This window comes from Lytechinus variegatus, chromosome 1 (assembly GCF_018143015.1).
Source record: "Lytechinus variegatus isolate NC3 chromosome 1, Lvar_3.0, whole genome shotgun sequence".
NCBI classification, from domain to species: domain Eukaryota; kingdom Metazoa; phylum Echinodermata; class Echinoidea; order Temnopleuroida; family Toxopneustidae; genus Lytechinus; species Lytechinus variegatus.
In genome coordinates, this window is record NC_054740.1 from 25,134,643 (window position 1) to 25,278,821 (window position 144,179).

General features: G+C 35.6%; 6 protein-coding genes across 7 annotated transcripts in view; 3 read left to right on the forward strand and 3 right to left on the reverse strand.

Annotated features, from left to right (window-relative positions):
• Positions 1 to 11,436, forward strand: part of LOC121410024 (peptidyl-prolyl cis-trans isomerase D-like) — a 15,208-nt gene extending 3,772 nt beyond the window's left edge. Inside the window, exons 2-9 of the mRNA XM_041601846.1 lie at positions 2,293 to 2,430; positions 3,368 to 3,474; positions 4,440 to 4,631; positions 5,096 to 5,221; positions 5,692 to 5,798; positions 8,271 to 8,424; positions 8,844 to 8,973; positions 9,614 to 11,436. Coding sequence (XP_041457780.1) covers positions 2,293 to 2,430; positions 3,368 to 3,474; positions 4,440 to 4,631; positions 5,096 to 5,221; positions 5,692 to 5,798; positions 8,271 to 8,424; positions 8,844 to 8,973; positions 9,614 to 9,705 — 1,046 coding nt within the window. The 3' untranslated portion in view covers positions 9,706 to 11,436. The remainder of the gene's footprint in view (positions 1 to 2,292; positions 2,431 to 3,367; positions 3,475 to 4,439; positions 4,632 to 5,095; positions 5,222 to 5,691; positions 5,799 to 8,270; positions 8,425 to 8,843; positions 8,974 to 9,613) is intronic.
• Positions 11,437 to 16,797: 5,361 nt separating this feature from the next.
• On the forward strand, positions 16,798 to 18,906 carry LOC121406343. The gene is made up of 2 exons (XM_041597381.1): positions 16,798 to 17,240; positions 18,212 to 18,906. The coding sequence occupies exons 1-2, from the start codon at positions 16,921 to 16,923 to the stop codon at positions 18,858 to 18,860; spliced, it is 969 nt and encodes a 322-aa protein (XP_041453315.1). The 5' UTR covers positions 16,798 to 16,920; the 3' UTR covers positions 18,861 to 18,906.
• A 5,519-nt stretch (positions 18,907 to 24,425) lies between these two features.
• LOC121410034 (dehydrogenase/reductase SDR family member on chromosome X-like) lies at positions 24,426 to 35,378 on the reverse strand. Its single transcript, XM_041601858.1, has 6 exons — positions 35,194 to 35,378; positions 31,414 to 31,521; positions 30,684 to 30,854; positions 29,856 to 30,063; positions 28,927 to 29,146; positions 24,426 to 24,886 (listed from the first exon to the last, which is right to left on the reverse strand). The coding sequence occupies exons 1-6, from the start codon at positions 35,291 to 35,293 to the stop codon at positions 24,623 to 24,625; spliced, it is 1,071 nt and encodes a 356-aa protein (XP_041457792.1). The 5' UTR covers positions 35,294 to 35,378; the 3' UTR covers positions 24,426 to 24,622.
• Positions 35,379 to 39,105: 3,727 nt separating this feature from the next.
• Positions 39,106 to 53,037, forward strand: LOC121410041 (probable cysteine--tRNA ligase, mitochondrial). The gene is made up of 14 exons (XM_041601872.1): positions 39,106 to 39,574; positions 40,245 to 40,295; positions 41,772 to 41,964; positions 42,615 to 42,720; positions 43,515 to 43,743; positions 44,234 to 44,367; positions 44,880 to 45,014; positions 47,134 to 47,272; positions 48,275 to 48,398; positions 49,654 to 49,749; positions 49,912 to 50,050; positions 50,459 to 50,574; positions 50,971 to 51,027; positions 52,081 to 53,037. Exons 1-14 carry the CDS (start codon positions 39,294 to 39,296, stop codon positions 52,096 to 52,098), a joined length of 1,818 nt encoding a protein of 605 aa, XP_041457806.1. The 5' UTR covers positions 39,106 to 39,293; the 3' UTR covers positions 52,099 to 53,037.
• Positions 53,038 to 53,692: 655 nt separating this feature from the next.
• Positions 53,693 to 64,905, reverse strand: LOC121410045 (cilia- and flagella-associated protein 97-like). Its single transcript, XM_041601885.1, has 3 exons — positions 63,584 to 64,905; positions 57,044 to 57,200; positions 53,693 to 55,661 (listed from the first exon to the last, which is right to left on the reverse strand). The coding sequence occupies exons 1-3, from the start codon at positions 64,802 to 64,804 to the stop codon at positions 55,480 to 55,482; spliced, it is 1,560 nt and encodes a 519-aa protein (XP_041457819.1). The 5' UTR covers positions 64,805 to 64,905; the 3' UTR covers positions 53,693 to 55,479.
• Positions 64,906 to 77,807: 12,902 nt separating this feature from the next.
• On the reverse strand, positions 77,808 to 103,999 carry LOC121410053 (tripartite motif-containing protein 2-like). 2 transcript variants are annotated; one of them, XM_041601898.1, is made up of 4 exons: positions 103,619 to 103,999; positions 88,050 to 90,140; positions 87,084 to 87,239; positions 77,808 to 77,848 (listed from the first exon to the last, which is right to left on the reverse strand). In XM_041601898.1, the coding sequence occupies exons 2-3, from the start codon at positions 90,087 to 90,089 to the stop codon at positions 87,087 to 87,089; spliced, it is 2,193 nt and encodes a 730-aa protein (XP_041457832.1). In that variant the 5' UTR covers positions 90,090 to 90,140; positions 103,619 to 103,999; the 3' UTR covers positions 77,808 to 77,848; positions 87,084 to 87,086. The 2 variants fall into 2 exon arrangements, with proteins under 2 accessions (XP_041457832.1, XP_041457840.1); XM_041601906.1 differs by lacking the exon at positions 103,619 to 103,999 and adding an exon at positions 93,059 to 93,137.
• Between the last annotated feature and the right edge of the window lie 40,180 nt (positions 104,000 to 144,179).

Genomic DNA, 144,179 nt, shown 5'->3' on the forward strand with positions numbered 1-144,179 from the left:
CTTTTCGATCTTTTCTTGGCAGTCAGTCCGGTCACCGCCGAATTCGATCAAAGTGGTACGAAGCTGATTTTCAGATCACGCGATACGCGTAGTCATCACCTGATAGATCGACTATCCTTTTTGAAAGACGGCAACAATTATAAATTTTATTATAAAATATATATAGAATAAAATATTTGATATTTTATATATCTTTACAATTAAAAACTTTTTTTTATATAAATTTCATACTTGACGTAAAAATTGTTATTTAACAAAATATGTATAAAAATATTTTTTTTTTTTTTTTTAAATGCCTTGGACACAGTTAAAAAAAAAACCTAACGATTTGGCCGCGTTGTTAACAACTATCGTAACGGGCGCTCTATTTATGAATAAAAAAGAAAGTGCAGCTGTCTACCGCGACTTGGTTTGTCACAAGATTTGGGACAAATCCGTGGGAATTCTGCAGAAAATGCATAAAAATAACTGGTGAGTACCGATTAAACATTATTAATGTATTAAATAGATTATACATACCTTGTAGATATATTTTTAAAATGATATTAATGTTTAGTTCTAAGCTAGGGCGGCCCAAATGCATGTGAATAGAGTCCCAGTTTCTTAACACGGGTAAGTATTGGGGTGTCGCTTAGAGTGGGTATTTGGTACTTAGTACTTGGTACTAAGTATTACTATTAGTATTATTATTTGTTTGGCGTCACCTGTGCCTGGGCTCAGGCGAAAAGCAAACTGAATCACTATGACCCGCAGGTCTCTCCTTCTGATATAACTGATTAGGGAGAATGCAGGTGGACTACTACACCGGGGTTTCCCCCTACTCTTATACGGATAGTGCAGTGGGTTCTTAACGTGCAAAGATGGTGACTCTCCTCTACATGGGGCCTCCATTTAACATCCTATCCAAGGGACAGTGTATTCCATTGTAACAAAGCCTGCATCTATGAAACATGGGAGAGATGTTTGCACACAATGCACTGGCTTCAGTCATCCGCCCGGGGTGGACTCAAACCCACGATCTTTGGTTCGACGGGCAGACGTGTTACCGACTGAGCCAACACCGCTCTCGTATACTAATACTAACCTCGCAATACGTGTGAGTGGTACTTGGTATGACGTTCCTCCGAAATACTCCAAGAAGAGTAAAAATGAGTAATGAAGTTGTCTGTTGAAAAATGAATGACAACTTTCTTGCAATTTTGCTTCACTCCAATATAGAGGGCCTAGAATTCTATACAAAAATATGAACAAATTGAGTGCTCTGTTGAATAAAACATGATTCCCAAATTATTAATATTAATGAAAATAAATAACAACTGAATAAATGATATTTTTAAATATTTTGACATTTTGCCTTGAACCGCCTCCCATATAAGAGAAACAAAAAAATAAAAAAAATAAAAAGAAATAAGGCAGTTATCCCCTACCAATTTTTTTCTCTCTGACTCGGGCCAATATCCCATTTGATTTGTGTGTGGAAGACAACAAAGAAATGTCATGAAAACAAAAGTCGTTGGTAAGTATTTGAAGTAGAATGTGAAGAGGAGTAATTTCTCATGAGGAATTTGCTTATCACATTTTTGTTAGCCACCAAGTTTTCCTTTGCCGCAAATGTAAATTTAAAAAAAGGTATTCTAAACTGAAGACTATCCGAAACTGGATACCAAACCATTTATAAAAGGTCTCTGATACTATGCCTCCTACATTTAGTTATAGAAATAAGTGTCTACTGGTTTGCACATGAAATGATGCCTGTTTGATTCCAGTGCTCACTGTCCCATCTGGTGTCAACCCATCAAAAATGATGTCTCTAGCTGCTCTAGAGAGTAGGGATTGTAATTTTTTGTAGTTGGGTTCCTAACCTTTTTTTTCTTATAATTATTGGATTTGGGACTAAGGTTGAATGGAGCAATTTTCTTGACATAAGTGTGTCTAAAAAGTTTAAATCCCAAATAGGATTGGGCCAGCCCTGCTGTAAATCTGTACTAATGAGACTAATGTAGTCAACATAGTTTATCAGAAGAATACAGTTTCTTGACAGAGACTGAAACTTTTAGTCTCTGCTACAACTAGATCCAATCCAATCCAAAGGTCATTTGATATGAGCCTTTTTCCTTTCGGTGCTGCACACACACAACTCCAAGTAATCATGATATTCCTGATTTTCATTGTCATTTTGATACTCCCTGAGACTAATTGTACTGCTTGTGAATTTCCTATTGAGTTCTGAAATTCAAGTTAGACCCTAACAATGTGTTTTTTTCTTCCCCTTTTGAAATTAAATGGTTCTAGCTGGCAGAATCTTGTTTGAGCTGTATGCCAAGGACGTCCCAAAGACTGCTGAAAACTTCAGAGCACTATGCACAGGGGAGAAAGGAGTTGGAAAGATGGGCAAACCGCTCCACTACAAAGGCTGTATATTCCATCGTGGTTAGTTGATTTTTCTTGTTATGCAAATCATATTCTGGTAACTTTGCAAAAGTCAAATCTTGTAGAATCACAGAAGTCTATCAAACTTTATAGGAGAGGTATATACATGTATACAATCTGGTCTAAAAAGTTGCTTCAACTTGGGCAAATATTTAACTTCCGGAACGGAAGGTCTACATTGGTAAGTTTTCATGTAGGATGATTTATAATTATAGTACAGAGCTTTTTCCAGTGGCACAACTGTTATTATCCTGGCTTCAGCTTGAGCTGTCCCTATCAGCAGTACTCGGTGCAGTCAAGGAAGTCATCTTGCCAGATACCCATACACTTCACCTGGGTTGAGTGCAGCACAATGTAATAAATTTCTTGATGAATAATGTAATATAAATACATCCTGAAATTTTCAGTGTATTCCATGATTGATTCGGGCTTCTATGAATACCCAAAGAGGAAATTATACGTAATGATTCGCTTTTGTTGGAATCCTAACTTTAAAAAATATTATGCATCGTACCTTTGAATTGTGTAGCCCATAGCATTTGCAAAGATAATATGCATGTAATATAGCATCTAATGTGTCTAATACTTTCAGTTTATCTGACACCGAATACAAACTTTGAAATGAATAATTTACATATTTACCAACACTTCTAACAGAGTGTTAAGCATTACATTTTTCATTTTTAAAAGAGGGGGATGGTTATAGTGTGTTCTATTAAATACAATTAGTCAAGGTTTGATACACATGACATTCTTTGGATTGCACTGAATTTTCTATGAGTCAAACTCAGTCGAGCCTAGGTACCTTGGTTCAGTACATCCATTGACTCTTCTTGCACATTGCTCATTGTATGAACCTGAATTCATCTGCTAGCAACATGCATTATTTGTATTTCATGGAGTCATAATTTGAAATCCTGTATTACTTTCTTGACAGTGATCAAGAATTTCATGATCCAAGGTGGGGATTTCACCAACTTCAATGGAACAGGAGGAGAAAGTATCTATGGAGAAAAATTTGCTGATGAAAACTTCACTCACAAAGTAAGAGATATTCCTATAATCTTGCATACATTCTACAGTGTTTATCAAAAAAGAAGTTTACACTTTGAAATATTCCTGATATGATATATTTCTGATATCCTAAAGCTTTTTACACATTTATCTATTGGTATAGGTCTCTCTAAGCGAATGACAATGTAATTGTCAAAAATCTTTCTGCTGGAGAGAACACCACTTGGTTTTGAAAAGTTTGTGAAAAATGATTTGCACAGAACTTGAATTTAGTTACCAGTGTATGAACAAAAGCAGATATAATTAATCATGAAGAGTGTATGGACTTCAGCAACGAGAATTGATTTGAAGATATCTTTTTCCTATTAACCTTGTTACCTTGGCCAAAATTCCACATTAACTGCCACTGGGCCACCCCCCCCCCTCCTCCGCTCACACACACACACACACACACCAATGCAATGATAACTGCTTTACAAGTAGCAGTGATTTGCAAGAAATAATATGCTTAATTTTTCTTCTGTTATTTCTTGTCATGCTTTGGTGGAGAAACAAGTAAGAGATTAAGTATGAAATATAAACCCCCTTTTAATGACAAAACTTAATAAAGATAAATCCTGGAGATATCTGAAAAGAAATTTTAGTTTCGTTGATTTGTATCATTTTATGTCCTCAGATCCTGCTGGAGCAAATAACCTAAAAGTTATGTTTATCCTAGGCTTAGAATGATCTATTTGGTAGAAGGTTGTTATAAAAAGTTAGAATGTAATTTTTGTATTTTCATTGACCCAAAGTGGACCCAAAAAGATAAAAATATACTAGATGGTCACTTTGTTTATTGTTGTTGTTTTTTCCTTTTCCCATTGACATGGTGTGAAAACCATCATTTCTGTGCAAACCGATTTTTGCGAGCTTTAAAAAAATGAACAGTGCTCATTCAAGTGTAAGATTCTGTTAAAAATGATATTTTATATATTTTTGTATCGATTCTGTAGCACACCAGCACAGGTCTGCTGAGCATGGCTAACTCCGGCAAGGACACCAATGGCTCTCAGTTCTTCATAACAACCACAGAGACTCCGCACCTGGACAACAAACACGTTGTGTTCGGCCGAGTTCTCAAGGGTATCGGGTTGCTGAAGGAGATTGAGAGCTCAAAGACGGGAGAGAATGATGTTCCCATCAGGGTGAGATGTTGGACATGAGCAGTCAATGGGGATGATGATGACGATGATGATGATGATGATGATGATGATCATAGTATGATAGTAATAAGGTGTTTGATAAGTAGCAATGATAATAATAGTAGCGATGGCAATGACAGTGGTATTGATAGTTGTAGTGATGCGGATGATGTTGGCTATGATTATGATGAAAAGATGAGGAGGAGGAGGAGGAAAAACTGGTGTTAATGCTGTATATAGAAAACTTGATATCTATTTGTGATTCAAAATGATATTACATGACAATGATTAAAAATGATGGAAGTAAAAATGGTTATGATGATAATGATTATGGTTATAATTATAAAGATATTGATAACCATGGCCTGCTGTGTATCAGGGTATTGACTTTATGATTATTATTTTTTTTTTTGGTAATTCTAATTGATAAATATAACCTGAACTCACCAAATATCTTCTTTTTTCAGAGGGTTGAGATCAGTGATTGTGGAGAGCTTCAGCCCGGTGAGGATGATGGTATGGCCATTGTAGACGATGGAACAGGAGATGTTTTCCCAAATTATCCTGAAGATTCAGACTTGGATCTCACGGATGTGAGTATAGAATAAAGGCTTTGATTCACAGCCTCTTATTCCTTAAAACTAGGCTATTTTGAAGCCTTAAAGTTTGAGTGCAAGATTAATCAGAGCCCCCTCCCCCAAAAAAAAAAAAATTGCCAGTGATGTAATCTTCAAGGGAATTTGGTCTGAAAAGAAAAGGATTAACCCTTTACTTTGATGGGGGACTCAGAGGACCTTCATCAAGAGTTCTTGTGATATATTGGCAAAGTGCAAACAATAAGCATAGCATTTTATGACAGCATTATTTGACACCAAATACCATACAAATGAATATGCATTTTATTAACAAGTTTTCTATAGAGTTTTTGTTGTCTTGCCTGAACTATAGAGAGGTGGTCTCTAACAGTAACACAGGTTTGACTGTATAGTGTTTTTTTTATTACCTTTATCAAATATAAACTCACAGGATAATATTATTTCACTTTTGTCCAAATCTCTTTCAGTATGTGAAGGTCTTGGAGGTTGCCATGAAGCTAAAAGACTTTGGAAATGGAAAATACAAATCAAAAGATTATGAGTTTGCCATCAGAAAGTATGAGAAGGCTATTAGGTAAGATTCTAACAGGAGTTGCAGTTAAACACTTCATTGAATCTTTTATTGTAGTATTTATTTCTGATCAGAGCCCTGTTTCATAAAAGTTACTATTGTAACTTTGCCGTCCAATGTAACTATCATGGTAACAATGCTAATCAGATTCGAGGATTCCAGTAAAAGATACCATTGGATGGCAAAGTTACTGTCATAATGACTTTTATGCAACAAGGCCTTGGATTTGTGGTGGATGAGTTTGAAGAAAAAGTTTTGGTGGTTGTTTCATAAAGCTGGTCATAAAGTTACGCATTGTGGTGGTACCATATATTGATGACCCATTGCATAACACCTAACTCCACCAAATTGTTTTCAGCGTTGAAAGCAAGGTGTGAAATAGATAATCGCTCTTTACCCACACGCATCTTTGCATCTTTGCATCTTTGAATATCATAAGGGCATAAAAACAATATTGCTAATCCAGGGGCCCGTAACACAAAACTTGCAATGATCGTAGAACATTTTTACAATTGATTGCATTGACTACAATGTATAATCAATCGTAAAATCGAGCGTACGATCAATCGCTAACCTCCGTGTTACAGGACCCAGGTATGGAGTCTTGTCATAGTCTTTTACATGATGGATGCATAAGAAATGTGTGAATGTGAAAATATCACATTTCGTTTTGGACTAGGGTAGGCTGGGCCATCCAACATGGGGCAAGTTGAGCCATGGTAATTCATATGGAAATGTATATGTATTAAAAAAAATAAGCCATTGGTATGCCGGCAGACAAATTCACAAGACAATGTTTTACTTTTAGAGGATGTTAGTATTTATCAAGAATTAGCAAGTGAAAAAAATTAAAAATAAAAAAAATGTCATGCTGGTTCTTGTCTCATACCTGCTGTACATAGTCTTTGTGGCTCATCTCACTCAAGAAGGTGGCTCAACTTATGCCATGGATGGGGCAAGTTGAGCCATTTGACTTTTTTCAAAGGTGACAGTGACTTTCGGTGTGGGGGTAGAATGTTATATATACGTAAAAAAAAAGTTTCCCAAGAATTAAATTGTAAGGCAAGTTACTTATTTCTACAAGATTATTAATCATATATCAGGTGGGTGTCTCATAAAGCTGTTCATAAGATAAGAGCAACTTTAAGAACGACTGGTGATCCTTTTGGTAAATGGTATACGCCATTGGTGATGGTTTAGCGTGTAAGAAAAGTTCACCAGTTGTTCTTAAAGTCGCTCTTAACTTACGAACAGCTTTATGAAACGGCCCCTGTTCTAACATGCAAAAAATAAAAAATGGCTTACCCCGCCTTCCTTTATGCATCATTATACTCTAGATTCTGTCTCCTTGATAAGGAAACTTGGAAATGTTTCACAAAGATTTGAGTAAAAGTCATGCCAAAGTGCTTGATATGTGCACATGATCGTTAACTTGTAACCTAAATGATTGATGATTACAAAGAAGCATGCGTCTCTGTAGCATGGTCCTGCTAATGCTGTGATGCATTGTATCTATACCATACACAGCTTCAGGGATAAAACTTAGAATTCATTAAAAAGTCAGATAATCATCTCGAATGATCCCTTTTCTGCACGAAAAAGATGTATTCTATGAACAAAAATATGTTGAAAATGTCTGAATTCAGACTTTAGTCTCAAATGTGGCATCCCTGCAGCTTTAAATTAATTTGTGAATTTTAGTCACCTTACCCTAAGCAGGCCAGGCTTTTTTAGGGTTTTAGAAAACCCACCCCCTCCCCCCTCTTGAGATATCAGCGACAGCCGCTGATTGCGCGAACACCGTGAAAATTAGTAGGATGTATTCTACAAGGCTTTATAATTTATTTTTCCAAAAAATTAAATTTATTTAATGAATTAATTAGGCTAATTTGTGCGTAAATGATACTTTTGCTCTATTTCACAAAATTTTGGTGTAAATATTCTTTATACCACTGCTAACACTTAGAAATGAAAAAAATCTTGTTTTAAAAATAAGTTTATGTAAGTTATTGTGTTACAAATTGTATATTTTGTTTCAAACCGTTTGTTTTTTCTTTCTTTTTTTTTCACCAAATTTATAGCAGAACCTTTTTGTAGCATAACTACGCTAAAATCAATTAATTTCAGCTGATGAAAGTAAAAATAATAAATTTTTATAAATCAGATGAGAAAACTCAATTTACATTGACTTTGTACACAAAATTACGTTTAGAAGCAAGTTTGGGTCTGACGTGTACTTAATGTAATGTTGCATAATTTTCCAACCGCATGCTCGGGCACTGTTAATTTGGTCCCAAAAGATGTGCAAGTCTCCAAAGTATAAAGTCAGCGAGCCGTGCGGTCAAAATATTTTGTGAAGCAGAATGGTCACAGAAAATGTCAAGGCGGTTTTAGGATTAAATTGTGTGAAACACCCCCTGTTTTTAAATCTAAAACACCCATAGTAAATCACCATTCCACACTCTTTATTCCTAGATACTTGGACACTCTTGATCTTGAGGGTAAGCTGAATGATGTCCCTGATGAGAAGACCAAGGTTCTACAAAGCTATCTCCCATTAAGGCTCAATGTGGCTGCCTGCAAGTTAGAACTAGACCTCAATCACGATGCCATAGAACAGTGTGACAAGGTACTAAAGGAATGTGTTTAAAGACAAAAGGCCCAGGTTCAACAGGTGGTTTACCTAAACCACCTGGTTGATCCCATGGTTTATGTTGATTTCATGTATAAATTACGCCTAATTCACCTTGTTTATTAAGATGTTCTTTATTTTGCCTGATTGATTGTGTCAGCTAACTATGATTGCAATTCATTGACCCGAGATGGGTATTTTACTTATTCCTGATTTATGCTACAGCTACATGTATTGTCTTAGTGTACAAATTTAGACCAAAATTGTGTGGAAGTCTGCTAAATGCATTCAAAATCATCTGAAATTTGTAGTGACAGCATATTCTTCATTTGGTATCAGTAATAAACATTATCTCAGTGTAAATATTTTCTCTTGCCTGAAATTGCTAATGTCTATGTTTTTATCTTATGCTACAGGCTCTTTCCATTGATGCAGACAATGCTAAAGGATGGTTTAGGAGAGGAAAGGCTCAAATGAACATGAAGAATTATGATGGAGCTGTGGAGGACTTTCAAACAGCATTATCAAAAGAACCAGAAAACAAAGGTGTGTTTACTATTGACATTACTTGGAATAATGTGAAAAAAAACATTAGCAACAACGGCCCAACATGTGAATAAACAGAGAAAAGCCAAACAAGCATGGCACTTAAAAAAAATTTTATCCAAATTCAATAGAACATGGCAAGTTATGACATTTGCTAGGTTTCACAAATACATACGACATGAGTCAGTCATGTGAATGAGGGTTCTGATGACATCACAAACGTGCTATGTTACATATTTTTCATTATCAGGAAATTCAAAAATTCAGAATTCAATCACAATGATCTATGGGGACAGTTGTCTTGAGACCATCTTGTCCACATTAGTATTGCTTGTTAGGGACTCCATTTTATCTTTGTCTTTCATGTTAGAAGTGATTTTTAGTTTTTGTACAATTGATCTAACTTGGAAGAAATCCTGTTCACATAATTAATGCATGACTTGGACTATAGTGGGGTGTTACATGAAAGTGGTCAGCTTTGACAATTTTAGTGAAAGCCTTGGTTTTGATTGGCTAAAAATCACAGGTCTCTTTACTGTTATGGTATCTGTCAGATAGAGCAAGCTTTATGAAAAATGGTGCCCAGTCTATCAAGTTTTATTAACTTGTATGTTTTTTTTTTCTTTCTTTTCTTTTGCAGCTGCAAGCAATGAACTGAAGAAGGCCAAGCATTTCATTCAAGAAAGGAAAAAGAAAGAAAAAGCTGCATTCGCTAAGATGTTTTCCAGCTGATGTTTCTTCATTCCAAACCTTCTTAAGTGTTTTTTATGTCTATAAATGTTTTAAATACTCAGAAACAGGGATAACAGACAGTAGGTTTGTATACTGTAAGAGTGGAATATTTTGTGATGTGGAAGCGTTTCCGGTATAACTGGTGCAAAACTCAGCTAAGCGCAATAAGTTAAAGGGGAGCTATTGCTGCAGGAGACAAGTGTGTTCTTGTCATCTTCAGGCCCACTAAAGAATACAGAGTGAATCATGAAACCACCACACTGATCTTCTTTACCACGTAAACCTTCAGAATTTATTTCTATCTTATTAAGGATAATAGTCTAATAAAAATTCCACTTTAAGAATAGGCTTCTGAGATGTCCCCAACTTCAAGCTACACACCCAAATAGTTGAAATGTTTGGACCATACTTGTTTGTGTATTATTACATTTATTTCCATGTAATCTTTGTTCATGTGGCTCTCGATAAAACTTGTGTTAATTTCATATCATTAGGTTGATTCTAAATCTTACAGCATGTACTCAAATTCTTCAATTCTCTGTCACTTTGAGGCGATCTTTTTAAATCATTATGATGTGGGGCCCTATTTCATTAAGAGTTACAACTGTAGTAACTTTACCAAATCTTTTATTCTGATTGGCCGCTGAGCCCGGTTACCATGGTAATTGCCTTTTATCGTGTTTGAAGTTGCAATAATGGAAAAGTTAACTTAGTTGTACATCTTTATGAAACCAGCCACAGAACTGAAGTTTTCCTTTATACAAGTGGAAATTACTACTTTTACATTGAGCCATTATCTAGTTTCTTGAAACTTCTATATTGTATTTGTTCCAATGCAATTTTGGTCAGGATCCTATTTGTGAAAGAGTGTTCAAATGGTTGATATTTCATTCATGAATTGATGAACAAATCATTCAGTTATATGTAGAGTCTGTGTACCTTATAATCTATCGGGAAAATGTTTTAGTTTTTTTTAGATTATTTGTTCAGTGATTCACTATGCAAAGTATTATAATGGTTATATTGTCTTTTAGCACAACTTAATACTATATTGCCTGCCTTTCCTGATCATTCCATGTTAAAATGTAATATTATGCTCAACAGAAATTCATGGTTGATTCAAGAGGGGTTTTTTTAGTTTGTCTACATATTATTAATTGCCAGAGTAGTCTTTCAAAGAAGGGCTCAAAGGGACTAGCATAATTTATCATATTTGAACCTTATTTTTGATGTAGAGAAGAATCATGATTTAATGCACAAATTGGCATAATCAAAGAAATCACACGACTGTGACTTTGTGATTATGTTTATTATCATTTTTATTCTGGCAAAAAATAATACATTTAAGAAATTTATGCAATAATATGCAATGCAACAAAGTGTGCATCCACTGGACTGCCAACTTAACTGGTTTCTCATCGATGTAGTCAGTAATGACAATATCACCCAATCAAGTACTTACAAGTAATTGTAAAAGCAGATAAGAGAATAAGATATGAACACAAATATCACTGAACAATATACATGTAGAAGGTTAAATTTAATTTTAATTGTATTAACTCTATTCTTTCTCCTATAATTATGTCCATTTCAGATTGGAATACCCCTTTGATATGAAATTGTGTATTATTGTTGAGGCAGGTGGATGAAGAGTTTAGTTAAACTGTCAGATCTCTTTGTAGAAGGGAAGTGTATTTGTTCATTTTTGTACCATTAAAATGGAACTTTGTATTAAGAAGTAATGATTTGTTTCATACAGATATTTATTTCTAGCGCACTTAATAGTGATACAACCCATTCAGGGGCCACAGAACTGTTTTCAAAGGAGGGGGACTGAGCCAATAGTGGGGTGCTGACCATGCAAAAAATCACAATCATATGGTCATTTTCACGTTTTTGTACACGGGTTTTGAAAGCCCCCCCCCCCCCTCTCGTTTTCTGCGGCCCCTGCCATTTGTATAATACTTGTTGTCATCCTGAGTCCATTGGCAAATTATTATTATGGTAACTTTGCCATCACGTGGTAAATGTCATGGTAACAATGTTACAACACAGCAAATCAAAATCAAGGATTTAAAAAGTTAGTATTTTTATCAAATGGCATGGTAACAATGGTAATACAGAGATGCCAACTGTTTTTTTTTGGCAGTATCTTAATACCCTTTTGAATAAAATGACCAGGTTTTATGAAGTAATTTTTTTCTCAAAATCATATACACATATCTATTGGAAAAAGTTGAAAATACTCTTTTTTGCAACCAAAATCCTTTTTTTTCATCCCTAAAAATACTTTTATTTCTATTACAGGGTTAGCATCCCCGGGGATCTTTCATTAGTGACTCTATTACCAAGGTAACCTTGATTGTGATTGGCTGCCGCTATGTATGTTACCATGGTAGTTGCCGTAATGGCAAAGTTACCATAGATGTAACTCTGTGTATAACAGACCTGTGGCGTGGTAAGGGGAGGGGTTAAATGGTTGTTGTTAATCATGGTCCCCTAGGGGTGCAAGAAAACCATTTTCATCAGATGAACAACCAAATAAACCATCAGTAGTGGATATTGAAAGTGATATGATTTTTTACACTTATATTCTGGAGATAATTATGGACCTGTGGTGCTGAAGGGAATCAGTAAGAGAGATTGAAAGACGGGCTTATGGGAGAGAGGGAAAAGCCAAGAAATGAGAGAGAGAAGAATTAGGCCCTTGATCATTCTGGAGCTTGTACTATCAAATAAAGACAGAAATGATACAGATTGCGGTTGTGATGATTTTTATTTTAAAGAGGATATACTTTACTAGCGTTGCCGTCGTAATCAGGATGGTGGAAGAGATCTGTTTCCAAGATTATGAAAGTTCTTTGTCATTTCATTTTCAAACTGATAGTGCAAACTCAAAGGTTATGAGCGACTTTACAAATGACTAGCAATCCATTCTTAGGAACTACATTGACACCAATGAAAATCTGTTGTGTATCGGTTACCACAAGAAGATATCACCAGTCGTGCGTGAAGTCACCCTTAACTTACAAACAGCTTCATGAAACACCCACCTGGTTCGATTAACATCAGTTATGTACCAAATACCTCTAGCTGATGAGCAGACTTTGTAACCCATCTCAGCAGCTGTGCCAAAGATTATCTCGATTGGGGGGGGGGGGTGAAGTCTTAAAGTTACCATCTTTATTTTTTTTGTCCTTGGTGAAACTACAAGGAAATTACACAGATTTTTTACTCTGCCTTCTCTTTTCAATAATCTTTGGGTTTTGTTCATCCACCCTCCCAACCAGTGACTGCCTCTGTGATTGTTTTAGTCATGGATAATAATGAAAAGAAGGGGAAAGGAAAGAGTTATGACAAGAGAAGGCTGGGGCTGACATTTATGCAGGGCATTGTGGAATGGTTTTGAAATGGGGGGGGGGGGGGGCTGACCATGCAAAAAATCACAATTGCGATGGTCATTTTTATGGCTTTTGGAAAAAAAAGTGGGGGCTGAAGCCCCCCCCCCCCCCCGTTCAACGGCCCCTGTGTAATATCCATATTTTCTTTCACTGAGGAAAAATATTAATCTTTAGGCCCTATACCATCAAGAGATCCTGTGCCACCCCTCTATAATAAGTATGAAATATGTTTTATAATATGCTGAATATATATGAAGGCCTCTATTCTTGAGACCAATCAAAGAGGATGCTACATCAGGAACTCATAAATGTCCTAAATATTGGGCTACAATATTTCTGTATAGCGTGAAGTTACAGATTTGGGGGTCTGGGTGCATAAGAACAGAGTAACAGGAATAAACCTAAATAAAAAATTAAAGTGCAGGCTGATATCATCTTTTTACACTGGTATACAGATGGGTGGGTGGCTAGGGTGCATAGTCATAGACCCCCCCCCCCCCGGGAAAAAAATACATGATCAAGAAAAGGAAAGGAAAATGGGTAGTTGTTAAATTACGTCAAACTTTATTACAAAATTGGAATTTTGCATTGAAAGGTAAAAATCTTTACTCACTCGCTCACAGATTTTCAGAAATTTGTCCCATGGGAGCTAGGGTCGATTTTGCCCCTGAAAAGCTCAAGAGCCCTGGAAATTCAAAAAAAGTTACAGCTCACAAAATGCCCCATGCATTGCAAGCTTATCAAATGTTGCAGATTTAGGCAGTCGGATGTGACAGGAAGCACACGAAGGAGAATTTTTTTATTTTATTTTTTTGCTTGGTCTGTTCCCCCCCCCCCGAAAAAAAAATGCTGCTGCTTTTTTTTTCAAATAATATGACGAATACTTTATTCTAGATAGAGAAATGGACTGTCCTTGAAATAGGTTGCCCCGTTTCTTCGGGGTGACACGCCCACTCGAAAGTAGGTTTTATTAGTTTACAGCTTCAATCCATTTGTTATTACTGGAAAAAAACAATGTAATGCTAATTCAAGATATGAATGCAATAAATACAATATCGCTGGTGCTACATCATTGTATTGTTTTTATTATATTTTTCAGATATATCTTGAAATGATTTGTGAGTTTAAAACCAGGTTCTGATTTATTTGACATAAAAACATAGTATAAAAGTATACGTTATAGACAACGAACGTAGAGGGCAGCAACACACAAGCGTGTTGCTCTAAGGAAGGTCAACTCCGCTCGAATTTTGTGACCAGTCTAAAAAATAAGGGGGACTTTTCGGAAATTTGTCGAGTTGATTTTTTTTCATTTGTTAATTTTAAATATTTTTAATGAACAATTATTACGTCTGTTATTCTAGCTAGAAATATTAAAAATATTACTTTTATTTTTAAAAAAATTATTTAGCTTAAATAATCATATTGACATTTTTTCTCATTTTTGAATATTAAGTCTATGACGAGGATACCTCTTATCTCTTATTTTCCTCTGCTGAATTTCGCTGCACCACTAATAAATGCATAGACAACTATCGTAATAATCGAGGTCATTTTTCTGGCCTGGGTGCGCCGAGTCTGGGCCGGTCGCGTAGCTACTAGTAACGTTAATGATGCGCTGGGGCTTCAGTCGACTCGTCATAGATCTTCTAGCAACATACACAATGACGTCTAATTTGCCTGGTCTGATTTGAAGTGCAATCGCTTCAGGGCTGAAGTTTATCAACGATGATTGTTCAAGGTCAGATTTCAAATTTTAATTTGCATTTGACTTTTAAGTCTATAAATCTTAATACAAGGCGCCTAAACCCCGAAATCCGGGTATAAATTTCAACTTCGAGTCCGAGACTATGGACGGCGAAAAAAAAACCCATGCATCGGATGCATTGCAAGCCAAATTAAAGCTTGAATAAAATTAAACCTATTCACATTTTCCCTGGTTTTCTTCAATAATTTCTAAGAAAAATCAGCCAATTCTGGGAAATTGATTGCAATGTTACATCGTTTGCAGAGTGCCATCATCGTTTTGCGTTAGACTTAACCTTAGTTATACTTAGATCTAGGCCTAGACTAGAAGAAATGGGAGCTGGATATTATACACCATCTTAATTTATGATTTTGGGCAGAAAGTAGATTTGATAGACAGCATCCATATCTTAATTTGACCATTGATTCTGTGCAATCAAAGACTTTTACATAATTTGTTTGCCATATTGCAAGAATTGGTAAATTTTCCTGGGCCTGCATGGCCTGGGCTTGGCTGGCAGAACGCGTATTTTTTTGGGAGAAATTTCGAAAGTGAAAGAGCAAAGTGACTAAGCTCGTCGTGATTTTATGCATTATCTAACTGAATTTTAATTCTCATGCCTAACGGTAAGGCCTAACGGTAACTTGTCAACCATTAAATCTTCTAGTTCTAGATCTAGATTTTACCCTGTAGGCATTTAACGTACGGACTAAAAAAAATCATAACCTCCTAGCGGCTAGCCCATGCAGGCTGGCCTTAATTGAACCAAACTTAGCTTGCATGGACCAACCCTCAAATGATTTAGGCGTCCTATACTATAAAAGACAATGTGGAATTCATCTGTTTTGAGTTTATTATTATTTTAGTATTTTTTTATTGTTGCAAAGACTAGTCGTGCTAGATCTATATATATTCTAGATCTACTTAGATATCCAGTGTGGAACAACATCTTCAACAAACAGATCGAGACTGGTCAGAGCATTTGTCTAGTTAGACAAATAAAGTTAGATCTTTAGACTTTGGTCTATCGATCAACTAGACAGGAATAACCGTCGTTTCTGGGGATTTATTCAACAATTTCTGACATTTTACTATAATCTCTATCGGTGAGTGAGCCAGCGCAGTTCAGCAGAGCAACCAAAATACAGAGACTGAAGCTTTTGGTCTATCGATCAACATGATCAAGATCTAGGTTAGATGTGGACTTCACTTATTACTGATTGGAATGTATTTCTAAATTTATAAGTTTTGGGGACAATGGTGAAAAGAAATGATAACATACTATTGGTAGATACGTGAATTATTTTTTTTAATACCCATTGGCATTGCTGCCTGCTCTAATAAATAAATGAGTCACGGCCTATAATGGACTGCAGATAAATGCTGATCGACGCCTAGCAGAACAAGTACCAGTGCTAGACTAGGGGGTTGAAATCTAAGCAGACGACGGAGCATAATGTAGCTTAAGGATAGAATGATGATGGGTTCAGCGAAGAGCCCAGAGAAAATAAGGGGGACATATTCAATCCCGAAATGCTTTGCGAGTGGTCACAAAATCGTCTCGGCGCAAATCACCTAATTCAGCCGTCTGGTGAAATCGCTGATAACAACAATCACCGATTTGGTAATGATTTACTAGTTTCCTGAAACTTGCATTTGTAAAGTTTTAAATATCAAAGTATGTTTTCATATTTATGTATATCCCTCAACATATTTTTTAATGTTATCTTTGATATCGTTGTAGTCATATTCTTTCATATTCGTTTCTTGATCACTACTAATTTGTTGTTGTATTTGATCGGCATTTGATTTCGTTGTCATGAACAATAAAATATGCGCGCAGCTCAGTTGCATGCGCGTATCGAGTTGACCTTCCTTAGAGCAACACGCTTGTGTGTTGCTGCCCTCTACGTTCGTTGGTTATAGACTAATTCGTGCGATCGAATGTTTATATTTCTCATAAACGCACATGATTAATCAAGGAGATTTACGATCAATCAGGCGCTAGGATCGAGTCTTTGGTGGTTTAGGTTGGGGAGGAAAAGGTCAGACAGTATTCCACATATCATGTCAGGATCTTCAGATTTATTAAAGGATGCAAAACGTTCAGTTGAGATGGAAAAAGAGTCAAAATGTCGTACTATAATGTGGTCTGTGCCCCGTTCCGTCTCGACCGCCCTGACCAAATGCATCGCCGCCGGAGCTCCGGCGGACAGTACGGTGTGGTTCGAGCCGTTCTGCTACAGCAGGGCAATTTCGATCATCGCTTCAGCCAAGCATAATATTTCGTTACCGCTTGACTATGATGGAAATGAAAAGACTTTTGAGCAAGCAGCATCTGCTATTGGAGATATGATGTCCTGCAAAGTTCATCCAGAACATCTTGCGTAAGTATATAAATTCAGACAGGATTCATTGTCAACAAATGTACACAGTGAACAGTAGACAGTACAAAAACAAAAGGAACTTTGACTGGGGCTTTACCCCATACTATGCAAGGGGAAGGTTGGACACTTCTGCCATTTTTTAAATGCTCCCAAATGCCTGAAAAATGCTCCTGGGGAAGGGCGCCCAACAGCGTTGAGTAAATAAACCATGGCACATCGACACGCGACTGTGTACTATAAAACATATGGGGGAAATTAGCCCAGGGAGATCCCGCCCGCTTCGCAGGCTGGAGCCCAGGAACTCACTGTGCATTTACTCATACTCACAGGAGTACGGTAGATTGTGGTCACAATAACTCTTCTACCCCAGTCTCAATCAGCCATTTTGTTATGAATTTTGAAAGAATTAGGAGAGGTATCACGACAGAACTTTCGTGTTCCATGCAGGCCGAGCAGAGCTAAGAAATTAAGCCATTTTTAAAGTCATTTTGATTATAAAGAAAGATATTTTTAGTCATGCCTGAAGTATTGCAATATCAAAGACATCACTGTTTTCTTTTTTTACAAATTTCATGAAATAATTTGAACAGAGCAGATAGAAATTAAGAAGCAAGAGATGCCAACTATCCCAATTCTTCCCTCCAGCTTCCCTCCCACAGCTTACTAAAAACAGGTCAAATTTTGTGGTTGCAGAAAAAAAAATGTTTTCTCATATCTCAACAATCAGATTTCAGTGATCTCCCAATTCTATTTTTCTTAAGTAACTGAGTAGTTAAATAAAGTCTGTTGAAGATAATGAATTGACAGGACTTATTATATAGGCCTACTGTAGGCCTATATCTGTAGGCCTATATAATAAGTCCTGTCAATTCCGCCTACACTGCAGTGTAGCACTGAAACTACCGGTACATGTAGATTCAACTAAGGTTGCCTTTCAAAAAGTATTTATTCTCCTTGTCTTTCTTGTATAGGTATGGGTCACTCAAACAGCTTCTAGAAAAAGATGCCAGCCCCTGCGTGTTCGTCAAGGACCTGGCTCAAGCAATGAATAAGGACAAGATCCAATATCTCCCTCAAGGGTACAAATATGTGTTCCTGATTCGACATCCCCTCCGAGTCTTCTATTCCTTCCGAAAGGTCGCATATGCAAACTCTGCCAAGTTTGAGGGTGACTCCAAAGCAACAATGGCGGAGGAAGAATATGACATAGAGAGGGATTATGTCATGTTTGATAGAGCTGGATTGTACTTCCGGGGTATTCATGAAACCTGGAAATATGTGAAGGATAACTTGAACAGTGAGCCAGTTGTGATTGACGGAGACGATTTGCTGGCTAGGCCTGCTGAAATGCTACCAAAGATCTGTGAAGCTATAGGTATCCCATACAGAGAGAGCATGTTGCATTGGAATCCATCTACTGACATTGTTAAGAAATGGGTTCACCCAGCCGACGGATTGCTGGATGAATTGATGTATATCTATGATAGAGCATTAACAAGCAGTGAATTTGCTCCAGCCAATCCAATGCCTCGCCGCGATCAGGTCACCCAAGATGTTATCAGACTTACTGATCAAGTGATGAAGTACTATGAGGAGATGTATGAAACAAGAATGAAATGATGCTTTTGTTTTGGTCAGGAATTAATATTGTTGAAATATTCCATTAATCTGATAAAAACTTGATAAATATATTCACCAGTCATTTAATGTAACACAAACTCATCAACTGGAGTGGCATGTGGTATAGGGCCAATTTATACAAGCAACTATGCTTTCTTTGACCCCTCCACATCTTTGATGTATTTTATATGTGAACGATTTGTATATATTTTTTAAATTGTGAAAAATAAAGTTTAATTGAATTGTTATCCCCCTCCCCTCTTTATGCCAGTGCAATAACATAAAAATAAAGAACTTAAAGAAGTGCCTATCTAATATACTGAAATATATTTAAGTAACCTCTTCTGTCACATGATTTAAAAAATACACAATGGTAGTAAATTCTGGATGGATTTATGCATGTTGTACCGGTATTTCAAACCGAGAAGGGCTGAACATTTGAAAATTGCCCCCTATTGACAAGGATGGCACCAGAATATTTCTATAGGGGAGGGTTGTAGGGAGGGGGGGGGGGGGGTAGATGACCTGAATCAGATTCTCAATTGAACAGGAAAAGTAGTGTTTGTGATAAGACCTATATCATATTTTCAATATTTGATCAATAACAATAACTACATATTAATTAGCAATACTTCTACTGAAAGTATATGTTTACCAACTCCAACATTCTTTTTGGAAATGATTACTTGTTCAAGATTAAACTCTGATGCACACTCATTGTATGGGCTTCTTGTGATGCATTCTTCCTACTCAGGGTTGTTCACTCCCCAATTTAGAGTAAGTTATGACACATTGATTTGTTTTGGTCAAGGGCTGAAGGCTGACCATCAGCTGATGAGTTGACCCGACTATTAAGAGGGTTACACCTGTAGAGTTTACATTTATTCTACTTCATAAGTTTATTTTATCTACCTCTTCAGAGTATAGTCACCATCACACCTACTCCTGCATATTACTGTATTTTTAACAAGTTATTATCATCTTCAATATATATGAACTGTACATCTCGTCTTGTTTTTTCTCCAGTAATACTTGTTAAAAGTTTTAGTTGCCCCCTGCCACCCCTTCTCCCCCCCCCCCCCCCCTTCCCATTGTAGTGCTGCCCTTGTTCATTGTGGAAGTGTGGTCTTACAATGAAAGATGGACTTTGAATTATTCACCAGAAAAAAAATGCCTTGTGGCTAACTTAAAACAAAAGAAAAAGTTTGGCTTGTATGTGTACTCACTCATACTGACTTAGCTGAAATTTTTTCCATGTAATGTAGGATTGTTGTTTTGTTTGTTTGTTTTTTGCTTCTCTTTGAAACAATTAGTCTACAGTATGGACCTACAACCAGAGTTGAGAAATCCTGTTTTCCATGTAGTTGAATCTAATTATTGTTCAAAGATCTCCAGTATTTAAAAAAAAATACAGGATTACAATGTTTTATTTTAAAGGTTTATGCAGCAAGACTACCAATAAATCACATGGGCTTCTTGCAGTAACGCCTCTGTGCTACCCTAGTCTGCTAGGCAAACCCTTCACTCGAGTTATGTAAGGGTCTGAATGTGCAGCCTACTCATGCCTTGTGTACTGAAGGCTCGTATGTGCTAGTCTTGCCTGGAGGCACACTTGTTGATCAAAGTTCCAATCAGGGTCTGTGCCTGCAGACTAGTGCTACCCACAGCCTATGAATTCATACTTGACAATCTTTATTGATAATGAAAGCATCTTGATTCTTGATGCTACATGTTTAAACCATCTCAAAATTCATAGTTCATCTCAACTTTAATAATATTCACTGTGGAACACATCATACAGTATACAGTACAGAATGTACGTAATTACTATAAAATGCTTCCAAGGTTTAAAACTCGTGCATTCACAATAAAACACAAAGTATGACTTTATTTGTTATAGAATATATTCCATTCATTTAATACTTTGTTATGAAATCACAATAAACATTGGCAGGTTCAAATTCTGCAGCATTTGTTTTCCTTCAAGTAAAAATACATGTATCATGAGGAAACTTAATAAAATAGCTCTCACTTTAATGTACTGTTCTAAAAATATGATCATACATGTACATTGCCACACAGTGTAAGCGAATATTGAAATTATTCAAAATTACAATATTTTCAAATAATTCATATCAAAATAAAATTTACACCAATGCATTAATGAAGGAAATTTATAAAATTATAAAGTGATGGAAAATGAAAGCTTGAGTGAGGTATATACACATGATGTATTAATTTTCAAATATTATCGAAATGCAACAATATGTTTAAGTGATGTTCTAAGTATTTAAATGCAAAGTAACCCTGTTCAAGAAAATAGATGCTTGAATAAACAAGAAATAGTAAGTTTACTGGAAAAACCAAATCACAAATTACACAATATCTTTAAAAGGATATTAAAAATGAAACAAAGGTCATAAAAGCATAATAATGATAGTAATAATACAAATATTCTGTTCTTTTATAGTGCATAACACATAACTTATCATGTGTTTAAGTATAATTAAGAAAGCAAATGAAGAGTACTCTGTGTTGGCTGCTTTGGCACCAAATCCATTACATGTTTAAACATGAAAAATAATAACATTTTTACTATTTAAAATTAAATTCTGTCATTCATTTGTTACTTTTCTTAAAAAAAAATCATTTGAAGTTGGTTGTTTTTGAGTTTCATTCAGGGTTGTTAGAAAGAGTAATTGCACAATATATACACAATCTCTGATTGCACTCGAGATTATAAACAATTAATTGTAAATCTTTTTTTTTCATATATAGAATATGCATGAATTCACATTAGGTGTACTAACACAACATTAGCGCAATACTGAGTTTCCATTAATTCAAATAAGTACAAAATAATATAATTAATTATTCTAATTTTATTTATACGAAAAGTTTGCTATTAAATATCTGCAAGTGTATTTTTTCAGCAAATGGAGGAAATAAATTTTCACACACAGAAATACAATAAAAATACTGAACATAATGAATTAACATGATTACATGATTTTGAATGAAATGATGGGTAGGTATCTTACTGCGTTTACACAATTACTTTTTCACTCTTTGTTTCATTCTTCAACCAGCAACTGAGATTTTACAACCTTCTGGAGATTACTTTGTAGTCAGTCATGCATGCAAAGATCCGTATGAAAATGGTACCAAAATATGCGGGGACATTAACTCTATCAAGAAATATCAATAAATCAATGATTAAATGTTCACAACTCAGACAAGACAACTTCAAACTTACGGAACATTTTTTCTGACTCACTCTGTAAATTATTTAAGAAATATGACATGATCCTTAACAAATCAAATAATATCTAATAGTTCAACTTTCTTCACAATCTGTGACAAATTGTGTTACAAAAAAATTAAAAAGTATCAAAATTCTAGCAATCTTGAGAGTACCCTTTGTGTAAAAATATTAATAGTTAAACATTGGTGCAAGTCATAAAATGTATTTTCAGTACGACCATTTCTACCTGAGAAATATTTTGCAGCATTTATATTTTCCTTCATATTTAAAACTATACTAAAAACAATTAAACAAAATACAAATGGTAGTAATATACCATTACAAATACAATTATGATCTATATATGTAACGTATGAGAAGAGATGACGTCATTTCATATACAAATAGTGAACAAGCATGAGTGTGATGGTACCAGATTTCTCATAAGGTGAAAGAAAAAGACTTAAGTTAAAAGAGTACCGGTTTATCTTTCTTACACTGAAGGCGAAATGTCATACCACTGCATTAATAAGAATAATCACTATTAGCAAAAATACGAACAATAATCAGTTTTCCTGTTAAACTATAGGAATGATTGAAAGCAAAAAGCAAAGTACCTCAACCCATAATGGCAGAGCGCACTTAGCAAGTACTCCCAACACCTGCATTTATTTACTAGTTGCAATGAATTGAATCGTATTGTGACATCACCTCCTACATGTAAGTCATGCAATGATACATTTTGGATGGTACATGTACAATATTAAGAATGTTGTGCATTCATCTTCTCATTAGCATGCATACAAAAACTAAGTAGGCATTGTATAATATAATATGGCAGATTTTCATAAAGCATCCATAGTTGGGAGAGTTACATATAATTTATAATGAACTGCATATATAAATCTTTTATTCATGTTGTTGAGCTTTAAAGAATGAATGCATTATTTATCAAGGTTAATTGGAAATTAACTGGACTCTCAAAGTACAACATAATTAGCACTTAAATTAATATCCAAAAGGCTTTATGTACACTATTTGTGTTGCCTACATGTAAATATGGCATGCCTTATTGTCTTAGTTTAGTACAATTGAACATAATCAGCTGCAAATATATATACACTGTATAAGATTTAATCAAGTTGAAACAGGATTATATATATGAATATAACATAATAATAATAATATAGGATATTTATATTGCGCACATTTCCACCTTGTTAGGTGCTCAAGGCGCTCCTATATTACCCGGCTAAGCTAGGCGTTCATAGCGCACACAGCTTCTTAAGGAATTACTTCCTACCGGTACCCATTTACCTCACCTGGGTCGAGTGCAGCACATCGTGGATCAGTTTCTTGCTGAAGGAAATTACGCCATGGCTGGGATTCGAACCCACGACCCTCTGTTTCAAAGTCCGAAGACTAATCCACTGGGCCACAACGCTCCACTTTTTAACATAAGAGTTGGAATGTGTTTAAAAAGATTGACAAATCATGTTGCCTTTTAGATGTAAAGCTTGAATTGTATTGATATTTTGCAAACATATTACATGTAAGAACTAATTAAATGAACTTCAATTTTAGGAGAATTTGTGTTTTCCAAAAATGGCAATATGGTACATTATTTTGACTAATAATATGGGCAGAATTCAGATTCATGTTATAATTGGGTCTCCATTAATAATTAACGTTCAGATGTTTTTTGCTGGTTTAGTTTTTTTCTTTTTATAAAATCACTTCTCAAGCATGTAATGGGACCAACAAATTAAGCATACAGTGCACTCCATATACAGTATAACTAGTCCCGGGCCCGTTGCATAAAAGTTACTATTACGGTAACTTTGCCAACAAATTGTAACTTCCATGGTAACGATGCTAAGGAACCAATCAGAATCAAGGATTTAAGGGAAGTTACCATAATATTAACTTTTATGCAATGGGCTCCTGGCCTATTGCAGACCTGCCAACATCTGGGAATGAAAAACTGAATTCTGTAATTTAAAAAAAATGCATTTTTCCCCAAAAAATTTCATAAAATGCTTGGCGCACTCACTCATTACGGCGCTCAAGCTGCATGCAAGCTAAAATGCGCACAGCTCTTGCAGATGAGAAAAAAAACATTGAAACGTGTATATCTTCACCCTGGTTTTAACAAAATGATTGAAAAAAAAAGTTACCTGAAATTAAATTGATCTAATAACCATATTTGTGTACGTTTTATGAAATAGAGACATATAGAGATGATTTTTCTCAATAAATTACGTTTTTGTATTTTTTACAAACAACACATTTTGGTTGCAAAAACGTACTAAATACGCCTAAAACGTACTGGTCGGCAGGTCTGCTATTGTGCTGCTGTCCTGAAATCACAAACACTATTCTTCCCATATTTTTAATTGATTGTTATCTTTCTAGAATGGTTCCATGACACCACAATGAAACTGCCACAAGGATTTAGACCCTGTGGAGGTGTCCTGTGGGTACCACCTGTAGAGGTATATTTAATGAAAGGTTGGAGTCACTGTGACCCCATCCTTGTCCTACCATTCTGCTGCTGCTGCTGCTGGTTGTTCATCTCCTTCAATGTCCTGTGGCTGGTGATATCAACAGGAAGCCTGCACCACTCACAGGATTCCTTCCACAGGGCGACCTGTAACTTCCTGTCATAGGAGAGGCTGCAGGATGCAACAGAGCCACAGTTGTCAAGGTAGCAACCTCCAACACCTTCCATCTCGTCCGATAAAGCAGCATATATCGACGTGGCGCTGCCTTTTTTACTGGTCTAAAGGAACAGGATAGAACAAAGATGGAAAGAAAATGGTGAAGAGGAAAACCAGTCAGGTTGGTCTGAATGAGAATGCTCAAGACAGAAGTTGAAGGAGGGAGTGTCATCGTACTGCAAGAATCTGTCACCCCTTGTAAGAGGGAATATGCTGACTGAAATAAATGAGGAGGGGGAGGATGATGAGGAGGATATTGATGATGATGGTGATGATGATAATGGTGATGATGATGGTGATGATGGTGGTGGTGATGATGGTGGTGGTGATGATGATGGTGATGACGATGATTATGATGATGATGGTGATGGTGATGAAGATGATGGTGATGATGATGAGGAGGATGATGGTGATGATGATTAAGATGGTGAAGAAGATGATGATGATGATGGTGGTGGTGGTGATGATCTGGTGATGATGATAATGATGATGGTGGTGATGATGATGATGGTGGTGGTGGTGATGACGATGATGGTATTTTGATGTAGATGATTTTAAATTGTCTCCATTTTTAATTCCACTTCTTGAAATACAATGTCAAAAACTTATATACTGATTACAACTATAAATTATTCTCTATTTTAGAAATTTCAAGGGAAAATTTGAAGTCCTACAGAGATTCCTAAAGCATATCAAATTTTGTGCAATAATAATAATTCTACATGTATGCCTATTTCTAAAAATGCAGTCATTTTCAAATAAAAAAATATGGACAACGGAGGAGTAAATAAATGTGATGGGAAGGTCCCTACATTACATGTACTGTTCATTGTCTGAGAAAAGCCTATTGATGTACATCAATGAAAAAAAGTGGAAAAGGACATTTTTCATATATCCATCCAAACATTGCATAGATCACATAAAAGGCCACCAACTTAGTGGGTATTTTATCAAGTGTATTTAAACCAAATTAATAGCAGACCAAACAGGTTTAGCCCATGTTTTATCAGACTATCCATGAACCATCTTTCCAATGTGACAAAGTAAATAACAAGTAGATTTAAAATGGAAATGAGACCGGCCGTGCATTGGGCAAAGTGAAAAAAGTCTAAATGTGTATTTGACCAAGTGTGCTAGACCAACTGCGGACATCGAGTTAATATAAACCAAATTTTTCTCCTTGAACTGGTAAAAAACACACAAACTATATAAGTGTGATGTTCTACCCATAATCCAATTCAGGCATTCACCCATTATGATTACTATGCCAAGGCAATGAGAAAACACAAAACAGAACAAACCTTAATACCTCTGACCTACTTCTGAACTTTTGTACAGAGTTCAACAAAAGAAACAAACAATATATCACACAATGCAATAACACTCATATCATGAATAACATTGAGCCAATGATTATCACTAAAGTGACAATAGTATCAAGGGCACAATACCCTTTTCAGACACACCAATTTTAATCATACAATAGTATGGATAAATGTACGGTTTGATAGTGAATTCATTGTTTGGGAGCAAACAGCCCATCAATAAAAAATACAGGCTCAGTGGAAGAAAGTCTGTCTCATAACAGGTCGTCGGTTCAATCCCTGACCAAGTCATACCAAAGACTTAAAAATGGGACCTTTTGCCTTCTTTTCAGGCTATCGAACTAGAACAGTTCATGAGAGCTAAAATGGCTAACCTGAGTAATTAAATAGTCAATATAAGGACATTCAGACACAAAAGAAACACTGTACATAATCCATTAGTGTATCTCTACAAGATCTCTCTTGTCTGAATGAAGGGTTTTGTTTGCTTGATAACTATGAATGGACCTTGGTCAGATAATACCAAGGTACTGTAATGTTTTGTTCTGCAGTTGATATGACAAGTGCAAAGTCCAAGTCATTGTCCATGATTATCGCTTCAATGGGCATACAGCCAAGAAACCAAAATTTGTGACCTAAGTGTATTTTAATATAATTTAGTGAACAGCTTGAATTGATATGGATTATTTAATAGCCTTTAAAGAGGATTTTACAAAATTGAAGCTTACCAGTAAAAGAAATTCTTAATGATTATTACGAGAACAAGCCATATTATTGAGTTTAACCTAAAAGTCAAATCACTATTTAGATCATTGGTATAACATACACATGTACAAGTACAACATACACATGAGCCTAATTTGGGATTGATTCATCAAAAGATTTTTAATTTATCAGACAGAACCAATATCTTCTGGCCCCGGGGGGGCCACTTCCATTCAGAAGTGGATACCATGCGCGACCATGGGGTCTCGAAAAGCACCCTAAACACGTAATTTCCATATTCTGAAAATGCACCCCTTAACAAGTATTGGCGTGTGAAACCCTACCCTTAACAAGTATTGGAAACAAAACGACACTCTTGGCAAATATTCCCTGAAATGAACCCCTAAACAAGTACAGGAATGTTACGGGTCCTTCGGTCGTCGGCTTTACCTTATTTGGTTTAGTACGACCCCATCTTCTACACCTCGCGCAAATCGGACTCTAAACACGAAGTGTTGGGGCAAAAAGGACATCCTTTATAAAACATTTGAATTTTGTTTTATCATCCCCGCAAATTCGACCCTAAACACGTAATTTTCCTAGCAAAATAGATACCTTTTTTCATTATTTTTGTGTTTTTGACACCCTTATCACGTTACGTACGTAACGTGCCCTATCGTGAAAAAGACATCCTTTTTACGTGTTTTTTTGGTCGCGCATGGTATCCACTCGTCAATGTAAGTGGCCCCTCCGGGCTTCTGGCAACCACTTTGGCCCGTATTCTGAAGTCGGGTTTAATTTAAACTCAGGTTTAAAGTTGTGGTGTAAGTATGGATGGCCAAATTGTTACATAAATCACTAACAGTAGAGATATCATATTTCAGCTCATTCGGCTCTTAAATCATTCATAATTATCTAGGAAGTATAAATAGATGATTGTTTTCACCATCGATGAATCAGGAAAGAGCAGAGTCAACATAAGAAACGTACAACTTAATAAAAATTTTGATACTTTTGGCTTATAATAATAATAATAATATTCCGCATTTATATAGCTTCCCATACTTACCGTAAACCACAAATTTAAACCCGAGTTTAAGTTCAACCCGACTTCAGAATACGGGCCATTGTGTGTATTGCTTGACTATAATAAACTTTAACTCTAATCAGTAAACCTTTAAACCTCTTTGTGTTTCTTTCTGGCCATAGGATTAAAGTATTTTCACTTGGTCTACAAGTATTTAGTCTAATTCTCAGATGGTTAAATACCATATGGGTTAAATCTAGTTGGTCTACTATCAATTTTGGTATAACTGCTGATGGGGATACACTTGGTGTAATAACCACCAAATCTTATTCTCATTCAGTCTAATGCCCAGATAATCTAACTTGCTATTTTGCCTATTGTCAAATGGAAATCTGGTGCATGACAAGTGAATTTAGACAAGTTAATTCAGGTAGTATTAGAACAAGTGGATATTAGACAAAATAAGTACAGCCTACATGGTAATTAGACAAAATGGTAATTTGATTTAGAATGGTAATTAGACCTAATTGTTATTTTTAAAAAATGGTTGTAGAGAAACTAGGATTGGACCATGTGGGAGAAGACCAAATGGAACATAGACATAGCCGGAGGAGACCAAGGCCCGTATTCTGAAGTCGGGTTTAACTTAAACTCAAGTTTAAAGTTGTGGTTTAAGTATGGAAAGCCCATTGCTACATAAATCACTAATGGTAAAGATATCATAATCAGCTCATTCGGCTCTCAAATCATTCATAATTGTCTAGGAAGTATAAATAGATGACTGTCTTCACCATCGATGAATCAGGAAAGAACACAGTGAAAAATTAAAAACATACAACTTAATAAAAATTTTGACACTTTTCGCTTCCCATAATTTTAGCACAGAGTTAGACCATGGTCTAAGTTAAACCTGACTTCAGAATACCGGGCCAAGAGTCAATTAACCTGTTGACTACTGAATTCCTTAAATTTCCATAGGCTTTGTATGGGGATCATTTGGTTCCAGTTGGCAAGTGGTTAATTGATAAAAAGAGATTCTACCTACCCAAATCAGACCAAGCTGAGAAAAAATAATCTTTGCCATCTGCATGATCGGATGAAGGTTCTGATAGAGTTGTGTTCCAACGACTCCAGGATGAAGGCTGTTGACGGTTACCCGACGGCTAGCTCGGTAGATACGACGCTGGAGCTCTTGGGTGCCTAAGACTACGGCTAGTTTGCTGTCGGCGTAGGCCTTGTAAGGGGAATACTCTTTCTTTGGCATGCTTGGAGCAGAAATAAACAAGCATCAAGATTAAAATTTGAAAAATGAATGCAGATAAACAAGATTCTATTGCTTTTATCTGCATGCATGTCTCTCACTTTCGTTTATGTTTCATTTCAACTTTAGATGAAATAGCTGTAATACTTTAAAAACTGGTCAAAAACTATCACATCACATTCAAACTTTTATGGACTTATGTGCAATGAAAAGTGGCATTGCAAACTCATAACATGACTGCATTTGCAATACTGTGAGAAAACTGAACATTTTTTTTAAGACGTGTGTGATTTATGTATTGCTAATAGTAAAATGAAATTCATGATGAAATGAAATGACATTGAATGAAATCAAACTTTACATAAATCTATTAAAAAATGAGTCAGCCTGGGGCTTATGACACTTTGGCTCTCCATCTGGAAATAACGTTAAAGGCCCTGTCACATTTTTCCATTCAAGACTTGCGGGTGAGCTGCAATCAATCACCTGCAATAAAGTTTTGAGCATTAAAACTTTTCTGTGTAAAAATTGGACTTGCACGTGCTTCTATAGGCGACAGCATGTGATACACACAAGTCACACTCAAGACTTGCATGGAACGACGTCATAGGGCCTTAATGTGTCTAGATGGCGAGATACATTATCTTGTCATCTAGACAAGTCAATGACACTTCAAAGCTTCCATACATGTACATCCGAGCTCATAGACTTACATTTTTGGCATATGTGAAGCATCCATCCATCCCCCAAAATGAGCAATGGAAGAAACATTAATGATCCTTGCGTAACTCCTAGAATGAGCTGAGGTGTGGAGTTTATCTAAGAGGAGTCTAGTCAAGAGGTAATGGCCGAGGTAGTTGACCTGAAACTGCATTTCAAAATCATCTGCTGTCTTGCAATATGGTGTCGCCATGATTCCAGCTTCAGAATAGAAAGAGATGAAGCGAAATGATTAGAAACAATCAATGTTATCCATTTCATGTAGTTAATAATAAAACAAATTTTCTGAGAATTATAATGAGATTAGATTTACGGCTTAGAGTTCTAATCAAATTCTGGAACTGAATTACAACAGAAGAGAACTGAAAGATATAGAAACCAAGATGAACATAAATTTGATACAAAACAAACAAAAGAAATGAGATAAAAAAGTAATTAAACCCCAAATTATCAACTCTTTTGGGGTCACATAATAATACAAGCTACACGTATGTTTTTTTTAATAAATCCCCCTAAATCTGCAGATATTTACAAATCTCTCTTTGAATGTTCATTTTGAATTGTCTATGATTATGAAAGCAAAAATGTTTATCCACCTGCTTTATATGTTAATTTTCAGTTATGATTTGGTATATATTTTTTTCTGTTGAAAATGAATTTCACGAATTTAATTTTCAATGAATGAAAGTGCATCATATTCATAAGTCCAGTAACATTTTCTAACAATGATGATCGAGTAAACTAGCTATGTTAAAAAAATGTAAAAAAAATGTAAAAAAAAGCACTAGACAATGATGTGAAATCACTATTTGAATACTCACCATTATTAACTAATATATGTAGAGGTAGTCTCTTATCAAGAAAACTTTCAGCAAAGTCACGCACTGACTGAAGGGAAGACAAATCAAGTGGTATCCACTCAACGCGAGCCAAGGCATTATCCTTTTTTATTGCCTCAATAGCCTTCCGTGCTTTCTTACTATGAGGGGTACCTGAATGCAATTATAGCAAAGATAAGTGCATGAATGATAATAATAATTGAATAATATGAAGCTATAATATCGTCTATTATTAAAGATAAATTCCAGTTCTGGTAACAATCTCAAAATGACTTTTTACAGAATCTAATATAATGACCACCCAAGTGTCTGTTTGCATAAATAAAAAATATGTGCGAAAGGATGCTGGAAGAAATCAAATAATAAAAAAATAAGCGCGGATTCAATCACTTCCGTCGGGTCTTTATTCCAGCAACAATAATACACTGTCCCACGTGTGCCTATCTGTGTCGGCGATCTTCAGTGTCATCGTCTTTCAGCTTAGATTTATCATTTCACATACATGTAGTTCAGTTTATGTAACTATACCAGATCTAGATCCACAATGATATAATCATACTTAACCTTGGTTTTACAGACTTTCTCACGAAATTAGTGTTTTACTGCAACTACTATCATTTAGCTTTAAAATTGGAAAAACTTACTCTCAAAAATTACTTGTATCCTAGTTATTTTGTAATCTGTTGGATGTAACTGAAAATATACTACTCACCAAGCACTACTTGTACTCCTTTCTTGCATAATACTTTGGCAGTTTCTAAACCAATACCTGAGGCTCCTCCAGTTACGATGGCAACCTTTCCATCATGCCTTGAAATATCTAAGGTAGATACAACAATACAGAGAAAACATTATTTATCAATTATCAAACCTATTGTGGATAATTACAAAAAAAGGAACACAGACAAGTTTATTTAAATAATCAAGTTTGCTGACATGTTCATGATACGTGTCAGAAAATGCCCCTCTGACATATGACCCAATTGATTCCAAAATGAAGTAGTATTCTAAATGAAATGTGCATAACTAGAAAGCTCATTTCAAGTTCTAACTTCTGTAAATATTTCAGCGGTCTTGCTTCAACAGTTTGGAATACCTAATCTATTGGGTAGCAGTGGTGCGTTTCAGCCCATTCCAAGCTTGCATGCAGCATAGCTGTATGTTGTGCAGTGTCTATCATTTCATCATCCACAATCTGACCAGGGAATTTCCTAATCTGACCAAGGAAACCTACAATCTCAGAATGGGCTAAAAAAAAAACCCACTGCTACACAACAGATTTACATTGTATCCATATTTTCATAAGAGTTAGAAAAAGAAATGAGCTTTGAATTGTTTACATTTAATTGAGATTTTTTTTTAATTCATTTTAAAAATGGTTAATTAAAACATGCATCTGCTCATTATTCACAGACAAAGCTGGTAAAAACAGGTGTACAATTCAAAAGCATATAAACAATAAACATGATACTCAAATGACATACACTGAAGTCACATACATGTACATATAGTGGAAAATAACAACTTCTAATAACACAAGGAATTTTATGCACGTAGCACGTAGCCATGTACATAATTGTTGAAAACAAAAAATGTACGTTGTATTGAGCATTATAACACTAATGTACATTTTGGAAGTTATTGAGCCATACAAGTTTGTCACTCAGAGTGATATTTTTGGGGGGAAGCTGTAATAATTCATTTCTTACATTTTTAATTAAAAAAAAAGAGTGACTTGTATTAAACTATTGGCCTATCAATATCATTTATAGTTTGAAAAAAAAACTCTTACCCGGTACTTATAATCATACTTAACAAAATGAAAATGAAGTTTTGGGGGAATCCCCCCCCCCCCAAAAAAAAAAATTAAAAAAATTCTTCAAGTAGTATACTGTCATCCATGTGGACCCTCTAATAGCCTCTATTATTAGTTTTGACAAGCCATATACTGGAAGAGATGGGTTTTTAAGGGAAGGGTCTCGAGGAGGGGGGGGGGGGGCAGTCAAATGTACTGACCAAATCATTTCCAAACACCCTCAAAACAAGTTTTTTATGTGTGAAAAATAACCCCCTAAAACAAGTTTTTTGCGAGCTTCATTACACATTTTGGCCCCTAAACAGTTGTCGCCAGAATATGACCCCCAAACAAGTTTTGTCTATTAATTTGCTAACAATAAAGCTTAAAGGACAAGTTCACCCCAACAAAAACTTGATTTGAATAAAAAGAGAAAAATTCAACAAGCATAACACTGAAAATTTCATCAAAATCGGATGTAAAATAAGAAAGTTATGGCATTTTAAAGTTTCGCTTATTTTCAACAAAATAGTTATATGAACGAGCCAGTCACATCCAAATGAGAGAGTTGATGACATAACTCACTCACTATTTCTTTTGTATTTTATTATATGAAACATGAAATTTTGTTAATTTCTCATCATTGTCATGTGAAATGAAGTTTCATTCCTCCCTTAACACGTGGAATTCCATTATTTTAACATTTTGTGCTTCAGGCAAGGAGGTCCTAATCGTCAAATTCGTAAAAATTGAAATATTGTATAATTCAAACAATAAAAAACAAAAGAAATAGTGAGTGAGTGACATCATCGACTCTCTCATTTGGATGTAACTGGCTCGTTCATATAACTATTTTGTTGAAAATAAGCGAAACTTTGAAATGTCATAACTTTCTTGTTTTACATCCGATTTTGATGAAATTTTCAGCATTGTGCTTGTCTGATTTTCCTCTGTTGATTCAAATCAACATTTTTCTGAGGTGGACTTGACCTTTAAATAGACAAAACTATATTGATGGGAATTGCACACCCCAAGTGCAGTTAGGGTTAAAATACCATAATTATTTAGGGAAGAACCTGAACACTTTTCAGAAACGAGAAGGAAAAAGCCTCGGGGAAAAAGCTTGAGGAAAAAACATAGATCTACCCTAAACATGCTTGGCTAGTCTTTAAAAAAAAACTTTTGGAAAAAAAATACCTTATGTTTGACCCTGTGATTGACCAGTCTATATTAGACTTGTTAAGAGGTTGAACACTGCACTTTTTAGTACAAATGTCCCCCATGGCACAAATGTTACTTGAGTCAAAAGAAAAAGATTCATCCAAAGAGACACGATGTATCTATGCAAATAAGCAAGTAATTTATATAAATTTGCATATTATGTCGATATAGTGAAAACAAGTATTTAAGAATGTATGTTTAACCAGAACTGCCCTAAAATTGGAAATAAAGTCTTAGGGTAAGAAAGAGAAGAAACTTGTCATAAAATGATTGGGATGTCCTTGTTTATTATTACCTAATTTACATAAAGTATGCAAATTATAATTTAAAACAGAGTATTTTTTCATGAATCCTGAACTGTTTTATAAATAACAGCAATTAATACACAATGTCATTATTCTACATGAAAGAGAATATACTAACGATAACATCGATATGCTTCATGACAGTATTAGTGTCTTAATTTGCTTAGAAACAGGGCAAATATTTCAAAATGTATGACGTGATATTGCGCTAAAACGAGACCAAAACAACCACTATGTCACAGTCACACTCACGAATCGGACAATAAGGCGATCAATGGTAGATAACACAATCCCAACACAATAGCTTCAATCGGCTTCTCGTATCCCTTTTGTTGGTGTGTCTGCCACACCATGATCTATGGTATATACGGGCAAAATGCATTTCGGTATCGGTAAAACACTATCTGTTTCATTTCTTTCTAATTTGTTTCTCTTAATTGGAAAATTTACAGGAGACATTGCTTTGCAGGTTACTCTAATGAAGCTCTGGCACATGAATCATGACAAATGTACCCCACCTCAATCCACATTTTAATTTAATTAAAATATATATCTTTTGGAGACTGTGAAGTGGCAGAACTGCATTCCCCCGGCACTCCCGCCACTTGACAAAACCAGTTTGACTTGTATTATCGACTTGGAAAAGACGATTTATGAGACATCAGTCAACATGTTTCCTGAAGAAAGTTTTTTGTTTATTTAAGCCTATATACGCCCACGGGAGCCCTCCGAATTTACCCCATCCCCTCGATCTCCCCTTCGACACTAAATGAAAAAAATATTGGGTTTTCAAGCCATCGGCAAGGCAAATTGCATTTTTTTTTTATAATAAAGGCACTTTTAATCTATATTTCATATTTATCAATATTATTATTAAAGTTATTATTATTATTGTTATTATTATCATCATTAACATCATCATCATCATCATTATTATTATCATTTTTATTATTATCATTGTTCTGCAGTTTGTATAATGCTCTAGCACAGTAAAGGATATAAATGTTAAAAACTGCTCGAAACAGCCAGCGATCGGGCGCGGGCCGCACCAAGGTCCAAGCGAAGCGCCAGGCCAGAGCGCAGGGCGCGCGATATGCAGTAACGGTACCATATATGCCAAAGACGCACGCCACGCCACGTCCACCTTGCAAATTGTAAGAATAGTTCTCACCTTCGGGCTTTTTGTTGCCTCTCAGAAGCTGACGAATGGTCGCAAATATTGCAATAGCATAGACAACAACCATATAAAACGCCTGCCTCCACCACTCCATTCCGCCATCTGAATAGTCAAGACAAAAGTCTGTGAATTAGGAGACGACTTTGTCACGTCTTCAACGCAAAAGCCCTGCAGCAACAAACGTATCACGTGTGCTAGTTTTGTCACGTGATATCTCTGTTTGTAAACATTGGGTTGATTTGGTTCATTCTACATGTATTTTGAACAGTGGCGTAGTTACGGAAGGGGGGCATAGGTGCGCGTGCCCCCCCCCCCCCTGAGATTAGGTGTGCCCCCCCTGAAAAAATTGGCGGTCGAGCCAAAAAAAGGGAGAAAGAAGGGAAAATACAGAAGGAGAAAAAGAGAGGAAATGAAGAGGAGGAAGACGAATAAATAAAATAATTTTTGGGGAATTAAGACTTGTAAAAAATCTTTCATGTTACTTAACAAAATTTTCTCTCGCGCTTTACGCTTGATAAGATTCATATCTTACTCAATATGCCGATATGGAGCTTAAAAAATATCAAATTTTGAAGTCAATGTATATTTCAGCTCGGACATCGAGCTTAAATATATAAAAGAAGTAGTCTAGTAGTAGTAGTAGTAGTAGTAGTAGTAGTAGTAGTAGTAGTAGTAGTAGTAGTAGTAGTAGTAGAAGTAGTAGTAGTAGTAGTAGTAGAAGTAGTAGTAGTAGTAGCCGTAGTAGTAGTAGTAGTAAAAGAAGTAGTAGTAGTAGTAGTAGTAGTAGTAGTAGTAGTAGTAGTAGTAGTAGTAGTAGTAGTAGTAGTAGTAGTAGTAGTAGTAGTAGTAGTAGTAGTATAAGTAGTAGTATAGGTTTAGCATAGGGAGATCCAGGGGTAACCCAAGATTCTAGGTCTAAATCTTCTTTTTTTAAGATGATGAAAAAAAAAATTAAACCAAAAAAAGCTTGCTCATCGCGCGTTCAATGTTTATTCAGATAGCCTATACGCAGCCTCCAGTTTCAGAGCTTCACTCTCGCATTATTCCTAATTATAGGAAGACATCAATCCTTTTATGATAACAAAATATCGAGTGACCGGTTTTTAGGTCTGATTTTATAAATCAATGTTTTCCTTGCGCTTTACGCTCACATGAATTTTTTTGGGAGGCCTAGGCACAGTGCCCCCCACACACATACTTTTTGAAGCACTTAAAAAGTGACCTTTTTTTGCAAGAAAGGTGCCCCCTCACGAATGTGTTCTGTGCCCCTTTAAGGTCTCGAGGACCCGTTTCATGTGTTAAAGGGGAAGTTCACCCTGACAAAAAGTTTATTGTAAAAATAGCAGAAAAAATAATAAAAAATATTGCCGAAGGTTTGAGAAAAATTCATCAAATAATTAAAAAGTTATTAGAATTTCAATTATTTGATTTGTGACGTCATATGCGAGCAGCATTCCTACATAGCGAATGGTAAAATATCAATGAAATGTCATTTTCTCAGAAAATTGAAAATGGTTTTCACTGTAACTTTTGTATATCAATAGACAAATCATTTCATACCCGATCATGAAAAGAAAACAAAATTAAGTCATCAGGAACCATACAAAATTTGAAAGTCATACATTTTATATTACATAACACATGGGGCAGCTGCTCGTTTATGACGTCACAAATCCAAAATTTTGAACTCTAATAACTTTCTTACTCTTTAACGGATTTTCTTCAAACCTTCACCAATTTTTTTTACTATTTTTTCGGCTTATTTCGAAAGGGTGGGTGCTGTCGCGTTAAGGTGCGTCAACGCGAACGCGAAGATTCGTCCAAAGCCCCCCCGGCTTGGCCGAAAGGGTGCGTTGGGAGCGCCACGTCGCGTCGCGTTCACTGGAACGCGCCCTTTCGTCCAAAGCCCCCCGGTTTGGACGAAAGGGTGTGTTTATAATGAATAAATAAATACAAATATTTATAAGAAAGCCGAACAAACAAAAAAGACGAGTGATATGTGAAATTTGCATAGGAACATAAATCATCATATGGCACAAACATTCTTTTTAAGGTAAAAAAAAAAAAAAACAATGAAGGCATGCTGCATGAGGATTTTTCGGTGGAAATGTTTTATGGTGTAATATTGATACATGTAAAAATTATGACTGATTTCAAGGTTCTTTCAAATAAAAAAAGTATACTTACCTTCAATTTATACTTTGCAGGTGTGTATTTATTACAAAGGAAAACATTCGTATACCTGGAGATATTTGGTGTCCCCCAAATTATAAAACTTACGGCAGATGTGTGCTGGAAGGGCAAGGCCAAAATTGATGTCGGGTCAGCATTCACAACGTTTAACTCTTCAGACCCTACCTTACTATATTTTACACTTGAGACCCTGCCTCAGTATATTTTGTGAGATGTATCTGTTGTGTATGTGTGCGTGTTGTGTGTATAATAATAATAATAATAATACTTATAATAATAAAAATAATAACAATTATAATAATTATAATAATGATAATAATAATAATTTTCACCCCAAAGAGTGAATTTATGGAAATGAATTTGGAGTGAAAAATTGGCGCCAAGTGGCTTATTGCAAGGGTGGGTATCTGATTTTATTATCATTATTATTATTATTATTATTATCATTAGTATTATTGTTATTATTATCATTATTATTATTATTATCATTATTATTCTTAGTTGAACTTTTCTTTCTTTTCCTCAAATCGTCAATGCTTTAAATGATTGAAAATCCACTATTTTACGTGCAAATTGGCAATGTTTGACAAAATACCTTATATTCAGCTTTCTTATAAATATTTGTATTTATTTATTCATTATTATTAAACACACCCTTTCGTCCAAACCGGGGGGGGGGGGGCTTTGGACGAAAGGGCGCGTTTCAGTGAACGCGACGCGACGTGGAGCTCCCAACGCACCCTTTCGGCCAAACCGGGGGGCTTTGGACGAATCTTCGCGTTCGCGTTGACGCACCCTAACGCGACAGCACCCACCCTTTCGACATAAGCCTATTTTTTCTGCTATTTTCACAACAAAGTTTTCTTCAGGGTGAACTTCCCCTTTAACGAGTGCCAGAACCCCTTATAGCTTTCTCATAGGTGTCTGCACTCAAATCAGATAATTTTTTTCTTAAAAACACATTCTTTTCATGCCCAATGGGTGTCCGGTTTCTATATTTAGCGTTTTCTGCTTCCTTTTCCAAGTGCATCCTTCATCGCATAATCCCTTTCAAAATATGATTTGCCCCTTTTGCTATTTCTTTTTTTTCTTTTGATAATGAAATGCATCCCTTAACCTTTACTTAAAAGCCTATATGCCCTTGTTCATTTTTGATTAACACCCCTTTTCTTTTCTAGTTTGTTCATAATGTTCTCATTTTCCTTTGAAAGTGTTTTTATTATACAGTATGATTCTGGGAAAAATCGACAGGAACGCCCTTTTTGCAATATTTTGGCAAACTCCCATAAAGAAACAGCATCATTGGTGAGAAACTAGAAAACAACATAGGGTCTATGTTACTATAATGAAGAAAAACTCGTAAAATAATCTTACGTGCCTTAATTTTCATGACTAGTCATGGGAGTGGGGTATATACGTCCTTTTTTTTTTTACCTTTTCGGAAGAAAATGTGCCCTTTTTCCCTGTGCACCCCCACTTCGTTTTTTTCTCCGCCGCCACCCCCCTTCTTTCCTATTGGCGAAAGCTGGACCCGCCCCTGAGTAGTATGGACCATGCAGGTAGTAACTATGGACCTACAGTAGTAATAGGTCCATGGTTAGGGCACCGTGACGGATTGGGCTCGTAAGCTCAAATTTTTTATCTACCTCCGAGCTCCATGCTCACCAATTTACTGTTGTGCAATAGCGCCATCTCTCGACAGATAAGAGTACGACCGTACCGCTGAGCTGAGCTAGCCGGACCGCTGCACCAGGCCAGCGCAGCGCAGCTAGAAGAAAGAAACGCTCCCGATCCCCGCCGCCCCGGCCCCCCGGAGTAGTATCCGACTCGACTCGCTCTCCAAATCCCGAAACAAGTGATCATGCTCAAGAACTAGAAGAGCTATTCTTAACTCCGTCAAAATGGGTTTGAGAATTGCAAGTGACTTATTCGGCCGACATGGCATAATTTGCAGTTTAGGTCTAACTTCTGGATATCGGAGCCGGAAGACTTTGTATTTGAGAAGAGATGTCTGCTCCCCATCATCTGCTTCCTGCCATTCCCATTTCTCTCAAGCCAGGTATCCCGTGCAGAGAGATGGAGAGAACACTGTCTGTGTCTTGAACTCATTATCAGCAGCACAAGATCGGAAAAGTGCAAAGAAAGAGCCTCTGCTACTGATGAACAAAAATGTTGCAACATGGTATTATAGTTCATTTATTCTTCATGAGTTCATGTCAGCGGCGTACCTCCGGATTTTCCAAAGGGGGGGGGGCACATTTTTTGGAAGATATTTTGTCGTCGAAAAAATTTGACAAGCAATTAAAAGAAAAAGGCCTTCTGGTTCGAAAGAGGGGACACACGTCTGTCTGTTTTCAATGCATTTTTACATTATAAATGTATCAGTTGTGACTCATCGGGGGGGGGGGGGGGGGGGGGGCAGGGGTACGTCCACTGCATGAGTTGTGACTCGTCGGGGGGGGGGGGGGGCAGTAGTGGTTCATGTTGATGACAGTGTCAGTAGGCCTAACGTAAAAGGAATTTTTAAAATGTGAGAATTTGGGAGTGGAGTCATGTTGGTGTTATTATAAACATGAATCTAGACCAACCACAATGAATTAAAAATTTGTAAACAATTATTTCTCATTTATTCATTTATTTGCTTGTGTATTTATTTATTTACTTTCTTTGCCAGGGGCAGAAGCTTAGAAGAATACTTTACCATATAAAAAGCATTATTTCGTAGATAATAATATGAAGTTTGTGGACTGGGTTCTTGGTTATTTATTTGACTAGGTAGTGATACAGGATAAATGCTTGAGATAAAGTTTACTATTTCCCTGGATGAATCTCCTTATTTCATTTGTTTTCAGGTATGCTTGTGGTCCTACAGTTTATGATTCTGCCCATATTGGGCATGCAAGGTAATGATACCAACCATGGTAGACTGGTTTGTAATTTTCCCTAATTTGTCTCTCTTTTTTTTCTAGTAGTGTTATTAGTTTCTCAATTTTATTTACAAGTGTGCTGTGAACTTGATTCTCTGCTTGGTGCCATTGAGTCTTTGTTTCTTGAATAAAGTTTTGAAATGAATTGTCTCTTGTTCTGACTCTTGATACTGGTACCATCTGAGGTGACCAAAAATAAAAACAAGATTCATCTAAGACTAAGCACTGGCGTAAATCCTTGCGTCACACCTATTGGCAAGACTTCTATGTCCCCTCCACTAAAATTGAAAAAAAAATATGGAGAAGGTTTATCAAGAATTATCTAACATATATCTAAGAGATTTAAGAAGGAAAAGTCGGATACATACCAAAATATGGTTTTATTCCGTCAAAAATTTGAGTGTGTGTAATTCCCAATGGCATCGGTTTATTTAGTCAGAAAAATAAATACCCAATACTCTTGGAGAGTAGACTAATCGTAATATCGGTTGATAACTGGGGGTTGTGGCGTGCGCCTGTAATCCAAGCTGTGGGGAAGTTACAAATTGATGCAGAGGTTCGAGCCCTGGCCACGTCTTTCGGATGGTGACGTTAAAGGTCGGTCCCAGACGTAAATAATCACATATGATTGATACACGTCTGACAAAACTAAAATACACACACAGATAACCGTTATGAAACCCAGGGCTTTCAAAAATTCCTGCTAGCTCACTGAGAAAGGCGACAGACTGGAGATGCTTTGTTCTGCAGCAAGAGGTTTGAATCCAAGTTCCCACCAGAAGTAAGAAAGAAGAAAGAAGAAAAAAGCAAAAGACAGAAGGGGGTTTTGGAGAATTATTTTTTTAAATTAGTGGAGGGGACATATGGAAGTCTTTCCCACCTATTGTTCGGGGGGGGGTTGATCTATTATTCCACCCCCCTTGAACAATAGGTGTTACACAAGTATTTACGCCAGTGCATCTAAGAGTGCAGAAGGGGACTGGAAAATTCAGATTTTGTCTCTGATAATTTGTTATGTCATGTTTTCCTTATGATATTTTTGGTGATGATTTCCTACATATAATATTTGAGTACTTAAAAAACAGTTTTGTAGTTTCAAAGTAGGCACATATCTTCATTACAGTAACTATCATTTGATATAATTGTGTCTTTATTAATAGCTGATGATTTTGTTCTTTTTAAATTCTGATCATTTTTTTATTTCCTTATATCCACTTACAGAACAAATCACAAATTTTTTATTTGATGTACTCTATCTTGATGAAAATTCATTACATGCGTTTTTCTATTTTCTATGAGAGGATTTAGCCTATTATGAATACATTTCACTTAAGTGAATTCTATGCAGTCACTAAAATAAAAATAAAGTAGGTGGTGTCTTCATAAAAATTACATTATGTTGGGTTTATTTTTGGTAGAACAAATATAATTGTTTACATTCTCTATTTGCAGCTCTTATGTCAGATTTGATATCATCCGTCGCATCTTAGCAGAATTCTTCCAGACGAGCGTTGTCATGGTGATGGGTATCACTGACATCGATGATAAGATCATAAAACGTTCACAGGAGCAGAAGATAGAGGACTTCAGAGAATTAGCTAGATTTTATGAGAGGGAATTCTATCAAGATATGCAATATCTTAATGCAAGTATCAACATTTTACATATAGCGATTTCTTACGTTGTGTCTTGTGCTGTTCAGTATTGTTGGGATTTGTTTTAAATTAAATTCTTATTCATTTACTATGAAATGATAATAACATATTACCGGTATATCTCATACCATATTTACTACCAATCCTTGGTTTCTATCATGGTTTTAATGTTCGGTGAATTTCAAAAAGTTTTAAAATCATCAAATTTCTAATCATATCATTCCCACACCCAACCCCCTGAAGAAAAAAATATAATGAAAAAAAAGATGATGGTGATGATGGTGATGATGATGATGACGATGAATTGATGATGATGATATGATGGTGATATAAATCTAAAATGATAATAGGTATGATATTGAATAAATCGCTTAATTTTTTTCTAGGTAATTTCATTCAGATAAGCAATTTGGAACGCATTTCAAGGAACTTAAATTAATTTTCATTATTACTGAGACCTCATGATCAATGTTGATTAAATTTCTAATGATTGACGTATGTGTAAATCTATCATATTGCCAAAATATCTATACCTATAATACATCTCTATTACAATTAGAGATGGCTTTGTTTTATCAGCTCTACAAGATTAAATGTTTTTAAAATTGGCAGATATAACCAATAACTTTTATTTTTGTAGGTCTTACCAGCGACTGTCTATACCAGAGTATCAGATCATATACCAGACATAATTGCTTTCATCGGTAAAATCATCAGAAATGGCTTTGGATATACAACAAGTAATGGTAAGGAAAGACTTTGTGGAAATAACCGCATATGATTTGATTACTGTAATCTAATTTATATCAAAGAAACTATACCAAGTTTTAGATAGGCTTTAAGGATCAATTCTAAAATGACAGACATAACTAAGCATTTTTTCTCTTAACGTATAAACTCCAAAGAGAAATTGGCAAGACAGCTTTCTACTGCATAGTGCCAAGCTGGTATAACCAAGAACATAGGTGACATTTTACGTATTTATAAGTTAATCAATCATAGTGGTCGACCTTATAGACGGAAGAAATTAATCCTGGGCCAATTTTGATTAATGTGGAGATAATGGCCAAGCAAAGGATTTTGAACTCGCAACCTTGTGATCATTAATAATAATAATCTTTTATATCGCAGTCAATATATTGGAACAATGTCTCCAAGCTCTATACAGATACGACATTACACTAGTCATTAGATCCTGGCATTCCAACATTCAACATTTGCACTTTCTCCACTCCCTGAGGAGTATTGCAACAAGAGTTTCCAAGACTCAATTGCTAGGCACATTACACAGATGTTTGCATCGTATCAGGTACCCATTTAACACCTGGGTGGAGAGTGGCAAAGTGTGGATTGAGGCCTTGCCAAAGGATGCTATAGGCCATGGTGGGGATCAAACACACAACCCTCCGATTACAAGGCAAGAGTCAGAACTACTACACCATGATGCTTCCACACATGTCCAATGAACTCCGAACTGTCCGATGCATTAGACCACATGAGCCCTTTACTCCACATTGAATAAATGATTTTCATTCTGCAGGTAGTGTGTACTTCAATGTGGATGCGTTCACACTAGAAAGATACAACAAGCTTGCCAGTCAAGACTTGGATGTTCAGCATGATGATGGTAAAGAGATGATTGATCCTGAGAAGAGACACCCAAGGGACTTTGCTCTATGGAAAGGAGTCAAGCCAGGAGAACCATGGTGGGAAGCACCATGGGGAAAGGGAAGACCAGGATGGCATATTGAATGTTCTGCTATGTCACAGTGAGTTTGACAGGGGTAGAGTGGTCATCATACACAAATAAAAAAACAAATAAATTACTGGTTTGTATGCAAAGTCACATGGAAAAATCTGCGGCAAAACATGGCTGTTTTCAAAAAGGCTCTAAACAGCAATAAAATAGAGATGAAAGGGAGATTTTTCAGCTACAGAAAGCAGGTCTGCTGTTTATTTTCTTCACCAAAACTTTGAGAGAGAGAGAAAAAGGGAAAACCAGCTAGGACATTATGACTGTCGGAAGAGGACGTGCTCACTATGGGATAGAACATGCACCGTGACTTTAAGAGTCTGTTTTTGCAGACTAAATCCTCATATCCAAATCTATGTAAGGTTTTTTTGTACTGATTAATGCAAAATATTTCATGTATCATTGTATTGTAGATTGTTTTGTTTTGTGTGAATTGCCAAACAGGAAATAATAAAAAAGTCTCTATAACTACTTCTATTATATTTGTATTTTGTATTCTTTGACAGTGCCATCTTTGGTGAGCGGCTCGATATTCATACTGGTGGGCGAGATCTAGCTTTCCCTCATCACAACAATGAGATAGCTCAATGTGAGGCTTGCTTTAACTCTGGTCAGTGGGCTAACTACTTCCTACATTCAGGTATGAACTTGTATTTCATTAATTATTGGTGGTGGTAATAATTGTGATTATGTCAATAATGATAGTGATTGGTGGTCATAAGGTGGTTGTGTGATGGTCTTTAACCCTTAATCTATAGACCGGCTACTTTGACGCCTAAGAAGACTGGGGGCTGACTCGGCCCCCCCCCCCCCCCCCCCCATGATCTCTGCTGTCAAGTGTGTAATCACGCTGAAAATTGGCACACATGTTACCCAAGGCATAATTTATAAAACTTTAGGATCAAATTCTGCAAAAAATCTCATTCAGTAATTATTCTGATTTATGCTTAAAATTAAAAGTTTGCTCTAATTAACCAGGTAAAGCCCCTAAAATGCAAATTTTTGGTTCACAGACTATTCATAGGAATCTTAGCAATATATTTCAAGTTTCTCGCTATTCCACCGGCATAAAACCACCTCAAACAGTGTAATAATTTGTTGGAAAAGCCATGATAAAAATTAATTTATATCAACCTATTTTGATTCCTTTAGGTCATTTATACAGGAAACATGATATTGATAAGATGTCCAAGTCCCTTCAGAATGTTGTGAGCATCCAAGAGTTCTTGAAGACATATACCTCAAACCAGTTCAGATTCCTGTGTCTAATGTCCAAGTATGATCATGGTAAGCAACCATTATGAACTTGAAAGAAGAAATCTGGACATTTACAGGTCATGATGCCTTGTATGCGAAATTGGAACGATAACTTTAGATATTATCGCTTAATGGGGAAGTTCACCCTGACAAAAAGTTTATTGTAAAAATAGCAGAAAAATTAATGAAAAATATTGCCAAAGGTTTGAGAAAAAATCATCAAATAATTGAAAAGTTATTAGAATTTCAATTATTTTTTGATTTGTGACGTCACATGCGAGCAGCATTCCTACATAGCGAATGGTAAGAAATCAATGAAATGTCATTTTCTCAGAAAATTGAAAATGGTTTTCACTGTAACTTTTGTATATCAATAAACAAATCGTTTCACACCTGATCATGAAAAAAATTAAGTCATCAGGAACCATACAAAATTTGAAATTTATGCATTTTATATTACATAACACATGGGACAGCTGCTCGTTTATGACGTCACAGATCCAAAACTTTGAACTCTAATAACTTTCTTACTCTTTAACAGATTTTCCTCAAACCTTCACCAATATTTTTTACTATTTTTTCTGGTATTTTTACAAGAAAGTTTTCTTCAGGGTGAACTTCCCTTTTAATGTCCAAACCTTAGGCCCTGTTACATTGTTCCATGCAAGTGTTATGTGTGACTTGCAGGTTACTATTTTTGGTACACTCAGGTCGCCTTTGTTGACAATATCTCACACGCGTCTCACGCAGTTGCATGCACAAGTGCACACAAGTTTGATTTGCAAGTTTTGAACATGCTCAAAACTTTGATGCGGGTGAGTCACAGGCAATTAATTACCCACAAGGCATGCATGGTGCAATGTCAAAAAGCCTTTAGCAGGATCATTTCTGCTGCAAGATTTCTCAGTGACCATGCATATTGAATGTGCCTCCTCTTGTGTTATGTCCCCCAAATCTGAAATAATGTGCACCTATCCAGATACAAGTGGTCGTAACTAATTGCTCTATCCTTTATTAAGAAGTATGAATTATCCAAATGGAAATTTGATTTGAATTATTGATTTCCATTCACAATTGCACACAATATGATAAACGTAACATAACAAGGTCGAAAATACTACAAGACATAATATATAAAACGTAATCATAGATTTAAGGAACACAATTCAATGAATAAAGTTATCTCGCATGACATATGTATTTAAAAGTAAGACGGAGGGTCTTGCCGAAAAAAAGGAAGCAGGGAGGTGATAGGTATACATACAGAAATCTTCACAAATATTAAAATATTATAATATATTTGTTATACCCACATGAGGTGTATGGTTACCGAGCAGAATAAATTCCTTGAAAGCTGTTCAATGCACTAGTACCCTTTTTACAGAGGCTAAAATTTCCTTAACCCCGTACTATAGGTTGGGCTAAATTGCCATTTAGCCCCACCTATAGTACGGGGTTAAGCTTAGCCCACTTTCTTTTTACACAGCATTTTTGCAAAGTGGGCTAACCCCACCTTTAGTACGGGATTATTTGGCCCTGCAAAAAAGCAGGGTTATCCCAGCAATTGCGGTGCTAAGAGCGATAGTACAGGGTTAAGATCGCTAGTGTAAAACGAAAGTGGGCTAAGCTTAACCCCGTACTATAGGTGGGGCTAAATAGCAATTTAGCCCCACCTATAGTACGGGGTTAAGGAAATTTTAGCGTGTGTAAAAAGTGTACGAGTGAAGTACTTGTACTACGAATGATCGACAAAAACCACTAGTCCGAGGTTAGCGAGTTTCGTGTGTAAAAAGCAAGCATTCCTTATCCGGGGTTAGCAATAACAATTTGGCATGTGTGAAAAGGAAAAAAAATAGTACGGGGTTAAGGATAGTACGGGGTTAGCGATAGTCCGGGGTTAAGAAAATCCTGTGTAAAAAGGGTATAAGTGATGGAAGGCAGCTAAAGTTGGGTAATGATAATAGTGCACATCGGAATAGATTATTTATAGAAAGATAGCACAATATCAATAGATCAAAAATGCTACACTGCATCATGATGTGAAAATAGAAATATGAAAATAGAGAGAGAATTATTGCAAACAATAGATACATGTACCATTAAGATGCTGAAATGCTAATATTCTTTGTGTTGCTCTGTTTTGATTCAGATTTAGAGTATGGACCCGGAACAATGCAGCAAGCAGTAGTACTTCATAGACAAATGTCAGCTTTCCTCAATGATGCCGATGCGTATGTCAAAGGTCAAATATGCTGTCGACCATTCAATGAAGCTGAACTCATGCAAAGGTACTGATAATTATCTAGTAATTCATTCTGTTCCTTTGGAACCTGGATAGAATGCAATAACTTTTCCTTTATCAGTGTTCCAAGGGTAGTTTATGCATTATTTTTGTTTTCATTTATAATTGTATTTTGTATCTTTTGCTGAAAAGATTAATAGTAGTAGTTATAGTAGTGATAGTAGTAGTAGTAGTAGTAGAAGTAGTAGTAGTAGTAGTAGTAGTAGTAGTAGTATTATTATTAGTAGTAGTAGTAGTAGTAGTAGTAGTAGTAGTAGTAGTAGTAGTAGTAGTAGTAGTAGTAGTAGTAGTAGTAGTAGTAGTAGTAGTAGTAGTAGTAGTAGAAGTAGCAGTAGTAGTAGTTCATGTAGCAATATAGATGGTACTGATGTTGTTGAATTGAAAAAGAAAAAAATAATAATTATATTATATTAGATGCCTCAGAATGGAATACTAGAAATATTCCAAGAGTTCAGGAAAATATTCAATGAATTGCAGATAAGTGGAGTATTGGCCCTAACAAGTGGAATATTTCTGGTATTTCATGGAAAAAAGCCATCCAAAATTATCTATCCCACCCCCCCCCTCAAAAAAAGGAAGCAATTTGATTGAACAAGTCATAGATCACTTATCACATTATGCCATTATCACTTCATAGGATCAATTTTGGTCGTTGACATGCGACTTGCATGTAGTTCATTATGACGTCATTGAGCGTAGTTGTGCTCTATGCTGCGCATCGCATTGCTTTCATAGTTGTACGCTTTGTATATTTCACACTCTCATATTCAATACCAAATTTTGTACAGGAGCCTATGGGATATTCGTCAGATTTCGGTCATTCTAGGGATACGCTCTGATACTCCACAGGCAATTGATGCAGACCAAATTACACATTTTTAATGCATCGCTAAAACACTATATAGACAATAATTGATATTATTTTGTTTTCTCTTTTCTTTGATATTTGTTTTGATGATTTGATTATTGTTTTGATGATTTGATATAGGTTGGAGAATACTCAAGATGAAGTGATAGGAGCATTAGCTGATGATTTTGATACAAAGAGGGCACTAGACTGTATTATGAAACTGGCCCATACATGCAACTCAAATTTCAGTCAAGTATCGGAGGTAAGAAAGTTTCCTTGGTTATTTCCAGTATTTATTTTGTATAAATTATATATTTTTAAGTCCTACATTTTGCCTAACATTACTAAACATAAGCATTGATGATATATAGGCCATAATAAAATTAATATATTTGTCATTCATACGCAGGTCAGCTGACTACTGTTTTGTCTTTTAAATTATAAAACTATTCTAAATTTTGAGGAAAGAATCTGAATTTTGACCAATTTCTGCTCTTTGTTTATATGATTTTCATTTTTCTTTGATGGTAGTATTATGCATGCTTCTGGAAAATGCAGCTAGTTTTCATTTGTTAGAACAATAGCAACAATCGCACCCATTTCTGTCACACCTGCATAGCAGAGTGAGACTATAGGCGCCACTTTGGCCATTTTGGAGGTAATTATGAGATTGCTGTCATCACTTTCAAAGTTTTTTATAGATATAGTTTATAAAATGTGGATATAGCGGTAATCAAATATCACTGACAAGTCATAGGCCGCAAGATCATGGTCAAATGTCATTTAATGTCACTGAACATAGTATTGTATCATTATATGAATTGTGTTTTTTGTGAATAATAATATGTTGTAGTACACTGTAGTTTTCAAAGTCGGCACTGCTGCTATATTGAATCGCGTAATGCAGGTGACAATGCGCTCCATCTGTTCTGTTATAAGGTTAAGAGGTGTATCCATGAAAGTGTGCCCAAATGAAGAGTGCTGTGCGAGCAGTAGAATGTCCTGTCATTATATCTTCACCACTTAAATAAAAATGGTCAGGGACAACTTCTGCCATGGATTATATTTATGTTTATTTTACAATTTGTGCATTATCATGTGATGCTTGTGTGTTGACAACTGTTACTTAAGAAATACAAGATACCAGAGGACATGAGTGAAGAATTAGAATTGAAGTATATAACTGAACAACGAATCTCAAGCACAGAGAAGCATATGAAATCAGCAGAATAAACAGTGAGATCCTAGACCTAGGAAAACTTGAAAATACTTTGAAAGAGAAACATGGTGATCAATGCATGGGGTTGAGTACTGTGGTCATCAAATTTTTCAGAATTGATGCAAATGAGGAATTTCACAACAAGACCACAACTTATGCGCATCTATAGTAAAACCAAGAATTCATCAACCAAATTTACTTAAAACAAAGCTAATAATTCATGCTTAGCTGATAAGTATTAAGGATGATATCAACCATATTCAATGACATGTTGATGGTTTTGATTTTTTTTTTTTAGGAGGCGTCAAGTCGCAGCCCAGGGGCAGTTGCAGCTGTAGCTACATATATCAACCAAGTCTTATCTAACTTAGGATTACAAATGTCTACAAGATCAGTAAGTTTCTGCTTGTTGGTCAATTTCTAAATTAAATACACTGGGCAATATTCTGAAGTCATGTTTGATTAAAACACTTATCTAAAGTTGTGGTTTGAAAACTCGAGGGACATATAAATGATATTGACCACTGCTCCATGTGTGTGTATTTTTTTTTTCCAGGGTACCCATTCTGATCAGTCATCCCAAGCAATGAACACTGCTCTAGACACTCTGGTCAACTTTAGACAGGATGTCCGTCGATGGGCCCTCACTGACCAAGAGGATCATGGGATATCGAGTGTAATTCAGAGCAGCAATGGTGAGTTATGAATGAATTGTTTATGTTGGTTGTGAATCGCTGAAACAGCACATAAATGTACTCCCTACCTTTAAGGCCCGCATAAAGTATTGACCAGGAACAGTAATATAAACCATATTCATCAGAGTATCATCTAGCATTTTAATTTTACGAAGTGTAGAGTAGTCCGTGGAATGGATTTGAAAGTGGGGGGGGGAGCTGAGCCGAAAGTGAAGGACTTACCATGCAAACAAAAAATCACTATCAGATGGGGATTTTTTTTTACGACATAAGCTTTGATGATGGCTGAAATAATTAATATTGAATCTTGAATTCTCAATGTTGCTATTTCTTAACTACACCTTGAGTTGATGGATACCAGCGCATGTTACTTTTTTTCTCCATACCATTTTCCCATTCACTTTTTAGGGGATTCTGAGGAAATGAGGCTGAGAAGAAAGAAACTGATGAAAGAGAGGGCTCCACTCCTCAACACATGTGATCATGTTAGAGATACGCTAGCACAGAATGGTATACAGATTAAGGTAAATGATCTGGGTTTGTCTAATGTGGACATTCAAAGGTATTATACATGACCAACATTTTGTGGAGTAGTAAAGAAAAGGTTGTGCCAACCCATAAAGTTACAATATCTGCATGCTCATTGATGATACCAAAAGTGGTTGCATGCACTTACTTTGTGAAGGTGTATCAGGAAGGATTGATTTCTAAGGATGTTACATTTCAAATTTGTAAAATTGCACCACAAATCTTTAGTATGCGAAATTTCATTGTAACACTGTATTCATTTGCAACTATTTTTTTCATCATCATTGTTGAGGCTTTTTCTTTCATAGAGGCCTACATACACTGTATCATTCATGCACAATGGCAGTCCCTCAAGGTTGATTAAGTGATCTTTTCTCCTATCTTGTTCCTAGGATCGGGGAGCATCAGCCACATGGGAATTTGTAGAGAAAACAAAAGTGAAAACAGAGGTAGGATATACATTGTTACAGTCCCACATACTTCTGTAGTAGACTCTGCGTTATTCCACCTTCCATTCTTGTCAAATAATTGCCTCACTCAAGAGCATTATCTCAGACCAGAATATGCAAATGTGTGTGAATAACATCCTGTAGGATGAATTTCACCTAAAGTTGAACTGTTTTGTGTGGTCCCTAGAGATGTGGCTTAGGCATAGTCACCTGTATGCTATTGTGCAGTGGCAGATCTGGGGGGGAGCACATCTGGCCCGTTCCCCCCCCTCTTGAAAGTTTTAAAATTTTCCGCAGATTAAATTATCTAACTTTTAGGTGAAAACCTTCTTTTTTTGGGGGGAGGGGCTTGTGAAATTTTCTGTGGGCGAGATGACCTTCAATTTTAGGTGAAAGCAATTTTTTTTCCTTGTCAAATTTTAATCGGGAAAATGTGCCCCCCCCCCTTTTAGGTAAATCCTGGATCAGCTTCTGTGAATGTGTGTATGATTTTCCATAATGGATATGAAATAAGTTAAGGAATTAGGAAGGTGGAGGGAGAATGCAATGATAAAGGATAAGTTGTACCCATCTAAACGCCAATACTTGGACCGTTACGATCAATAGAAATGTGGAAGACCAATATAGCACTGACAAAATCTGTGCCAACTTTGACAATTGGATATCATGCTTGTTTTCCATCTTATACTCTGCATCTTCATACTGTACACAAAGGACTTCAGTGCAAGGCAATGTCTGGACTTTAACTTTTTGATGCCCTTTCACTCTTGACATAGAAATTTATTCTTAATTTATATTTTGTCATTGAAAATATGGAATGTATTTATCGATTTATTCTACCTACATGTAGGTACTCTCTTTCTCTTTAATCATTTCAAATTATTGATATTGCTTATCAATTTTTTCACATTTCTGTCTCATCCATCTGTTATCTTTTTTCAATCCCTCTCTCTTTTCTATCTTTCCCCTCTCTCCCTCTCTCTCTTCCAATGTCTCTTTAACTATCTGTCTTTCCATCTTTTTATCTCTTTCTTTCTTTCGTTATTGTTGCAGGATGGAACAGACAGGTGACAAGAATAACTCAACAGAGACATTGAATTGATTTTGATTGCAACATGTATAATCCACACAGCAAGCAAAGCAAGCACATATAGAGAGATCTTATTTACATGAGATACATTACAAACACTGCAACATTGGCTATAACATTCATGTTGATTTATAATTGGTATACTATAGAGGTCATTAAACGTTGCCACCCAGTTGCAACTACTATGGTAACAAAGCTCAACAGCCAATCCAAAACGAGGATTCAATGGAAGTGGCCAATGGATGGTGAAGTTTACCATGCTTGTATTTTCTGTGCAATGAAGCCCAGATGAAATTGTAACTTTTTCATTTTGCATATTGATGTCCTTTTCTACTTTAACTTTTATTTCCTGTGACATGTACATTTAATACTGAAACAGCTGATAAAATATTTTTATTTTTATTACAATAGTTAATACAACACTTTATGGCAGTTGCTAATGGTTTACAATAATGAAGAGATTGGACTCTAAACATTAAATTACAAAATTAGGGGCGTTTTGTATAATACATACATGTATCTTTATGAGTAAACTCTACCACCAATGATCTCAGAGCTCAGCAAGAGGGTAAAAATGAAGTATTATTGATAGAAATGATGAGTAAAGGCTCTGTTACATCATTCTGTGCAAGCATTGCGTGTGACTTGCGGGTAAATATTTTTGCTACCCACAGGTTGCCCGCATTGACAGTATCTGGCATGTATGTCACACACAGTTGCCTTCAAAAGCTGATTTGCACACAGAAAAGTTTTGACCATCTTCAAAGCTTTGTTGCGGGCAATTACCCGCAAGGCTTACACGGAACAATGTGACAGGGCCTTAATTTTGATACAACGGGGTTTAGGCAGTTTAAAGGTCAAGTCCACCTCAGAAAAATGTTGATTTGAATCAGTAGAGAAAAATCAGACAAGCACAATGCTGAAAATTTCATCAAAATCGGAAGTAAAATAAGAAAGTTATGACATTTCAAAGTTTCCCTTATTTTTAACAAAATAGTTATATGAACGAGCCAGTTACATCCAAATGAGTCGATGATGTCATTCACTCACTATTTCTTTTGTTTTTTATTGTTTGAATTATACAATATTTAAATTTTTACGGATTTGATGATTAGGACCTCCTTGCCTGAAGCACAAAATGTTAAAATAATGAAATTCCACGTGTTCAGGGAGGAATGAAACTTCATTTCACATGACAATGAAGAGGAAATAAAAATATTTCATATTTCATATAATAAAATACAAAAATAGTGAGTGATGTCATCAGTTCCCTCATTTGCATATCGAGTTTACCGGCCGAGATGTGCATATAACTATTTGTGACATGAACCGAAAATGTCATAACTTTCTTTTACATCCAATTTTGATGAAATTTTCAGTTTTATGCTTATTGGATTTTTCTCTTCTTATTCAAATCAAGTTTTTGTTGGGGCGGACTTATCCTTTAAGCAGTTGCATGGTGGGAGGGGGGTGACTTTAGGATTGAAAAAAAATATATCAAAGATCATCATTTATATGGAAGAATTTGTCATATAGTGTACATGTGATTTGTTAATAAAGTTAAGAATATCAAAATATCAAAATATACAAGTAATCTGCTTTATTTCTTCAATTGTACTGTGAATTTAATAAACAAACGTGTACTGTTTATTTTCAAATTGAAATCAGGGACAAAAAAATGTTTCTATTCAAATGGCTATATGCAAAAATTGAAATACCGCGCTATCACAATACTATTGCAGATTAATATTGCTAAACAATGCCAGGTTTGACCTTAACATGCTACTTAAATAATAGTCCTGTCATTTGTTCTAATTAGGATAGACTTAAATAAAGTTCAACACAATTAAAACCATTCAACAATATCACAATACAAAGGTTTCCACAAGACACTGCTGCTCTGCAAGACAAAACTTTGATTGTTAGATCAATTTCTATGATTGATAATATCAATTAATATGCGTAATCAACCATTTAATTACGGTACTCACTAAGTTTTGTCTTATATGGCCCTATATCAAAAACAATTTCTCGAGAATGCACTACCTAGTGAAAAAAAACATCTTACAGTAGTCATGAATATGACTTTAAAATGACTATTACTGGACTTATTCAGAGACAAAGAATAATCTCAAACTTTTCTGAGATGTCACATTTAGACATATCATTCTACTTGTTGCACATCACAAGAACATATACTACTATCTAAAGCAGGTATGCAATAACTGATCTGATTTTACTGAAATTACTTTGAATGGCTCCACACAAAAAGGCACAATGATTAATACGATAGAGTCGAGACTTCTAGAATTTATTTGAAAGACGAGTTGAATATAAGCCAAATGATATGTGGTATGTTATCATGTCCCTATGAACGTATGAATACATTTTGAATTAATGTGCAGTTTTGGAGATTATTTTTGTTACATTTAGCAAGTGATGAGTAGATGTATAGAACACCAAAATAAAGCAGAGTAACAAACTTCAAAAGACTGATAATCATGGATGCCGCATTTCTGTAAATTTCTGGCGAATGGGTAAAAACAAAAATTCTCGTCTCTGCAGGTGTGCAAATATGGGAATTCTTATATTCTCACTTTCCTTGATGTACACACTTGTGTGTGTGCGTACATCTACATGTAGCTCATTTAGAATCCATCATCCTACTCTCGAAAAAAAAAAAAAAAAAAAATCCATGCTCTAGGATGGGCGATATCCCTCGGTTGCTTCACTCCCTCGCATATTGATTTCAGGGAATTTGGAATGCTCCCTGTGCATTTGTAAGGGACTGACAAATGTTTTTGTGTAGGTGTACATAATGTTACGCCAAACACTCATTCCAATCCCCGCATATTTTGAACCACAACCCCAACCCCACATGTAGGTATGTACTACAACATAATAGGGCATGAGCAATCAGTGGCAGATCCAAAAGGGGGGGATGTGATATTATTTAAAAATACAATAGAAAAAGAGTGTATAAAAACTCCCCCAAATCATTTAAAGTACATTCCTCTCCACCCCCATTGAGTCAGGGGGATGTAATAAAAGTGATTTTTTTTTTTGGGGGGGGGCTTGACATAAAATGACAGGAAAGTCGCAAATGAGAAATTTAAGCTCTTTTAACCTTGACAAAAAAAATTCTGAGGGGGTGACTGTTTAGGTCATCCCCCCTAAGAAATTCTGGATCTGACACAGAGGAAATTGCCATATGTGTCGGGGCAAAGATTCCCGTGACTGTTTTATTGAGGTTTTCTCTAGATCACACAAATGAAATTCAAGCGGTGCTGATTCCAACCAGGGGCTAAATTCCCAATCAAACGATCACACTTTGATATGAAACACATCACATCCTTTTACGTTTAATCATCGAGGTAGAAGCGATCATCCCACGCAGGTCTACCAGCTTTATATCCTGACCACTTTGCACTCCTGGGTCGAGAGCGACCAGTACTTGATGACGTAAAGGTGTCTGCACTGAACTCTGTACCAAGACTAGACATACTTGATGCCCTGTTCATCCCACTGTTGCTGTATGCTTTACCTATGTTAAACACAGAGGAGAAATGAAGTGATAAATTTCAGAAAAAACAAAATCAAACAAATAGAGCAGACAAATCAATTGATTTGTTGTCAAATTGAAACACCCCCCCCCCCATTAAAGACAAAAGAAAATTTCCTTGACCTTTACAGTGATCCAAGAGTACATAATTAGAATTTGAACATGGTAGTTGAGATTTGAATTTGAATCTATAGCCCCCTCTCTCTGTAATGGCTTTATTTTTATATAAAATAACCATTTGAACACTAGTTTACATTTTTTAATAATTAGATATCAGAAGGCTACTGATAAAAGATAATAATCATACCATGCTTGAAAAGGTGTTAAAGAAGACAAAATAGGCAGATATTTTATTTTGGTCAGGCATCCGATCAAATTAAATTATGTTAAATCAATAGATTATCCAATAAAACGCATTTCTATTTTACAACCTTCACACCACATTGGCTTGGGGCACATGCATTACTAGTAATATAAACTTGTAGTGATGAAATGAAATAGTGACATGCACTTGTGGGGGGATATACCAAAACTAAAGACAAGCTTTAACATTTTAACAAAAGAGAGATTATTATTATTTATTAGGCATCACCTATGCATGAGAAGCTAACCACCACAGGTCATTCCCAATATTCCACTGGGGTATGTATGATCACTACACCAGGATAAGTTTCATGAAAGTGTTTGTAAAGTTGGGCACAACTCTAAGCACTGGAACCTGTTCTCATCTACATTATAAGTTATCATAGTTAGATATCATATAACACAAAAAAGGGTCACCAGTCAGAATATAAAGCCAGGTATTTCATGAAAGTTGTCAGCAAAATTGTCAGTGCTGACAATTTCAGTGATATCCTTGGTTTTGATTGGCTGAAAAGCACTGACCTCTGACTGTTTTTTTTTTATCATAAACTTTATTGCTTCAAAATCAATTCACAATATACATAAATAATAGCAGCAATATAATAAATTATATACATAAGTAAAAAAAAAAAATGTGTTACAATTCGGCAAGAACATCTTGATACTTGTTTAAAGAATTCCATTTGTCAAAGTGAACTGAAAGTTTGCCTCGTTTTACTGCGATTGCTCGCTCTACTTTTTCCAAAAAAATAATTTCATTTTTAAAGTGGACCTCTGACTGTTACTATGGTAACTGTCGGAGAAAGACAACTTGTCAGTGCTGACAACTTTCATGAAACGGTCCCCAGTTGCAATTCATGAACAGCTTTACGAAGCACCCATCTGGGGTTCCACCTTTGCTTTATAGGCAAAGTTTGAATTCTAATTTTGATTTTCCTTCACGGTAGTTTAACTTTACTACACAAATAAATTGTAAACAAATTTAAATGTGTGTTTAATACCTGATCGCTTAGCACTGGATGGTCTCGATCTAGGAGGTCCTCCAGGGGTTTTAGAGACCTGTGTAGCATACTGCATCTGCTGATGATAATCTTTCATTAGTGCATCCTTCTTCACTTGAGGAGTAGCCCTTGCTGCCTCAATACGTTTCAAGATTTGCTACAAGAAGAAAACGAAAAAGAAAATTAATACTAGTTAAGGGAGACTGCCGAAATTGAAACACTCACAATCACAGAAATCTGTTAGATGAACATAAGACGAAGGCCAGTTTGTAACAGGTATGTTTTGCACAATCTGATCCCCAGGGGGGTGTTTCATAAAGCTGTTCGTAAGATACGAATGACTTTACGCACGACTGGTGACCCCTTCTTGTGCTATGTGATATCCCTATGTAATTGAGTTATGACCTAAGAACATGTTCCAGTCGTGCGTAAAGTTGTTCGTAACTTTACAAACAGCTTTATGAAACGCCCACCAGGAATATTAATTTGTGATTGAACTTTGGCGAATATAGAGATCAACTTACATGTAAAATGTAAACTTGACTGACTGCTTTTATAGATGCATCTTTTGATGGCAACAATGAAGCAAATAATAGCAGTGTAATGAATTATTATTTCATCCAAAACATAGATTTTAGAACCAAATGAAAAGATATTTTAAAGAAATGCATATTAGTTCTGTATTTCTACTTGTATAGATTTATTTTTGTTTTAGTTTTTATTTCAATGAAGCCAGAGATATTGTGACTTCACCATTCTGTTAAGAGGATAAAGTACTAGTGCTACTGTACTATGTATCATCAAATTATCATTATTATTATGTTCATTATTTAATATTTTCAATACTTATATCAATATTATGGAACCATTATCATCATTATTACTTCACATCATTTCAGCTACATGAATCCCACTCCCGTCCCCTTTATTTGTTCTCGTTTTTTTTTTTTGGGGGGAGAACATGAATAAAATGGGGATGCATAATGGAAAAAGAGAGTAAAATAATTCCTTTTACAACAAATGAGTTGTATATGGTACAAATGGACAGCACACATGCAAGCAGAAATTATTCATGATCATGCATATTAGAAAGTAGAGAGAGAGAGATAGCAAGCCTCAATTTTGGATCCAATAGAATTAATGCATTACAGCCAAATATGCGCATATAAATTATGGGCACTTACACTCACGATCATCCAGGCAATAAACCCAAATGAAGTACTATGTACATGTATGCCCTTTTTATGACAAAGATACATAGTTCAAGGTCAAGTCCACCTCAGATAAATGTTGATTTGAATCAATAGAGAAAAATAAGACAAGCACAATGCTGAAAATTTCATCAAAATCGGATGTAAAATAAGAAAGTTATGACATTTCAAAGTTTCGCTTATTTTCAACAAAATAGTTATATGAACGAGCCAGTTACATCCAAATGAGAGAGTCGATGATGTCACTCACTCACTATTTCTTTTGTTTTATATTGTTTGAATTATACAATATTTCAATTTTTACGAATTTGACGATTAGGACCTCCTTGCCTGAAGTACAAAATGTTAAAATAATGGAATTCCACAAGTTCAGGGAGGAATGAAACTTCATTTCACATGACAATGAAGAGAAAATAACAATATTTCATATTTCATATAATAAAATACAAAAGAAATAGTGAGTGATGTCATCAACTCTCTCATTTGGATGTAACTGGCTCGTTCATATAACTATTTTGTTGAAAATAAGCGAAACTTAAAAATGCCATAACTTTCTTATTTTACATCCAATTTTGATGAAATTTACAGTGTTATGCTTGTTGAATTTTCCTCTTTTTATTCAAATCAAGTTTTTGTTGGGGTGGACTTGTCCTTTCAGTATGATAGAGGTAAAGAAGTACATGTATAGTTTGAAAAGGGAACTCAAAGAATGTACAATAAAATGAGAATCAAGTTGGGATTGTGTAGTGTGACTACTATTAAGACAAAGAAAGAACATAAAAAGGGAGAAGAAAATAAAATGAAGAAAAAACACAAGAGATCATCGGGGTGAAAAAAGGCGGAAGAGGTCAAGGAATACGAGTCTCATGTTTACAGACAGGCCTACACGTTGATGCGACCAAACGTGAAGGTAATTACCATGTTATTAGCCATTAACACCACCACTACCAGTAATTGGATTAAATCGCTCCAGGTCTCTGACATCATGCAGTACCAATCTACATGTAAGTGGATGTCTGTTTAGACAGGTAACCATAGTAACGATAGTTTGGTTTGATGTCCTAATGGAGTTCCTTTCATCAATCATACCTAACTGAGGGTGGACTGTATCCAATCCAACTCAATTATTCACTGCATGCATCACCATGGGCTCTGAACTCATTCAGATAAAACATGAGAGATCTGTACATTACATCTAATGTATGCCTCTCCTTTACCTTGCATTTTTAATTCAATAACCATCCACAATGCACATAAAAAAATAATTTTATATACAGTACACATGTGATTTTCCTATGGATTATTAATGGATGGATAATAAGAATCATTCTGAACTTCAACTTATGAAGAAAAAAAATTGTTTATTAAAAACATAAAAACTATAAATAAAAAGTGGGAGAGAATAAAAACTACTAGTTTAAATTTTGATATTTTTTTTCACTGCCAAGGATCTGTACAATGGTGTATACATGTACTGTATCATCAAATGTATGATCCATTAATGAAATAATGTACCTGATGAAATGATATCAGCTGAGCAGTATTGAATTGATTGATTGCCATGCAGTGATTGTTGATCACCAGACATGGTATACAGTTGCCTAGAAACCACACAAAGACTGTGCACAGTGTGCAGTATAAATTTGACCTTCATTACAATAACTCTTCATTGGAAGAGAACCTTTCATATTGTTTTTCTCAAGCAGTGCAGTAGAGTACCTAAAATATAATTCATTAGCAAACAGTGTACACAAGTTCATCCAGGTGGAGTACTTACTACAGGGGTGGAGTACAGAGGATGATTGCCCCCCCCCCATGAATGTGATCCAGGGGAAAATTGGCTGGGTGATTTTCCCCCTGAAATGCTCAAAAGAGCATTGGATACCAAAAAGAGGAACCATGGAAAGACACCATCCATTACAATGTTATCCTATGTTGCAGATTAATACACTAATTTGTGAAAAGTACTACATGTAGTGTAGTCCCTTGAAAAAAAAAAAAATAATTGTTCTGCCTGATGTGACCTTGGGATGTTAGGTGACAGGTGTGTATACAATAATAATAAAATATATGTATTGCCAAAGGTTTGCGAAAAGTCCAAAGAATAAAAAGTTATTAGAATTCTAATTATTTGATTTGTGATGTCATACATGCATGTGAGCAGCTTCCCTCAATATTGTGTAATCATAGAATGTAATATTCTCAGAAATAAAAAAAATTATGGGGTTTTTTACTGTACCTTAAACAAATCATTTCTCATCTTTAGAAAAAAAAATTCATCATGAACAATTACAAATTTGAAATGTATGCATTTCATACATAAGATATGGGGCAGCTGCATGTTTATGACATCACAATCAAAAACTTAAAATTATCATTTTTGTTTTCTTAATCTTTAATGGATTTTAATGTGACTCTTTAACAATAAACAGAAAACAGTATTTGAACTGTAAGTGAAATCATAATCCTGAGAATTTTTGTAATTTCTGCAGAAATCAAAATACTCTGACATTATAAAATACAAAACAAATAGCATACGTGTGCAAACTTTAGATGAATTATAATCTTAGTGATTATCTTACCAAAAAAAATCTTATTCTGGAGCAAGTACACACTACTGCACAATGTGCACATACTATACATGTACTTTAATGATTCTTTTTTTTTTCTTTTATTTTGCTATTTTAAACGAATCAAGTCTTAATCTCATAAAATCTCACTGGTTGGCGAAGTATGAAATAATGATTGTATGAGGGAGAATGTACCCATTGCACAAATAATTGTGTTTAAAACTTTAAATGCAATTAAATACATCAAGCACAAATCCCTTCTTACAGGCAAAGTTCATTGGTTAAAAATCCCAGGGGGGACACCCCCTCCCCCACCCAGAATAGTAGGGGGGACACAATATCAAATGTCCCCCACTAAATGTATTATGGGTCTTTTATGATGGAAAGAAATACATCATTCAAAATCTAAATAAAACATGTGACATGTATTTTTGACGAGATGACCTTATACTTTTGGGGTGATAACCTTTCTTCTTTTTTTTGTTTGTTCTCTTAAGTGTCCAGCTCCTGCCCCCCCCCCCACCTTTGGGGAGAGATTTCCACCCTTGGTTAAAATCAAGTTTTGCTTGATACTTGTCATTGCAAAAAAGACTTGACCTTTGAGATTTGTTCTGACCTGACTGTTACATATTAATAATGTACATGTACATCCATCAATTCCATATCACCACGGCACAAATCATCAATGTGAATAAAATAAAATTTTCATATAAAGTTGTAAATTGTAATAAGCTACATGTATGGCCTCTAGGTTATTTTGATTAATGAAGAGCTTCAGTTATACTTGCAATTATCATCACATTAATTAGAGGATGCATACAAATATCCTGACTAAATTTATTGGCATTGAAAATTGGGACAGTAAGGTGAGGACTTGTTTTTTTCCTTTAAATGCATTCCCATTCATGCAACACATTTTTCTTAATCCCCAAAGTTTTGAGCCCTGAGCCCTTTATTACCAGATTTTTTCTTTTGCAGCTTTTCCAGCTTTGGAAAGCCGTCAATCTGTTATACTGCTTCTTCACGAAGCACCTCACCTCAAGTGAACTCCATCTCAGTGCACATGATACCCACCCCCCCCCCCCCTCTCATCTCCACAAACCTCATGTAAATCCCTATAATCCGGTCAATGGATTATTTGTTCAGGTCAATTAAATTAAATTTCAAAGCTAATAACAGGGCTTAAATTGCTCTAAAGCCAATCAAGGCCATGGATGTCCTCTTGATTTGCTTCAATGCCCTATGGTACTGTTGCCTTTTTTCTTCTTCTCATTTTCCCCAATGGTGCTGCAGTAGTAAAATGTGCCCCATCGGAAAGTGGATTTGACTTTAAATATTTCAAATCAACAAACATTAAATTCAGCTCTAAAGAATAACAGGAATTGTTCATATGTGTATTTTATTTGGTTTACCACATATTTGTCAAACCTTTGATTCCTCATGAGTCTTTATTATGGTGCAAAGTAGATATTTAGCAAATGTTATAATAACAATATTAAGTATAGTATTTATATTGTGCACATATCCACCTTGTTAGGTGCTCAAGGCGCTCCTATATTACCCGGCTAAGCTAGGCGTTCACAGCGCACACAGCTTTTTGAGGGATTACTTCCTACCGGTACCCATTTACCTCACCTGGGTTGAGTGCAGCACATTGTAGATCAGTTTCTTGCTTAAGGAAATTACGCCATGACTGGGACTCAAACCGACGACCCTCTGTTTCAAAGTCCGGAGACTAATCCACTGGGCCACAACGCCCATGGATATCATATCATACTGGATACCCAGTGATATCATATCATTATCAATGATAATGATATATTTTGTTTAAGTTTAACAAGCATGTGGCATCAATTATAAAATTTTATTTATCAAGTCTCGCAAGTCACAGTAATTTTGTTGGATTTGGTACAAAAAGCAATTGATGCAATCATGCAAGTCAAACCATTTCAATCAAATTTTAATGATCTATCATCTACTACTTAGAGATGTATTCAGTATGTTTCTATTGCAAAATTTAATATTGGTGGTGGTGGCCTGCTGCCTGTTTCAATTTCCTTTTCACAAAACAAATAAATTCTAGTCCACATTATGCAAAATGAAGGAGCCAGTAAATCCACACTGCATTTCTTTTGCCCTTTAAATATAAAATCTCAAATATTTCCATTTCTTTGACGACAAGGAGCTCCAGATCAACTCATAATGATTTTCCATTTTCTGCGAGGAATCAAAGCAATGTGGAGAAGAAAAATAAACTTTATGATCCTTATAACATTACAACCTATTTAATAGTTCTTTAACTTTGAGTTCTCACTCAACACAAATTTCTACTGAGCAGACTACTATTAGGTGTTACATTGTAAATAGGCCCAAAAGCAAACAAAACAATATCATCCTTCAAAATATAATAGAATTTCATAGGTTCCCTCATTTGCGTACTGCCTATGATGTGATCAATGTATACAAGCAAAAATACAGATTGTCAGAATCTTTCACTTTTCCATCCCATTTGGATGATGCATGTTGATCTGTTTATTGCAAATGTGTTTTTTATTTTGTAGATTTGCCTGTTTGAATGCAAAACCCATACCATCCAATCTGAAAAATGTAACTTTTATATACATGAATTACCTGAACAAAAACAGTTTGCCAACAAAAGGCTTGAATAGAGCTAAAAAACAAACAAAACAAGAATGGAAACTTTGTTAAAACAAATTTCGAATTGTTAACTTTTTAAAAGGAAAAATCTAGATACAAACCATGTTTTCTATTTCAATCCTGCGTTGGTCTCTCTGCCTCCTAACTGCTGAATGGCTGACTGGCTTCTCTGGGGTCCCAGTGCCAGTGGACTGAGTATAGCGCTTAGCACTGCTTGGTCTATTGACTCGACCTGCTCTGTTAGCAGCGGGCGGCTCGGAGGACTTCCCAATGATCTTCTCCAGGAGTCTCCTATTATCTCTATCAATACGTCTCACTTCATCATTACTGAATGACATGTTCATTCTCTGGTGAGGCATAGGAGCTGACTGCGGTCGATTCTTCCTCTTCCCTGAAACAGGTCTCTTTAAATTCTTGTGAAGCATTGACAAATCAGATTCCTTTGGCGTTTCGTCCAATTCAAGGACTGCTCGTAGCAGCATGCTCAGTTCTTTTGCTTCTGTTTCTCGCACACGAGGATCCTCATCGTAATGTGAATAACCAGGAGTTTTAGTCACTTTGCGACTATCTCTCGGCTTTGACGATTTGGGTCTGCCCTTCAGCTTCGCATGTCTTTCGTTGGGATCTCTATAACTGTCTACATCATCTCCTTCAAAGTGAACACTTCTCATTCTCTCTGACTCCCTCTCCATTTCTTGTTCATCATATTCAAGCTTGGGAATAGGCGAACTAGGTGGACTTTGCAAAGGTGAAACATCCGTCACACTGTCATTGTCTCTGTGGCCAGATCTTTCACTCGACTCGGAAGTAAAACTAGAGCTTGATCTTGAGCTTTCGGTGGATGCATTTGAACTTGAACTATATGATCTTCTTCTGCCAACTGAGGTTTTTGGACGAGATTTCGAACCAGTTTTTGAAGTGGCCTTTCCATTTCGAACATCTCTCTCTCGCCGATTTCCTTTTGAATTCAAGGCATCAATATCGTCTTTAAAACGAAATGATTCACTACCATTCTTTGCCTTATGTTCATCTCTATCACTATCATCAAAGTCATCCGAATAATAATCTGCTTCATTACCATCATCGTGAGTTGGAGTTGCTGTTGGAATTCGAACACTCACACTGCTGCGGCTGCTTGCCACGCTGCGCACCGACTCTCTGTCATAGTCCCCGTCGTATCCCCGTGCACTGCCACTCCGCTTACCGCTCTGTGGTCGGTTGGGTTTGGGATCCGGAGGATCTAATCTTGAACTGCGTTTTGTTGATGGACCTTCATCGAAAAAGTCGAAGTCTATCGGCTCTGGGCTACCATTCTGGTCCATCCTGCCGTTCAAAGTTTAATTCAAAATCTCAAAATTGCCTGAAATTCTTCACATCAGTCGTCAGATTGACAGTTCTTTCTGGAACTCAATTGAAATATGTGTTGTAGCAACTGTGACGTCATAAGCGTCGATGGTTTATAATTTTACCACAAGATGGCGCTATGATTCTAAAAGCAAAAGTGAGGTTGGGGCACTGGTCAGATCAACGGGTTGAGTAAAGAATCCGGTCAAAGTCATGTATGATGACAAGTCTGGGGGTCAGTGTCCATTTTTGCCCTCTCCAATCAATGACACCATAGAGGGTGAAGGGGCTGAAAGTCATATTTTTCACGAAATTTATATTATGCTTAGAATCGATTGCATTGTATCTTTCGCCACCATAAATTTTAGAAAGGCCTATATACAGTGCGTATATATCAAAAAAAAAAAAACGGGACAAATTTGAAGTCTTTAAAATTTTTGTTTCAAATTCTGATATTTTGATGTCAATAGGTGCTCTGAAGTCTTATCTTTCAAATGCCATTAAAATAATTTAGTTTCGTTCATGCTAGCTTGAGCGAACACGAAATGTTTTTGTCAGGGGTTAAAGAGGAGGCTTGCGCCAAAAATGGGATAAAAAAATATGATGGTTGGACTTTTTGCTAATCAGCAGACTTCCTCTTAACCTTTTCATTATCTTTGCCATAATTTTCAAATTATGCGGTCAAAATTCATTTTCAAATCTATGTATTTTTGCTTGAATAGTTCTGATGTTCCTTTTTAATATGTTCTCTTTTAGCTTTGAATATTCCTTCTTTAAGCAAGAACAATTTTTTAGACCGAAATATGGGAGGGCGTGTTTTTTTTAAATGCTTTCATTGTGTAATACAATTGTGCCTTTGAACAGTGGCATACTAATGGGTGGGGGCTCGGGGTGCTCCCCCCCATACAAAAAAATCATGACCAAGAAAAAAAGTGGAAAGGAAAGTAACAGAAAAGAAAAAAAAGTAAAATATGAGAATATTTTCTGAATATTATGTCAAAATTTAAAAAAAATGATATTTTAATAAAAAAGTGGAAATTTTTGCTTGCTCGCTTCACAACTTTTTAATACATTTTACCCGATCTGCCATATCTTGCTCCTTCAAAATTGACTCAATACATCATTGCTATTGACGTGAATCCTTTCCTGTTTGTCCTGCCAAGTACATAATTAAACTTGGTCAAGGAATCAATAACCCCTTGAAAGTAGGATTCATGTCTTCCATAGGTACCATAACATAATTTGTTTCACATAATAAAAGGATTTGAATAATTACGAATTCTCCCAATTAATAATGCAAATCTTCCCACTTGGATTGACAAAAAGTCTTTTCTTACTTATAAAGAAATTTAAAGGTAAAAGAAGTTTAAGTGAAAAACAAAATTATTCAGGTAAATAAATAAATTTGTAAATGAAATTTGACAGCATAATTCGAAAATTATGGCAAAGATATTGAAAAGATCAAGAAGTCTGCTGATTAGCCAAAAGTCTCATCATCAAATTTCTCATTTCTGCCATTTTGGCGCAAGCCTCTATTTGAAGTTCCGACAAAAACGTCCAGTGTTCGCTCAAACATGAACAATTTTTTTTAATGGGATTTCAAAGATGAGATCTCAGAGCATCTATTAACATCAAAATATAGACATAATAATTTGAAACATTTTTTAAAGACTTTTTAAAACTGTCCCGTTTTTTTTATACGCACTGTATTATAAGAGACTTAAGAGCCCTTAATGGCGCACATATTCATTGTAGTGGCGAATCAAGGGGGCTGGGAGATCCGCCCCCACCCTAGAGGGGAGGGGGGATTTGAAAATTTTGGAAATCATTATGAGTATAACAAAATATCCGCCCCGGCGTTAAGTGGATGCCTATTGGGGGAGGCTTTTCACAGAATTTGGGAAGAAAGTATTGCATGGGCTACCTGGGCGGGGGCTCCCTTGCACCCCAGGGCCTACTGGGCCACCAAAATGGAGTTAATGCTTTATTTTTCGAATATACTTACTTTATGACTTCACCGGCTTCCTAAATTTGCACAGGCCTCATGTATGGATTAAATGAGAGATTATTCTTATTTGTTTTTATTTTTATTCATAAAAATCGCTTTTAATTGAAGAGGACTAACACCGATTTTGATTCTTTTTTTTACAGACTTGTCACTTGCTCCCATGAGTGACATTTGTATAGTGATATTTTTTCCTAACACGATATGCTGACTCGTGCAAGACTATACCAGCCATATTTCACTGTATAAGTTAGACAAGTATATTGAATGAAAACTGACCATTTCATTATTACTCAAAACCATTTCGTGAAAAATGTTATGTATAAAAAGAGGGAATGGTACAGTGCATTAGTTTTGCCTCCAACCAAGGGCGCCGGAAGCGGGGGGGGGGGGGGCAGGGGGGGCACTTGCCCCCCCAAATAAAATTTTGGGGGGGCAAAACGAGATTTTGCCCCCCCTAAAAGTAGAAAAATGATAAATTATTTAAGGACAAAAGTAAACGATGAAGGCACTTTTCCGCATAAAAATTGTCATTTCCATTGTAAAAAATGAAAAAATTTTGCCCCTGACGGGGCAATTACATTATCATAGTACGCCTCGCGTCTTTTGACGAACAGTTCCTCTGTGAAACATACCTTTGATAAGCCCCTTTTCCATCTTATTACAGTGTGATAACGTTTAACCTTTTAATGAATACATTTCAGACTAAAATCGAATGGCAAGCTATTTTTTTTAATATCTATATAAACCTACAAATTATAAAAAGATGGATATCTTTTTAGATAAATGATTTTATTTTATATATTTCGATCTAAAAAGTGAAAAAAAAATCAAGCACGTTTTGAAATAAAAAGATGGCTGTGTATATTTATGCAAAGCGCGAGCGATTTTTTTATTTTTATACTATGACCTGAAAGTTTTCTTTTTTTCCCCCAATTATTCCCCTCCCTTCCATCATTCAACTTTCTTCCCGGTCCTATCTTTCTTCTTATTTTTCGCCTCACCTTCCGCCGCTTCGCCCCCTTGATCTACCTATGATGACCCCTCCCACGGCAGGAATTTTGTGTAAAAATGGAATATAAAAGTCTCGTTAATAGAGTGTTTAAAAACAATTTTTTGGGGATTAAACATAGTTAAAGTTCACTGTGAAGGATTAATCATAACTCATGAAAACTATTCTTTATACTGAGTACGCGAACAATGAAAATATTCTTATATTCCAAGTAAATTTGGAATAAAGGGAAAGTGAATTGGCTTAACAAAGGTATGATTTTACTGGGTATGGAACATTCTCGTCTAACCGTCTATGCACTAAATTTACTTATAAGTATCCAGAGGCGATTTTCTTTTTTCGTCATTTTTATTAGTTATGAAATTGACAATGGCCATCGATGTCATCAATGTCATCACTCTTTGGCTGGCATATAGGGCTAGATGCGAGTTCGAGAATAGTTGGGCCGGTATGCCTTTTCTTTTCCTAACCAAGTTCTTAACAAAAACTATCTGTTTATATATATTTCGAAATTCGAGGATACATGTGTATAATTTCGATTTTTAATTATGTATTTTTCCATAATAAAAGAGCACAAATAGTAGGGGGACATTTGATATTATGTACCCCCTTTCCAAAATGGTAGGGGGACGCGTCCCCCTGGGATTTCCGCCCATGGTGATGGGGGAGCTTTTGCATTTTCTAGAATAAAATTGAAAGATTTCGTGCACACTTTTGGTGAATTTTGTGAATTTTGCCCTCTCGATCGGCGGCCCCCGGATGCGTACGGTCATGTTTGTCATCTTAAATATACATTGGTTTGAAACAATTGAGTTTGCAATAAGGCTCGTAATTTGCTGGAACTGCGACCCTGATCATGAAGAAACACCAGTCTGGGTCAGAAGGGAGGAAACAGAAGGAGCAAAAAGAACTCCAAGACTGTTTAATTCTCAAGAAATTTATTTTTGAATGCTCTTAGAAACGCAACTTTTACACTCAATTTTTACACAAAGTTCTTACCGTGGGGGGTCCCACACCCTCTCCCGCTCGATCGCTTCCGTATCTCACGCTTTCAAAAATATTGTGCCCCCTTCGGGATTTTGCCCCCCCAAAACTGAAAGTGTTCCGGCGCGCCTGCCTCCAACATAGACGGTCCAAGATCCCTGACACTCCAATCAATTATTCTTTTCATCTTCTCGTAGTAGGCCTATTGTGTGTCAGCCCAAGAAAGGGGAGGAGCTTCTTCTTGGAAGGAATTGACGTGCACAATAAATCGAGAATATAAACACTCAAATGAAGCACTTTCATCGACACGTTTGTTTTTAATGCTAAAAAAATACATGTGGTCAGGGCCAGCTCCCCCACCCCCCTTTGCCCTTCAACTTGCTTGTCACATATCCTATAACATGTCTTGTCTAGTGGTTCTGGCTATATATAATACTCTTTCAAACAGCTCTGGATCATAGGTTTGCATCCCAGCATGATTCTTCTCAGTTAGAAAATTCACATTGGATTAGACCAAGGCATATTGAATGAGAGCAGGATTACGGGGTGAGGAGAGCGTTCAGTATTGAAAAAGAGATCCATTTCCATAAAAAACAGCTCTATTGTTCCAGCTCATTACATTATTTTGCATTCCCGAATTATTTTCTTTTTTATTTTATCTCTCGATTGTCTTCCTTCCATCCTAACTCGGAAGCAGAATACTGAAATTGTGCTTGTGTATTTAATAAGTGCGCAACAAGTGTTGTTTATCAAACTTTGTAAATTTTATTAATTGGGAGATATTATGAACTTAATAAGTTGTCTTTGAATTATTATATCTACTCACCTTAATGTTTGACCATAATTATGATATGTTTTTATAAACTATAAAGAAAATATCCTTGGTATGTTATTTCTATTTTGTCCTTTTCAACACAAAAATGGTAGCACAAGGGTGCTTGGTAGGATCTCGAAACGCCCCGAAACACTCAGGTATATCATTTCATCTCAAGATATAACACTACCTAACATACTTTTCCTTCTCCCCTTTCCTTTTATCCTACTGAAAAAAAACTTCTAATATTAAATAAAGAATTGCAGCTTTGGATGCTCCTTTATATTTCAAACAATCTTGGTTTAATGGTATATAGATAAAGTCTATCCATTTAATTGGAATGTTTCTCATGTTCTTTTTTGGCCTGTATCGATTAGAAGTCACCCGAAACCCATAATTGTATCTTACCTTTTCCAGAAAAGTGTTAGCTGGATTGAGATGCTGATCATTCTCATTATACATCTCAATCTGTCACTTATTATTGATTGTGAAACCTACCATAATTAGGATCGATAATTGACAAAGGAAAATCATATAATCAGTGTATTCAATTATATCATTTATACTTTTAACCCTCATTTTAATTTATTTTAACTGAATAATAACATACTTGTAATTTTCCCTCCCTGATCTGGTGAAAGCACTTTCTACATACCACATTCTCTTTCTCCCAATCCAATGACTCTCTCTCATCAATCTACATTCCCTTCCTCATTATTCGTTATTTCCTTCTTCCTCTCAATATTTTGGAATCAATCTCATACTCAATCAATAAAACATTAAGATTGGAATAAGCTTTGAACATGAAATTGAAGCCGTTTATTTTCAGGCACCACATTTACACACAGAACAGGGACAAATACAGATGACGTGAAACAAAACCCCAAATCCTTTCTTCCAAGGAAGGTGACAAATGCTCGCAGAGGATAGTTGGAACTATAACAGTCCCTTAACTGAAACAAACACTCAGAAGTTTTTTTCATCCACCCAAAAGTTGATTTAAATATTAACCGACTAACTCTTGGTTAAAATGAAAAAAAAAACTGCATGCAAGTTTGTTTAACCAACAGTTGTTCAGTTTACATTTAAACCAACTCATACATTGGTTAAAACATTCTGAGTGTATGAACATCCTCTGGTTCTAGTAACTTCCATACCCATCTTATAACATGCTCATGATTTATTATTGTTATAGGCTACAGAGCGCTTTAAATATCCTTACACTCTTAATACAAAACTAGTTAGAATGACTATTAAAGGGTCAGCTGATTGAAACCATTAATTTAGTCATATTTGACTATTGTCTTGTCAATGTGCGTGTGAATAGGCCAAAAAAGCATTACCGCATTAATGAGAATGATTCCTAAACTCTTTCCACAATGCACCCCAGACATATTAGTTGTAGTTTGTAGGCCATCTAAACTTGTTTGTGTTTACATCGAGAATAATTCAGAACTCTCAAAATACTCCAAACATATCTCTAATGCCATCAGCGCATGAATCTATATTCTGTACTTAATGCAATTTCAGCATGAAATAGCAAATTAATAGGGAAGGGAGGGCGAAATGAATTAAATAAAAATTTAATAGATATATCCCAGCTTAGCTTTAACACAAGCTGCAAGGAGCATTATTTTTAAACAAGGACTACAATAATTGTTTGATACTTTATGAACTTTAAATCACTTTAAATATAACTAGCATTTAAATGAAATTAATGGAAGAAATATATGATTTATAACGGTTACCTTATTTCACTACAATATAAAAATGCCTGTAAATCTGCAATTAACCCATGAGTATTTGATATCAATATAGTCCTGTAAATACTAGCGTTTGAGATGCCAGTTATCTTCATTCTTTGTTTATGCTCAAAAACATGATTGAAAACACATTTGAAAATCAACAGAAGTCAATTTCAATAATCTATTATGCAATATGCATTAAAATTGCAAATATCACATTATGTGACTTGATTTTCAAATACCCTCATTCATCATTTACTTGGTCCAATAAATATTCACCTTCAGATCATAACATTACAATTAACATTCTGTAAAATACATGATTAATAAACACTAAAATCTGCAATGACATGGCAAGTTTAATCAAACATAGATCAAGTGAGTAGAATAAGTTACATTAAATGAGATGGAATTTCACATAACAATTCATACCATTAACCATAGTTATCAATCATATTCTTAGTTTATACATGCATATTTAATTAAATAGAGCAAAATAATTACCTCAAAATGTCTGTATTTGTTATTGCAGCAAGGTTTATACTGCTATAACGCATCTCAAATGCTACGATAAAAAAATCTTTGAAAAGTTAATAAGCAGCAACAAGTACAAAGTATCTCCTCATCTCAATCAAATACATCCATAGTTTATGCCAATTAAAAATCCATTATCAATGCAATGGATTTTAACACTATGTGTTCATTGAAACCAATGGTGAAATCAAGGCAAACATTTTTGGAGGGGCACAAGTGTTGTGAGCAAGCAAGTAAAAACTTTTTTTTTTAATGAAGTCAAAAATTTGTTATAGATTTTCATATTATATTCAACAAATTATATCATATTTTACCCTTTTCTTATTCTATTCTTTAGATTTTTTCCTTCATTTCCTTTTCTCCTTTGTCTTGGAACTTTTCCATGGATGCCATGGACCCCCCCCCCCCCATTTTAATAGAAACTAATGATTTTACCACAACAAAAGAAATATTACAGGTTTTGCACTCCCCCTCCTGTACTGGATATGGCAAATGTAGATACCTAATGATGTTGACACATGACCTGTAATCAAATTTCCATGCTAACTCTCGCCCTCTTCCTTTTATTACATAATTTCCGAGACAGACATCCATACTCTATTGCCATGATATACAAGGAGACACAAAATAAGGAATGAATAAATGATTTAGTGGAATATTCATCAATGAAGTCATTAAGAAAAGGACTCCTGAAGTGTCGTCATCGGTTGCCAAATTTGCTCTCAACCATATTATTTTTCGCAAGGATTTCATTAGCATATAACAATTGACGGTGTTTATTTCCCGACACTCATGGATTGTAAGGTATCCACAAACATTCCATCAAAGTGTCAGGAGTCACTCACAGGAGAGCATATTTACTGGTTGAAGATGATTTATCTTATGATAGAGCCACACTGGATTTTGATTGCAATTTCCTCAGCAGTCACCTATCCAACTCGGCCCATCTATTCTGACACTTAATAATGAGAAATCTAAGGACTGTTCACACCCCAAAAAATTATAAATAAAATCTTGATACATGATGAAGAAAACTTCATTTCAGAACATCAGATATTAAATAAAGATGGCAATAACATGTACTTAAATTTGTATTCACTGCATTTTGTTTCTACCTTCTTCGACTGAGCAATATTTCAATTTAAGTTAATGTAATGTACCGTACGCAAAAGTTACATTTTACCATAATTTTTTATCAAGATCATTCATTCAATGGCACCTAGGGGGTGTTTCATAAAGATGTTCGTAGATCAAGAGTGACTTTAAGAACGACTGGTGAACCTTTCTTATGTTCTAGATAATCACCAATGAACATTCAATGGCATGTATCATTCTTAAAGGTCAAGATCACCCCAGAAAAATGTTGATTTGAATAAATAGAGAAAAATCAAACAAGAATAACACTGAAAATTTCATCAAAATCGGATGTAAAATAAGAAAGTTATGGCATTTTAAAGTTTCGCTTCTTTTTCACAAAACAGTGATATGCAATTCAGTAACATGCAAATGAGACAGTCCATGATGTCCATCAATTACTATTTCTTTTGTTTTTTATTGTTTAAATTATACAATATTCCATTTTTTTTACAGATTTGACAATGAGGAACAACTTGACTGACCATATAGTATTATAAATACTAATTCCATATGTTCAGGGAGGAATTAAACTTTGTTTCACTTTTGATGAGGAGAAAATTGAACATTTCATATTTCATACAATACAATACAAAAGAAATAGTGAGTGGATGACATCACAGTCTCCTCATTAGCATACTGGCCAGGATGTGCATATCACTGTTTTGTGAAATTATGCAAAACTTTAAAATGTTATAACTTTCTTATTTTACATCCGATTTTGATGAAATTTTCAGTGTTATGCTTGTTGGCCTTTTCTCTTTTTATTCAAATCAACTTTTTCTTGGGGTGAACTTGTCCTTTAACAACTTGTGAACAGCTCTATGAAACGACCCCAGGTCACTTTGACAAACAGCAATAACAAATCTGTAATTATTTTCTTGTAATAAAGAAAAATGTGTCTTTAAAATACACAGATGCCCTGCCAACACATTAGCATGATATTTAACTTTTTATCAGAGTATTCATAATTACTGTCCAATACAATGAAAAATGACATTTGTTCTTAAATTGAAGTTCAGAGTAACAATCATATCCCAATGTTACAATGAAATATCACATTACAATAATGGAAATGGGTTAAACTGTTACATTTTGGTATGTATTCACACACACACACAAATCAATGTATAGTTATTACTGTTGTCTGAACATAGGGCAAGACAATTACTCAATAATACATTAGAAGCAATGAAAAAATAACTTTGGAAAGGTGAATAACATTAAACACCATTTTCAGTAATGATGAATCTACAATAATGTTTTTTTTTCTTTATTCCAAAGGAAAAAGTCAAATATTAACAATATTTATTTTTATATTTACATTGTTTAAAATTTGCCTCAGGACTTTCAAAAGTATATTTTTGTTAATATAATACAAATGTTGCTGATAAAAATCCTTTTCTTTCCCCTTCATTTAAAAATTCAAAAAGATGGAATAACAAATGGTTCTTGAAGAAGCCATCATAAAAATTTCTACTCAAACCCTTTTCTTTAGCTCTTGTTAAAAAAAGAATGATTTGGGTATTAGAAGATAGCAAAGTAAGAATGCATTATTGTGATTAAACATGGCTGGAGATAGGTGAATGACTAATCCCCCCAAAACAAAACAAAAGTCCAATCCCCAAAATATGCAGACATTACGAATGGGGCTCCAATGACCAATTCTTACAATTCCCTTGGAACATGAAAAGTCATCATTAATCATAGCTTGCATATTGTTACGCAGGAAGTCATCAAAATATCACAGAAATCTTACTTGTAGAAGCATGGTTTCTCTTACTGCTGTGACGAAATCTTCTGTGGTAACAAAAGATACATCAGTCATGGAACGCACATAGTTACAACAAGTAAAAAAACAATAAAACAATACATCTTTTATAGAACATTCTCTATGAAATAAACACATAGTTTGAAAAAAAATCTTTGCATACCAGTACTATGGTAATAATAAATAATATCTCAAATTGCAACAATCGTAGCATTTGTACAATTTCACATGGCAATAACATAATTATTGTATTTGGTACATCTTTTAACAGCTTGGATGCGAAGATCAAGGATTAGCATGATATTGAAGAAAGTGAAGTACACTATGTACAAATAGAAAAAAAAGTTGATGTATTGCTTAAAATGTACAGTCAGTATTTCAGCATGACAATTTCTTTTCCCGAACTCTTCTTCTGTTTTCTTAAAAGGAATCACTAACATAGGAAACATTACAGATAAATTGGGAAATAGGGACTTAAACTTTTTTTATATACTTTACCATCTTATTCATGTTCCTACAATTTTTGTAATCACATAGATAGAATTTGACATATTCATAAGTTTTAAGGAATCATAATCACAAGATTGTAATAATTTATTTAATCATCACTTTTTATATACTATCACTATTGCACAAAGCTGTTTATATCTGCAAGACAAATTGCTGTATGTAATATAGTTGTTGAGGGGGGTACAGTAATTATTTCACTCATTATTTCTCATTATTCTCTTTTTCCCCCCATGGGATGTACGTGTGAGTTGTTTTGCCTCTGTTCCTTCTGCATTTGCCTATATTGCCTCTATATCCAAATCTAAAAGTATTGTTAAGAATTATTTGGACAATAATTATAGACAACCCTCAAATAATATGCTGTGTATTGGAATTTGGAAAGGAATTCAGTGAGAAAGATTTACTTCAAAGTATGCAGATCAATTTAATGATTTTATTTTGGGGGGGGTCATTCAGGAAGGGGGGAGGGGGGTGATCCAATCTCCATGGGTTGCTGTACATATTGCAAATTTCAGGGGGTGTTTGGTGTTATATTCAAATGCCAGGGAGTGAATCCAACACCTAAAGGTGTATTACTTTTACAACACAAATTACTAACAGCGCCATGTAATAAATTCAATATAACCCCTTCCAATAATGCAACAAGCTGCAGATAAATCATGCTTTTTCTGAAATACATGTCAAAAATAAAAAGTTTCAAATATGATACACATTTTTCTTAATTTGCTGCAATCTCTCACATACTTTATCTGAATAATACTGATGCTCCAGACATTTACTGAAAATTTGATTACTAATTTACTGGCCAATTTAAAGATTAAAAATGCAGAGGTCAAAGAAACAGATCACTCAATCATAACAGCTGATTCAAACTGCATTACCATGATGTGAACCAAATCTCAAAATTTTCTAAAACATTTTTGGGAATAATCATGGTAAATGTATACCAGTAATGGAATGAAAAGGCTGGTTTTTATTTGGTAAAAACTTTTACCTAAATTTACAGAATCAAAGTTTATCATTATACAATAATAAATTGCACATTCAATAAGGAATCTTAACTGCAAATCTGTAGCATTCAGCACTAGACAAAAATGAACAAATAAAGTAATTGAAACAAATCTGACAGGACCACTTCTCAGATTAAATTTTGCTCCTTTTTAACTATGGAAATATTATATTAATACATCATTTTTATTTAGTAATCTATAATGTTGTTACATTCTAGATATAGGGTTGCACAAAAAAAAAGAATAGGATTTTTTCAAGTATTTTGTTAGTTTCACACACTATGTTATAAGGATTTAGAATTAACCCTGGGCAGATTTTAATGACCAGCCAAACACTGGATTTACAGTGAAATCTCTACAGATTTGAATAAATATGCTTGGATATTTGAATCAAAATCCTTGAAGTAAAGGTTAACCTTGGATACCTCTTCAACAGGGGAAGCAGAACGGATTTCAAAGGGGGAGGGTGACCATGCATAATATCACACTCAGATGGTCATTGATATGTTTTTGCACACAGTTTGGGAAAAAGTGGGGCAAAGCCCCCCTTTGAAATCCCCCCCCCCCCCGATCCATGGCCCCTGTCCAAAGGTGGGAGAGGGCCCATACAACCCTGACTGAGATATCCATTGATATTCAATCAACTTAAAACATCCGTGGAACTGTAGAATTGCCTTTCAATGTTTCATGTTTGGATTTCAATATACACTTATTTGATAGAACACATCTGTGTTTAAATAAAATGTCTTGAAAACAAAGTTTCTCAGGAAAAAAATATCATTTACCTTTTTACATTAAGATCATTTCTTTACATCATTTTTATAAAATAACATTTCACAGCTCAATGAATATGAAATAAGAAAAAAAAATCGGGCCATTCTATTGCAAGAAATTAACGGATTTGAGTTGGAACAGAAAGTTGTATCCTGAAACTTAGTAGTTGTAGTTATATTCAGTAACACTGTATAAGAGGGTATAGTCAACCTACTATAGAAATTAATCCTGAGATTTAAGTTATCACATTGATACAAATTACAAAAGCAGCATAACATAAATACATTATACCATCATTGGTGTTTATGCAGAATAATCCAGACATTGATCAAAATTTGATTTCATCCATAATATGGAAATTATATCATTATTCATTCTCATTGTAATTCCTTAAATTCTTACATTTAAGTCATAAAGCACAAATATTTTGCTCTGATTTCCAATATTACTATGAACAATATTGTGAATTAGTTGTAGCTACAGCGCAGATGACATGATATATTGTTACCATAAAATAGAAAAACAATATACAAGTTACAAACAGTGGGTAGGTTTACAGATATGTCCCCATCTGGAGCTTGCTCAGTTCACTCGACCTGGTGTGACCTCTCACCCTTGACCTTCATCCCATAACCTTTGACCTTGCGACCTATCTATGCTGGGGCGCTGTCTCTTGGCTTGGATTGCCTTGGTAGGGATCATTTTGTCAGGGTCTCAGAACTTTTGTGCCTGTTTTGAGCAAAAAAAATATAAGAAATAAAGAATAAGATTGCAGTTAGGGTGTGTCTTATTAGCTTAGCTCTTGCTTCTAATCTGTAAAGGATCATTTTGTTTTGCATGCCATGCATGTTGCTTTCCCCTATGAGAAATACAACTAAAAAAAACTAAGTGTCATGTTGATGGATGACAGGACTTTGCCATGACAGTTGTTAATTGCAACCACTTAAAGAAATTTTAGGACCGGTTGCTTACTATATAAGAATTCACAATTTGAAAATATCCAAACACAAAAAAGGAAATTTCAGGGTTCTAGGAAAGTTAAAATGTTAAAAATTGAAAATCTATAAGCAGGCATTTGCTATATTTTGCATGTTAGCACATTTAATTCCCCAAACTGAACCCAACTAAATATTTGAATTGGATCTATTTCTAAATGGATGTTATAGAAAAAAAACAGTTAATTATATTACGATCGTGAAAAGTGGGGTTTCGGCAATTAATTCTGTGATGAGATGACAAAAAAAACACCAACTGAGAGGCATAATTTCACCACATGCAAGTTATTAGTATTCCCATCACCAGCATTGCCAGGTCAAAGGTCAAAGGTTAGCATAAGCAATGCAAGAAGGAACTTATTAGTAAAAGCACCAATACTATTTAAGCCCAAGTATAGAAAATACCACCTTCACGATGATCCATTACAAATAACACTCTAAAATGAAATGTTGAATCAACATTTAAAAGGTTGGAGGAGTAGCAACCCAATATATCCAACCTTGCATAAAGCTGAATCCAACCATTTTAAGAGTTTGGTCAAAACATTTTAAGTGGTAAATGCAATACTAAGAAAAGGTTATCAATCCAGCAACCTTTTAAATGTTGATTAAACATTTCTTTTTTTCGAGTGAACTAGAATACAGTTTAATCACCTCTTGAAAATACAATTTAATCCTAAATCATGTTATAAATAGAATTTGAATATTATATATGTTTGTGCTGAGAGGATATTTGATCATAGCCAACACTGAAAATTTACATTAAGGACCTTCTTGCTTCAATACTGCAATTTATGGTAAGTTGGTGAAAGTTTTGTAGTATACGAACAAGTCACAAATCATATTCTACATTACCTTCTTCACTTAACATAATGGCTTTACAGTAAATACAGAAAGTAAACAGTGAGAAATCACACCACCAATCCCATAATGCAACAGTCTGTACATTCAAGAGTGACAGAGTGAACAGAGCTATAAAGCCCAGATGTGATTGGATGAATATAAAATAAACTGCAATATTCATGGCAAATATCTCATTTCCCCCCTGACGCCCTTCAGTTTCTCCATATATGCACAATTGGTTAGATATTCACTGAACAAAATAGAGGCCCTTTCAAGGTCATTATTCTAGAGTTAATAGAGCGCCTGCATGGCAATCATGATAAATTTATCATTTCAACCGATGTCTCATGTTTGGTGCTCTAATCTGGGTCTGCAAACTTGATGATTTTTTTACTTCTTTTTTTTTTTTTTGCTTGTCAAATTCCCCCCCCCTCTCGACATGGTTTTCCAGGCACATCACTGAGGAACAATATTGTTGTTGGTTCCAAAAAGAGATATTATTTTGGTTATAGATATCCTACGCCTACAATGAATAATCATGGAGCTAAGGGAATAATCATGAGTTCATCTGGAGATAATAAAGGAAGCAGTTTGTGCATCTCGATCAGAATAGTTTATTCCCTCTCAGAGATATCTATTCGCTCTCTCAATCCCTCAGGAGAAATGAACCAATTGATATTCTTTGCACTTCCTCCCTCTAAACATAGAATGCAATTACATCCAACCAATTCCATAGCCCCACATATATTACCCCCCTGTCATTATTAAACTGTATGACCATTATAAATATTGGCGCCTTCATAACGTCTGGTATGTTCAGATATGACTTAAGAAGGGTACCTTTAGATATGAAAAATTTAGTGCCAATAGCAATGTTTGCATTGGACTCAGTAGCGAGTAGGGATGACTTTTATTTCCATGTAAAAGAGATATTCTCAAATTTTAAATCAACAATTCTAACAATGCAGCCGAACATGAATCATAGAGTTCTGAAAATGTATCATTTATATTATTTTGTTTTACTTTATGAAATTTTTAAATAAATCTAAATGTTTGTTTTCAGGATCATGATTCTCTAGGAAAAGTGATCAATGCTCTGTAAGGACTATCCTAAGGTGTTAAACATACACCATGAAGGTTGGAACACAATACCATATAGTGTTACAAACAGAATGTGTCACAATTATAACACCTGCGAGTGTTAAACCTAACACACAAGAATGAACACTGGTATAAATGCTTGGTGTCGAGCCTGCTTGGTGTGTAAGTCCTCTATCTCAAATCACTGTCTGGTACAGTGTTAACACCATTGTTTTTGTAGTAGTGTAAACCATGTTTCTATGATGGGATAATGAAAGCCTCATTGACTTTGCAGAGAACGGACACTTATTGGAAGCACCAGAGGATGATGAGACATCTAACATGAATACTGCAGTTTATTTTCCAATCAAATGTTCATGAAATGGTGAACCCCTTGACGAAATGAAATGGCTATTATGGCATAATTGACTTGTCATGAACAAAATGAAAATGTTCTGAATGAGATTTCCTTATACCGCTATGTGAAATATACTCTTTATAATACATGAACTTGATAATAATATTTCTGAAAGATATGATATATATTTACATTACAGTTACTGATATCTTCTGATGAAATAAAATAATGTGAATAATAATAACTAAATGAAAGTGAAAGTGTAAAATATAACTAAATATGATATATTGAATGAAATGCTTGTTGGTATGTAATGTAAATGATGAATGAACATGAGTAATGATAAACATTATGATTATATATTGTATTCATATTTAGAAAATAAAAATAAAGTCAATCACAGTATCAGAGAGACACAACTAGGAATCAAACATTGTAATTCCATACAATCAAAGCTAAACTTAACCTAAATTTAAGAAAACAAGAACAAATCACTCACAATTAATGTACCATAAAATTAGATAACACTCTCGTTTTTAATTCCTGTACTTAATCTTTCTATCTTCACACACTAATATACTCTACATAGCAAAATAACATAAAATTTCTATAACATAAATTTATGTTTCAATATTAACACTTCACACACACAAAACACATATGTTCATTAAAGCATGGTGGTAATATATAATAGTACATATATGCAATGCAATAGGACTGACATTTTTGTATATTTGGTAAATAAATCACAGTACTGCTATAAAAAATAAATATTTGCCATGCGACAAACAAAAACCTATATAAATTTTTCAAATAATCATGAATTCCAAATATTAAGTATGTACTGAAAATTGAAATAAGAAACTGAAATGAAAACATTTTTTTTTTAGAAATCAAAGCTATAGAAATAATAGAATGAAATTCATGATGAAAGAGATTTTGCGACAAAGAACATAAAATACATGTAGATTGGCGTAAAATATTTGTAAATGGTGGTCGTAGAATTTGTGGAAGAAATTCTGATGGGATCCATTAAGCACCACAAATGCACAAACAGAAATTTTGACATTCCTGTCTACTTATTAATGCTAAAGAAATAATAAGTAAATAATGTCCTATCTCGATCTAATCAAATGAATCATTAAGTTATCTATGACTCAAACTTTAATAGGGTGGCAATTTGGATGGAATCTTTAATACTTTGTGGAAGCGCCGTGGTGTATCAGTTCTGACACTCGCCTTGTAATCAGAGGGTCGTGTGTTCGAATCCCACCATGGCCTAGCGCCCTTTGGCAAGGCGTCAATCCACACTTTGCCACTCTCACCCAGGTGCTAATTGGGTACCAGTACGAAACAACCGTCATTGTGTTTGGTTTAGCAAGTCTGCGCCTAACAGGCTGCTTGAAATGCAATGAATCCAGTGACCGGGTAATAATAATAATTGTGAAGCGCTTTGAACAGTCGTAGATTGATAAAGCGCTATATAAATGCCAATTGTTATTATCATTATACTTTTTCAAACAATATTAAAATATTATTAAATGTTGTCTTCATAAGATGCATACACATTGTATGCGGGGCAATTAATAATGAAGAGAAATTCTGATCTGATAAGCATTATATTAAAGCAGGATGTTATTATTATTAAAGTTATCTTTTCTGTCATACCCTAAAATCTTTCATTATTCACATGGTATCATCAATCCATAATTCAGAAAGGTTAATAGCACTACTCCATCATTTATTTACTTGGTCTGTTGAAGTCAATGAATTTTGAATTTCTCCCCTCACAAGATTTGTTTGTTTCACTACCCGTCATACATTTCTGGGTAAGACAACTTTCATGGACGATATTTAAAGCATTTTTGTTTATCCTTGTAAATACTGAATGATGAAATGAACTATTTACAGGAATCCACGCTTTCCAAAATATATTCCGAGGTCACAGTAACAAATAAGCACCTTCTTTCCATACTCTTTCCATCAAGATAGACATTTTCACAGTGTGTCACAGAATAAGTTATTAATGAATAGGTTGTCCATAGTTTCATTGACAGTGGAGTGTTAAAGATTGGCACTTTTTTAATATTCATTATTTCTTGGTGGTGAATCCTCTTTCAAATTCAAATAAGACATGAATACATTGCTGCAACAGTATCCTAAAATAATATAAATACAGATTTCTTTTTGTCAGATAACTATTTCAAAGTTAAGAATGAAAAATAAATTATATTTAAAAAGTAAACTATCTACTGCATTTAACTTTTTGAAGTCAATTTTTAGCATACATACATATGACTCTGGACCTAATGTACACAGCAAGTTTTAATGAGTTATTGTTTTGATGATTTTTTGTTTATATTTACATGCAGAAATGGCCATAAAATATTTTGGCTGTATATAGCGAAAACAAACAAGCATGATTTTTTTTAATGGTTTGTATTCAGTAGTTAGTTGAATGCCACTGTCTGATACTGAAGTAAACAGAATGGTGTGATTGTTCTTCAATATTTGTATTTCATTTTATTAGTCGTTTCTAAAAACAAATATAAGACAAATATTGATTTTGTGTTGGTAAATTGGTAGAGTGCATCTAAAAGTAAGCTCATTCTTATTATTGACAAAACGCCTTCTTAATAATGATTAATATATAAAAAGGGTTGTTTTCTTTCTTTTTATTAGGTAAAAATACCTACAATAGTCTATAGATGACTGTGAATACATGTATGTATGCTTACTTTAGAAGCTGGATTAAACTCTTACAACACATTAAGAAGAAGTATAACATGGTATTTGTTTTGTTGTGGCATTTTTTTGGCAATAATAATTGGTACAAAGAATAAGAAAGTACTGAAAACCAGCATGAAAGTTATACAAACTAAAAACAAAAACATTGATTATCCACAAGGAAATCTATAATGCACATATATTTCAGCTATTCACAGAGATACAATTAATACTATGCAGCCATACACATGTACAAATAGGCCTATAATGTTCATGAATTTGATATGACAGCATGAAATAGCAGGTCAATCACAAAGCTGCACTAATAATTGCACAATTTCACTACATATATATACTATATATAGGTAATTTGATAAACACAGGCAGTGCACTTTATAAAGACTATATAATTGATAAATTCAAGTCTCACAATAAATATAATAATCAGACCAGACATCCCCCAGGCCATGTTGTCACGACTCACCATACACACAAGAGCAAGCTGAGCAACAAGATGGCAGTTTGTCAAATGGATTATTTAAAGGGGAATCCTACCCAAATAAAAACTTGTTTTTATAAGGAAAAGAAATGTCAGACAAGTTGATAGGTGAAAGTTTGAACAATATCGGACAAAGTTGACAAACAACAAGAAAGTTATGAATTTTCAAAAGTTGTAAATATTGGTAATCACTATACCCATGGAGACTTCAAATTGGCCGCACATGTGATGTCATAGTGATGGAAGGCAAGGATTACTCTTCCATGTACTCCAATACATATTATGGCTAAAAATCATTTTGTCCCTAAGTTTTATTTCCAATTGAATTTTTTGCTTTCATGAGGACATATCATACTACCTGGGTTATATTTAGATTACTTCCCCAGGGGAATTGGTACTTAGGAGAAAACCACAAATCCCTGATAGTAAAGTACATGGCCTATGGGAAAGTTGTCCTTGCCCCTTGTCATAATTTACTTACCCAGTTGCCAATTTGAAATCTACATAGTATTAGTGATCTTAATTTTAAAGCAGCTATAACTTTCTTATTGCTTGTCTGAATTCTTTCAAACTTTCACCATTCTGTTTAATCTATTTTTCTCTTTCCCAACACAACATTTTATGGCCAAGGCTGGATTCCCCTTTAAACACTTTAGGAGTTTAAAGCATTTTAGGACAGATTAAAAAGAAGCTGTATTTTAGAATTATTGCCATGCTAACCAAACCAGATATTGTCTGAAAACCGAATGTGGAACACACTCTTTCTATGCAAAAGAAGGTTGCCACTGAATGTATGTCATCATAACATTAAAACAGAATTTTTTATGAACTGTACTAAAAACTGTGAGAGTTGAGATTCTTAATTATTTTCTACACATTTTCTTTTGAAATTTAAACAGTTTGTTTTTCTCAAGTAAGCGTTTAAATGTGATTTTCACACTGAATAAAGCATACATGACTTAATCACAAAACAGATTAAAAAGATGTTTCCATATATTGAAGATTTGTGTCAACAATTCCTCAAACCTACATTGTTTCCGCTTATGCACCAACTGATTAAAAAGACGTTTCCATAAGATTTTTTTCAATGATTCCTCAAACCTACATTCAGTTATGCACAACAGGCTAAATAGAATTTTTTTTAACTTTGCATCTAGTAATAAGCAATATGGCAGGTATATAATGCTTGCTATATCTTTCAAGGCATGTTTTTATTTACAGTCATAAGTATATAAAGCCTATTTAGTCACTACATAGTCGGTTAATCAGCAACAATCACCACAGACAACAGACAATTCACATATGTTACAGTCACACCGCTGAAACTGACTCAAGATTGGCAAATGCTAATCCATCATAACCAATGACCTAACATTGTTAGATTTGGAGTCGGTGTGACTGAACCCAAGGCTGCTGAACCCTAATCTTGTACAGGGTCCTATCGCATGAAAACACACTTCAGTAATAACTTTGGTAGTAGTATAGGTAACTACCAGGGAAACCTTCCATTTGATTGGCTGCTGAGCCCTGTTACCATAGCAGTTACGATTGATGGCAAAGTTACTATAATACAACAGGGTCCTGTAGGGACTTTTCAGTTGAACATAACTGATACCCCTTTCACAAACCCATCCTCCAATTATCCGCCTAAGAGTAATGTGGATAATTCAATAAAAATTGCATTCACAAACTCCGCAAAATAATCCGCACTATTTTTTTACGAGCGCCCGACCTGAAAAAGGCGGATAATTGTCATGGCAACTGCACACGCCCCGTCCGATGGGGTTGTGTTGGAAAAGGGTGACCTTGTGACCGCACCATGGCAATTATTCGCATTAATTTGGAAATGCGTTCATAAAGTCAAAATCTGGTCCCGATGCTGCTATTATGCGGATAACTCTGGTCCTGCTCCGATTTTACGACCAAATTATGCGGATATTATCCGCATAATTGGGTTTATGAAAGGGGTATAAGATGTGGTGAACAAGGTGATCACCTTGTCCTATAATGGTGTCTTGTCGTCAGCTGCTCATGAATGATGATGAAGCAGCTGAAAGAAAATCTATATCATCCTCAGTATTAGTGCAGTGTTTGGGCCTTGATGTTATTAAGAGCAACTATCCATCAACCAGTAGGCCTACGCACCGAGTCAGCAATATCTTTAAGAATCACCAAACTTAAATTAGCCAGTAACCTGAAGAATAAAGAGACTCCTTGAAGTGCAACTGAAAAGTCCCTTCTACAGCAAAATCTGTGGTGTCAATTGGTGTCCAGAGGACACTCTAGACATCTTACTCTGGGGTTAGATTTTTAGTGTTAGATAACACCTATGGGGTGTTATTACACACTCCTTTGGTGGTTACTCCACTCTTTGGTGTTATGTTCAAACTAAAACTATACAATATAATTTTGACGCCTCAGCTGTTGTCCTTGAGGGAAATTGACTGGTGCAATTCTTCACACCCAAGTTTTTACCATGTAACACCTCACATCATTCAATCTCACATAGTCACATATAGTTACACTGGTGTAAGAACAAACACCACAATCATTCCTAATCACACCGATGATTGACCTCACATCTCACTCAATGACCTCCTGAGATTGTGGATTAAGACACCGAGTGATCGTGATTCTAAAAATGATGTCAACTTATTTCAAATCATGTGATCTTCTAAGAAGCTATCAAATTGATGATGTAATCATTGATCTACCAATCAATTTACTGATCCAATCACGTGACAATCTACATTCAATCAACTTTTCATTTTTTACTATTTCAAGGTTATACATGTACATGTAACTGCACTACTCACACCAACTACATATCTCTTACACACATGGTAACATTTAACACAAATTTCTGTCTACTAATTTCTATATGATTTTTCTATACATTGCACATAAAACTATTTAGGCAAGGTGGTAACACTACTTGATAATAGGCAGCAAATATTGCAATTGTGGGTATAATGCAGCATGCAATGATAGAATCATATTAAGATTGCTTGATTAGGTGGGATGATTAGATTACACAATAACTTCATGGGTGGCTTGCAGATATAATAAGCATGCAAGAGTGCAACATGAATCACAAATGCAACAACAATAAAATTTATCAGCAGACATGTCATATAACAAGAGCAATTTCATACCCTAACACTAAACCTTCAACTATCTACTGCTTAGCCGTTTCAACATATTCTTCTCCTCCACCTACCCTAACCTCCCTATCAAATTCCTTCTGAACCATGTCACGCTGAATTTATTTGATTTATCCTATAAAATGTACTGCTTTCATGTGCAGATGCATGATTAATAAAGCACTACCAACCTAACACCACCCCTTAGTCCCACCTATTAACTTTTCTAGTATTTCCAGCTGTGTCTCTCTGACCCTGGGGCCACATTAAACAATTCGTCAAGAAGCCCACGGCATTCAACATAAGGACATTCCTTTACCTCCTACTGTAAGTACTTGTAGACTTTGACGCAGTGATTGCCCGAGTCGGCCACAGCTACGTGCCCATCGCTGGTGATGCAGATGTCTTGAGGACCGTACAGCGGATCCCCCATGGTGTTGATGTATGACACGAAGGAACCACTGGAATCAAAAACCTAGATGAGGGACGAATGTGGGTACTGTGTTAGAATTAAAAATGCATAAACTCAAGAGATCAGGAAAGCAGATGAATAAGGAGAGGAAGGGGGATGAAAAGGTACATGTAATCAAAGGGTTAACGCTCATAACTCCGAAGGTTTACCATTCTCAAGGTTGACTACTCCGAACATACATTATTCCAAAAAACACAAATTGTGTTTATATCAAGATGTTCTTTCATCTGAATTTGAAAAAGAAGATTCTATTCATTCAAAAAATTTACAAAGATTTGTTAGTGACTGGTTTGAAAATGAAACAAGGTTCATATTGCCACAGGTTTGGTAGTTCAGAAATAAAATAAGATTCATCAGTATTAAAATAGCAAATGAAGTATAAAATCCTTCCTTGATTTTCAGACTTTCTATCCTTCCGAATGAATATTTTTTGCTTTCTGATTAATGAACCTTTGGAATAACTAACCTTTCAGATGAATGAACCTTTTTATAAAGTATTCAAACCTTCAAGCTCTAACTGATCAAATGAGATGGACAGGCAGTCAAGGGACAAGAAATGAAAGAAGACTGAAGGAAAGAATAAATATAGGAAGATTGAGTATGTACATAGATCATAGGAACATACCAAACCTTGTAAACCAAAACTCCAAAAGACAGTAGAAGAATAATAAAGAAAAGTACATCTCAGAATTGCCAATATCTAAAGCTCCTTGCTAGTATTTAAAGTTTCTGAACAATAACAAATTTGTGCATGCAGCTACTTCATAATGATCTGTCACAAGGTGTTTGTTTTGGATATTAGTTTACACTAACCTGTAATCTACTGTTGCCCCAGTCAGCCACTATGATGTTTCCAAGGTTGTCCACAGCGACCCCCGTTGGAGCGTTGAACTGACCATTACCCTCCCCTCTGGAACCAAAAGATGTAATCAGCTGACCATCAATACCAAAGACCTTGATGCAATGGTTGTGGAAGTCTGAGACTACTATGTGGTTGTCTTTATTAACAGCCACAAAGTGAGGGCCACATAGCTGTTGATCCTGTGCTCCTCTTGATCCAATCTTATTCAGAACTTTCCCAGATGGAGAGAAGATGAAGATGGTACTTGCTCTGTTGTCAACAACAATGATGTTATTATTATTGTCCACTGCAACTCCTTTTGGAGCCACTAGTTTGCCGGTGCCGATCTTGCTAATGAATTTCCCGTCAGGACTGAAGATGCTTATCCATTTGTTTTCATAGTCAGCAACGATGTAGTTGCCATTGTGACTGACGGCTATTCCAGTTGGACGTTGGAGTTGTCCATTACTACGACCCCTGACACCAAATCGCTGTTTGACTTCCCCACTGGAGTTGAATCCTTGAATACACTGATTGTTACTGTCGGTCACCAGAATACGTCCTGATGCAGTTGAAGTTATACCTTGAGGGTTGGTGAATTCACCTTTGTTGCGCCCATGTGTTCCAATAGTCATAATCAAATCATCCTCAATGGGATTATTGCTTCGGAATGTTCTGATATTTCCGCTGGCACTCTGAGGCCTGCGGGTGGCTTTCTGCCTAACACTAGTCCTGACTGGAATCTTACCCGAAGGTGACTTTGGAGTAGTTGAACCATCATCTTTACAACCTTTGAGCTTGAATGGACTTCCTCTTATATGCTCATCAAAGAGCTTTATGACAAGACTATGGCTACCCTCCTTTTGCACAGTGAAGATTACATCATAGGTACCATTGCGGTTGTCCAGAATTGGCAGATCATCTACTTTTGAATCAGGAGTTCTTAGTTGTGCTGAAAGAGGAGCATTGCCAGTTTTGACCAGAATACCTCGGCTGTTCTTAGTGGTGATGGTGACAGCTGTTTGATCACCAATCACTGCACGCTTCAGGCCCTCACCACTGGCCACAGACTCATGTGGAACGGCACTGTTTGACTGCACAAGCCCAATATTAGCAATGCTTTTCTGAATGGAATCAATGTCGCACGACACGTTGATGTAGTCATTCTCCTCTGGTTTGAGTTGCATAGTAAGCTGTGACAATTCCTGTAATCTACTCAGCATCTGCTTCTTAACTAACAGTACATGTGTTTCATTGTCACTAGCAAGTGCTTGCTTAGTAAAGTCACAGTTATTCTCTATACTATTCAAGCTCTCCTGCAGAAGACTACGTTGTCTTTGTAGCACACTTTGTTTTGCACTATGAACGGTATCAAGTTCCTTGATCATCTCTGTCTTTCTTTCTCGAACTTCCTCTTCAAGGTTCTCAAAGGATTCAGTGATCTGGGATTCTGCTTTCACCTTCTTCTCTGACAACCTTGATGATATTGAGGTCACCTTCGCTATTGCATCTTTGAGTTGGGGTATCTGCGTTTTGGCTTCCTCAAGGATCTTGCGTAGTGTCTCTTTGTGTTCCTCTATGACATTAGCTAGTAATACTGTACTGTGATCGCAATGTTCCGTCACTGTGCACTCCTCACATATAGCCGTCTCACAGTTATCACAATAGTATGTCAAGGGCTCCCCTTCATGGCTAGCACAAGAGAGCATCTGATCTCCAATAGGTGAGTCTCCTCCCCCATTGCTCTCTGGTCTCTCCAGAACTTCCATCAGGTTCGTGATGAAGAAATTGGACTGTAAACCTGCAACACCTCTCTCTGGTACGATGGACTGCTGCCTGCAGAGTGGACAGGTCAGGGTCAGAGATTCCGAAGGGACGTAATTCTCCAGACAATTCTGGCAGAAGGTGTGAAGGCATGGAAGGACTTTGGGTATCTTGTAGCGATCCAGGCAGATACCACACACCAGGAACTGCTTGTCTATCTGCTTGACGACAGGGCTCTGAGATGCCATTTTGATGGCAGTGTCTTCAGAACCTTGCAGAAAGCACCTCCCTCTCGTGATCTGTATAGGAAGAACATAGAAGAAGGATATATGAATATCAGAATACATCATACCTTCTATTCTCTAATCGTAACAGTTTCTGGTTAGAAATTTTTGACGATTTCATTTTTGCATTATTCATGCAAAAAGCAAAATGAAAATCTCCACAAATGTATATAGCTCTTGCCATACATAGAAGCATAGTAAAATAATGAATTTTAATAACTTTTGAATAAACCAAACTTTTCAAGTATAACCAAAATACAAGTATCTTATCTTAAAGTTTGGCTAAAATGGCAGTTCTTGAGAACTTATCATAAAGAATATGTTAAGATGGTGAACCATTTACAAAACAGGATACATCATTTTGAAATGCATGCTAAAGAGAACTGTTCAGCCTGAACTCTCTTAAGTAGAAGCTGATCATTGCAACTACTTGCAATGTGACTTTAGGTCCTGTTTATAATCCTTAAACATACATAAAGGTTTGACCTACATAGTTTGAATTCCCATAGTGACTTTCATTCACATGATCATTGGCTATCAATGCATAAGGGACATTACAATCCAGGTCTCAACTATGTTCTGACAAATGTTGCAATTATCCGTGAAAAGACTTCAAGGTTCTCTCCTCTCATGAGGTTTGACCCAGGGTCTGAACCCTTTTTTCATGTGTCTTTCTTTTAAATGGGGGAAACCAGACTAATCTATTGTACCCACATGGTCAGTTTGCTTAGTCCCAGTAATTCAAATATGTGCTGAGCTTAAAGGCTACACTTTGCCACCTTCTACATCGGTAACTGTCTGATACTCCACTTCACCAATTTTCACCAAAGTTTCACAGAGGTGGGGGAAGCACGAAGTGCCTATTGATTCTGGCCAAACGTGTGCATATAACAAAAATGAAAATATAATTCTATAGAAAGAATCACAGATAGAATACAAACAAGGGAATAAAATCTGTTTATCAAAGATTTTTTAAAAGTAAATTTTGATTGTTCTCAACTTCTCATTGTCTTGAAAGTAAACAGCCACTTGGTCCAAACAGCTGCTGCCTTATCAATTTTTCTCTCAAAAAGTATGAACACAATAGCCAAACATATATTATTGAAAAAAAAGAACTACCTGCCACTTAATGCATATATTTTCATTTTGCAGTTGTAAGATGCAAAAAAAAACACAACCTCAGTGAGGCTCAGTCCTATAAATGCAAAACTTATTTCAGGTCTGGTTGCTATGCTTGAGTACACTGAACATTATATGCAATCAACCATACAATAATTCAATTCTGTACAATCAATCACGAAAGCATCACTTCATCAAAAGAGAATGAGCCCGTATAGTAACCATGAATGAAGTCTAAGAATGATCAATCACCTTGTCATGAAGGTAAATAAGACATGACATCTAAGTAGACAAACAATTTTACAGACTCCCAGTCTCCTCCATGTACATGATTCTGTATCTCCTATTGGGTGTTTTCAAGTAATAATAGCCAGTTTTCATATATAGCGCTTTTCCCAGAATGGCTCAAAGCACTTCACAGCATATTATTACCCCTGTCATTGAATTCATTTCAATCCTGCATGAAAAGTACACAATTTCCACTCCTTGGGGAGCATTCCTTGCATGTATCGCAGCCTCATAATGGCACAGGGGAATTCAAACATACAATAACTCTCACATCCTACCAGGTATCCATTTAGAGCCTGGGTCGAGAGTGGCAAAGTGTGGATTATAATGCCTTGCCGAAGGACACTAGACCGCAGTGGGATTCGAAAACACAAAGCTACATATAGAATCACAAATCATAATATCGACATAATAAAAATTAAAATAGGATTATCAAGGGAGAGCATTCAAGCATTTTTCATAAAAATGACATGAAAATCCATATAATTCTCCCTTATTTCAAGGGACATGCCACTGCGCAGTTTGTACCATGAAGCAGTGGTCAGTTAGAATGTACATGTATGATTTTATCCAAAATCAGGACCCAGCTGTATCAGAGTATAGTAACTTTGCCATAAATATGGTCTGACTTCCATGAAATTCTTTATTTTCATTGGCTGTTGAGCACGACGATAGTAACATAATCATAACATTAATGCAACAGAGACCAAAAGGTCTACTATTACTGACGTCAGATTCATCATCAAGATTTTGGATGCATTCAATAGAGTTTTGACAGCCACTGATTTTGCAAGTTTGTCTTTCAAATCATTTCTTCTTTTTATTCAATGCAAGGTCTGAGTTTGTAGGACATTTACTGGGTATTTCCAGCACCAACAAAACTTTCCTGAACCAAATTTGAGTAGAAATTAGACCTTGATACAGTTAGTTTTGGTTCCTTAGACATCAATATGGAAATCTTACAATCTACAATGACAAGCCAAGAAAAAAAGAAATATATGGAGTAAATGAACTAAAAGTAGGTGAAAGTGTATACGGTATGTTCTGTTAGTATTGATTCATATGATACTTTCAGGTAAAACAGAAAACATATCTTCAAGAAAAGGTTCATTTTTGCAGAGATCAGCAACAGGTTAATAAACATCCTTTAAACTCGATAAAAGTTATCATTCTTGAAGCAGTCAAGATTCAATCAAGTTACAAGCTCATACATTTCCATCTCATTGCAAAAGTTAAGAATAGCCACTTGTTTGTCTGTACAGGTTGTACATTCATTCAAGACAATGTTATGCAAAAGTTCACAAGCAAGTCACAGAAATACTCTTAATTTTATCCATAAAACAGACAAAACTTGAACAAACTTGCAAAGCACAAATATTCATATTGCTGTGGTCAAGATGATGACTAAAGCTGAGAAGGATGGTGCTGAGTTTATTGGGTGTCAAGACTTATGAATACTTATCAAATGAGAAGAAAATATGAGACTATGAGAGTGCCACCGGAAATTCAAGAAATACTAGACATACCTGTCAATGATATCCACAAAAGTCTCCATTTTAACTCAAATATAAGATACAATAATTATGATTAAGAATCAACTCTTCAAGAATCAAATCTCCTTTAGAATCGAAGAAAATCAAATATGGAATGAGTTCTTGAACAAGTGATCCTGCACTAAGTAAGACCTATTATTGGACTGGTGTCTCAAGCAAATCACTCTGCAAGTATATACCTTTCTAATATTTCATGTCACACGTTCTATTGAGGATACAATTTCAGAAGGTATGTTCACACTCGAAAAGTTTTTATTTCTGTCAGAACTTCTTAGCTGCCCCCAAAAAATAACAAATAAAAATATTTCTATAGGAATTCAAAAAAGAAAGATGCAGTGTGTACAATATAAACTTGAAACTGATATCTTACCAAAATTTAACAGAATTACTGAAACCATATATTGAATAGCATATAGTCATCATTCACAAGATTAGGCTGAGTTATCAAAATATAATGAAAGATGAATAAAATCTGTTAAAAATTATCAGAATCATTTAATTTGTGTAGAAACTCAATCTTTAGAAAATGACACAAAGGATCAGGTTTTAGGCTGGTTTGTAAAATCACTGAATTTATGCTTAATATCAACAACTTTTAGAAAGATATGATTGTAACAAAAACTTTCAGGAAATCATGCTTGAACCAAAAACTTTCAGGAAATCATAATTACTTCCAGGAAATAATGTTTGCAACAAAACTTTCCTGAAATTAATGTTCTTGATGAAAATTTGCTTTTTCTGAACATGGTTGGATGTGTGAACTCCTCTCTTTTATATTTTCCTTTCTAGAAGACAATTGTGACCTTGTATGCTGTTTGATTCAATTGTTGACCTGGTCATGTGACAACACACTCATCATTTACACAAGAGAATTTCGGAAAATACATTTGACAGGAAGAAAGGAAAGGAGTGGAGGGTTTGTCTACTTTGCTTGGGATTGTGGCGGAGCAAGGATTTAAGAAAAACGGGTGTGGGGTTGGGGCTAAATTTTCTGAAATTCTCAAGAAAATAGTTGTTTTGATTTTTTTGAATTCTCAAACATACTTTTGTTTTAAATATAACTTCCATTTATAGAGGGAGATTTAAAAAAAAAGTGAGGGAAAACAGACGGAGCCAGGATTTTAGAAAAGTGGGGAAATGGAGGGAGTCCCTGAAATTCTACAAAAATGTGGGTTGATTCTTAAAGAATTTTCTCTTTTTTTTTCAATGTCACTTCCAAAAGTCATGACTAGAGAAAAGTGGGGAAGGGAGCACTGAATTATCCACAAAAGGGGAGGGGTTCCAAATGAGGTGACATTTGAGTAACTTAAGCTGCTAAAGCCAAATATATATATATAAATATTTGGATTCAATTTGCCAATATAATCACACAAAATCCATATTATTGTTAAAGGTCAAGTCCACCTCAGAAAAATGTTGATTTGAATCAATAGAGAAAAATCAGACAAGCACAATGCTGAAAATTTCATCAAAATCAGATGTAAAATAAAAAAGTTATGACATTTCAAATTTCGCTTATTTTTATCAAAATAGTTATATGAACGAGCCAGTTAGATCCAAATGAGAGAGTCGATGATGTCACTCACTCACTATTTCTCTTGTTTTTTATTGTTTGAATTATACAATATTTCATATTTTTTCGAATTTGACGATTAGGACCACTTTGCCTGAAGTACAAAATGTTAATAATGGAATTCCACATGTTCAGGGAGGAATGAAACTTCATTTCACATGACAATGACGAGAAAATCAAAATATTTCATATTTCATATAATAAAATACAAAAGAAATAGTGAGTGATGTCATCAGTTCCTCATTTGCATACCGACCGAGATGTGCATATAACTGTTTTGTGAAATGAAGCGAAACTTTCAAATGCCATAACTTTCTTATTTTACATCTGATTTTGATTACATTTTCAGTGTTATGCTTGCTGATTTTTTCTTTTTTTTATTCAAATCAAGTTTTATGGGGGTGGACTTGTCCTTTAAAATTGCAATGGATTTCTCTTCTCAAGAAGCCATGCATGTATCTTATCGTAATCCAAGGAATCTGATCTGCAAAGTGCATTTTAGGAGGAAGATTGCCCTCTTCTCTGTAATCATGAAGGCGTCTTCCAAAGTGAAGTGGTGAAGAAAGTTGTTCAAGTTCAGACAACCATTCTTCTAAACGTGAGGTGAGAACCTCCAAACTGAATACTGGGGGCAAGGGTGTTCTCCCACAAAGCTGTTTGCAAGTTTTGACGACTTTACGCATGACTGGTGATCCTTTCTTGCGGAAAATGATATACACAATATTTTCAATGGTATTGAATTAGTTCCTAAGAAAGAATCACTAGTCGCTCGAAAAATAGCTAACTCATAACTTACGAACAGCTATAGGAAACCCCCACTTACATGTAGCATCTTTTGGTGGAGGTGGGAGATGGTGCCATTCCAAAATACACTATTTTACAAGACCGTGAATGCCGTAGGGTGGAGATGTACAGAGTATATTTCAAGAATGTATGCTGGTATGTGAATGTTGAATGACGGTATCAACCAAGTGAGCATTAGAATAACACATTCATGTCTGCAAACATCAAAACATGCTCATCACATACTGTCGTTGCTACGAACACATTCCCGATGAAGTAACAGCGAGATTTGGATCGGAACTACAGCTACATGTATGGGGCTGCACAAACTTAATATTAGATGATGTGTAAAAAAATTAGGATCAATTTGAAATTAGAACACTGTGAATAACACATTCATGTCAGCAAACCTGAAAAAATGCTATCACACACTGTCAATGTACATGTAGCTAGCACATTCCCAATAAAACAGCGACAAATTTGATTGGTGGAACTGGGCTAAATATTTGCACCAAATATTGAGTTTTATTGCAAAATTGAGTCATGGATCAATCGTTAGGTGTGCAGTGGTCTTTAGACAGCCCCAAATACATTTGGGGAAAATTTTAATTGTAAAATTTAATTGTACTATTTGCATTTTCATACACTGCATAACAACTATCAATAAGACACTGATATGAGAGGAGTTAGAGAATTATTTTTTTTCACATGGAAAGGGAAATCAACTCTTTATACTGGTTAATCATTTAAGTATTTGGAATGGGAACCCCCCCCCACACACACACACACATACAGATATCAATGTGCCTTTAATGAATACACATGTCCAGGCATGATCCAAGGAAACATTTAAGTAATAGTGAACAGTTGTACACTGTACCGACAACTAATACATGTACACCTTAATCTTCAGTAGATAGCAGGATACAGAAGACACCTAATTTTCATTTTTTACTTTAAAATCAGAGAGGAATCATAAACTATAATATAATGAATAGCAAACTGTCTTTGCCTGATCTGGCAACAACAATTCCCAATGTAACCATTGAGCTACACAATATCTACTAAGTGATTGTAAGCAAGTTTCCATAATAAGGGGAAAAATCTTGTATGCTGAAAACTGCACGCATAACAATGGAAAATTCCAAACAACAAATGTTCACAATATTAAAGAACTACTTGACCGACATAAAAAAGTATCTTGAACGGTTTGAACCTTAATATTGAACAGAAAGCCATTTGCCAACACAATATGTGGTGATGGAGGACCTAATACATGAGTAACAAAAATATCCACATGTACATGTATTTAAAGCCCAATGATCTGCTCACTTTGGTAGACCCAAGAAAATCACATTTTTTTCAAAGAATATCAAGTCCAAGGAGATGTCACCAAAGAAGGATATGTGATAAGAAAAAACTATGGTTTTAGCTTTCTTTGCTATTTTTGGTACAGCATGCCACTCCATTCCTTGATTTGACTACAACACTTTAAGAATGATATTCAGAAAGAGACTACAAATAGCCATCTTGTAATTTTTTAAGGATTCGTCCTGGTTTATCTCTTGACCAGCGGAATGTCTGTTTGTTCCGTTAAATGTTGTGTGCACAGTAGATGGCATGCACAGGTTAATGGATGTATCCTGGCTAGAAAGCTCTTTGCGAACAGACACACAGCATGGTAGGTGGGCTGCTAAAACCTCTTATCTCAAAATCTTATGATTTTGAAGACAGCCCCAGCTCAGAGAAAGCTGTAATATAGAAATGTGGCAATTGAGGCAACCTCATATTGTCTGAAAACAGCCTTCAAATTCTTATCAAGTAGTCTTTCAAAGAAAAAGAAGGTTGCTAATTAAGTCATAACTCTAAAAATAAAAAAAGAGCTTATTCTGAGTAGTTCTCAATTTATTCTATTTTTGAGATACGAGGTTTTAACAGCTCACTGATAACATGTCCCCGTCTAGAGTAGATGACACGATCAATACATTGTATACAACCAGCTGGCTAGCACAGCTTAGGACCGGGTTTTATGCAAACTGTCCTTGATGGTGAGACTTTACAAGTTCCTGTTATAAGCTACCGAAACCTGCAATTTGAAGAGCAATATTGTTACATAATTTTGGTATTCATTATTTATTCATAAGAACTTAAGAAGCTATATGAAATGGGCAGCTTCTAAGATCCTGGCTGATAGTCACAATCAATTTGTAATTTTTACATACTTTTTCATAGACTATTAAACAGAATTATGAAACTGATTGTACCTCATACAGGCATTAAATGACTTGATTTCTTTGTTTGGTAATAAAGAGTCCATAATTAAAAATAAAAGTAAATGTTTAAGAGGTGCGAAGCAATGTAGATAAAAGAATACATAGGCCTATTTTTTTCTTCTTTACTCCTTTCACCCTTTTCCATTGAACTTTTTTTTCTATTTGCTACTGGATGCGATTTCATCTATGAAAAATCAAATTAGAAATAGACAGAGTTTAACATACTGCTTGATATGTCACATGAAAACAATGGTTGTTATTTCATTTGATTGTCTAGCCAAATGAATACACCAATGTCTCCATTGAATCAACACTTATTAGCCGTAACAATTCCTTCCACAATGTACTCTTTTCTGTCCTAACTGCATTCTAGATATGAAGAAAATTGACTAAAAAATGCTAATGCATGCAATTAGATTGGAATACTCCCCAAGGAGTAGATGATGTGCATCAAATATTGCATATACATGTAGACATGTCAAAATCCCAAGACCAGATAAAAAGTGATACTAGAAATTATGATAAGTATTATTATTACATGTATTACCATTAAAATTTGAATCAATACTGATCAAACCTTACTATTTGGGGGTTGTTTCTTGAGCATTTCTGCTTGTTACATTCCAAAAAGAATTTCACCAGATTAATTTTGAATTTTTATGCTATTACATAAATTTGATCACTGCTTTTTATCTGCTTTTTTATAATCCAGATGTTTTAAGGACATAGTCCAGTTCTAATTCTACATTTAATTCTACAAGTCTGTCTTCAGCATCTGATTCTAACTTTATTAATTCATTATTGTTTTCAATAATGGTGTTAAATCCCCAAGCACCTATAGAATTCAGTCAAAATGTTTATTTGAAGAATACATTCTTATATTTACCACTACATCAAGCAATAATTCCGCTCATTTTTTTCTCTATCTATGGATCTTTATATGACATCATCTCCATTCTTTTTGGTTGGAGGCGGATGAGTCATTGGTCATGTTACCATGGAAACAGGGAAGTCAGAGTCCATGACACATGCATCTTCATTGATTAAACCACCTGCATCCTACCCTTCTTCTCTATGCCATCAAGTAAAGGCCATTATACAGTCTGCGATAAATGCAATAAATGAACTTCTGTAATTCACCTTGAATTCATTCATTGTTATTTCAGTCACCTTGCAAAACAGAACGATTTGAAGATATTGTAGTAAAACTGTACTTTACGAAACTTTTTTTTAATTATTTTTTTTTACTTAACTGAGCATTTTCTTAGACAAAGTAGCATAAGACAAAATATAGTGTCAAACATTTTGCTTGAATACAAATCAATTTTCTGAGAAATGTTAGAATGTGCAGCTGTGATTAATTGAGCCAGGCACAAAAATTCAATCGCATAAAAACTTTCATAAAAAAAGACTATGAAGAAACCAAATTCTTGAAAATATATGAAAACGGCATTTACTTGACACTTCCATGTAGCACAATCCCTCCATGTAACTACATACAGGAAACAATGTACAAAGCAATACATTAATTTAAATCTTTTCTGATTTAAAAGTTAATCCTTAGAATTGAAAATAAATCCAATGTACTGCTCATAACTATTAACAGCCAATATGGATTTATTTTAAATCCTTGAAATTTAGAGAGTGAAAATTAACTACGTGTAAGTACATACAATAGAAAGCCTGATTTTTGTGTTGGTGTAAATGAGGCGAGTGAAGGAATGAAATACTTCCTCGATCATTCCACCCTGTTATATTGACGTCATAGGGGATGTATGTGATTGCAGTAAATAATGTGGAGATGAGAAAAGGGATTGTGGTATGGACTGAGGAGACCATGTTTGTATTCAAGACAAAAATGTGTTTGTCTTTAATCGCATTATAGCTCCCACTATCACCCATGCCTTCTTCATCACATAAGCCTGCCCACTACTCTTGTCAACATATTTTCTGCAATGTTTTTTTTAAATAAATGATGAGTATGACTACCCTATCTAGATATTGCATGATAATAAAAAGAGCAATTCTATTGTAGTGCTTCATCACTTTTCATTCATTTTTCTATCTGTTCAACGTTTAATACCATAGTATTATATTCAAATTTTAAAGGAAATAATTTGTTACTGAAATAATCCAAATCAATCACATTCACATTCCTAACCCTACCAATGTGAACTACATGTCGTCGGCCTTATGCCAAAAGGGCCTTAACTGCTTTTGGCCATTCCCAGATAATGGCGTTTATAAAGGTTTTGGCCTCTCTAATAATCAAAAGTTTGTGGTCGTTTTTTTGCTTTTGAAGCCAATTTCGATAAACGTGTTAAGTTATTAAGTTTTACATGAAATGTGTTAAATTTATTATAAAATATTCAGAACCCCTAAAATCGGGTTAAGGCCCTTTTGGCATAAGGCCGACGATGTAATAATAATCAAAGCATATGTTGGGATATTGATGACTCATAGATCTTAAGATACATGTATCTCCCAATCTATTGACACAGCTAATTAAAGGAACAAGGCAAGCATACAGAGTTTATGAATACAAATTATATCATACAAATATGCAGAACACATGTAATTTGAGAGCATGGCTTGGGGTTTATATATATAGGGCAACGGGGAAGGGGGAATCATTATATAGTCATGGCAACAATTGTCATGCAGATAGTGATATAGTATATGGCCATTTTAATTTATTCCATAGCACGCCGGATGAGTCATTGTGGATCGTTGATCCAGCACACGCTGAATGGCGTTGGCTTGGTTGATCACACGTGTTGCTCTAGGCATGGGTCGGTACAATGAAAGCATAGCATGTACGTACAGTATACTAATATGAAATTTGACCAAGTAGGCTAAATTTTTCATACGAAATACCTCCAAATTCTACTGTATTTCAACAGTATACATGTACACATACACTATAAAAAACACTATATTTTCAGAAGTTGAAAGAATGTTTGGTTTTTCATGACACTCTTGTGATTCATTAATTTTCTAACACTGAATACTTAATATTAGCCCTACATTTGCAAGTATCGAAATAGGATCCATGACTTTGTATATTTACCTGAAGAATAACATAGAAACAGACAAATTCACAGAATATAAGTAACCTCCGATAAAATTGCAATTATTGTTTTACTTCATGCAGTGTGCTGAGCATGTGACATGTATATTTAATTGATGATGATGATGATAATGCACAGCATTTGTATAGCGCCATATATCTGTCAAAGACATTCAAAGGCGCACTGGAGGAATGCAGGTGGATCATTACAACGGGGTTCAAAGAAAGAATACTGGTGGAAATGGGAAACTCTATTGTATTGATAGTAAAATGTACATTCACTTGAATACTATTAATCATACAAAATTTTAGTTAAAATAGAAATTAAATGTACATGTAAATGTAGAATGATAAAAACAACGATTGCCAATGGACTGTGAAACCTGTATTGGTCTAAACTCTTCCAAAATTTCATAAATAAAAAACACTTTTCAGCATTTGGCTTTATGGTAATCAACAATGAACAACAAATATCATGAGATGATCGTTTGCAAATTTATGCTTCAATGTGGTGTCTAATAAACATGAAATGTGCTTTTCTTATACAATAAAGTTTGCATTTATTAATCTAACGTTCACCAAAATGTTGATTTAATTTTCAAATAAAAATTCCTGGGCTAAGGATACCAATGAACTTATACATTTTACAATTAAGATGGATCAATCATTATAAATATTGCTGTTTGAAATTTTTGTTCACTTGTCTCAATAAAATCTTAATCTTAATGGCATAGTTTCCTTCAGCAAGAAATTGATCCACATTGTGCTGCACTCAACCCAGGTGAGGTGAATGGGTAACTACCTGGCAGGAATTTATTCCTTGAAATGCAGAGCGAGGAAAAGCTGCTTGAGCTACAGCCAGGGCAATAATATCCAAGTCCTTTGGAAGCGCATAGAGACATTATTCACAATGTGTTATGCCCTACACAAGAACTGACTATTATTATTATTATCATTATTATTAATTACTGGATTAAAAGAGAGTGATAAAAATATTCATGACATGAAGGAATTATGGCATCTCTTTCTAAACTTCCTACAATGTATGCATATACATTCGTAATTCCAAAGGTTCGTTAATCCGAAAGCGAAATAAGATTTGTTGTTCCAAAGGTTCGACAATCCGAAAACGATATAAGGTTCGTTGTTCCGAAGGTTCGTTAATCCGAAAACAAAATAATGTTCGTTGTTCCGAAGGTTCGTTTATCCAAAAACAAAATGAGGTTCGTTGTTCATTTCGTTTTCGGACTAACGAACCTTGGGAATCACGAATCTCATTTCATTTTCGGATTAACGAACCTTCCGAATTACGAACCTCATTTCGTTTTCGGAATTACGACTCTCATTCCTTTTCGGATTAACGAACCTTCGGAATTACGCCACAAATGTTCGGATTAATGAACCCTTTTTCGTTTTCGGATTAACGAACATCGAGGTATAGGCAATTTCCGTGTATCGCTCTTATGAACCTTCGGAATCACGAAGTGTAACCATCTCTATGTGCCATGTATGAAGAACAAAGCAATCACTTCACTTCCAATATACCTATATATTAATCTCAATATGCCTTCCATGGATGTTTTATTAAGGGTGTACCCATAGGCAAGAAAACAATAGACAATCAAAATCTAAATTGATTGAATTCATCAGGAAGTCCTTGAAATTCAACAAAGCAGTTGTGTATTTGAGCTGTGAAAGTGAATGCAGGCTATATATTGGCTATAGATATCAATTGGTTAGAATTCAACATCATATCAATGTCCATTTGATTTTGATGCGGCTTATTTTTGCAGGCATAAAGATAATGCTTGTGATTTCATAATAAATTTAGAAAGCAGATGTGATGTCTTGTCTCTGCGATCCTAGAAAAATCTGAAGGGGTTTCAGACAAATTTTCCACAATAAAAAAATCACCAACCTGTTATTATAAAACAATTAATGCATTTTTTAATTTGTGATGTTAGTGGAATGCAGGCATCTTAGTTTTTTATATAATTATGCAGTAGTACTCAGTGCAAGAGCCTTGTGCTTGTCACATATTGTAAATACCCTCAAGCGCGACACATCACCAATACATACACATAATGTGCATTATTTGAATTAAAAAATGTTACAAATATTCATATACATGTATAATTTATAAACACAAAGAGGCACATTTACACTATAATTACATTGCAGAAAGCTTTGTATTCATACTTTATTTCATTTTCTGAAAATTGACATACAAAACCTAATGGGGTAAAAACTTTCAGCTATCTTATGAAGATATGGAACTCCTATGAAACAAGATACAATATTCATAAGTAAAGTTTTTAAAAAAATCTCATACTAATGCCTAAAATCTGAATACTACAGGAGCATTCATGACAGGAATTATAATCTGTTCTTGGTTTTTATTTATCAATTTCTAACATTAGGCGATCATGACAAAGCGAGCCAACATAACATGTAGTCAGGGAATGACCTATTGGTCAGATGCTCAGACTGAATCATCTCAAACAACCCCTTTCCTACATGAAAAAGATTTCTTTGGCAAAAAATTTGTTGAAAAAGACTGACTTCAGACATTACTCTGCAAAATGGGCATCCCTGTGAAATATTCTCCCAAGCGTTGCACAATTTACAATAAAACATAAGAAAGAAACCATGATGGCAATACAGCAATCACTCTAGCTTGTAACTTTACATATGCCATGTATATCATACACAAGCAAAATAGGCAACCACGGAAATCGGTATAGCATAGACATACTGACCACATTTTCACCTGAAATTCATAAATTCCTCTCTGACACTACAACGTATTATCATTCAAATATTACAACACATACCTGGACACCATGGCTAAAATGTGATCATAAATGAATCGCTATTTCCGGCTTTCCTCCTCCAGACACAATCTGGCATACCTCACAAACTGATCTGTACGTACCACCGGCATCACTCCCTTATGGATGGATGGATGCATGTGATTTTAAATTCATAAGATGCAGGAAGCAGATGAGGGTTTACTATGGGAGAAACAACATCAGATGGTCTTGTGTTCTTACTCTCCCTACTACACCGCTCTCTCTAATTATGTGGGAATAATTCGACTGGAATCTACCACTCTTTCATAGGGGGGTTGTGTCACGTGAGGGATGTGGTGGGCTAGATTGGTGAAGAAAATCTAAACTTGAGAGAATAGGCACCAGGCATGATATCAAATGATCAACTCTCTTTTGTTCTGTCAAAATGAAGTTTAGAAATAAGACTTTACACCTCTGAATTTATCATAAAAAGAGAAGTAAGATAAACCATTAAAGAGTTGAAAAAGTAATAGATCTTGTTGCATCTACCAAGTACCCAAAAAATTAGTCAAACGCTAAATAACAAATCCTGGAATGTACATATAGCAGCAAAAGTGATTTTAAAATTAGTCAAATGCTTGATAATAAATCCTGAAATATCGTTAGCATTCATCTGAACCGTCGTATCAGTCAATTTTGGTCAAAAAATCTATTTTGAGATTTTTGAAAAAAATGAAAGTACATGTCCTATTCTATTCAATACTAAATTTCTAGGCAGCAATTTATTTATTTTCTGAGATATGAGGGGATTTTCACAGCGACGCCGTACAAATTTTTGATAAAATGTGCAAATCCCATTGGAAACGTACTGCAGCAGAGCGATACGATGTTTTGACTGACCGCGATTTCAATGCGTGCGGTGAGCCAAACTGTCGTATCAGCCATCTGCACTGCATTGACTTTGCACATGAAAAGCAATACAACGTTTTGATTGACTGCGCGCATTGAAATTGCAGTCAGAGTTGTTGTATCCCCTATGGCGTTTTTGTACAGGGGAAATCTAAACCGCTCAAACCGAAATTACAAGCATGTAGCTCTTTTGCGATGATTTCTACAATCCCTAGTTTTGTGTAAAAATAAGGATACTAATGTCAAGTAATTGTCTTGTTCTTTCCAACCATGTATTTTTCTAGAAATGAATATATTGTAAGGATCTGGAACAAAGTGAGAAAATTAAAGTAATCTTTGAAGGCGATTTTCTCTGGAATGAATTTGCACCGTCGAATGTGCGATATGACGGTACTGATGACCGCCGACAATACATTTATACAGTCTCATTGATAAATAAATGATATCAGTCTTGCTTTATAATCCAATGATTTTCTTGCCATATACAATGTTTGAGTTTGATCAATGAGAACATCAGTTCAGTGGGATGTAATTAACTTCCCGGTAATCAACCCTAATTAGTTCAATTTGTTACCTCATAATTTCACTTCCAATCACGTGGGCTCCCTTGTATCATCATTACAGTTTACGTTACATAAATGCAAAGGAAAGTAAAGCCTTGTTTATAGACCAATGTTTATTCCTTGTTTTTGCATGTGAAAATGTTCATCACATATTAAGCAAAGTTTGAAGAAAGGAATGCAATGCAGACTTGAATATAGATGGAAAAATGGTGGTATTTCTCAATTTGAATTTAGAGAAGTATACTGCATGGCTAGTATTACGGGAGAGATACCACATACAAACTGCCCACACAAGATGCACATTCCCTTGTCTGTGCATGACTCTACATATAGGCAATTTTTAGACTATATGTAGTTTTGGCAATACTCTTTCAGTCCCCATCAATAGTATGTATTGCATTGTAGAAAACAAGGACAAACAGCACAAGAGACACAGGGAAACAAATGTGCCTAGAAAGACACACAAAATAAAGAGACAAACAAACAGAAAGAGACAAAAAAAGAGCAGGAGAGAAGATATCAATTACTGATTTTCATTAAAAACTACTAGGAAGCATGGGAGAATGAATATATTGATTAATTTGTTTCAGGGACAAAGAGGTCCAAGCAGTCTAGAGATTATTGATCTGTTATCACTGTTAATCATAACCTCAATGACCAGATGTATGCCATGTTCACACAAGCTGGGTTATCAATGGTACATTCATAAAAAAGTATACATGTAGTTTAATTTGTACATTTCACAGTACATACATGTGCACAAGTCGTGCCCTTGTTTTCACATCATCACTCAGTCACAGGAATCCATCAACCACAGTATACTCAATACCATGCATTACATGTACTCTTTCAATGTAAATGCAAACCTCATTTACAATTTTCCTGGGATCTGACCTATGCATGTAGTTCTATTTATAATATATCTTTCTATCTGGCGCTTGCATGAGATTCATTGTTCAGTTATTAAAAAAAAATCAATTTTCGCTTTAATAAGACGTTGCTATTTTGTGTGTCTTAGGAAAAAGTGGCTGACCTACAATTAGCCTCTTCGGCTTAGCCTCTTTTGATATTAAATGAACATGAGATTGGGAGATTCAAACCTATGATTTGGTTAAAATTTTGATCATTTGGGGGGATCGGCACATAATATTATGCAACATCCATTATTTTGACCCATGCCTGTTTGGAATGTTGAATTCAAAATAATTAAGGATGATATTCAGAAAACAGAAAATTGTTATCATACTCAAAAATGAAAACTCACATGGCGGTACATTCACATCTGCATAAGATTGCTATCATTGCCTTACAAGACAGATATCAGGTCCCTTCTTACAAAGAGTCAAGATTGATCCAATCAACCTCAGATATAAAAAGCCATCAATGTCATAAATTATCATGCAGGAAATTGGCACAGTGTCTCTTTGGAAATAAAGATATTATTATCAAGACAATGATGCAATCAAGAATATACATTAGAAAAAAAATGAACAGATATACTAGCATGTTCTAGTATGCATTTTCGATGTTGGGGTTGCTGGCTTTCGATAGTTGTGGCTGATCAGATTAATCTATCTTGTTGTAAGTCAGTTCTCACTGTATATTACTACCTTTATTTTGGTATTAAAAAAGTATATTAAACTTTTATCAAAAAGCATTATATATGCATGTTAACAAGCTGGTTATAGTGTAATGAAGAGAAGGATCGACCTGTTTTTTACTTCAAAAGTCATTTTCATTTCATTCATTTGTGTGACAAGATTACTGTCGGTATTTTCTTTTACTATTCTTCCCTTCATGTTTATTTCATATAATACAATCGCCCATCATAATACATGACTTATTGTTAATCCACAGTCAATTATTTTTATCCCTTTCTAATTCTTCTCCCAAATGCTGTCTTCTTCAAGGTACATGAAGATTATTGATGATTGAAAGCTAGACTAATCGAGGAGGACGAAGAAGCTATGACCACCCCATAGCCAATTTATTTCACTTTATTATAATCCTTACCAACTATGAGTGACTGACAGTGTTCAGCTTTTGAAGCATGCAGAAAAAAAAATCAAATAACCCCTCAATATGACAATGGAATGTACCAGGCAGAGCTAATGAATTCTATGTATGACGTAGCAAACCTCTCATCTCATCTCCATCTCCCCCTACTTTAGGACTGACGTTAATGATGAGTGCCGGGTTCTCGCACACCACCATGCATAACGATGCTTGGAGAGGGTCCCCCATACTATAGCTGATGAATTCATAATCAAAATGAGTCCGCAGTGACACATGATGTGTGAGGGCTATGTTTACACAAATCAAATTTGATGATGATTCCGTAGAAGTGCAGCCAAAGTGTGATCATATTAAAGGAAGTGGAGAATTTGTATTGTACTGATGTTAGTACGAAGCAAGATTGGAATTTATTGAGGGCATCTTCAATTGGAATGTTTTAGTGAGTTTTTTTTTTACATATTATTGGGGGGAAAGAAATTGAGAACAAAAATATTTGTTAAAAATGATTTTTCAATCAAAAATAATTTATTTTAGTAATCCGTTTATACCCAGTTAGTGTTAATCTTAAAAAAAATGATATTTTTCCATTCAATTCATATAAATCATATTTTCAACTTTCAAATACAGTATCACTTTGATTACAATATTTATACTTTATGACTTTATCATTCACATTATTCATTCGTCATGTTCATATTACATCTAAATTCAATCTCAAAATCAATAAATGAAATTGAAAGAAAGAAAAAAAAAATGTAGGCCTATCTGACGTCGAATACAACAATCTTAAGTAAGGGATAATAACTGCTAGAGTGAACGAAATCTAATATGCATACATGTAATTGGCATATATTTTGATAACATAGCTCAACAATAAACCGTAATCCACAACCAGATTGTTTCGAATTCAGATTTTTTTCTCAATACAAATTGTATGGCGAGAAGGTTTCAACATTTTTAGCAATGCCACATTGAAGGGAATAGTTTACAGGTGTAATTTGTGAAATCTCTGTGGTCCATGACCAGTCTGGTGGAAAAATTTTTTTTTTAATTTTCTTTCAATATATATTTTGAACCTTTTAAAGGGGAAGTTCACCCTGACAAAAAGTTTATTGTAAAAATAGCAGAAAAAATAATAAAAAATATTGCCGAAGGTTTGAGAAAAATTCATCAACTAATTAAAAAGTTATTAGAATTTCAATTATTTGATTTGTGACGTCATATGCGAGCAGCATTCCTACATAGCGAATGGTAAAAAATCAATGAAATGTCATTTTCTCAGAAAATTGAAAATGGTTTTCACTGTACCTTTTGTATATCAATAGATCAATCATTTCACACCTGATCATGAATAGAAAACAAAATTAAGTCATCAGGAACCATACAAAATTTTAAATTCATGCATTTTATATTACATAACACATGGGGCAGCTGCTCGTTTATGACGTCACAAATCCAAAACTTTGAACTCTAATAGCTCTCTTACTCTTTAACGGATTTTCCTCAAACCTTCACCAATATTTTTTACTATTTTTTCTGCTATGTTTACAACAAAGTTTTTTTCTGGGTGAACTTCCCTTTAAACCCCAAAAGGAAAGTAAAAGTTCTTCATAAATAATTTCAAAGTAAGAGTAAAGTAGATGAAATTAAACAATCATAAAATTCACTTATAAAGAAATTTTGATCCATTGATTAAAAAAAATTGAAAAACATGATTTTTTTTTCTTTTTTTGCATACATCGTACAAAAAAAACCCCCACAGAATTCAAATGAAAAATCACTGCTATATAGTTTCAAGCCCAATCACTTATAATATACTACAAAACATACAGGGTGCTGTTATGGGTGTTTCTAAGAGCACTGTTTTCTGTTTTCCTGGGAACAAAATGAAATATGCATGTGAAACCTTTTTTTTATGTTCTAAGAAATGACAGCAGTACTAATGATTTCCATCAGAAAACAATTAGAAATAATGTTATTATTGTCTCAACTGAAGATCTGCTTTGCATTGACTCATTTGTAGAGTGATAGATTTAAGATTTGAAACTGAATTTGTCTTTAAAATTAGAATGAGAACTTCACACTAACAAATAAGTGAGGGTTTAGTAACAGAGAGTTTTTTACATGAAATGAATACTGGCTTCAATAACACAAAGGTTAGCGATTAATCGCTAATTTGAAAGAACAATTCTGATTGGTTCCTAGTCACTATACTGAGCAAAACGTGCATACAATGATGGTCTTGATTGGCCTTTTTTATTTAGCAATCAATTACTAACCTGGGCTCAACAAAGTCTTACAGTCAGTCACTAAATGACAAAGGCCAATCAAAATTAATTTTGTATGAGCATTTGGATCAAATCACTGATCCATAACCAACCAGAATTGTCCCTTTGTTTGCAACCCAAGGCAAACCTTTGTGTTTTAAAGTTTTGAGAGGTTGATCTTCCTGTGACAAGCAGTATGTTGAATGCTGCCCTCTTGTGGGAAAGTTTATGTTCCGTTAAAGGATTGCAATTGTGAGATTTCCTAAACAATCACTTTTAAAATGCATTTTATTGGATAATGGGGGTTGGCCGGACTTGGCCCTCAAATATATTACACACTAAACAGATGACCAGGAAAAGGTGTAAGAAGTGAAACTTCATCAGCTATTAAACACCTGACACAATGTATGCCGTTTTAAGGCTAAAAATGCAAAAAAAAAATTAGACAGACACAAAGCAAAGGCAAGAGAAAAATAAAAAGGCATGCTTTTTCATTTCATATTCACTCACACTTTAAGGAATCTCTAAATTGTTCTGATTTGGACTAATCTAAATTCTTACGTCCCTTATACATGTAGGCATCATTTAAAGGACAAGTCCACCCCAACAAAAAGTTGATTTGAAAAAAGGAGAAAAATCCAACAAGTAAAACACTGAAAATTTCATCAAAATCGGATGTAAAATAAGAAAGTTATGATATTTTAAAATTTTGCTTAATTTCACAAAACAGTTATATGCACATCCTGGTCGGTATGCAAATTGACAGACTGATGACGTCACCCACTCATTATTTCTTTTGCATTTTATCAAGTGAAATATGAAAAATTCTAATTTTCTCCTCCTTGTCAAGTGAATCAAAGTTTTATTTCTCCCTGAACATGTAGAATTACCATTATCATAACAGTTTATGGTTAAGTTAAGTTTGTCTTTATTGTCAAATTTGTAAAAATTGAAATATTGTATTATTCAAACAATAAAAAACAAAAGAAATAGTGAGTGATGGACATCATCGACTCTCTATTTGCATATCACTGATGGGTCAAAAAAATGTCATAACTTTCTTATTTTACATCCGATTTCGATGAAATTTGCAGCGTTATGTTTGTTTGATTTTTCTCTATCGATTCAAATCAAGAATTTTCTGGGGTGGACTTGACCTTTAAGGGGTATATACACTTATTTGGGGATGAAGTGTACACAAGAATCACAAAGAAAGTAGAAATTTTATATTCTGAAAGATAAGCATTTCGGGGTGCATTTGAAAATCTGCGACCGTGCTACAGTACCCCCCCTCCCTCCCAACAAAACAGTCTCTCCATGATAGAAAATATCTTGGAGATATGAATATGCTAGCCTAGAAATAGCAAACCCGGAAGGAAAAGAACTCATCAGCCCACATCCAGACGGTAAAAGCTGAGAACATAGTAGTCTGCCTTAGGTTGTGTGCTTGTTGCGGGGATTGGATAAAAGCACTTAAGGCCCATTTACACTGTAAAGAATAATCTTGACATCAGAATAAAATTTGAGATGTCACATGCTATGCTAGATTGTGAAATTTTTCATACATGGGCCCCTAACATTAAACTTAGTGATTGATTGTAAGGTTGATTTCTATGATTGACTGAATTGATATATTGTATATGATCAATAGTAAAAATCAGCACCAAGATCGATCGCAAAGCTTTATGTTACAGGGCCTAGATAGGTATTATTTTGATATTGACTTTTTGTGTTTAAAATGCATTGCTTAAAGCTATACACATCTTTGCTACAGGCAGAAAAATTTCCAGTTTTTTTTATTTTGGGGGGCTACTTTTTACAACTTACTGCCTAAATCTGTAACATTGGATAAACTTTAATATTGAGATGTATGGGGATTTCAAGGGCTCCTTTTTTAGGTTTCCATATGTGCTCTTTTGAGCATTTCAGGGGCTAAATCACTCGAAGACCCGTGTAATTCCCCCTGTTTTGTTTTACATGTTTCTTTTAAAAACAAATTTAGACAAAGAGTGATAGAGTCCGTTCTCATTACGCTTTCTAAAACTAGTTTACTGGAAACCGATTCAGGAAACCACTTTGGAAGATCGCTTTGCTAGCGTTCTCACTAGATCACACGAAAGTGGTTTTCAAAATCACTTCACGTAAAGCACTCTTGTTGCTATGGAAACACTCTCAATTCGAAACCGCAGCATAGGCATTCTACACCTGTTGTGTGGAGTAGCGCGCTCAAAATGTGCAAAGATCGCTTCCCGAAGAACGGTTGTGTCCTCACTTACGGTAAAACCAGTTTAACGAGGCAAAGCGATCTTGAAAACTACATAGCGAGGTGGTTTTCCAAACTGGTTTGGAAGATCGCTTCCAAGACCGCTTTGACCGTTCTCACTACACGTTAAACTAGTTTCCACTAAACTAGTTTCCAGTAAACTAGTTTTAGGAACGTAGTGAGAACAGCCTCATAGACCCGTGCAGTTACACGAGTTGTGGTATAGTTTGAAAGCAGTGTAAACGGCACCAATCATCAAGACGTCAGACTAGACGTCAGACTAGATATGTCAACTCCTCTATCCTAAATTGATGGGTGAAGTTATGAGAAGATAGACGGTCTGAGATTTATAGGAGAGTTCCCCTAACATAACATCATCATCACACACAGCATGTATCAGTACTGTCATGTACTACAAATTTACATGAAAAAAAGGTTATAAAAAACATGAACATTCTCATTTTTCATAATAAATAATTGAGAGACCTTTTTTATCAACACCACTAAAATGTTAGAGGAGGGAGGAAAGAGGAGAAGGGTGATTAAGAAGAGAACGATAAAGGTGAAGAGGAAAAGGAGGTGGTAAAGGGGAAAGAGTGTGAGAAGAAGATAATAAGAAGCAAAAGGAACATGAGGAGAGGAAGAAAGAATAGCAGGAAAACGATTTGAAGAAGCAACAGAATAAGAAAGAAAACAAAGAAGAACAAAATTGATATAAAGAAGAACAATAGGACAACACAAAATCAATACAACAAAATATAAAGATCAAGAAAATGAAGAACTAGATGTGGAAAAAAGAGGAAAAGGAGGAAAAGGAAGAAAAGGAACAAGAATAACAAGAAAAGGGGAGATAAAAGAAAAAAACCCAAGAAGATTAAAGAAGGAAACATGAAAGTGGAAGGATATTACCTTTGTTCAATCATGGACCTAGTAGGTCCATGGTTCAATGTACTCAATGAACTCATTCTATAAAGAGCAATCTGTCTGCACTACTCTCTAACTAATTTTGATGGGATATATGATATAAAGATGAGCCATGATTGAATATGGTGAGAAAGGAGGGTACTTTGATCATGATTCATATAGCAACCTGATGAGAGTTGTGATGGGGAGGCCTTGTAAAGTGTGATGGCATCCATTTGATTTGATGGTCTATATCATACCTGGCAGCATCAAAGGGGTATCGCATGTATTCACAAAATAATGATTTTCACTGACAATTGTTATAAGCTACTGTAATCCTTGCAATCTGATTGGCTCAAGGGTAATTTAGTCAGTGAAAAAACACTGACAAGATGTTTCGTGAAAAACTCCCCCAGAAATGGAGCGTTGTGGCCCAGTGGATTTGTCTCCGGACTTTGAAACAGAGGGTTGTAGGTTCAAATCCCAGAAAAGGCTACTTTGGCAAGAAATTTATCCACATTGTGCTGCACTCAACCCAGGTTTTGTAGCTGGAAGGGAATTTCTTCCTTGAAATGCACTGAGCGCTGGAAGGCTGCTTGAGCTACAGCCGGGGTAATAATATCCAAGACGTTATTAGTGTTATGTGCTATACAAGAACTGTCTATTATCATTATTAAATAATCCATGGGAGAAAGAAGATTGTACCCTTAACGCAATAGTGCATTGACTTAAAACCCACCCTCAAATTTTGAACACTCTATTCAAATTATTTTTTTATTGTTCTCTAATCACTACCATACCCCATGATTACTCACAACCCTTCCAACAAAAATGTAATATATTATAGTGTTCACTCAATAGGCTTTATACTGCAATCGATTGCCTGCTTCTTCCTAACTGCCCAATGTTCAAGAAAAATGTACAACTCCTAAAAAATAAAATAATCTCCCTTAACATCTGTTAATGGCTACAACACCAGAAAGTAAATCGCATTTTTATTCTTAATTTGTCCCCTAGACAGTCTCAAGCTCAGATGATCTAGATTAATACCCACAATCATCACCTATACAAATGTTGTTTTGCAAAATTATTTAAATACCGGTACTTAAAACTGATCTTTGGTTTGATTTTTTTATTTACCTTATATTACAATTATACATGTAGGCCTACACAGTACAAATATGAATAATTTTAGAAGAGAATCTTAATACAATATAGGCCTAATGGATCTTCGAGGTCCATTCGAGACAGTGTTTATTTCTTACAAAATGTTTTACTAGTATTGGCCTACTACTGAAATACATGTAGGCCTATACCTACAAGAGGATTATCATCAATAGGTCTGATGCCAATCCGTCTAATCACCAACTCCTCTACTATCATTTGGTCTACCATCAGTTCGTCCACATGCCGTCCAATAACCAGTTGGTCCAACGGCCATTTGGTCCATATACCATTTGGTCTATTTGGATTAAGTATTAATTGGGCGAAATGATACGAAATAAACTGGGTATCAGACCAACTGGTTATGAGATGAAATGGTCAGATAAACCGGTGATTACACAAAGTGAAGACAGGGCCAAATGGTTATTGGACCAAATGGTTGATAGGATGAAATGTTGATCGACAGAATGTCATCAGGACATTAGACTAAACGAAGGTAGACCATGTGATTAGTGGGCGAGTTGGTAATAGACAAATTGGCAATTTACCCCTACAAGATAGTGTCTTGCCTAGATACAATGTAGCTAGCCCCCCCCCCATATACAAACAACAAACTAAAGACAGAGGAGGCAGAAAGATAGAAAGAGAGGATTCATAAAAGCAAAACTCACACTTCCATGATAAAAAAAGGATGGGAGAGAAAGATAAAGTGAAACAGAAATATCTAGGGTGAGAAAGGAGTGAGATAGGTTGTGTAATTGGATTCCTGTGAGAATCAGAGATCAGTTTCACTTGACCTCTGACCTCACATGACCTCTGATGTCATCCTGGTTTATAAATGACAATGTCAGTACAGGGTATTCAAACAGGAAACAGATAGGGAGGATGGGTGTAAAAAGCTTCATACCAGGTGGATACTCTTGATATCTCCTGTAAAAGTAACATTCTTTTCATTTTTACTGCTCATTTTTTTTTTAGTTCCCACAAGACAATATTCATTTTACAGACCAATTTTCTGGCAATGCATCAACCAGATACTCTGCTGGACAAACCCTTCACTCCAGTTTATGGGTCTGAATGTGCAGCCTACTCATGCCTTGTGTACTGAAGGCCCTCTCTCTCAGGCAAGTTTTGTATGTGCTAGTCTTTGCGTGGAGACACACTTGTTGATCAAAGTTTCAATCAGGGTCTGTTCCAGCAGACTATCAATCAGACATATTAAACATTAACATAATTCAACCCTAGAACTCCCTGAGTGAATCTCTGCAAGCACTGGCTGCATTTGAAAGAAAATAGTATTTCCAATCTTGATGAGAAGGGGACAATGCTCAAGATCATGTTATTTTTCAATGCTGGGTGCATTTGACTGGAAATCTTACATGAATTTTTCATTTATAAGGGAAGAAATTTATATTTTTTACGATCCTCCACACTGCTAAACTGACTTGATATGCCACATCACAGCAGGCAATATGAATCTTTTTCACACCTGTGAAGGTTTGAATTATCAGGTTTCATATCAAACAACCTTGTCTGTCTGATAACATCATTACCCTCCCAGCTTATTCAACCACTATTGTTTAAATCCACGGTTCAAGATCAAGTTGATTTTTTTTATTTGTACATGTTTTATCATAAAGTCATAATCAAGGTAAAATTACATTGAAAATTTAATCTACTACACAGCAATAATGCTGTTTAAAATTGTTATACAGCACTGTTAAACAAGTGCTTAAAAATCTCAAACGGCACAAATTTTAAGCTATAATTTTTAATATCAATTCTCAATAAATGAGGTTGTTTATAAACTATTAAACAAAATACAAGGTTTGTATTGTAAACAACGTTGCATAGAATTTTAACCAGTGTTTTTACTGTGATTGGGAGGATGCAGTATAATTTGTTGCACAAAACCTTTCACTTTTAATAGGAAACTGGTCTGATTTTGCAGCCTAATGGCCATGATTTTGACTTGTGTATTGGCAAGTTGTATTTATGATAGACCTGTCTCAAGATCAAATGAAAGGGGAAGTTTACCAACAGTAATTTGGTTTAATAAAAGCAGAAATATTTGAAAAGTTTGAAGGTTTTGACAAAAATCTGTTCAAAGCTGAAAATCTCTCAAGATGAGTTATGAAAAAAAATGAAAGGGATTGATTTTTTGTGCAGGGGGATAATCATCAGACACAACATGATTTAGGCCTATATAGCTCAGCCTCACATAAGTGTCGCAAATTAAAATCTTTAAAAATATTTTAACTTGTTCTTTGATGAATTTCAATCAATCCTATGCCATTAATTTTCTCTTATTTTTCTAGTTTTATCAAAACCAACTAATTGTCTGGGTGAACTTCCTCTTCAATCAAAAATTCAATCGGGGTCTGTATCAGCAGACTAGGCAGCCCTGACATATATCTACACATAAACACAGTATTTCCTTAAAATTAATTATTTTCAAAAGTGACTTTTCTTGGATGGTCACTCTCGGTTCAGTCTCGTTAATTTCTGTGTCTTACTTTCCACTCTCAGTTTCAAGCAAAGGACTGCTTTACAATAACTTAGAAATAATTAACAGATTACTAATTGACAGTAAATCATGAAAAATTGGTCTGTGTATTAATGAGCAATGTCAGTAGTTGCAGTAAACACTGATTTCATGAGAAAGTCTGTAAAATCAGGCTTAATTGTCAGAATATCATCGAGGATCTAGATCTGGTACAGTTACATAAACTGAACTTTGTGAAATCTTGAAATCTACGCTGAAAAACGTTCACACTGAAGATCACCAACACAGATAGGCACATGTGGGACAGTGTATTAATATTGCTAGAAATAAAGACCCGACGGAAGTGGCCGAATCCGCGCTTATTTTGCTTATTTCTCAGCAATTACACAATTTCTTCCAGAATCCTTTGGCACATATTTTTTATTCATAAAAACAGACACTTGGGTGGTCATTATATTAGATTCTGTCAAAAGTCATTTTGAGATCGTTACCAAAACTGGAATTTATCTTTAAAGCATGAGGAATATTATGATAGGATGTAACAAAGAAGAAAGCTTGTTGAATCATAATTGAGATCTCTCCTGCACTCTATCGACTTTGAACATCCGTGATTATGCAGAATCAAATCAAAACCCCTTTCTTCAGAATTTCCATTTTATGACCTCGCAAAAAATTACTTGAATTCTTTGGAATACATATCTTTGAAACATTGTTCTGGGATCGGGGAATTCTACGTCCTACTTTTTTTCAGCAAACATACACAAATAGGCCTATGTGAAAATGACCAACATTTTAGGTGGTTTCAGACCGCTTCAAAGTTCGTCAGTTCCAGGTATTCTCTGATCGTGAAATTTACCCCGATCAGAAAATACCAGGTAGTTTGGTAATGTGAAAGCAAACTATGCGTTATTTCACCGAAAGAAAATACCCGCTAAATAGTAGGTACTTGGGGAAATTAAGAGAACTTTCACGGGGATTTTTTTTAAGGTCGCGTGTATTTTGGCAATGTGAAAGCAATTTACGGGAACTTTTAGCCCTGCGTGTCGTTGGACGTCGTTGGGCGCGGGAGCTGTGGATGGCTGCTGGGCTAGTGATTTTAAATCTCGCGCCTTGCCTGCTTATCAGACCATACTGCGCATGCTCGTAACTTCAGGAACTTATCCCGAAGGATATGTTTTGGGGCGGTGTGAATGCAGGAATAATTAATGGGTATTTTTTAGCCTAAAAAAGTTCTCGTAATTTAACGGGGATTCTTGTGATCGAGGCGGTTTGAAACCACCTATTGTGATTTTTTTTGCATGGTCAGCACCATTCTCCCTCCCCCTTCAAAATCTTTCCACATCCCCAGGGCCCCATTGCATATAAAGTTACTATTATATGAGCTTTGTCAAGCAATGGTAACTACCTTGCTAATGACCTTGGTAACAATGATCAACAGCCAATCAAAATCAAGGATTCCATGCAAGTTACCATTGCCTGGAAAAATACCATAATGGTAAATTAAAGGACAAGTCCACTCCAACAAAAAGTTGATTTGAATAAAAAGAGAAAAATCAAACAAGCATAACATTGAAAATTTCATAAAAATTAGATGTAAAATAAGTTATGACATTTTAAGTTTCCCTGAATTTCACAAAACAATTATCAATTTCAAAGTGGGGGGGGGGCTGAGCATGCAAAAAATCACTATCATATGGTCATTTTTACATTTATGTACACGGTTTTGGAAAAAAGTAAGGGACTTCCTTGGCCCCTGATTATATATGCACATCCAGGTCTGTATGCAAATGAAGAGATCGATGACTTCATCCACTCACTATTTCTTTTGTATCTAATTAAATGAAATATTCTTATTTTCTGCTCATTGCCAAGTGAAACGACAAATTCCTCCCTGAACATGTGGAATTAGCATTGTTTAATACTATGTATATGGTTCAGTCAAGTTGGTCATTATTATCAAATCTGTAAAAAATGAAATATTGTTTAATTCAAACAATAAACAACAAAAGAAATAGTGAGTGAGGGACATCATCGACTGTGTCATTTGCATGTCACTGAGTTGAGCATATCACTGTTTTGTGAAAAAATAATTGAAACTTTAAAATGTCATAACTTTCTTATTTTACATAAAATTTGTCAGCATTTAATATGTTAGTTTTATTTTTTTCTATAGTTATTCAAATCAACTTTTTTCTGGCATGGACTGGACCTTTAAATTATGTAATGGGGCCTAGGTATTTAGATGTGCTGAATGAACACAGCCATTAATATTTCAGATGTAGTCCCGAAACACAGGAAACCATGTCTTTCCCAGAGACCTTGGTTTTGTCCTCACCATAGGGGGTCAAGATCAGGTCACAGCCACTCTTGATAATTTCTATTCTTAGAGCTGTAGTTGAATTCACGTGGTGCCTCGAAGGTGCTATAATCTGCATTCCTTCCATCATAAAGGATTGCAAAAAAGACTATTTTTTGCGAATGAAAGCCCTATAATTCTAGGAAAACTTGACTTCTTCTTTTGAGCCTACCTGTAGTATGTTGCTGGGTGATATCACCAAACATAAGCTGCGTTTTATTCATTTAGAGGTCCTGGCCCATTATTTTGTTAATCATTTAAGTAGGCCTACATCTTTGCATGAGAACGGTTGCTGACCTAGTGCCATGAGCGTCTTTGGACAGTACAGTGTGCTCTCACCAAATTATCAACATCATCTTCATCATCGTAGTCATCACTGTCATTACTACCACCATCACCAACATTTATTATTTTGATGTTGATTTTAATGTTACAAGTAAAGTCCATACAATTCAATTCAATGTACATCTGAAACATGCATTCAGCCACAACTATACAAGTTGGCCTACTGCATTGTACCTGCTTCTGGATATTATCAATACAAGAGAGAAGGCCAACCTGATACCCATGCCCTAGTTATAGCTGTCTGATGGAGAGCTTTGATTTCTCCTTCACTTGTTCCTTTCTCCTATTTCTTCCACATTTTCATCTCATTTTACACATCTTCCCCATGGCATTCTTAATTCAGATCACTTTCAGGCGGCTCAGGCCACATGTGTCACACTCTTTCATTTTATCATATGTTATCAAGGAAGTGATCTTATCCTTCAAGGAAAATGCATTAATTGTTCATTTTCTTCTGTTAATTTTTTGTGTTAATCAATTTCCAAATCATTTTTACGACATGTAATCCGTTCGGGCCTATTTGATGCCACTAGTATAACCATTTTTATCTATTTTTTGTTTAAATCCCTACTAACACCTCTCATCATCATCATCATCATCCATGAAAGTATTTACAGTCCATCAGGTTGATGCATCATCGTACTTGTAGAATTGCGCAGGAGTTTGTACAGTGCTGTGGAAGATCTATTTTATGTGTGGTTAAAAAGAATCGGCGCAGTCTCTTGCTATAGCATTTGTTATGGGATCCCCTCCCTTAATACTTCAGAGTAAAGTAAATGAAAATTGATCTAATCATTCACAAAACATTATAATGTCAGTTTGTATGTAAAGGTACCATTTCATCACATTTCATTTCTACACAAAACTACATGTATATGTAACCCTTTAATGTTACCGTAATTAAAATATGAATGTGCATGAGAATCACTCTGACTCAGATTTCAGCTTCACTGTTTTTCTTTCCTTTTCACTTTTCAGAATACCATGCGAATGTGATAATGATGAAGACGTGACAAAACTTACTCCGGAAAGGCATATAGTTTTGAGAGTAAAACATATTGACAGCATGTTCTATTTGATTTCCACATTAAACCCTTTTCAAACATGAGTCTATTCAGTGCCTTCCGTTGAGCAGAAGATATGAGAATATCGTCTTCCTGAACAAATAGACAATCTTCTGCCATGGGACATTTTAAAAGCCTTCCTTTGGTTCCCACAATCACAACGTGGCTTAATAATGCTGAGAAGTACACTTGACTCTTCCAACAATGAAAAAACCAATAGGGGGGTTCACACATAGAGAAATCAGCATGACTTGAAAACCAACTACAAGCAAATATCAAAATTTTGCGAAGGCTACTGCCTGAAATGTATAATTAAGCAAAACCGATTGAGAAAACTAACATACAAAAATTCACTGCACTTGTTTTTTTTCACACAAATTGTTAAAAACACAAGGCATATGGTCGCTATCAATTTAAAAATCAATCAAATTCACAACACATTGCAGGTATGAAAATGTGTTCCACATTCTTCTACATGAAGTATGGTTTTCAAGGGTATCATGATAAAAACAAAGATCACATTCAAATGTGACTTTTCCTGCGAGGGGGTGTCAGCTGCACCCCCCCTCCCTGTCTAGTCTCTACCTTGTATTGAAATTTACCTTGGTAAAAGGAAGCCTCGTTTAGAAGGTATTTAAGAAGGCTTATCCCAAAGATGATTGTCTCTACGCCTCAAATTAAAAAATAAAATTCCTAAAACTCAAGTCATTAAAATTTCAACCCTTTCATACTGAGGAGAGAGCATGAATTATGTACATTGTACAAATCAACATTTATATGACCATGTATTATTTCCCCAGGTACCAGTAGTATATATTCTAGGAAATAAATGTACAGGTAGTAGTATTATTCAATACAATCCCTTCAATCATATAATGCAGACAATGTGTATATGTAAACCAGCAAACAATAACACAAAGCTTGCATGAAGCCAGAATCCAGGAAACTGTAAATACCAGACTGGATGAAAAGATCCAAACCTTGTAACAGGAAATGATACTCAGAGATCAATGGAGAAAAGCAGAAATAATCAAATAAGATGGCAGAATACTGATAGTCTGCAGGCCAAACATTATGTTCATATTGGAGATGAATTTCTGGGTATTTGGACATCATGAGGAGTCAAATGTAGAGATTAACAATTTCTATTTTAGAAATTATGGAATTCTATTACAATGATGCAACTTTTTATGATACTTATTTTATGTACATGTATAAGTAATTCAGCCTCATGGCCACAAACAATGTCCATTTGTCAAAAAGCCATTTTATAAATGGAGTCCCAAGTAATGTAATTTAATAGTTAAAAACAAGGCTGTGTCCATCCTTACTTAAATTTTAATGCCAAGGGTAAACAATGATCATAAACACACAAGTAGATGATTAAGATCTGTGGTTGTCAAAAAGATGGATTCTGAGGACATGTTTTCACACTAATTCTTCCTTCACAGTGGAGCATCAATGCATCCTTTGAACAATAAGGTCCAGGGTTCAAACCCCACTGTGGTATTAATGAAATTCTATTTATAGGTGGTGCTGCACCATCCCGAGTTTGCGCAATCTCAAGATTTTAGCCCGATCGGCCCTTTTCGCGATTAATCTCGAGATTCAAGAAACCCCATCTCCACAATCGCAAGAAGAGCAATCCCTGCTCGAGCGAGGCATCGATGTATTATGGTCTGACGCCGTGAATAATAATCCTGAGAGCGTCTGCACCTACGAATTAGCGCGCTATTTTGCAACTTGGGATTGCAATCTCGAGATTAATCCTACGAACTAGTGCGATAATTGCGTCTCCATTGCAAATAATCTTGAGATTGTTCAGATCGGGATAATTTGCCGGATCAGATAAAGCGCGATAATTTGAAAACTTGGGATGTTCCTCTGATCAAAGGGCAGAGTAATTAGTAAGTACACATCCTTCACATCCAAGCAGAAAAACTCAGAAAAAATGAACTTATATGAGCAAACACAAATCTGAGCCCCCCCCCCTTCATCTTCTGATGCCAGGAATGAAATGGAATCAGGCCCCTCCCCCCAACCAATTTTTTCAAAATATTTCCTTGTTAATTTTCTCTTAATTTTGTTTAATAATCCCGTGCACCCGCGATATAAAACTGTACATAAAAGGGAATAAAGTTCATCTTAATGGACAATAAATTTAATATTGGCCTGAAAACTTTAACCAACCTAAAGTTGGTTTCAATATGAACCTACTGACTGTTGGGTAAAACAAATTGCATTCAAATTGACTTGCGATTGTTTTTACCAACAGTTGGTAGGTGTACATTTTAAACAACTTTCGGATTGGATAAAAAATTCTGAGAATGTGTATTCTTACCTCCTCAGTGTATTGCATTTGAACGTCTTATTACACGATTCATTCTCCTCTAACCTCACTGCATCTTGAGTAGGACTTCAATCAAAGCCCTGTTTGAAAAAAAAATAGATACAAAATTATAAGTTATATGAATTGTAAATATTTTCCTAACTTTCTACACGTATGATGTTTGCAAAAAAAATCTTGCCCCTCTGCATACTGAACAATAAGAATGACAACAAATTGGGTAATCCTAAAATTGGTGACTTTCATGGAAAAGCCTTGCATTTAATTTTACACATGGACCTTTCATTGTAAATGCGTGCGATCTTATCTTATGTTGCAAAACAAATTGAATTTAATTGATTATATTTTAATCATACAGCTATAATGTTTCAAATTGTAGACAATTAGGGTGTGTTTATGCTTCCATTGCGAGGACAGAATCAGCGATTTCAAACGTCGATTCAAAACGCCGATCGTAAACGTGGTTCTGGGAGTGCTGTTTATGCTTAACTTTTCAGAGCATATCATGATCTCCAGCTGGCTTCGCATCATAAAGCGAGGTCAAATTGGGCGCGCCTTTTTTCAAAAGTTTTTTTTTTCCGATTGTTGTTTTTACGTAGAGATAACAAGGAGCAATACGACTGTATTTGCCCGCGGATTTTCATCTCACCGGAAGCATGTACCAAATGACGTCATTTAAACACGTTTACGATCGTGGTTCTGTTTATACTTCCCCAGAAAGCCTGATTCTGGTCAAACGACGTTTACAAACGCAACTTTTTGTGAGTTTACGATCGGCGTTTTGAAACAGCGTTTAAATGAAAGTAAGCATGGACGCAACCGTGTTTTGGACTAATCACGTTTGGAAACGCTGATTCTGGCCTGAAAAGTGGAAGCATAAACACGGCCTTAGATTGCCAAAAAGCCTACATGAATGATAGTTCTGCCACAGACACATCAATCGTAAACACAGATCATTCAATGTCACATAAGGCGGTTTCAAACCGCCTCGATCACAAGAATCCCCGTTAAATTACGAGAACTTTTTAAGGCTACAAAGTACCCGTTAATTATTCCTGCATTCACACCGCCCCGAAACACATCCTTCGGGATAAGTTCCCGAAGTTACGAGCATGCGCAGTATGGTCTGATAAGCAGGTAAGGCGCGAGATTCAAAATCACTAGCCCAGCAGCCACCCACGCCGCCGCGCCCAACGACACGCTGGGCTAAAAGTTCCCGTAATTTGCTTTCACATCGCCAAAATACCTGCGACCTTGGAAAAATCCCCACGAAAGTTCTTGTAATTTCGCCAAGTACCTACTATTTAGCGGGTATTTTCTTTCGGGGAAATTACGCGTAGTTTGCTTTCACATTACCAAAATACCTGGTATTTTCTGATCGGGGTAAATTTCCCGATCAGAGAATACCTGGAACTGGCGAACTTCGAGGCGGTCTGAAACCACCTATACAATCATTTAGCTTATTATTAAAGCCATATAATCCCTCTTCAGGTCCATGAATGGATCAAGGTTTATTTTCTAATCAACACTCTAATTACCAAAAGGTACTGGTACCAGTATCTGTATTGACTGAACATCAGATAATATTTTTTCATTTTCATTTCATTTATTTCCATATTCACATAAAAACAAACATAATCATCAAATCACAAACAAGAATATATACATATACATCACATACAGAAAAAAAAACACGTATAGAAATGGAAAGAAAGTGAGAAAAGGCTATTTTACATGCATATAAAAATCACTACATACAGGTAACAAATTGAAATATGGTGGAAACACCAAAAGCCACGAGAGCTTATCGAGGGTATTTCCATACAATTGAGAAAAATTAAATTATTTTAATGAAGAGATGTTAAAGCCAAGATAGAAAGAGAAAGAGAAGAGAGAGGAGACAGGTATCAAATTGAAATATGGTGGAAACACCAAAAGCCACGAGAGCTTATCGAGGGTATTTCCATACAATTGAGAAAAATTAAATTATTTTAATGAAGAGATGTTAAAGCCAAGATAGAAAGAGAAAGAGAAGAGAGAGAAAAGACTGATTTAAAAAAGGAAATGAAAATGAGATTGCATAGTAGAGAGAGAGAGAAGGAGAGATTGAAATACTAGCATGTTTCTACAAAAATGTATTAATCATCATTTTGCAGTATATATGTCAGTATTTGTATTTTCTTTTAAATGATGACAAAGTAGAACTTAATTGTAGGACATAATATCAAAAAAGATCGTCATTAGCATTGCAAGCAAAACTTCTTAGTTTTCTCATACATCTACTGGATGGAATGAAGAAATTCGTCCACAGGTGGTCAACAGCAAAGGATGTCCATTAATTTTTAATGAAACAAATTCACAACTTTTTATACTAGTTTCAAATATCTTAAAGGAGACGAAGCAATTCACAACTTCAAAATGCTTGGAACTTTCATAATATTATTATTTTCTATTGTTTTTTTACATTAACTCACACAATTTTCTGTTTGTTTTTCTTTTCTGAATTGATGCATTAGAACTACAGCTGGAGAATTCTTCCCAAGGGAGTAAAGAAAATGTATAATTGTCAGTGTGAATAGGCAAGCCAGAATGTGATGTCCAGGGAAATAATAGTTCTGTAACACCATTCAAGACATTCACATATTCCCTACATGAAGCGCTATTGAAAGTGGCATATTGATGATATCATCATTATATTATTCATTTAAACTCATTTTGAGGTGGACTTGGCCTTTAATCTATCCAATCCGTTCAACCATAGCTCCCTAGATTGACTACTTCTTCATCATACCCAGGAAGAAAGAGATAACCTTTTGATCTTACACTCATCAATTCAGACATACTGTTCACACTGCTACTGATATTACACTCAAACCCTGAATGCTCCAGCCCTTCGTTATGTAAAGACAACTGAATATGCAGAAAATATATATAGGTTCTTCTGATCACAACTAGTTATCACAACTAGACAGTACATTTGAAGGCAGTACAACTTACAAGCACCTGTCTCCTGTCCAAGGTACCTATCCACAAATAAGTGTGCTACCATAGGTGGTTTCAGACCGCCTCGATGTTCGCCAGTTCCAGGTATTCTCTGATCGGGAAATTTACCCCGATCAGAAAATACCAGGTATTTTGGTAATGTGAAAGCAAACTACGCGTAATTTCCCCGAAAGAAAATACCCGCTAAATAGTAGGTACCTGGCGAAATTACGAGAACTTTCGTGGGGATTTTTCCAAGGTCGCAGGTATTTTGGCAATGTGAAAGCAAATTACGGGAACTTTCATCCCAGCGTGTCGTTGGGCGCGGCGGCGTGGGTGGCTGCTGGGCTAGTGATTTTGAATCTCCCGCCTTGCCTGCTTATCAGACCACACTGCGCATGCTCGTAACTTCGGGAACTTATCCCGAAGGATGTGTTTCGGGGCGGTGTGAATGCAGGAATAATTAACAGGTATTTTTTAGCCTTAAAAAGTTCTCGTAATTTAACGGGGATTCTTGTGATCGAGGTGGTTTGAAACCACCTCATGTGGTAAGGTCCATGGTGCTACTAAAGGGCCGTCTGCACCATCCCGAGTTTTCAAATTAGCGCGCTATTTCTGATCTGGCAAATTATCCCGATCTGAACAATCTCGAGATTATTTGCAATGCAGACGCAATTATCACGCTATTTCGTAGGATTAATCTCCAGATTGCAATCCCAAGTCAACTTGGGATTATTTGCAAAATAGCGCGCTATTTCACGAATTATCGCGCTTATTTGTAGGTGCAGACGCACTCGGGATTATTTATACACGGCAATGCATCGATGCCTCGCTCGAGCAGGAATTGCTCTTCTTGCAATGGTGGAGACGCGGTTTCTTGAATCATCTCGATACTAATCGCGAAGATGGCCAATCGGGCTAAAATCTTGAGATTGGGCAAACTCGGGATGGTGCAGCACCGCCTACAAGGAAGCTATCAAGCTAGCAGCATAAGGCACAGCTCTACACTATATCATGTGCCTGTCAAAATGATGAAGTAATGAAATAATCAAAGGTCATCAAGCCCCAGTTTTATCTGGCTTTCTTTTTGCTGTACAATTTCTTCTGGCAATGCAAAGCATCTACTCTGAAGAATCAAGAAGTTATCTTTAGTGTATTCTATTTACTGCCAAGGGGAAGTACACACAATCTATATCCTGCTGGTAATCATCACGGAATCTCCATACTGACATGTATGTTTACTGAAATCATCTATATGTAGACTTCAACTTGATTTTACCTCTAACCCTAGTCTGAAGGTACATGTACAAACCCTTATGGGCTCTTTCCACAAAGAAGTGGGTGTGGAGACAAGTCTAGCACAAGTTACAATTTGCTAAACAAATTAGTCTATAAATAGACCCTGATAAACTACACGCATGTTCAATGTATTTTCAAATTTCAACAGCAACATGAATCATGATTGAAAACTCTACAAACTTTGAGCACTGTTCAGTGTCGAAAATATAAAGCCCACAGCCTTTTTTAGTGCAATAGAGGTAGGAGTTCTGAATTCTGAGATCCAAGTTTTGAAGTTCTGAACCAAGGACGACCCTCAACAATTCTATTTCTTCTGATAACGTGAAGCATCTCTATTAAAGAATCACGCATTCAGCTTGAGTGTATATTCTATTAAATTGTAGGGGGAGCACACACACGCTCTGTTGATTTCCTGACCGGAAACGCTGACATGTGTGTGAATGAAACCAAGATGTTCAACTTTTGAATTCCTTCTTAACACCAAACAATGGTTTGTAATACTCTAACTCAAACTTACATGCATATATACCTCGATCAGATGCTCAAGCATTCTAGGAACCCTTTCCTACTCATTACCCCTTTTCTTCACCTGGGTGGATGGTGGCAATCTGGCCATATATACACATACATGTACATGTACCTCCATGGTTCCAAGCCCTGAATCAAATCTTTCAAATAGTCACATTCAATGAAGTCGGTCCCGGATGAAAAGTCATGTGACCATTAAAATGTTTTTTAAAATCCTGATTACACAAATTGAATATTACGTGTATTTCAGAAAGACTGCAGAGAAAATAGATCAATAAAATTAAGTGAAACAAAGAAGTGTATTCATCCCAGGACCAAAATTGTTTATTAATTTCGCATAGCTGTACAAACTGTTGCCATCGATCGTAAATTTTATTTTGGAATCAATTGTAAATATTAATGGTATTCTTTAAGACTTATATGTTAAACCCCTGGTATACCATCCTAATAAGAACAAGATCAAGACTATCTGCGATCTAGACAAAAGTTGGGGAGCTATTTTGTGTAATCTATCAAAAAATCTGAACTAAATTTAAAAGAGTTCATCAACATATATTGTGCAAAATATGATCATCATAGCAGAAATATCCCCTTAAAGCCTGTCTGTTCTATCATTTCCCCTATTGCTACAGTCACACACCAACAAACCAATTGCAAATAGACCTTTGCTAATAAATGATAGCCTCAGTTCATCTGGGGCCTGTTTCATAAAGGACTTACAACTGTTGTAACTGTGCCATTAAGGCAACTACCATATTAACCTTGATTTTGATTGGCTGCTGAGCCCTGTTGCCATGGTAGCTGCCATAATGGCAAATTACAACAGTTGTAACTCTTCATAAAACGGGAGTCAGTTTTGCTGGTGTGACTGTGTCCGAAGGAATATTTTAACAGAATGAGTCATTCATGTTACATCTATATACCTGGAGTAATAAACAAAGTTTGAATGTGAATGAACTTCGAACATGATGATAGAAAATTAGAGATATCATTCTCTTCTTGTTTGCACAATTTATATTGATAATCAATTCAATTGCCAGGAACCCAAGCATCTGCATTTGTATTAATTTGTTTAAAGGCCAAGATCACCCCTAACAAAACAAGTATTTGAATAAATGAAACAAAAGTGACAAATACATAACAAACTTCCATTAAAATTGGATGCAAAATAAAAGAAACTTACAGAATTTGTAAGTCGTGTTTATTTCACAGAACGAGATCCTTGTCGGTGATGGAGTTTATTCATACTTCTATAAGAGATATCTCTGTAGTCATCATGACCCATTACAAAAAAATGAACTAATGGAAATATGGGACTTATTGCAAAGCATTTTGGATGTGATGTCACAAGTAAACTTCTGTTAATATTCTTGGATGGATTTTTGTGGAAAATTGATCTTTAATATTTCTTTTTTATTATTCTTCTTCATACCAGGGTAGACTTACCCTTTATGTGAGAAATATTTGCAATCAACGTATGCAGTGCAGGTATCTATGATCCTGTCTATTGTGCGATACACCTCATTATCAGTGTCTATTCTATTGGTTTTATGTGCGAAGAGGGGTTAAGTGGATTGTGGGTAATTAAAGCATTTCCTGATTCTTGGGGTTAAAAGCCTGTACAAGAAGGTTGTGGTTGCTTGGTTCATTTCAGACCTGTTACACCGTATTTCCTAAGTTGTCTCGGGGCGCCCTGAGACCAGTCTCAGACAGGTTTCTAATCTGGTGTAAATGCACAAACCGACCTGAGAGTAGACCACTTCTGAGCAAACCGATCTCAGACCATAGGGTCTAGGTCCCGAGACTGCCTTGGAATCGGTGTAAACGCAAACCACAAGGTGGAACGATTACCCAAACAACACACACAGCACCCGCTTGACCCCCTGCCAAACCTATTTCGGACAGCTTTGGTAATGCGTTGTAAATGCATAGAAAGCTGTCTCGGAGCTCGGAGATTTTGTTGAAAATAAGCGAAACTTTAAAATGCCATAACTTTCTACATCCGATTTTGATGAAATTTTCAGTGTTGTGCTTGTTGAATTTTTCTCTTTTTATTCAAATCAAGTTTTTGTTGGGGTGGACTTGTCCTTTAATTGTACTGTGTGTGAGATAGATTCACCTAGAAAAGGCAAAGTGCAATATTATAATGAATAATTACCATTAGGCCTATTATTCTAATAATCATTGCTTATGATTGTCTTTTCTCTTCATGGGTCTGAGTGTTAGTGAATCATGGGTGTGAGTGTTAAATAGCAGATCCCGGTTATTCAAAGCTGTACTCTGGCTGACAATAGGTGGTTTCAAACCGCCTCGATCACAAGAATCCCCGTTAAATTACGAGAACTTTTTAAGGCTAAAAAATACCCGTTAATTATTCCTGCATTCACACCGCCCCGAAACACATCCTTCGGGATAAGTTCCCGAAGTTACGAGCATGCGCAGTGTGGTCTGATAAGCAGGCAAGGCGGGAGATTCAAAATCACTAGCCCAGCAGCCACCCACGCCGCCGCGCCCAACGACACACTGGGCTAAAAGTTCCCGTAATTTGATTTCACATCGCCAAAATACCTGCGACCTTGGAAAAATCCCCGCGAAAGTTCTCGTAATTTCGCCAAGTACCAACTATTTAGCGGGTATTTTCTTTCGGGGATATTACGCGTAGTTTGCTTTCACATTATCAAAATACCTGGTATTTTCTGATCTGGGTACATTTCCCGATCAGAGAATACCTGGAACTGACGAACTTTATGGCGGTCTGAAACCACCTAGTGTTAGTGAATCATGGGTGTGAGTGTTAGCAGATCCCAGTTATTCAAAGATGTACTAACTCTGGCTGACAATTATTAATCATTCACACAGGTAATAACAAAGTCAATGAACAGGGAGACATCATAAAGGACTGTTTGGTTAAAAGCTCTTCTTTTGTTTACCAACACTTAAAAACAAAGAAAAGACAAAGACGCTATAAAGTGAGCTTTCAGACAAACGATCCTGGTGTGGTTCTAAATACGGAATGAATAAAGGCACTGTTATATCGTTCCGCGCGAGCCTGCAGAAGCGCACGCAAGTCAAATTTGCAGGCAAAAAGTTTTAACATGCCTAAAACTTTGTTGCGGGTGAGTAGCGGAAGATTTCCCGCAACTCACCTGCAAGGCTTGCACGGAACGATGAGACAAGTCCTTCAGATGCTTAGAGACTCTGTGAAAACAAATCACAATGAAGGAAATCTAGTATTCAACTAATCATCGCACAAATATGTATTTTTCTTGATTTACTGATGGTGGCTGGGGGGGGGGGGGCAGCCTACCAGATTCCATTGTAACTTATCACTTCAGCTTATTACAAAAAGCTCAAGCTACTGGTCATCATAGGAATCAATCCTGACAGATACCCATTTACCTCACCTGAGTTGAGGGCAGCCTTGCATGCGAGCTGCCTTGGGAAAGGGGTATTGGGATGGAGCCTGAATTGGGACCACTGAAACCCTTGAGCGGGAGGAACTAAAGGCAGGCCCAGGCCGGCAAAGGCCACTCTTCCATAGCACAATTGGAACAAATAAAATAAAGAGTTCCTTTCAATATCCAAGGAGTCTTCATTTTAGTTAATCATTAATGTGACCATAATTAATGATACATTTTATACAAATTTTATCCTGTCATGAAACGAACATTTTATGACTTCAACCTTGTTAAAATGTTACATAATGTCTTCTCATCATCAACAAATATTTGAATTAGCTGGGCTGGCATGGATATAATGGTACCCCCATGGTATGTTGTGATGTCTGTTGTAAAACTTCCTGGTTGGGAAACATGTTTGATTGAACAGTAAATAAACTGTTTGGGACTGGATGATCCGGATTCTATTACACAGAACACTGTTATATGCTTTTCACACTGCACTTTTTCCTTAACCCTGGGAAATTGGTGGGGCTAAGACACCCTCCCCTTTAGCCCCACCAATATCCAGGGTTAGCTGGCTTATTGTGGTGCTAAGAGACGCAGTGTGAAAGAAAAGTGGGCTAAGAAAAAGTGGGGCTAAGCATTACAGAAGTCGAAATTGCATGTTAATCACGCTATGTGTGGCAAATCATCAATATTCATGAGCTGTGCTTTAGTCAGGGGTTAAGGCGTTTACCCCGGTTAAGCAAGTATGGGGTTAAGAAAGACAGTGTGAAACCCAAAAAAAAGATAACTGGGGTTAAGTATAGTTCAGGGTTAAAGATAGTATGGGGTTAAGGAAATGCAGTGAGAAAGGCATATTAGAAATATTTAAACAATGCTGTTTACTATGTGAATCGCACAGTAGTTGTTTAAACAAGTGTTTAAAATCTTAAACAACATGTTTAAATTCAAATATTTAATTATCAATAATTTAAGCATGGTTGTTTAAGACTTCAAACACTGGTTTAAACTGTTTAAATAACTTCTATGCGATTGAAATAGTAAACAGCTCTGTTTAAATTATTTTTAACAGTGAAGGCCTAATAATGAAATTGTCCACATTCAAATTTAAAGGGGCCGCAAAACAAATTATAAAGAAGGGCTAAGCTGAAAATGCATTAAAATCACAATTTTGATGGTCATCTTCATTCATTACTGTACCCCGAGGTTCCACTGCCCCTCTCACAGAAGGCTGAGCTTTACTGATAGTCAGCCCAATTTCTGTACAGTCTGGAGTTTGTTTTTGTTTTTTGCAAAAGTCGGCTACCGCCCATCCCCATGTCATAGAAAAAAACATGTTTATGTTTGCCTCTGGGTCACAGTGTAATTGTTTGCCTATGGGGCATCTGAACATACTAGTTGGATGTCTTAAAGCAGCCCTCGTGAATGAAATCTTTATCTTTACACTATGATTAACCACTTCGAAAAGAAACTGTCAACCTCTCATAAGAAGCAAATTGAACTAGTTTTGACAAAGTTGATATATCCCTTTAACTATTCAATAAGCAACGTGGCCATAAGATCCTCGCTGTCTGCCATGTGTATAGAACAGACTATGGGCCAGACAAATTAAATCAATACTATGCTAATGGAAGAAGTGATCAATCCTGAGCAAAGGTCATCATGACTATTCTCAAGGTTCCTTCAAAGTGCTTTCAAAATCCAATATCAAAGGGAAAATATCCCCTACAAAACAATAGGTCCAAGGTATTTAACATTGGAGTATTACTGGGAGTATAAACATGTACAATATTAAAGGGAGAGTTCACCCTGATGAAAATAATGTTGTAAAAATACAAGAAGTAAATAATAAATAAAATTGGTGAATGTTTGAGGAAAATCTATAAAAGATTAAGAAGGTTGTTTGAATTTTTAAGTTTTTGATTTATGAGGTTACACAAAGAGCTGCCCCATAATATGTAATCAAAATGTATATGGTGCATGAAGACAAACAATTTATTTCCTCCGAGGAGCAGGCGTGAAATGATTTGTCTGTTAATATATATATATATACAAAGCTAAGAAATGAAAAATATATAGATTTTTTTAGAAAATTACATTTCCTTGATTTTTTTTATTACACGACATACATGTGGGGAAGCTGCTTGCATACATGTATATGAAGTCACAAATCAATTACTTAAAAATTTGAATAACTTTTCTTCATCTTTAATGGATTTTCTTCAAACTTTAATATTCAGGGTAAACTTCCCCTTTATAAAAGGAAACAAGACGATCGGTCTTTATGAGCATGCTCATCCACAAAAACAGGAAAAAAGGGTTACTTTTCATGAGTGGGCGATTTATGCGGGTTCAGTGAAGAGAGTTATAAAAAATCTGGAGGAAAAATATATTACATTACTTTCACCAGCCTTGTTGTGTTTAAAGATCAAGTCCACCTCAGAAAAATGTTGATTTGAATTAATAGAGAAAAATCAGACAAGCACAATGCTGAAAATTTCATCAAAATCAGATGTAAAATAAGAAAGTTATGACATTTCAAAGCTTCGCTTATTTTTAACAAAATAATTATATGAACGAGCCAGTTACATCCAAATGAGAGAGTTGATGATGTCACTCACTCACTATTTCTTTTGTTTTTTATTGTTTGAATTATACAATATTTCAATTTTTACAAATTCGAAGATTAGGACCTCCTTGCCTGAAGCACAAAATAAATAATGGAATTCCACACGTTCAGGGAGGAATGAAACTTCATTTCACATGGCAATGACGAGAAAATATAAATATTTCATATTTCATATAATGAAATACAAAAGAAATAGTGAGTAATGTCATCAGTTCCTCATTTGCATACTGACGGAGATGTGCATATAACTGTTTTGTGAAATGAAGCAAAACTTTAAAATGCCATAACTTTCTTATTTTACATCCAATTTTGATGAAATTTTCAGTGTTATGCCTGTTGAATTTTTTCTATTTATTCAAATCAAGTTTTTGTTTGGGTGGACTTGTCCTTTAATAGTATTTGGAAAGGGTATAGGTATACTTTAATAGTATAAATATGTGATACATAAGTTCCGCAGTCGAGACCCCCATTTTCAGCCTAAATTTCCGTTCCAGAGCATCACCAATTTAGAAAGCCATAAGTGTCACAATGCGACTGTAAGTCTATTTAGTGTTAACCCCTAGTAACCATTCAGCTTGTATATAATAAAAGGAATTTGGGTGGTTGACTCTTGTCATAGTCCCAGAGTCAATCAACTGTATCTTTAAGTAAGTGATCAAACCCGCTGGGGTGTAAGGATTAGAATTTTACTTTGACTTCTTGACAAGCTTAGGTCATGAGCATTGGGTCATTTAACTTGATATATTTAGTTAAGTTCAATGGGGCTCTAAAATTCTATAGATGTTTGTTTTTATGTATGAGAGGAAAAGACTGTTGAGAATGTTTGAGATGGGAGTTTTGAATAGGTGAAATTAAAGCTTGGATAGTTAAGTAGTTTTAATTGGATATGTTCAGCGTGGAAGAGTAAAGCAGAGGAATATTGAGAATGTTAATGACTTTGTCTTTGTGAGAGTCATGATGGAGTGGTGTTTGAGTAAAAGCAAATCAGAAATCGTTTGATTCTCGGGAGAGGAAGACCCTTCCACATTTGGTCTTAACTCGGAGTGTGAGGGTGTGGTTCTCGTAGGCCATTACTTTGGGTGTATGTTGCAGGCTGTGTAGTGCAGGCACAGCGGAGTCTTAATCCCCATCGTTGGCAGGCTGGATCCAGGCAGCACAGGCCAGGTAAAGCCACCACATCTGCCCTCATCTCACCAGGCACGACTGTTCCAAAGAACTGGACGAGCTGGGCTCGTACTTCATCCTCGAACTCAGAGTTCGTGACTAGTGATTCATCGTAGCAATCTTCGTACTGTGGCTCTCAGCCCTCATCATTTCGTCCGCGAATCTGGACTGGCATTTCGTCGAGAGTTCGCTCGCTTTACTTCGCGTCGTCGAAGCCACCGCAGTTCGCTCTTAGACGACTATATTCATCGGACCAACGATAGTCATTGACGATGTCGAAGGGGTCCTTATTCTGAACTATATAAATTATAACCAGATTAGATATACTACGGTCCAGTGTAGGTATTCATCCAAGTATAAACCCTCTTTTGATGAAACTTAATTGGTGGAATTAATAACCAAAAATATTGGCACGTTTGGATGCCAAATTATTAGGCCTTGATTAAATATAAATAAATCACTCTCATTAGATACATATTGCAACATATTCAGTATAGGTTAATTCATGCTGATGCTAACTGCTAAATACAGTTTGATGTTATGTTGATATGCATGTGATTCATGATTTAATTCTGATTGTTCAATTTCTTTAATTATATGTACATTTATAGAGCTGGTCGCTCTGAATTAAATTTATGTTACATATAGATATTGAATGATTGTGTGATTATTGCAAGTGGTAACTACTTTCGTTTCAAACAGAACCAAATCTATTACCAGACTGGGAATTTCAGTCCCAAGATCTGACAATAAGAATTCCTATTTTTCCCCATTCCGGAGACCATCAAATTTGTAGTTTCTCGTCCCAGTGCCCACTCATACTCAGTGCATTACAGTGGCAAATTGCGTTCAAAGCAGCCAAAGCTCTGCACAGCGATTCCGAGGCTGCTGATTGGTTCATCGCACCGAAATGTCATGACCAATCTCAAGCATATTCATGCGACGCTCTGAAACACAGAATTGACATGAATGCCATTCCGGAGCATTGCATTTTTAAGATACTAGAGCAGTTCCGGAGACCCCCATTTTAAGACCAAAGTTTAGTTCCACAGCCCCGATATTCATTTTTGGTGCGGCACATACATGTAGGTATCATTTTATTATTTGGATACCCCCCTCGGGGGCATAGGCCAATATATTTCATCCTACCATGAAAATATAATATTGTTTAGGGTATTCTGAGATCAAAGCAAGATTACTTTAGGATCCTTATTCCATATTGAAAATAAATGGATGAGCATCAGCCCGAATTCTAACCCCCCCCCATACCTCAGAACTTTCTGTTTAGAGTTTGTGTAAAAGTCAAGAAAGATATTATGACAGCGTGATTATGTAATCAAGATCTCATAATGCATGTACGTAAAGCCTACCTGTATTTTAACAGGAGGTTGATGCTGGTATCTGTATGCTGGTACAATTGACTCATCTGCCTAAAAATTATAGTGCACAAGGTGTCAGACTCAACCACTGGCCTATGCAGTAGCCTTTTGATAAGGCCTCATGACTTGGCTATAACCTTCGTCAAGTAGTGACTGAAACAAGACTAGCGGTTGAAGAAGAGAGCCAGCGAAACCCGGGTGAACGCGAGAATCAAGATATTTCAGTCACAAGGCCTCTTGGAACCTAGACTCTTGTCGAGGCCCTGTCGGCTGCTTTCCGAGTGAACATGGCGAAGCAAGAAAGAGAGCGAGGCAGAGCGCTGCGAGACAGGGCCTCTTGACATTTTTTGACCTTGACCTTGACCTTATTCTTCCAATATTGAATTTTGTTCATGCTATTGTTTATTTAAATTGAATCAATCTATCTTGTACTTATTTGTATCATTTTGAAGAATGAAAATAAATTTGAATTTGACATCTGAGCCAAATTTCACTGACTTTCTTTTGTTTTTTTTATTGTTTTTACCAATTCACCGACCAGTTTTTAGAATTTTGGTCTGTTCGCTGCAACTGAAAGATGGTGCACCATACATGTACATGTATTTTGAATCCAGCGAATTATCAGCATGCCGATGCGCAAATCCGCACTTTCGATGCCTGATGATGTATTAAATGGGACGGGGGGGGGGGTGTTTCATAAAGCTGTTCAGTTAAGAGCAACTTTAAGAATGACTGGTGATAATTTCTTACGCGCTAAACCATCACCAATGTATACCACTCTTAACTTACGAACAGCTTTATGAAACACCCACCTGTACCTACGGGATCATACATGGTTCATGAATGAAAACGAATCGTACGCTGATTGGTCGCTTTCTCTCTGGTAGCTGATTCAAGCCGGGAACAATGGTAAATATATAAGAAATCCAAGTCGGGTTCCTAAAGGCCCAGTGGACGTCTCGTTCATCCAGGTTTGAGCGATTAGTGTTTCTTACCTTAATATAGTCGCTCAGAGTCTGAAATACATGTCATATCAGTCACAGGGCAGATTTTTCATAAAACAAACTGCTACCAGACCTCTATCAGTAAATAAACAAATCTTGTTAAAAAAGAGGAAAGATAGTTTGTAGTCTCACTGTGCAGACTAAAGTATGGCTTAAATTTTGTGTAACAACTCTGAACAGCAAAGTGATGCCTCTGACTAGATTTATGGGCTACTTCTATACAAATGAAAAAGCAAGAACCATCATGTACAATTTCAAGAAACAGAAAAAAAGCAACTCAACAAAGCAAGTCAAAATACTTCTAAGAAAACCTTTGCCATAATTAACAGCAATATTTAGTAAATTTCATCTTCTTAATACTCTAACATTTTCTTCATTCTTGCATGAAAGGAAATTATTACTTGGGTATAAAACGGAAGTGGGTTGAGGTACTACAACGAACACAACTGATGCTTTAGATGTAAAAAAAACTCTGCCAAAATGTGACAGGTTTCATGGAACAGGCTTTCATCAATTTCCTCTCAGATTCTTGACTCACGCCACTGTCACACCCACAAAATAAACTCAAGGGCCCACTGCATAAAAAGTTACTAATATGGTAACTTTCATCGAATCCCTGATTTTGGCTGATGAGCACTATTACCATGGTATACATTACTATTAGCTTTTGTGAAATGGGGGCCTGATCAACTCTTCATGTATTACATGGTACATTACTTGCAATGATTATTATGCAAATTGATTGATTATGACTCAATTTTACTGGTGTGACAGTCACTTAATACATGTAGGCCTACCATGAATGATAAATAAGAGCAAAAGAGCTTCATTGAACACTGCATTAAGTCCTAATTACACACTTCTCACTATACAAAGGTGCCATGGAAATTAATATGTACATGTATGATGTAATAATTACTGACACCTTTTTTCCATTTATACAACAAGAAAGTGTACAGTCATGCATATCTCATCCAGAAGGTACAGTGATACTAGTCTCTGTTCTTCTTTACAAACAAAGTCAAAATTAATGAGTCCACATTAGACTTCAATGTATAAAAGAAAAATTAAATATTGCTCTGAAGGGGAAATTTTCCCAAACACCTAAAAAAGCACTGGAAAACTAGCCCCTGAAATTCCCACAGGATCAAACATAAATGTACTGTCACACAATTGGACTGGAGTGATAAAAAAAGCATCGGGGAAAATGTTCCTGGATGAAGAAAGAAATAATCATAAATTTGGGCCTACAGGTTTCATAGAGCATAATGTACTGTACAGGACATAATTCTGTGATTTTGTAAATATTTAAATTTTGATATTTTTGTAACTTTGTATAATTAAGCAGAGCACGATAATTCAAACTTTGTATTTCACTTTGAATATCAATTCAACTGAACTTTCAAGTTTATATTGAATAGAACAACTCATTTTCACGAAACTGGCTGAGAAAAGACATCACCACTAAATCCCTCCCTCACATCAAAGCATACAACAGAAAATACATGATCTGGACATGGTTCTTCCTCTGAATCCATGTAGCATGATAGGATTTTCTTGCAGACAGACAAGACATAAGAACCTTTAAAGAAAGGTCAAAGGAATTACATTACCATCTCTTCAACTTCCATCCCGATCCTCTTGGGGTTAGAGATGTCTTGACTACTCTCACGCATGGCTAGCACAATCCAAACACCCATAGACATGGATTCAGGCATGCCACATCTTTGATTACATGTACATGTATTTAGAGTCCCATCAGATTTGTCTCATTAAATGCAAATGATGCAGAGACTAGGTAAACAGATTATTAAATAGCATGATGCTATTGCAAGAATACACCATCCAGAAACGGTTAATACGTCTGCAACCATCATACAAGTACATGTACATGTAAACCAAAAAATAGTAGCTCCATCAGCATGATGTGTAGTTCACCTATGTGTATTTATCCCATTTATGTCTATGAATACAAAAAGAAGTCATAATGTTGAATTATTATTATTATTTGTACTTTGGAATCATAACACATTAAGCCCCTTGGCAAGACAAAATTCTACTAAAAAGTCCCACTCCCAATGACAACTTTGTACTGAAATGATATGAGGTAAAGTACATGAAGTAAAGTCTAATTCTTGTCTGATATTTTGGAATAATTGCCATACATGTATATGCAGTGGGTAGGGGGAAGTAGGGCATTTGTCCCCCCTCCCCCCCCCACCCATATCTAAATTATATTTCATAAATTTTCCACCTGAAAATGAAACAAGCAACAGCTCTTCAAGTAATCGGCTTGGTTGCTCTGCTTCCCCACTATACGCTTGGATATTATTTCAAATTTGTTGCCCACCTCCCATTCCCCCCCCCCAAAAAAGAAATCTTGCATAGCCATGATTGGAATGATCATTACCATAGTTTAGTTACAGTACTATATGAACACTATCTATACTATAGGGTAACACAGAAAAGATACCGGTATACTAAGAACTCTAGACATCTGTACATAGCTTTTGAAAAGTAAATATACAATGAAGACAAAAGTCCAGTACACTATGGAGTGATAGAGTATCAGAAGAATTTATAATGTAAAGTTTTCAAGTTCATCAAAACTGAGGAGGTATCACTTGCATGTATATCAGAGGTGAACACATGTTACAAAACCAATATTCCTTGCTCAAACAACTTCCTGATATTTTTGTAAATTTACCTGTATACTATACTTCTAAATTCCTTTCAGTGATTCATTTTGTTTTTCCTGCACTGAATAGTACAAAAATATGAATAGCACAAAGCAGTAACATTAATTTTGCTTTCAGAAATTTTACTTGCCTGTTCATAGAAGTCTAAAGCGATGTTAGTACAAATGCAGCATACCCTAGCTTTAGCCATGGATCCTACATGTAGTACATGTATGTACATGTAGGATCCATGCTTTAGCAGAGCAGGTGATTATGATTTCAAGGAATACATTCCTACCAGGTACCCATTCACATCATCTGGGTTAACTGCAGCATGTGGGTAATTTTCTTGCAGATCGAAAAAAACTTCAGAGCTTAGGATCTGATCGAGCCATATACATGTATGTAGTAATTCAATAATTTTATGACAGGCACTGACTGACCAGAGATTTAGTCAAATGGGGACTATAAAACAATTAAATCAGACAAAAAAACGTTTAACACTCTTTGACATCTCAAATAACTTTTAATAAAGTAACCATCAAAAGCTCCACTTCCTAGTTGCTCAAAATTATGTTCACATGGAACTATATGCAATATAGTCTAGTTTTAAATTGAAAATATGCAAGACTCCAATAAAAGGGGTTCACAGCAATTTACATTATTAGGAACAATGTTTTTGTCAAAATGTACATGTATCATAAGATAAGACAATTCACAATACTTTGATTTCTGACAAGTTCAAAACAACAATAGGTGGTTTCAGACCGCCTCGAAGTTCGCCAGTTCCAGGTATTCTCTGATCGGGAAATTTACCCCGATCAGAAAATACCAGGTATTTTGGTAATGTGAAAGCAAACTACGCGTAATCTCCCCGAAAGAAAATACCCGCTAAATAGTAGGTACTTAGCGAAATTACGAGAACTTTCGTGGGGATTTTTCCAAGGTCGCAGGTATTTTGGCGATGTGAAAGCAAATTACGGGAACTTTTATCCCAGCGTGTCGTTGGGCGCGGCGGCGTGGGTGGCTGCTGGGCTAGAGATTTTGAATCTCCCGCCTTGCCTGCTTATCAGACCACACTGCGCATGCTCGTAACTTCGGGAACTTATCCCGAAGGATGTGTTTCGGGGCGGTGTGAATGCAGGAATAATCAACGGGTATTTTTTAGCCTTAAAAAGTTCTCGTAATTTAACGGAGATTCTTGTGATCGAGGCGGTTTGAAACCGCCTAATATGTTCACTTCCTCGTAAAACAAAGAAATTGAATTGCACATTGAAATATTGATACAACTCTCTGGAATTTCCAATCTGGGATTTCATGTAAATATGCAAAATATAAGCACAAAATATATGGTCTAAGTATGTAAATATTTAACTTCAAAATTAAGTATGTCTGCATGGTACAACATAGAGCTTCACAGAGCCCAATACACAGGCAATACATCCCTTGACCCAGTGCCATACTGAGCCAAAGATTTGAGGGAGTCTGATATGGTGTATCAGGCAAAAATTTCAATATTTCTATTTGAAAAGTCCAATTTTGTGATAATTTTTGACATCATATTCAGAACACAGTCTCCAATTTCACCCTTCTATCTCTTCTTTTCTTTCCTTTTCTATTCTTTTCTTGGTCGTGAAAAATTAAGGGGGGTGCAAGCACCTCTCAAGCCCCCTCATTTGTACGCCACTGTCCTGACCATAAATATAACTATCTGTTTTGATTACAACTTTTGCGCAAGTAGTTTCTACAGTATTTCCCGCACAATATTGTGTCCAATATGTTGTGTGAACTGAATTTCATTAGATTTGTTCATACTGTAGCCTTGTAATGAGTGTCCTAAACGCTATTGACTTTAGATAGTTCTGTTGGTTCTGCGATAAGAAGATGACCAAGGTGGGAATCAACACAAGCAATTAAAAGCATTTAGATTATACTCGTGAAGGTTGTCATGGGAGATCTATCAGTATTAGTGACATTTTAAGAATAGTAATTAATTTTATTTAAAATGAATACAGCTATTCATTACTTGCATAAAAATCAAATCTAGGTTCAGCAAGCAGCCGATGCTGAAGACAAATATCAATAGGATATTGTATTTACTAAGAAAATCTTACGACATCTCCAATCAAATGCACATAATCCCATTAATATCCGATTAACTTAAACAAGATTTGATGCACAAATACTCATTCAATGACACTGATCCTTTGTTATAGTGTGTTTGTACATTGTACGTTCTTGAAGGAACAAGATATGGTACTGTAGATAAACCCTGTCATTGATTAATCAGGTAATTCTTTTGACCTGTAATCTTTTTTACATACAGCTATCACTTCTTCAGAATGAACATGTTGGCCAGATGGATTATATCTCACCCCTGAAATAAATTTAAGAAGGTCCCCAGAAAGTATCCATTCACTGCAATGTTAAAGTTTATCCAATGTTGAAAAAATAGGCAGTAGGTTGTGAAAAGTAACCCCCCAAAATAAAATAAGAATAAATAAAAATCCCCATTGTACATGTAATAGTCAATATTCCATAGAGCAAGCAAATTACAGTGCGATCTGTCCCTTTAATTTCAATTTCAAGAGTAAGAGAAAACGTGATGAATTCCTCACTGAAGCATATCACGATGGGGTTTGAACTTCTCCCTTCAATTAACAGACTACAGACCAGTCAGCTGTAATCATTAATAAACCAGCTGCAGACTGTGCTTATTGTTACACCATCTGTACTCTCTTTAACCATATAATGATTCTTCAATGCTTGGAGAGTTCATTCATAAATCATATTTCAGACAAATACATCTCATAACAATTCATTCCATTCATTGGCATTTGTGTTTGAAAAAAACCCTCAACAATGCAGACTAAGGACTATGGGAATTGGAACAATCATTGCCCTGGTGATCCTAACAAATGTTCAGGGTTCCAAGAGAACAAAAATATTATTGTTGGGCACCCTTCTCACGACCTCACTAAAAGCCAGTTGTTGAAAAGTACATCCATTCACAGTTTTGTTGCAATTCTGCCATATCCTACACCTAGGTCCATGATATAATCTTGGTTACATACATTCCCCAATGAAGATGTGTATTTTTTTTCCAAATAGTGGTGAAATATCCTTTCCTAAAGAATCCACAAATAGTGATTCATACATCAGTGTTAAAGGGATGGTCTGGGGCGGCTGAAAATATTTATATATTTATAGGTAAATGCTAGTTTTGGTAACGACACTAAAATGAGTTCGTACAGAATCCAATGAAATGACCACCAAAGTGTCTGCTTGTATAAATAAAATGCATGTGCCAAAGGATTCTGGAAGAAATTGTGTAATTGCTGAGAAATCAGCAAATACGCACAGGATTCGGGTAGAGCGTCGGGACCGACATTCAAAGCAATAATTATACACTGTCCAACGCGCGCTTATCTGTGTTGGGGATCTTTAGTCTGAACATTTTTCAGCGTACATGTAGATTTCAAGATTTCACAAAGTTCAGTTTATGTAACTGTACCAGATCTTGATCCTCGATGATATACTCACAATTGATTGGTGTGATGGGGTAGAAAAGAATATTTTGGAAACTATATGTTGTACTGAAAAAGTAACCCTTTTTTCCCCAAAAACATATGTCAACACGCCTGGGTGCCTAAAATAAGGCAGCTTTTTCTCAGCCAAGGCCTTGTGACTTGGCTATAGCCTATATCTTTGTCAAGCAGTGGCTGAAACCAGACTACATGTAACAGTCGAAAAAGATACATGTAGCTGGCGAAACCAGGATGAATGCGGAATTGAGCGTCTTCTGTCACGAGGCCTTTTGGAACGTATGGCTTTCACTGCTTGCCATGAGCTATGAGCATACTGATGCGCCATTCTGCACTTTTGATGCCTGATGATGTAATGGGACCTGTTAGTTGCTTCTACATGAAGGGGTTATACAGGGTTCATGGATGCGAACATTCACTGATTGGTCACCTCTCAGGTATTAGCCCAGTGGATTAGTCTTCTGACTTTGAAACAGATCCATGTTGTGCTGCACACAACCCAGGTGAGGTAAATGGGAAACCTGGCAAGAATTTATTCCTTCACATGCCACCTTGCTGTAAAAAGCTGTGGGGCTAAAGCCAAGATATAAATAAATAATATCCAAGTCCTTTGGAAGCATGTGGGGATGTTGTCACGTGATATGTGCTATACAAAAACTGCATTATTAACATATAGGTTTCTATATTAACATAGGTTTCTAAAGGCACAGTGGATGGCTCATTCACCCAGGTTTGAGCGATTAGTCTTTTCTTACTCGTCACTCAGTTTCTGAATGTGTGCTATATTTCAGAAATGGGGCATTGTATAAAGGCTAGATTTGTTGAACACAGGGTACATACCAGGTAATGTGGAACACAATGTTAAATGTAAATTAAGAGTATTCTTGTGATTTAGTTTTTAAAGTCTTGCTTTCAGTGAAAGCTGCATCTAATCCACTGAGAGTAAAATAAGAAAAGGAAAACAGTACAAGAAGGCAGCAATATATCGGGTAATTAGAGGGAATAATGAAATACACATAGGGGGCAGGAAAGAGGATATTTACTCTAAAAGACAGATAGAAAAATTACCAGACTAAATGTCAAGACATTTTCAATCTAATTAGCATGGCTTCTCACAGGAAGGGGATACAAATATCAAGGAAAAGTTACTTAATCTAATTAGAATTAAATAATCTAGTTCATACTGTACAAAATGTCAAGAACCTTTGAGCATTAGGATTTTTTCTTCTTCATAGACCATGTGTGTGTGAGTGGAATGTGAAAAAAAATGTAGAGCCTACATGTACTT

Excerpts from the sequence above, each read along its gene's own strand:
- LOC121406343 (XM_041597381.1), top strand. The coding sequence starts at position 16,921 with ATGTCAGGATCTTCAGATTTATTAAAGGATGCAAAACGTTCAGTTGAG. Across the intron at positions 17,241-18,211 it reads GTTCATCCAGAACATCTTGC|GTATGGGTCACTCAAACAGC; the intron begins GTAAGTATATAA and ends TTTCTTGTATAG.
- LOC121410034 (XM_041601858.1), bottom strand. The coding sequence starts at position 35,293 with ATGGAGTGGTGGAGGCAGGCGTTTTATATGGTTGTTGTCTATGCTATT. Across the intron at positions 30,855-31,413 it reads AGGAGTACAAGTAGTGCTTG|GTACCCCTCATAGTAAGAAA; the intron begins GTGAGTAGTATA and ends AATTGCATTCAG. Across the intron at positions 30,064-30,683 it reads ACATATATTAGTTAATAATG|CTGGAATCATGGCGACACCA; the intron begins GTGAGTATTCAA and ends TCTATTCTGAAG.
- LOC121410041 (XM_041601872.1), top strand. The coding sequence starts at position 39,294 with ATGGGTTTGAGAATTGCAAGTGACTTATTCGGCCGACATGGCATAATT. Across the intron at positions 40,296-41,771 it reads GCCCATATTGGGCATGCAAG|CTCTTATGTCAGATTTGATA; the intron begins GTAATGATACCA and ends CTCTATTTGCAG. Across the intron at positions 42,721-43,514 it reads TGGATATACAACAAGTAATG|GTAGTGTGTACTTCAATGTG; the intron begins GTAAGGAAAGAC and ends TTCATTCTGCAG.
- LOC121410045 (XM_041601885.1), bottom strand. The coding sequence starts at position 64,804 with ATGGACCAGAATGGTAGCCCAGAGCCGATAGACTTCGACTTTTTCGAT. Across the intron at positions 57,201-63,583 it reads GGATTGAAATAGAAAACATG|CAAATCTTGAAACGTATTGA; the intron begins GTTTGTATCTAG and ends TTCTTCTTGTAG. Across the intron at positions 55,662-57,043 it reads ATCCAGTGCTAAGCGATCAG|GTAAAGCATACAGCAACAGT; the intron begins GTATTAAACACA and ends TGTTTAACATAG.
- LOC121410053 (XM_041601898.1), bottom strand. The coding sequence starts at position 90,089 with ATGGCATCTCAGAGCCCTGTCGTCAAGCAGATAGACAAGCAGTTCCTG. Across the intron at positions 87,240-88,049 it reads GGGGCAACAGTAGATTACAG|GTTTTTGATTCCAGTGGTTC; the intron begins GTTAGTGTAAAC and ends TCCCTCATCTAG.